The 136,890-nt window shown below is 45.5% G+C and overlaps 7 protein-coding genes and 1 non-coding gene across 25 annotated transcripts; 6 read left to right on the plus strand and 2 right to left on the minus strand.

The window, feature by feature from the left end:
• The first annotated feature begins 19,145 nt into the window (after nt 1–19,145).
• On the plus strand, nt 19,146–29,475 carry LOC122420030 (zinc finger protein 416-like). Of its 2 annotated transcripts, XM_043434731.1 has the most exons (4): nt 19,146–19,591; nt 20,615–20,741; nt 22,467–22,552; nt 28,589–29,475. In XM_043434731.1, exons 1-4 carry the CDS (start codon nt 19,559–19,561, stop codon nt 28,733–28,735), a joined length of 393 nt encoding a protein of 130 aa, XP_043290666.1. In that variant the 5' UTR covers nt 19,146–19,558; the 3' UTR covers nt 28,736–29,475. The 2 variants fall into 2 exon arrangements, with proteins under 2 accessions (XP_043290666.1, XP_043290665.1); XM_043434730.1 differs by lacking the exon at nt 28,589–29,475 and having other exon boundaries at nt 19,221–19,591; nt 22,467–26,043.
• A 5,946-nt stretch (nt 29,476–35,421) lies between these two features.
• TRNAE-UUC lies at nt 35,422–35,493 on the plus strand. Its single transcript has one exon. It is a non-coding gene; the product is annotated as a tRNA-Glu (tRNA).
• A 5,192-nt stretch (nt 35,494–40,685) lies between these two features.
• Nucleotides 40,686–55,979, minus strand: LOC122420031 (zinc finger protein OZF-like). Of its 8 annotated transcripts, none has more exons than XM_043434740.1 (5): nt 50,655–50,830; nt 47,314–47,352; nt 47,082–47,143; nt 46,329–46,455; nt 40,687–45,052 (listed from the first exon to the last, which is right to left on the minus strand). In XM_043434740.1, exons 4-5 carry the CDS (start codon nt 46,360–46,362, stop codon nt 43,578–43,580), a joined length of 1,509 nt encoding a protein of 502 aa, XP_043290675.1. In that variant the 5' UTR covers nt 46,363–46,455; nt 47,082–47,143; nt 47,314–47,352; nt 50,655–50,830; the 3' UTR covers nt 40,687–43,577. The 8 variants fall into 8 exon arrangements, with proteins under 8 accessions (XP_043290669.1, XP_043290668.1, XP_043290667.1 ...); XM_043434737.1 differs by having other exon boundaries at nt 50,569–50,830; XM_043434734.1 differs by lacking the exons at nt 47,082–47,143; nt 50,655–50,830 and adding an exon at nt 55,827–55,979 and having other exon boundaries at nt 40,686–45,052.
• Nucleotides 55,980–56,312: 333 nt separating this feature from the next.
• On the plus strand, nt 56,313–67,861 carry LOC122420046 (zinc finger protein 550-like). Of its 3 annotated transcripts, XM_043434775.1 has the most exons (5): nt 56,313–56,530; nt 57,981–58,156; nt 59,313–59,439; nt 60,219–60,314; nt 65,163–67,861. In XM_043434775.1, the coding sequence occupies exons 3-5, from the start codon at nt 59,406–59,408 to the stop codon at nt 66,167–66,169; spliced, it is 1,137 nt and encodes a 378-aa protein (XP_043290710.1). In that variant the 5' UTR covers nt 56,313–56,530; nt 57,981–58,156; nt 59,313–59,405; the 3' UTR covers nt 66,170–67,861. The 3 variants fall into 3 exon arrangements, with proteins under 3 accessions (XP_043290710.1, XP_043290708.1, XP_043290709.1); XM_043434773.1 differs by lacking the exon at nt 57,981–58,156; XM_043434774.1 differs by lacking the exons at nt 56,313–56,530; nt 57,981–58,156; nt 59,313–59,439; nt 60,219–60,314 and adding an exon at nt 62,916–63,202.
• A 5,045-nt stretch (nt 67,862–72,906) lies between these two features.
• LOC122420040 (zinc finger protein OZF-like) lies at nt 72,907–86,123 on the plus strand. 3 transcript variants are annotated; one of them, XM_043434767.1, is made up of 4 exons: nt 73,524–74,203; nt 77,879–78,005; nt 79,990–80,730; nt 85,431–86,123. In XM_043434767.1, the coding sequence occupies exons 1-4, from the start codon at nt 74,135–74,137 to the stop codon at nt 85,460–85,462; spliced, it is 969 nt and encodes a 322-aa protein (XP_043290702.1). In that variant the 5' UTR covers nt 73,524–74,134; the 3' UTR covers nt 85,463–86,123. The 3 variants fall into 3 exon arrangements, with proteins under 3 accessions (XP_043290701.1, XP_043290702.1, XP_043290700.1); XM_043434766.1 differs by lacking the exons at nt 73,524–74,203; nt 85,431–86,123 and adding an exon at nt 72,907–73,507 and having other exon boundaries at nt 79,990–82,662; XM_043434765.1 differs by lacking the exon at nt 85,431–86,123 and having other exon boundaries at nt 73,525–74,203; nt 79,990–82,662.
• Nucleotides 86,124–87,195: 1,072 nt separating this feature from the next.
• On the plus strand, nt 87,196–99,741 carry LOC122420043 (zinc finger protein 599-like). The gene is made up of 4 exons (XM_043434769.1): nt 87,196–87,442; nt 90,851–90,977; nt 91,931–92,026; nt 96,048–99,741. The coding sequence occupies exons 1-4, from the start codon at nt 87,380–87,382 to the stop codon at nt 97,079–97,081; spliced, it is 1,320 nt and encodes a 439-aa protein (XP_043290704.1). The 5' UTR covers nt 87,196–87,379; the 3' UTR covers nt 97,082–99,741.
• An 8,885-nt stretch (nt 99,742–108,626) lies between these two features.
• LOC122420038 (zinc finger protein 773-like) lies at nt 108,627–115,655 on the minus strand. 4 transcript variants are annotated; one of them, XM_043434758.1, is made up of 5 exons: nt 115,361–115,655; nt 113,583–113,621; nt 111,680–111,806; nt 111,120–111,218; nt 108,627–110,215 (listed from the first exon to the last, which is right to left on the minus strand). In XM_043434758.1, the coding sequence occupies exons 1-5, from the start codon at nt 115,448–115,450 to the stop codon at nt 109,104–109,106; spliced, it is 1,467 nt and encodes a 488-aa protein (XP_043290693.1). In that variant the 5' UTR covers nt 115,451–115,655; the 3' UTR covers nt 108,627–109,103. The 4 variants fall into 4 exon arrangements, with proteins under 4 accessions (XP_043290693.1, XP_043290695.1, XP_043290694.1 ...); XM_043434760.1 differs by lacking the exon at nt 113,583–113,621 and adding an exon at nt 112,208–112,404 and having other exon boundaries at nt 115,361–115,654; XM_043434759.1 differs by lacking the exon at nt 113,583–113,621 and having other exon boundaries at nt 115,361–115,654.
• A 7,536-nt stretch (nt 115,656–123,191) lies between these two features.
• On the plus strand, nt 123,192–132,047 carry LOC122420033 (zinc finger protein 772-like). 3 transcript variants are annotated; one of them, XM_043434743.1, is made up of 6 exons: nt 123,192–123,444; nt 124,006–124,293; nt 125,910–126,104; nt 126,194–126,320; nt 126,829–126,951; nt 127,558–132,047. In XM_043434743.1, exons 2-6 carry the CDS (start codon nt 124,291–124,293, stop codon nt 128,703–128,705), a joined length of 1,596 nt encoding a protein of 531 aa, XP_043290678.1. In that variant the 5' UTR covers nt 123,192–123,444; nt 124,006–124,290; the 3' UTR covers nt 128,706–132,047. The 3 variants fall into 3 exon arrangements, with proteins under 3 accessions (XP_043290678.1, XP_043290677.1, XP_043290679.1); XM_043434742.1 differs by lacking the exon at nt 124,006–124,293; XM_043434744.1 differs by lacking the exons at nt 124,006–124,293; nt 125,910–126,104.
• Nucleotides 132,048–136,890: the final 4,843 nt, after the last annotated feature.

Here is a 136,890-nt window from a genome sequence, read left to right on the forward strand (position 1 = left end):
TGCCCTCCTTTGTCTCTATACCAGTCTTTACTTTAAATTCTATTTTGTCTGGTATGAATATTGCTACTTCAGCTTTCCTTTAATTTTCATTTCTGTGGAATACTTTTTTCCCTCCCATTACTTTCAGTCTATATGCATCCCTAGATCTGATGTGTGTCTCATAGACAGCATATATATGGGTCTTATTTCTGTATCCATTCAACTAGTCTATGTGTTTTGGTTGGATCATTTCATCCACTTATATTTAAGGTATTTATCAATATGTTATTATTGCCACAATTTTCAGATTGTTCATAAAAGAGTATATTTTATGTAGGTGGAAACAATTATGTCCTAAATGTTTATCTGTATAAGAGGTCTAAGATTGTTGGTGAATATTTATACCATCAAACTAGCTGTGTTAGCTTCAATAACAGAAAAGTTCATGAAGGTTTCAAGTAGTCTAACAGGAAAATTTTGGGGACAATTTGGACAAAAATCTCTCACTTTGCAGCTTTTTTGGTGTGTGTATATACAGTGTTTAATTATATATAACAAGAAATTTGCCATTTAAATACTTTTCAAGTATTCAATTAAGTGGCAATAAATATATTTGCAATGTTTTGCATCTACCACCACTAGCTTGAAAAAAAGATCAAGCCAGATGGAAAATACATACCCATGAAGCAATAACTCCCCATCTCCTTCTCGGCACTGGCTCAGGAAATCTCTGACCTACTTTCAGTTGGCGCCAGCTTGTCTATTTGAGATATTCCTTATAAGTGGCATCATACATTATTTTTCCCTTTATGTCTTGCTTTAACTGTTTAGGCTGTTTTCAAGGTTTGCCATATTGCAGCATGTGTCAGAACTTCAATGCTTTTTATTACTGAGTGATATCCCAGAGTATGAATGTACCACGTGTTAGAAATCCATTCATGTGTTAATGGACACTTGAGTTGTTTCCACCTTTTGGCTATCATAAATAACGCTGCTATGACCTCTGGTGCACAATAATGTGTTTGGGTCTGGGCTTTCAATTCTTTCAGGTTTATTCCCAGCAATGGGGGTCCAGAGAAGAGGGTCCTTGTGGGAACATAGCAGTACAGATGAGAAATTTCAGCTCATCACTGGAGAAAAAAAAATGAACATTGAGCACATTGAAGAGAGTAAGAGAATCAGTTGACTCTCCTGTCAACCCACCCCAAGAAGTACAACCAATTCCAAGAGAGGCCTTCTCAGTTGCAATTTCTCCTGTAGGGGAGAAGGAGAGCGTGTGAGGAAGTGCCTGCTCCCCCAGCTGCTCAGGACACTCAGTTCCCATTCCCAGGCGGCTCATGTCTCTCTCATCTTAATCAGGGTGTTAAGTTGTGAGCTGCAAGATTAAGGGATGGGGGTGTCTGGGAGAACAGCTCAGGACAGAACATATAAAAAGGGACTCAAGGACTTCCCTCGTGGTCCAATGGTTAACACTCCACACTTCCAATGCAGGGTGCATGGGTCCAATCCTGGTCAGGGAACTAAGATCCCACATGTCACGGGGAGCAAGGCCAAACATTTTTCATTAAAAGCCGCTCAGATCCCCCTAAGCATGATTCAACTCCATCTTACATAAGATTTCTATGTAAAATGTTATATTTCTACTTCTGCATACACTACACCGTGCTCACCACCAAAAGTTTAATATCCACTTATCACATACTGTGGACCCCTTTTACCCATTTGTCCCTCCCACCCCACCTCTTCCCTTCTGGTAATTGTTAATCTGTTCTCTGTCTATACATTTTTGTTTTTGTTTGGTGTGTTAATTTATTTTTTTTCCATTCCATATGTGAGAGGAATCTTATTTTATGATCTTTCTCCATCTGATTATTTCGCTTAGTGTGAAACCCTCAAGGTCATCCATGTTGTCACAGATGACAATATTTCATATTTCTTATGGCTTATTATTAATAGTGTTCCATTGTGTGTGTGGCTATTCACGGTCTATTGTGTTTCCATACAACCCTAACTTTTTAACAAAGAATTTGTGTAACCTTGCAGGGGGGTTGCCTGTAGAAGCCCCCCTCCCCAATTTTGTAGTCTGGCAGAACACCATTCAAGTACGTCTTGGATCAGTGCCACCCCTGCCACAGTCCTGCCGCTGCTGAGTCGCTTCAGTCGTGTCCGACTCTGGGCGACCCCATAGACGGCCGCCCACCCGGCTCCGCCGTCCCTGGGATTCTCCAGGCAAGAACACTGGAGTGGGTTGCCATTTCCTTCTCCAGTGCATGAAAGTGAAAAGTGAAAGTGAAGTTTCTCAGTCGTGTCCGACTCTTAGCGACCCCATGGACTGCAGCCTACCAGGCTCCTCGGTCCATGGGATTTTCCAGGCAAGAGTACTGGAGTGGGGTGCCATTGCCTTCTCCGCCACAGTCCTAACCAACCCCAAATAAACATCTCTTTATTTCGATCAGGTCTCTGTTCATGAAAATTTTGGTTAACACTCCTCACCTCTTCAAAATATTTGCTGAACTATCATCTTGCCTATCTCCTAGGTTGTAGTCCTCAGTTTGGCTTGAATAAAACTGTTTCCTATTCCTACTGTGTGCTGAGTGTGCTAAGTCACTTCAGTCCTGTCTGGCTCTTCGCAATCCTATGGACTGTAATCTGCCAGGCGCCACGGTCCTTGGGATTCTCCAGGTAAGAATACTGGAGCGGATTGCCATTTCCTTCTCCAGGGGATCTTCCCAACCCACGGGTCGAATCTGTGTCTCTTATGTCTCCTTCATGGTAGCCGGTTCTTCAACACGGGCACCAGTGATTATCTCTATTGACATGAGATAATGAGAAGACAGCATTGTTTTTTACTTATTAGATCTCAGTTTTTCTGTCCTGCTCCATGTTCTGTGAGTCTTTAAAAAATATTCCACAGGAAAATTGTTCCCGAGGTATTTCTGCAATTTTCAATAGGAAACACTATAATCAATAATAATTGCTTTCAATGAATTGTACAATCTGCAACTATGTTTCAAAGATAATTTCAACTCCCTCTGAAAGTATTGTCACTGAAATGACAGGTGGCAGGATAATCACTTCCCAATAAGGCGATGACATCACGGTATTCCAAACCTTTATCTTGGTTGGGTTCAGATGCCCTTTCCACATCTGCACAGATGTTGTCTGGGAACACACGGTTCTGATTGAGAATGTTATTTGGTAAGTGTCTCTTTTTTAGTCAAGGGTCAGATTCGCAGGATAACTATATCACAGAAAATTCAGTTTGAAACACCAATATAAATCAGCTTCTCTCTCTCGTGTTTCCTGGGATTGGAACACAAATATACCTTTGTATACAGTGAGGATTGTGCTTCCTGCACACATTTGATGCATTCCTCCCTCTCTGCCCGCTCCTCTGCTGCCTGATGTCTCTGCTCTTTCCTCACATTTTCAGTTTCTATGAAATCTTCCTTCATGTTTCTCTGACTAAAGATGCCAAAGCTCTCACCATTCACTAAAGACTTCACTCAGCAGGCAAGTGCCAGCAACTAGATAACGATGCTGATCTCCCAGCTCTGAGTGGTGAATTACCTGAGGTCTGACTGAGAGGATGGAATGCACAGTTGGTTTTGTTGTATTTTCTTGTTAGCCTGTGTGGTAAAGGTGAGTCTTTATAATAGAGTTCTCTCATCAGCTAGGGTGCTCACATTTCTCTCCAGATTAGAGAACTGAAAGTCTTATCATTCTCCATGTAAGGAAATGAAGTCTTTATCTTCAAAGAAATTATCTCTAATGATTGTGGGGTCTGAACAAAAAAGATGAATGAAAGGCTTCACTATCTTAGGATAGTAATATTACCCTGACATGTAATATGACTGTTCCAGGAAGGGGGACCCCTGCCAGGGCCCGAAACTGGGCTCTTGTCTAACACTCGGAAATGAATTGTCTGAGGAGACACATGTGCTGACAAGGCAAGAGATTTTATTGGGAAAGGGCACCCAGGTGGAGAGCAGTAGGCTGAGGGAACCCAGGAGAACTGCTCTGTCACATGGCTCACAGTCTTGGGTTTCAGGGTGATGGGATTAGTTTCCGGGTTGTCTTTAGCCAACCAGTCTAACTCAGAGTCCTTTCTGGTGGTGCGCGCCTTGTTCAGCCAAGATGGATGCCAGCAAGAAGGACTCTGGAACCTGGTCGGACATGTGGTGTCTCCTTTTGACCTTTCCAGAACTCTTCCAGTTGGTGGTGGCTTATTAGTTCCATGTTCCTTACCAGGACCTCTTGTCATAAAAGAGCTCCTGCAAATGGTTACTATGGTGCCTGGCCAGGGTGGGGGATTTTGGTCAGTGTGCTTCCCCAAACATAACCAGATATTAAAATATCTTGCTATTTACATTCTGCAAATAATTTCTTGCTCTCTCTGTGATGTATGTTGATCAGTCTAAAAAGATAAGAATAAAACAGTAAAATAAAATTCTGCTTGGAGAACTTCATTGATAGCCAGGTCCATGTGCTTCTCTCTGAGAATAGGAGGCACTTAATTTGGAGCCTGCCTTTGTTACCCAAAACCCTATGATCAGGGAAATATCATGATCCTTTATTGTAATGTGTTCTGAATTCTTTAAGAGCTGGAGTGAATAGTAACCACAGAAACTTCCATATGCATAGCATCCTGGCTTTCTAGTTAAACAAATTTTTATTAATCTTTCTACCATGTCTTCTTGCATGTTTTACTGTCTTTTTTTTTTTCATGACCCCATGGACTGTAGCCTACCAGGCTCCTCCATCCATAGAATTTTCCAGGCAAGAGTACTGGAGTGGGTTGCCATTTCCTTCCCCTGCATGTTTTACTTTTAAATTAACTTCTGATGTCTCTTCCTAAGGCTTCCTAATGTAGTGTACTTCACTGTCCCAAGGCAATTCCATATTGTTATTCCATTATGCCCAATTTTCTCCTTTCAATCTCAAGGGCTTCACAAATGATAAAATTTTAATTGTAGAACTATAAATGTGATTGTGAAAACTTTTACAAATCAATTCATGGATAAATTTCACTCTGAAACCCCCTACCCTGCCCCTACCCTGTCCACCTTCTCACCTTATATAGTTAAACTTGCTTCCCTCAGTGAGTATGGTTCTGGCGAACTTATACTCAGTCACTAAGATTTCTCTTAAAATCACAATTGCTGACATATGGCAGAGTGAATTCATCTTCTGCGTCTCTTTTACTAAAACATGCTAATCAATGTCCAAGGAATATGAATGGACATCAGTAATGAGATATGTAAGTCTCCTACTCACCCTTCAACCCACCAGATTTTTTCTTCCAAAGTGTTGTAGTTTGTTTACCGAGGCATGTCCTCCTACTTTAATACAAACTGTTCTCATTATTTCAGTTTTTGAAATTTGATTGAAATATATTTTACACAGCATTTGATTTACCTAATCCTAAACTGCACAGTCATTTTGGATACAAGATTAGAAAAACAGATAAAATTTTATGTGTTTAGCACACTAAATAATTTTCAAAAAGACTTAAATTTGTGGTTGACATGTATCCTTTTATATGCTCTGTCAGAAGCAGCTACAAGATGGAACACGGGAGAGGCCCAGGAAAACACAGTTTTCTATACTCACAGGTCCCAGGGAGACAGTCACTGGTGGCATGAGGAGGCCACAGGGGAGAGTTCACCCAGGCAGTGGGCTCTGTCAAGTAGGCGGGGAGGAGAGAGAGAAGGGGCGGATGGATCGGAGGGCCAGTGCCTTTCCCGAGGTTCTGCGAGAGCAAAGGGTGAAGGGGGATCTCAATGGCAAGTCTGAATGCCCGTGGTCACGGTGAGGGGAGGGCAAGAAAGCAACTGGTGGCAGGGCCAGCCTTCACGCTGGGGCACCTGGCCATCTTGGTGGGATGTTTACACCCTGTGAGAATGTTCAGACAGCAGGAAAGTAGGAAGTTTTAAAATTTACAGTAGAGACAGTCAGGTTTTGGGTTTCTTTTTTAAATGTTTCTTTTTGTTGTTGTTGCACTGTGCAGCATACAGGATATTCCGCCACCAGGAAAGCTCTGTGTCTTAGCCACTGGACCGACAGGGATGTCTGAGTCATTTTTTTTTTTTTTTTTTTACAAACTCCAAAGTTTAGATCATATTTACTAGGATCTTGATAGAAAAGATAGATTATGTAATTCTGTATTAGACGACTTGACCCTAAAATGAAATTTCAGAGGGCGGCATGGGCGCCAGGATTGCCCCAGAAGGGCAGGCATCAGCAGACCTTCCTGCAGCTCACTCCTCCTCTCTGTCCTCAGGGGCGGGGCCCTCCCAGTGGGAAGGGCCGGGGTCTGAGCCAGGAGGGCCAGGGTGGACCCTCTGTGCCTGGGGCTGCTGACCAGGCCCAGGGCCAGGAGGGCGGGGGGCCTGGGGTGTGAGCTCGGTGCTTGCTGTCTCTTCTGCCCCCAGGCGGGGTGTCAGGTGGGGCCCCACCGGAAGGGAAATGGGAGGGCCCAGGGGTTGACTGTGAGCTCAGCCCGCGCTGCATCCACAGCGCTCGCTCCGCGCGGCCCCTGACCCGCAGGACTGGCTGGGCAGCAACACTCAGGGCCTCACCCACAGGCGGCATCCTGCCCAGCGGGGCCCCGGCTGCCTCCTGCTTCTGTCCGTGAACCTCAGCCCGGCCCCAGCACAGCAGCCGCCCTGGCCCGGCGCACCCCGGCCACCACGCCTCCCCGGGCGTCCGAGCCTCCTCCCCAGACAGGAAGGCAGCCTGCCCGCCCGGCCTGCCCCACTCCCGGCTCCAGTTTCCTCAAGCACTGGGCACCGGGAAGCACTTGGGAACGCTGTCCTGATTCCCACCGTCCCCGAAGTCCACGAGGTGAGCTGCAGGGCAGTAAGCTGAGCGTCACAACTGCGGAGGCCGGGGCCTCGGTGGTGGAGCACTCATTGGCCCCGGAGCCGGGCTCCGCAAGCAGACGCCTCCGTGATCTTATTTGACTAGGATCTTGATAGAAAAGGTAGATTATGTAATTCTGTATTAGACGACTTGACCCTAAAATGAAATTTCAGCATTCATATGTGTATATTGAATCATTCAGTGCCCATTTCAATATAATTTGGCCTTTTTTGGTGTTTATGGAAGATCATATTTTATAATGTGTGATTTCTAGAAATTGGTTATTCGTATCTGCTACTGCTGCTAAGTCACTTCAGTCGTGTCCGACTCTGTGCGACCCCATCCCTGGGATTCTCCAGGCAAGAACACTGGAGCGGGTTGCCATTGCCTTCTCCAATGCATAAAAGTGAAAAGTGAAAGTGAAGTCGCTCAGTCACGTCTGACTCTTCGCGACCCCATGGACTGCAGCCTACCAGGCTCCTCCGTCCATGGGATTTTCCAGGCAAGAGTACTGGAGTGGGGTGCCATTGCCTTCTCCGTATTCCTGTCTAGTTCCCCCCAAAAGCACTGAGGTTATAATCACCTCTTGGTGTTCTATATATTTAAATATTTTCATTGAGCTTTTATTTGTACTGAATAAGTAGTTGCTCTTTTATTAACGAGTGATAAATTATTCTTTCGTGATTTTGTTGACTCTTCCTTATTTGAAATCAATCTGAGATGGAGATGATTGGCCGCATCTCGCCAGGAGGGTGGGAGGACAGGCCGCTGCTCCTGGAGAAGCAGGGCCGGTACTTTGGGTGCTCCCAGGGCCGCTGGGCCGGGTGCTGCCCCGGGAGGGGCCGGGCGGGTGGCCTGGTTTTCTGAGCACCCCCCACCCCCCACCCCATGGGTGCTCCAGCAGGGCCTACCCCACCCGCCCCCCTGGGCCCAGAAGTGCCTGAGGCCGAGGTCAGGCCAGGGAGAAATCCCTGAAGGCCCTGGGCGTTGCTGGGGACTTCCGCAGCTGGGCACCAGGGGCCATCTGCATTAAATGTTTTCATTGGGCTTTATTTTCTTTGCTTTAGGAATTTTTCAGCACAGGATATTATAAAAGTGAAAAAAGTTATAATTTTTATAAACACAAATATGCGAAAAATGTTTTAAATCCTCAGGTTTGGTACATGCGTAGTAATACTTTGTCCAGGCAACATTATGAGGATATATTTCAACATTTTTACCTAAGACATTAACAATTCCTTAAATGCAGATCTAGTATTTATTTTTTTCCTCTGAGATTAAAGTTGGAAATATAGCTCTAATGTCCTAATTAAATCTAATACCATATATTAAATAAGTAATTGCTTTAATATAATTCATGAACTTTTATCATATATAAACTTCTATGTAGACTTATGATATAAATACCTGCAAACATAGATAACATGCAAGCTCCTTGTTCTGTTCTGCTTTTTTCTATTGTCAGTGGCAATGTGTAATTATTACCATACTTCATGTAAGGCAAGTTCACTTTGTTAAACTAAATTTTTTTTTCTACAAAATTTGTGTTGTTTTGATATTAGTATTCAATTTTCATTGGAATTTTTATTCAGTAGCATATTTCTTAGTGAGAACTGAATTATTCACACTGGGAAAATTTCCATCCAAGGCAAAAGTTTTCTCTGCTATTACTTAAAATGAATCCTATGGCTTAAATATAGTTTTTGGTTTTCACTCACTGTTTTCTGCACATTAGTTAATTTTAATATTGTTTTCCAAAATTTTACTTATTTATTTTCTTTATACATTTAAAGAAGACTCTTGCCACAAAAGAAAAAAATTGGCTATCTTGATTTATGGATATTCTGAATTGTATTACTATCATAATAACAATTCCTTTCCTTTATTTCTCAAGTGTAAAACCATTTCAGTTCTTGATCATGGAAATGGAAATTCATATTATAGCTGTTATTCTGGACATAATGAAACGACCATGCCAGGAAAGTGGTGACTCAATAACACCCTGTCCAGCAGAGTGGATTTGTGTCTTCACCGTTTGAAAATGTCCTCTTATCTCATCACCCAAGACTGAAACATCAGTTCATCTGGAAAAAGGAATTGTCTTCATGGTGGGGAAGTCTCCACCATGTTGTTGAATTTCTATTTCATTTTGTATCATTGTATCTTTTCCCATGATGGACAATGTATTATGTGCATCTGCAGGTCTTATCCAAACCAGTCCAGTTTATGTGTCAGTTCAAAGATTTCCTACTCTGAAATACTGTCTACGCAATTACTGCGGGAGAAATGCTTGATATTTACCCTTATTCAGTTTCTGAACAATGAGCTGTTTCCTTAAGCTCTTCTAGCATTAACTTTTGCAATTAATTTTATATCATTTAGAGAGATTTAGTTTACCTGAGTCCACTTTTTAGAGTTACTACTGTATGAAAATTGTACAAAAGTAGCTTCTTTAGTGGAATTCGGTGACATCTGAGTTCTATTTCCTTCCATCTTGTGTATGACAAGCAGTTTCAGGATTGTCTTGGAAAGTTCCTGTCCTAAGGGTTAAATAAGCTTGTTTCTCCCCCTCCCCTCAAGACGCTGTGTTTACTTGTACTGGGACATATATTGAGTTCATAAACTGGGTGTTAGAGTTAGGCATGGTTGTAGGGTTGTCCAAAATTCCAGATTCTTTTGAATGGCAAGTGAAATGAAATACATGTCAGTTTAAAATCTAATACTGTATGTGTATTGCCTGTTGTTACCAAATGTCAATTTTAACTTTTATTCAAATGCCTTGGTTTTATATTGGCATTTATTTTGTTGTTGTTCAGTCACTCAGTTGTGTCCAACTCTTTGTGACCCTGTGAACTGCGGCACGCCAAGCTTCCTTGTCCTTCATCACCTCCCAGAGCTTGCTCAAAGTCATGTTCATTGGTTCGGTGATACCATCCAACAATCGCCTTCTCTTTCAGCCCTTTCTCCTCCTGCCTTCAATCTTTCCCAGCATCAGGGTCTTTTCCAATGACTTGGCTCTTCACATCAGGTGGCAAAAGTATTGGAGCTTTATCCTCAGCATCAGTCCCTCCAATGAATATTTACTGTTGATTTCCTTTAGGATCATGGTTTGATCTCCTTGCAGTCCAAGGGAATCTCAAGATTCTTCTCCAACACCACAGTTTAAAAGCATCAATTGTTCAGCACTCGGCCTTCTTTATGGTCCAACTCTCACATCCACACATGACTATGGGAAAAACCATAGCTTTGACTAGAGCGACTTTGTCGGCAAAGATTTTATCTCCCATAAGTACTCGTTCCCATTGATAGAAAGTATTTGATTCCAAGATATTCTACCACTACATTATAGTGAAGTATATAGGTAATATGTAATGTTTATTGCAAGTAGTTTTACCTTCATACTATCTCCTTAAGGACATACAGTCAAAGTTCTGTATTTTCAAGTCACTTGAAGTATTTTCCTTGCACATAGAGACCACCATTAACTTTTTTAAATTTGTAAACTTAGTGTCTTTAAAACATCTACTTTACTTTAATATTGTTTTATAACTATGGGAAATATGTACACTTGTACAAATAAAACATCCTAACCAATTTTTTTTCCTTCAACGTCTAGCTTTAGGATTTGCCCGGTGGTCCAGTGGTTATGATCCACCTGCCAATGCCGGAACACAGGTTCAATCTCTGGTCCACGAGGATGCCAATGTTGTGGAGTAACTAAGCGCATGCAACTACTGAATCGCACATACCTAAACCTGTGCTCCTCAAGAAGAGAAGCCACTGCAATGAGAAACCCCTGGGCCACAATGAAGACCCAGTGCAGCCAAAAATAAATAAATAAAAAATTAAAAGAAAAACTTCTGGTGAATGAGGAAAAAAGGTCTAGATTTAAATTCTCCCCTACTCTATACAAATACATGTTCCTTGTCTGTATAGTCATTCTTCTGTACATTTGGGAATACTCAAGGACACTCTACACACAGTTTTGTACCCAGCTTTTCAATGCATCTGGGACATAACTGTAGATAAGAGGGTAGAGAACCTTTTCACTCAATTTACACATGTACAAAACTCTGTTGCTCATTCGGGGCCTAATGCATTCACTCACATCCTAGAAATAGACATTACCGGATTCCAAGTAGAACCAGGATCTTCAGGAGTAAAATCTCCACCCATAAACACATACTTGATGCTCATCTAAACTGGGAAAGGATGTATCAGCCTTAGCACTGGGGAATACTGGGCATGGTGGTGGTGGGAACAGATTTACTTTTGTTTGTTGAACTACTCATTTCTCAGGTTCCAACTAAAATCAGTGTCCCCCAGATACCAATATGATGGCTTCTTCAAAGTGGGAAATGGGAATTATCTTCGTCACTCAGACGGGAGTGGGGATCCTTGGGAACTCATTCCTCCTTTGTTTTTATAACTTCACTTTGCTCACTGGACACAATGTGAGACCCACAGACTTGATTCTCCATCAACTCGTCTTAGCCAACTCCTTGATGCTTTTCTGCAAAGGGATCCCTCATACAATGGCAACTTTTGGATCCAGGAATTTCCTGAACGAGGCTGGATGTAAACTTCTCTTCTATTTTCAAAGGGTGAGCAGAGGGATTTGCCTTAGCATGACCTCCCTCCTCAGTGGCTTCCAAGCCATTAGACTTTGCCCCCATTTCTCTAGGTGGCTGGAGCTCAGAATGAGATCATCAGTGTGCATTGCCTTCTGCTGCTTCTTTTGCTGGATCCTGAATCTTTTGATAAATATCTGTATTCCTTTCTATATGACTAGTCCAACTCACATTGAAAACCTTAGTGTAAGGATAAATTATGGATACTGTTCCACTTTGAAGCCAAACAGAAATGTAAGGTTTGTATATCCGGCCATATTCTTCACAGCAGACTTCATATGTTTGAGTCTCATGGCCTGGGCTAGTGGCTCCACGGTTGTTTTCCTGCTCAGGCACAAGCAGCGAGTCCAACACATTCACAGCAACAGCCATTCTTCCAGAGCTTGTGCTGAGGCGAGAGCCACAACTACCATCTTGATCCTCGCGAGCTCCTTTTGCTTATTGTACTCAGTGTGTGCTCTTTTGACCTTTTGGATGAGTCTATTTGCTATTCCGGGCCAGTGGCTGGTAGATATGTCTGTATTTTTGTCTTTGTGTTTCCCAACACTCAGCCCCTTTGTGCTTATTTTCAGGGATACCCGTGTCACTCATAATATATTTGCTTCATCTTCTAGGCAAGGAAAACACTTTTTGCTAATTTGGCTGTGAAAAGTTGACTCTATTCTCCATAGAAAATCTGATTTCTTTCCCTCATTTGTTTACATTTCATATACTAGGAATTTTCAGACTACTCTTCACAGTGTTTTTTCCTGAACTTTATTTTGAAGCTCCTAGCATTATGATTGGAAATGATGCTCGATATGTTTTCAATGTTCTTAAACTTACTGAGTATCAGTTTGTGTTCCAGCATGTGGTCCATACTGGAAAATGTTCCACATGCATATGAGAAGGTGTGATTTGTTGCTTTTGGATAAAATGCTCAGTAAAGATCAATGAAGTACACCTGGTCTAATGTGTCATTAAAAGTATGTTTCCTTATTGATTTTCTGTCTGGATGATCCGCCCATTGATGAAAGTGGGGTGATAAACAACCCCTATTATTATTGCATTAATGTCAAGTTCTCCCTTTATGGCTGTTAGTATTCACCTTATATATTGAGGTCCTCCTATATTAGTGCATCTATATTTACAATGGTTATATATTCTTAAATTGATCCCTTAGTCATTATGTAGTGCCCTCCTTGGTCTCTATACCAGTCTTTACTTTAAATTCTGCTTTGTCTGATATAAATATTGCTACTCCAGCTTTTTTTTTTTAGTTTTCATTTGTGTGGAATACTTTTTTCCACCCCATCACTTTCAGCCTATGTACATCCCTAGATCTGATGTGGGTCTCATAGACAGTATATATGGGTCTTGTTTCTGTATCCATTCAACTGGTCTATGTGTTTTGGTTGGAACATTAATCCACTTACATTTAATGTATTTATTGGTATGTCTTTTATTATTGCAACAATTTTCATATTATTTATAAAAGGGTATATTTTATGCAAATGGAACCAATTAGGTCCTAAATGTTTATCTGTATAAGAGGTCTAATATTGATGAATATTTATACACTCAAACTAGCTATGCTAGCTTCATAAACTGAAAAGTTCATGAAGGAGGGAGAACAAGATGGCAGAGAAGTAGGTGGACATGGAGTACATCTCTCTCCATGGATACACGTAAAATACACCTCCAGACACATATGTGCATGCAGAACACCAGCTGAGAGCAGACAGGAGTACTTGACCAGTGGAGAAGAATATATAGAACCACGCAAAACTTGGTAGGACAAAGAAACTAGGGGGCAAAACAGAAGTGTTAGTAGAACTGGACCTGCCCTTGGTGGGTGGGGAACTGAAGCAGGGGTCTGACTCCCACAGGGGAGCAATTGTCTGAGTCAGAGGAGAAACATTTAAGGGTGAGAGTGAAACAGCTGATAGGTGAGTGCCTAAATGGAATGAGAATCAGACAGTCCTTGAGAATCAGACAGTCCTTGCCACAGCCATACATACACCAGGCAGGAATGCGGGTCTCCTGGAAGGAGCAGAGGCTGGCGCTGAAGTTTAGGGATTGTGGAGCAATCCCAGAGTGAGGGCTGCTGCTGACTGTGGAAAGACAGGTCGAGGGGATGTGAGGGAAGAGATGTGGTGGGAAATGCCTGGTGGGCTACCTGGAAAGCCAGGTACCATGGAAACAAGGCGATACTGCTGAGTCACACATAGGGGATGGAGCCATCACCATAGCCTTTCTCTTTCCACACACCAGCATTGGCAGCTGAACAATAGAGACGCTGTCTCATCAAATGCCTGACGCATTGAACTACAGAGTAGGACCCCACCCAGGGTGCCCCTTTAAGTGCCTAATGCACCAATCTACAGAGTAGGACCCCAGTCAGGGGGTCCCCTCTATGTGCCTGACGCACCCAACAACAGAGAAGGACCCCAGGCAAAGGAGCCCTCTAAGTGCCTGAATGGGCAGAGTTATAGAGAAAGATTGGCCAAAAGGCCTTCTGATCGCCAGCTACAAGAGGCTCGAAAAAAGACTCTGATAGGGCCGTCACTCCTGCCATGGAGGCAGTCCATGTCCCTGAACACTTGGTGCCACCAGGGTCCCCACAAGCCAAACACTGGCACCTTCATGCTCAGCTCTCACTGGGGCAGAGCAGCCACAGGCAGGAAAAAGTCTTGTATTTATGCGCTTCAGCAGTGTGCGACTCTTTGCGACCCTGTAGACTGTGGCCTGCCAGGCTTCTCTGTCAGAGAGGGGGTTCTCCAGGCAGGAATACTGGAGCGCATTGGCCAGTACTGGTTGCCATCCCCTTCTAGAGCACTCTATTTCCTGCTGCCCTAGCCGCCAACCTCCCCGAGTACCTGGTGCTGCCAGAACCCCAGCGACCCAAGCAGCTGCACCACCTCCACACCTGGCCCTCACAGGGGCAAACTCAAGCCCTTCAGGGCAGCCTCCAGAGCTAAACCCCAGTGGGCAACCCACGTGCAGAGGTGAAAATAAAACCACAATTGAAACCCGGGGCAGTGTGGCTACGGAAGAAGACTCAAAACCTTCCGACCAGCTGGACAAGCTGCAGGTTAAATCCACACGATCAACTAGGCAGGCTCTGTGTATGGAATATGTAAAAGGACATTGAGAGCCCCCACAAAAGAAAACGCAATAGCTCTGATAGCTGTCGTCATTGGAGGCAAGAACACACAGGAGGAGGACCAGATTAGAATCTGAGCTGCCCCCACAGCAGGTCCAGAGATAAGCACGGTGTTGGAGGGCATCCTAGGGAGATAAGGTGGACTGTGATTCCCAGCACTGGAAAGGACTCTGACAGCAGTGACTCAAGAAAAACATTTATTATTCTTATTTTTTGACTGGATGATCTGCCCATTGATGAAAGTGGGGTGATAAACAACCCCCATTATTATTGTGTTAATGTCAATTTCTCCCTTAATGGCTGTTAGCGTTTTCACCTGATATATTGACATCCTCCAATGTTGGGTGCATCTATATTTACAGTTGCTATACATTCTAGAATTGATCCCTTAGTCATTATGTAGTGTCCTCCTTTATCTCTATTTCAGTCTTTACTTTAAAGTCTATTATGTCTGATATGAATATTGCTACTCCAGCTTTCTTTTCATTTCCATTTGTGTGGAATACTTTTTTCCATCCCATCAATTTCAGTCTATATGCATCCCTAGATCTGATGTGGGTCTCGTAGACAGCATATATGTGTCTTGTTTCCATTCCACACTGAATCCAGAAAGAATTATAAGGTTTGTATTTGTGGCCATATTCTTCACAATAGACTTTATATGTTCAGGTCTCATGGTCTGGGCTAGTGGCTCCATGGTTGTTTTCCTGCACAATCACAAGCAGCGAATCCAACACATTCACAGCAACAGCCATTCTTCCAGAACTTCTGCTGAGGCAAGGGCCACATCTACCATCTTTGTCCTTGTGAACTCCTTTTTCATCATTTACTCACTGTCTTGTCTTTTGTCCATTTGGATGAGTCTATTTGCTATTCCAGGCCAGTGGCTGGTAGATACCTCTATATTTTTGTCTTTATGTTTCCCAACACTCAGCCCCTTTGTGCTTATTTGCAGTGATATTCCTATCATTCATAATATATTTGCTTCATCTTCTAGGCAAGGAAAACACTTTTTGCTAATTTGACTGTGACCACTTGACTCTATCCTCTATAAGATTTCAAATTATTTCCCCTTAACTATTAACATTTGGTTGACTAATATTTTTCAGATTCTTGATATGAAAGCAAATTCTGTGTTGATGAGAACAACTAGGTCCTAAAATTCATATTCCCATAGCAGGTCTAATATTGTGGGTGAATATTTATACAATCAATCTAGCTGTTCTAACTTCATCAAAAAACAAAAAGTTCATGAAATTTTGATATAGTATAACAGGAAAATTGAACTTAGAAATTTAGACAAAAATCTCTCACTGAGCAGTTTTTTGGTGTGTGTGTATATACAGTGGTGAATTATACATGACAAACAATTTGTCTATTTTAATTTTCAAATATATAATTCAGTGGCACTAAATATATCTGCAATGTTTGGTATCTACTACCACTAAATTAAAAAAAAAATCAAACAAAATGTAAAATGTGTACTCATTAAGCAGTAATACCCATCCGCCTCTCTGGCCAACCCCTGGAAACCTCTAGTCTACTTTCAGTCTGTACAATTTGGCTATTCTAGCTATTTCTTATGAGTAAATTTGTATACTATCTTTTTATGTCTGGTTTTCATCATTTACTACATTTTGAAGGTTCATCATGTTGTGGCATGTATCAGAACTTCATTCCTTTTTATGACTGGATAATACTGCACAGTATGAATGAACCACATTTTAAAATTCCATTCAGATGTTAATGTACACTTAAGCTGTTTCTGCCTTTTTGCTATCACAAATAACACTGCTATGAACATTGCTGCCCACAGATGTGTTTGAGTCCTTGCTTTCAATTCTTTGGGTGTATACATAGGAGTGGAATTGCTGAATCAATGGCATATCTCTATTGTTTATGGGGAGCTGCGGAACTGGTTTTTATATTATTAAACTCGTTCTCACATTGCATCATTTTATATTCCCATCAGCAGTGGGCAATTGCTCCAATTTCTCCACAGCCTCATCAATACTTGTTATTTCCCCCTTTTCCCCTGTAGATGTAGACTGGTATCACAAGGTTTTGATTAGAATTTCCATAGTGAACAGTGACGTTGACATATTAAGTAATTTAATCCTGTTTTTCATGATCTTTTCCCTCCCTACTTCCCCCCTCTCTTCTGACCTCTCATCAGTGTACAAACATGGACTGATATGTACTTTCCTAACAGGAAAACTCTCTTTTGTCCACCACCTCCTCAAAGTGTTATCTATTTCCTGAGGCTCCTTGGCTCCTCTTCCCCACTGCCCATACCAGTCAGGTTAAATTTCTTCTCTCACAATCTGCCTTCCACTCCCCAAAGTCAGGGAAAATCATCTTTCTTCCTGGAGTAAACTGCATATTGCATACAGCAAAATCGATCTCCAACAGGATATAGGTACATCCCATTAGGGACAGAGGTAGTATATAATGTGACTTGAGCCTGTCATTTTGGGATTTTCTGCCCCACTTTCAGCTCAGAAAATAATTTCCTTAACTCCAGTAAGTCTCTTTGAAGGCGCTTCTACTTCAAACCACATTTCTTCCAGGCTTTAAATTATTTGTAAGTTTCATACTATACTCTGAATTTCCAAGTAGTCAGAGCTCAGGGCAGAGGATGGTTGCATTCCTGTATGGGCCTGACAGAAAATGGGATGCCAGCAATGAAGATGTCTCAGAAATCTGCATGGGGCCACCAGGGTGTCTGGAAGAAAACTAAACTGTGCCTGGTCCGGGTGAGACTTCAAAAGGAGGCAGAAATTATTGCTGCTAGGGCTGAGAACTGACTGGAGGATGTTCTGGCAATATTAGACCGACCAGAGTGGGGACATCTCCCTGAACACCTTTGGTGTGGTCATTGGAGACCCCAGAGAGGCTTCACCAAGGAGTAACAGGGTGGCATGTATACATACATATTCCCGGGACAGTAAGGAATCCGTCGGCAACGCAGGAGACCTAGGTTCGATCCCTGGGTTGGGAAGATCCCCTGGAGGAAAGCATGGCAACCCACTCCAGTATTCTTGCCTGGAGAAGCCCATGGACAGAGGAGCCTGGTGGGCTACAGTTCATGGGGTGGCAAAGAGTGGAATACGACTGAGCGACTAAACACAGCACCCTGGTCACACAACACTGCTGAAGCGGGTGGAGGGGTCAGGAGGAAATGAGAGCAGCGCTGGCTGCCTGCATTGCTGCCTGCATTTAGGTTTTGACGGTGTCCTACTGCTCCGCAAGGGTTTCCCTACTTTCCGAATTCTCTTCAGGTACTTTACAATTCTCTCTTTCAATAACAGGAGGAGTTATTCTTCAGCAGAATCCTCTATCGAATCGTATTGCTTTTCCAGACACCCTGACTTTGGGAAAATGTGCAGGTGAGGGAGTTGGAGGAGGGCCACGGGCCACCTACCCCGTCCACGGCTGGCCTTCCTCAGAAGGCCCCGGGCCCAGGAGCAGGCTGGTCTAGAGCCCTCCCAGCGCTCTACGCCGGGGGCAGGTTCTGGCCCAGTCTGTCCCTGCTCGCGTTCCAAGGGAACCTAGTTAGTTCTTTTCCTCCGGAAATAGACGCGCTTGAAGGTAGCGAAGCCACTTGTGATCTGAGGCTGCATCTTGAAGAGGGCACCGTCGCCTAAACACAGTGGGGGTGGGAGGAGAGACAGGCTGGAACTTCAGACCCCACGGTGCCCACTGGCCGTGGGCTGGCAGTGACTAAGGCAGAGAGCAGTGGGGCGCAGGAGCCCAACGCGACCCCCATGGGGAGTGGGCACTTCCCTCCCTGGCCGGTGTCTGCGTTCCCTCCGTTTCACCCAAGGGCTGAATTCCGACTTTCACGAGCAGCCGCCAGGGGGCGCCCGCGGAGCCCCGCTAGCTGCCTAGGAGGCTTTCGCGGTGGGAGAGCGCGGAGCTGCCGGGACGCGCCGAGGGCCTCGACACCGCAGAGGCTCCTCCGTTCTTCAGGCTCCTCCTGGGAAGGGTCACCATGGAGCCCCCAGATGCGCTCCCCCGGGCCCTCTGGTCTTCAGGCACGGGCTTTCCCAGGACAAAAGTCCGCACACCCCGCCCCCTCCCTCACAGAGGTCAAGCCCAGACCCCGGCCGCCGGCAACCAGTCCAAGCGGCTCTCCGGGGGCCTAGTTCCCCCCACCCCCAGACGCCCCTGGCAGTCTCAACTTTTCGCCTATGAAGCCAAATCCCGATCTTTTCCAGGAGAGCCCCCTAGGTGGCGCGGCCAAACCCGGCGCCAACCCTGATCCGGTCAGATCACTAGCCTGTATTGCAGTCAGGGGTCGGAGAAGGGTGAGAACGGCTCCCACTCCGGGGAGAGACTCAGGACGTTTCACAAAAGATGCTGATGGGATCTCCCCTCAACCCCCACGCCCGGCGAGACCTCCCACGTGGCTCAGACCACCCGGATCCGCATAGGGGGTCCAGATGTGAGGTCGAAGCGTCGCTGGCCCCTCACCCGGACAGTTTCCGGGAGAGCCTCCATTCCGGCCCACATGGAGACCGCCATCCGGGCGACAGGGCTCTGACACAGCCTCCGGGACTCCGCGATCTCGGGGTGGGAGCCCGCTTCCGTGGCTGGTGGCGCCGTGGGAACTACGTTACCCACAATGCCGGATGCCGGGCCCAAGGCGTGTAGCCAATGAACGCTCGGAATCAGCGCCCTTCCGCGACCCGAGGATCTGGGCGGGACTTCCGGCGCCTCTGTGGCGGCAGTACGGTGACTGCTCAGTGTACAGTTCCCTCGGAGACCTTTTGGAGCGTGGACGGAGGCTAGGGGATGAACAGAGCGAGGAGCCTCTAGAGGAGAGGTTGTCCCCACAGTCCAGCGGCGAGTCTGCAGGGCTGCGGCGGTAGATGATAATTGTACACAAGTTCCTTCTCTGTCGCCTGTCACTTAAAACCCCTCTCCTCTGACTCCGATGGCGGCCGCCGCGCTGAGGGACCCGCCTCAGGTAAACGCTCGACCTCCGGACCCTCACCGCCCTCACCCCACCAGACACTAAAGCCCTGAGTGCGGAGCGCCGGCCCCCGTGCCCTCAGCCCGGGCCCCCGAGTCCAGGATGGTGAGGCGGTCGTGGCTGGGGCCCTGTGTTTTACAGACAATGTGATGCGTGGGAGAGGGTGACAGACGGAGGGACCGGTTTATGTAAATTCGCGGAGAAACATTCCCGTTTGGAATGGGAAGGGGAGGAGTTTTCATCTCAGGACGCTGGAGGCCATGGAGGGTTGTGAATACAAGAGGCTCACGGTGTGAGTTAGGCTTTTCAAGTTTTCCAGAAGTTGCTCAGGTTTAGAACAGACTGGGAAGGGGATGAAAACACCGAGGTACAGGGAGGTTGACTCTTTATCCAAGATCACACAGTTGTAAGAGCACTGAGATCTCAGAGATAATGAGCTACTCATTTTACTCAGAGATAATGCAGTTATTTCAGGTCACCTTGCTCCGGGGCTAGACAGAGGTAGGGGGAGGCCTGAGCCTGCTGAGCCTGCCATGGTTACCTGCCTGTAATGACCTCCCTCTTCCCACAAACTCCCATGAGGACAGAAGTGCTTAGGGACTATTCAAAGGTGAGCAGAGGATGTTCCAGGCGCTCAATGGTTCTGACCCCACCCTTTGTCTCTGGGATTCTTCCAGTCCATGAAACTGGACACTCTGAAGAAACCCAAAACATTTGGTTATCTATGGGAGACACAATTCAGGACTCCAGGGGAATTACCTGACAAGAGGGCAGATGTCCTAATGCCAGGCTCAGAGTTTAGATGGTGTCTCCCTGCCCACATGCCTGTAGTTGGTGAGTAGACAGTGACATTGATACCTTGAGAGGAGAGCAGGTATCTGTGGCCCCAAGGCCTGATATTTCCTTCAAGGTGGCGACACTGGGAGGAGGGTGAGCAGGGGATGGATATCTGGGTGAAGGAACTTGGAATCCTATGAGAGAAATTGATCATGGAATGATCTGTCCCCATCATGGCAGGGCTGTGTGACCTTTGAGGACGTGGCCGTTTACTTCTCCCAGGAGGAGTGGGGGCTGCTTGATGAAGCTCAGAGACACCTGTATCATAAAGTGATGCTAGAGAACTTTGCACTTACAGCCTCGATGGGTAAGGCCCTCACCCCAGTGTACTGATCTGTGTCGTACTTTCTGTCCCCCAGAGGCAGCTCTGCTCTTTCCATAGTCAGACCATGGTCACTGCTTACTTCCCCACTTTCTTGGTGTATGTGGTGTGGGTGCCAGTGTTAAGCCGAGTGCACTGCCCCAAGTAGTTCTAAGTCTGTTGCCTAAGCTTGGAGGTAAAGATCTTGGATGTAGGAATTTGGCAGTCAGCCTAAAACAAGGCATCTTACCTTGTTTACCTCACCCTGGCAGGATGAATGTCCCAGGTGTCATGACACCTGGTGTCCCAAGTCCTGATTCAGTAATTTAAACAATATGTATATAATTGACAAAATGCATATATGATATATAATCTTTAGTGATGTTATGTATGGGGTCCTGATGGATAGGATCACAGCATTAGGGTTCTAGTAATCCAACATGAGGCACCTTTCATTTCTTTCTTGCTTTCTTTCTTGTTGCACCTCTAGTTGCTGCGAGTTGGAGCTACTCTCTAGTTGTAGTGGATGGGCATTTCCTTGTGGTGTCTTCTCTTGTTATGGAGCACAGGCTCTAGGGCATGTGTTCTTTAGTTGTTGTGGCACATGGGATCTCTAATTGTGGCACACAGGCTCAGTGGTTGTCATGCACAGGCTTAGTTGCCCAGTGGCATGTGGGATCTTAGTTCCAAGACCAGGGATTGACCCCACATCCCCTGCATTGCAAGGCAGATTCTTAACCACCAGATCACCAGAGAGTCCCTAGCCTGTGATTTTCTTGTGTTGTAGTGTTCTTATTTGGCTTTGGTGTAAGGGTGATACTGGCTTTATAAAATCAGTATTGATGTGTTCCCTCCTCTTCAGTGGTTTTCTTTTCTTTTTTTTTTTTTTTTTTTGAGCATTGATATTAAATGTAATGTTTCCACTTTAATTTATAGTTTTGAGTACTTTCTTTTTTTTTTATTACTCCAAGAGGTTTGTCAATTTTATCTTTTCAAAAAAACCTCTTAGTTTTCATCTTTTCTATTGTCTTTCTAGTCTCTATTTTATTTATTTACACTTTAATCTTTATCGTTTCCCTCTTCCTGCTAACACTGAGTTTAGTTTGTTCTTCTTTTTTAATCTTTGAAGTGTGAAGGTAGGGTTTTTTAAAAAAGATTTTTTTTAGTGTATATATCTGCTAAAACCTTCCCTTTTAGAACTACTTTTGCTGGGTCCCATAAGTTTTGGTATTTTGTATCCATTTTCATTTATCTCAATATATTTTTTGATTTCCCTTTTGATTTCATCTTTGACTCTTTGGCTGTTCAAGAGTGTGTTTAATTTCCACATATTTGTGAGTCTTCAATTCTCCTGTTATTATTTTCTATTTTTATCATATTTTGGTCGGAAAAGAGATTTGATGTGATTTCAATTTTCTTAAATTGGTTAAGACTTGTTTTATAGCCTGCTGTATGATCTAATATGGGGAATTATTCCTACATTCTTGAGTAGTGTGTATTTTGCTGCTGGTTGATGAAATGTTCTGTATATGTTTGTTAGGTCTATTTGATTTGTAGTATTCAAGTCCAGTGTTTTTCTGGCCATGAAGGTTTTTTATTTTTATTTTTTTCATGAAGGTTTTTTAAGATATTGAAATGTCATATTATACAGAAAGTTAAAAGAAAAACAAAACATGATGAATACTCTCCTACTATAATCAGCATGATTCACAAATATTTCTCTTCTTTCAGCTTGTTTGCATGAAACAGAGACTAAAGAGACACCTTCTGAGCAAAACGTTTCTCTAGAAGCTTTGTCACAGGTCAGGACTCCAAAGGTAGGTCCATTCACCGAGAATGCTCACCCCTGTGAGAAATGTGTCCCAATCCTGAAAGACATTTTGTACCCTGCTGATCTACCAGGGCAGAAACCATACTTTACTGGGGCATCTGCAAACCTACAACAGCTTCAGAAGCATTTCAGTACAGAGAAAAGTGACGTGGATAAGGCAGAATTTGTAAAGAGCTGCATAGTCCAGGTGTCAGGGAATGCCTTCACCTGTAGGAAGGTTGGAATGGACTTCCCAGGTACATTGGGTCTCCTCCAGCACCAGATCACTTCCAATGGTGAGAAACCCAACAAAATCACCAAGTTTGGGGAGACTTTTAATGGTAGAAAAAGTCATTACAAGTTGCGTGAATGTGGGAAAGCTTCCAGCCACAAACACAGTCTTGTTTACCACCCAAGAGTCTCTGCTAGAAAAAGGGTTTATGAGTTTAGCAAATATGGGAAAGCCATGCACTGTAAGTACTCACTTGTTCAGCTCCAGAGAGTCCACACAGGAGAAAGGTCTTATGAATGCAGTGAATGTGGAAAATCTTTTAGGCAACGAGCCACTCTCATTATACACCAGAGAGTTCACACTGGAGAAAGGCCTTATAAATGTGGTGAGTGTGGAAAGTCCTTTAGTCAGTGCTCCAATCTTATTGAACACTGCAGAATTCACAGTGGAGAGAGGCCTTTTGAATGTGAGGAATGTGGGAAAGCTTTTGGGTGCAAATCCAATCTTGTTCGGCACCAGAGAACCCACACTGGAGAAAAGCCTTATGAGTGCAGCGAATGTGGGAAATTCTTTAGACAAAGCTTCACCTTGGTTCAACATCGGAGAATTCACACCACAGCAAGGCCTTATGTTTGTGTCCAGTGTGGGAAATCCTTTAGCCAAAGAGCCACTCTCATTCGACACCAACGAGTTCACACTACTGAAAGGCCTTATGAGTGTGGGGAATGTGGGAAAGCTTTTGGATCCAAATCCAAACTTGAGCGACACAACAGAAGTCACACTGGAGAAAGGCCTTATGAGTGTGCTGAATGTGGAAAATCTTTCAGACAGAGTTACAGCCTCGTTGAACACCAGCGAATTCACACTAGAGCAAGGCCTTTTGAGTGTGGCCAGTGTGGGAAGTCCTTTAGCAGAAGAGCCATCTTCACTAAACACCAGAGAATTCACACTGGAGAAAGGCCTTATAAATGTGGCGAATGTGGGAAATCCTTTAGTCGAAGCACCAGCCTTATTCAGCACTGCAGTATTCACACTGGAGCCAGGCCTTATGAATGTGGGCAGTGTGGGAAATCCTTTAGGCAAAAGTCTGTTCTCATTCAACACCAGGTAGTTCACACTGGAGAAAGGCCCTATGAATGCAGTAAATGTGGCAAATCCTTTAGCCAACGTTCCAGCCTCAATCTCCACCGAAAATTTCACACTGTGGAGCGGCCCCATGAATGCAGGAAATACGGGAAATCCTTTACTCCAAACAGCTAACATTGTTTAGCACCAAGAAATCCACACTTTGAAAAAGACCTTAGACCTGAAGGAATGTGCTCTCTCCTTGTTCATTATAACAGCACTAGACAGCTTTTGTAAGGGAGTCATCTGCCTGAAATTGAACCTCATACTTGCAAACATCTAATGACTTGAAATTCCCAATGAGTTCCAGGTATCTGTGAGGCTTACAGAGCTACATTCCATGTTCTAAACTCCCCAGGGCCCTCATCAAAGTTACATCACTGCCAGTTTCTCTGGTAGAACCCATCTCACCTCTTCCTTGCATAGTATTTCATCGGTTACCCTGATGTGCTGACACAAGGCCAATGTCTGTGTGCCCTAATGTTTCCTGGAGGAAATCTTGAGTAGTATGTGCCTGTACATTTTCCTATTTTAATTGATTAAGTATGAATCTGACCTTCTTCAAATTCATTGGTTTCACTTGATACTTGTGGTTGGTTTTCCTACCTCCCAAGTCACCAGCTGGGAATTGCCCCCTATTGCTGTGGTTTGTGCAGCAATAAAGGTCTTACTGTTTAATCTACCTTTAACCTTGGGATTGTATTCACTGTGGGGATGGGTGGAAAACAGAATTGGCCTGCTTGTTTGACAGGATGGACAGCTTTCATGGGTCCTCAGGTTTATGTGCCTCAACAGGGACAATATAATGATAGGAGGGTATAGTTTTCATTCCAGTTTTGACCTAATTTGAATTCCTCTTCAAGGTCTCTTAGGAACTAAAGCAGGGTTTTGTTTAGTTCCTAAATGTGTGACCTGGAAGCTTACATACTGTGTGACCAATAGGTTCCCCCTGGGGCTTCCTAGGTGGCACAGTGGTAAAGAACCTGCCTGCCAATGCAGGAGACTCAAGAGATGCAGGTTCGATCCCTGGATCGGGAAGATCCCCTGAAGTAGGAAATTGCAACCCACTCCAGTATTCTTGCCTGGGAAATCCCGTGGACAGAAGAGCCTGGCAGGCTATAGCCTATGGTGTCACAGAGTCAGACACAACTGAGTGACTGGGCAACACAGCACATGTAGGTTACCCTGAGGAAGGGTCACTTGTTCCAGCAAGCTCCAGGAATGCCATGAATTTGTTCTCATATTCCCAGAGGGTATCCCTTAATGCTCAGCACTGTTGAGGGGAAGCTTTCCACCAGGTTCTACGAAGGAGCCAAATGTCCTGAAGTTCATAATTCTGTGGACTAGTATCTCTCCTCAGGCATCAGGATACAGGTTTCAACCTTAATTGATACTGAAATTCTGTTGCTGAGTCACTAAATCATGCCCCACTCTTTTTCGACCCCATGGATTGTAGCCTGCCAGGCTCCTCTGCCCGTGGGATTTCCCTGGCAAGAATATTGGGTTCCCGTTTTCCCCTCCCAGGGGTCCTCCCAACCCAGGAATTGAACCTGAGTCAATTATGTCTCCTGCATTGTCAGATTCTTTACCACTGAGCCACCAGGGAACCCCCTGAAATTCTGGGTGTGATTAATAGTCAGTGGAGGAGCCTGCATCAAATTAAATGGAACATGCCTCTTCTCATGTGCATCCATAAATCTTCCAGTGACTGTGACTGTGCATAATCACAGCACTTCCAGAGCTGTGTATCTCCTGTAGCTGAATTTATTGTTGGCAAAGTAATCTAAAGGTTTTGTGAATCCCCATTGTCTTTCTGGGCTGGCCACCTCCAGGTCATTGCTGTACAGACAGAGAAATGAGAACAGAGAATGGAGATCCTGTTGTGCAGGGATGTGGCATTTGTGGTCCATCCAGTGGTCCTGTTGTCCCAGACTGGAACAGCCTCTGTTACTTGCCAGTATTTCCTGCACTGGTTCAGGGCTACCCTTCTCCAGGAATGGGGAAAAATAAGGTGGAGTCATTATTGAGTTTGGAGAAGGCAATGGCAACCCACTCCAGTACTCTTGCCTGGAAAATCCTATGGACGGAGGAGCCTGGTAGGCTGCAGTCCATGGGGTCATGAAGAGTCGGACATGACTGAGCAACTTCACTTTCATGCATTGGAGAAGGAAATGGCAACCCACTCCAGTGTTCTTGCCTGGAGAATCCCAGAGATGGCAGAGTCTGGTGGATTGCCATCTATGGGGTCACACAGAGTCAGACATGACTAAAGTGACAGCAGCAGCAGCAGCATTGAGTTGTTAATCCTTCTGGTTTCCAGAAAGAGTGGGAAGTCCGGATTTTTGTTTTTTGTGTGTTTTTATTTTTAATTTTGAACCATTTTTTAAATAAATTTTATTGAGGCATAATTGACATACAGTATGCATATTTAAGGTGTATAGTTTGAAAATTTTTGCTATAATATAAAGTCATAAAATCATCAGAATCACGAAGATGAACATAACCTTGATTTACCTCATGTCCTTTTACAATCTCTCATTGTCCTTCCCAAGCGTATAGGAGGCCAGTACCTTCAACAATAACTTAGTTTCCATTGTCTAGGATATACGTTTATCCATCTGTCTGCTAATGGGCAGTTGGGTTGTTTCCAGTTTGGTGTTGTTAGAAATAAAGTTCCAATGAACATTGGCAGACGGTTCTTTTATGAATATGTGTTTTAGTTCTCTTGTGCCAGTGCTTCAGAATATGTGAATTGCAAACTGCCAAATTGTGATCTAAACTGGTTGGATCCTTCTGTGTTCCCATCAACAGTATATGAGAGCTCCTGTTCTTCCCCATCCTGCTGATCCTCGGTATTGTCAGTCTGTTTAATTTCACCTGTCTTGGTAGGGGTGTAATGGCATCTCACTGTAATTTTTTAACTGTAGTTCTCTGATGTTTCATGATGTCAAGCACTTTTTTCCTGTTTATTTGCCACTTGTATATCTTCTTTAATGACTGTTAGTACCAGTTGCTTATTTTGAAATGGATGTTGACTGATGTTTTCCTTTTTATTGATAAATAAAAGACACTTGTCGAACAAAGATGTGTTGGAACTTCACTTACTCTTCTGCAGTGATGTGTCATCTTTACTAAAAGGAAATACTGTTTTTGATGCTATGAGAAGGAGAGAGTCAATCCCTAGGCAGATTGATAAGAAGTTCAGGGTCCCCAAGGAGGAGAAAGGGGTCTGGGCCTCTCGAAGTGGATATTGGCGGTCTGGAATTCTCAAGGAGGAGAAAAGGACAAACGTTTTTTTCCTCTGCGTTCCTTCAGATCAGTTCAGTTCAGTCGCTCAGTCGTGTCCGACTCTTTGTGACCCCATGAATTGCAGCACGCCAGGCCTTCCTGTCCATCATCAACTCCCGGAGTTTACTCAAACTCATGTCCATCAAGTCGGTGATGCCATCCAGCCATCTCATCCTCTGTCATCCCCTTCTCTTCCTGCCCCCAATCCCTCCCAGCATCAGGGTCTTTTCAAATGAGTCAATTCTTCGCATGAGGTGGCCAAAGTATTGGAGTTTCAGCTTCAACATCAGTCCTTCCAGTGAACACCCAGGACTGATCTCCTTTAGGATGAACTGGTTGGATCTCCTTGCAGTCCAAGGGACTCTCAAGAGTCTTCTCCAACACCACAGTTCAAAAGCATCCATTTTGGGGGGCTCAGCTTTCTTTATAGTCCAACTCTCACATCCATACATGACCACTGGAAAAACCATAGCCTTGACTAGACAGACCTTTGTTGACAAAGTAATGTCTCTGCTTTTTAATATGCTCTCTATGTTGGTCATAACTTTGCTTCCAAGGAGTAAGCGTCTTCTAATTGCATGGCTGCAGTCACCATCTGCAGTGATTGTCTTAGTCAATTACACAACTCAGTTTAAACTCTGTACTAGGGATTATACAACAACAATGTACCAGGGCTGGAGGACAGTTTCTCCTTCCTGAAAACCTTCTGACTAATACTGTCATCTTAGAATATATATTATGTGAGTGGGTCTGGAGGATCTTTCTGTTATTAAATTCTAATCTTGTTATCCTCAAATGTAAATTGTGGGAGTAGGTCTGGTAAAATTTTCACAAACGAGACATTCTTTTGATTCATTGTAATAACTAATTAAAAGGTATATAACTCCATTGCTAACACTAGCAAGGGGTACTCTTTCTGCCCCCTTCTGATGTCTATGTCAGAAGCTTTCTTTATCCATTTTATATTTTAATTGCACAAAAGCTCTGAGCTATCAAGCCTTGTCTCTGGCCCCGGATTGAATTCTTCTCTTCCGGAGGCCAAGAATCCTGGCATCTTTTCGTGGGTCAGCAACAACCTTTCAAGAATATTTTCTCAAACTTTTGGTGCTATTTACAGTTAACAGTCCCAGAGTGCTTATACTTTGAAGCATTATCTACCTTCTTAACATATTCTCTCACTTTCTTAAGTGTATCCATTCAGTCAAATGAAGATGGCCCATTTTGTAGGATTTAAGTTGGAAGTGACAATTCTTGAAGATTTCTTACATTTATTGTTTAAAATAACTATTGAAGTAATACAATAGTCTTCTAATAAATTGTGTATATTTAAAGTGAATGATTTGTGTTCTGATACATGCTTAAGCACGTGAAACCAAAAGTTTCCTCTGCCCTTTTTAGGCAGCTACATCTATCCTGTCCCATTGGCCTGGGGAAGGAAAGCTGAGGCACCAGACCTTAGAACAGACCAGGGATCCCAGCCCTGATGTGGCCTTTGCAAGGCTCACTCTTCCCACAGAGGCAGGTTGGGCGTCACTGAACCTGTGAATCGGTCATCTGGAGCAGGTGGTGGAGGGGGTCCTGACCAGACCCCAGTCTGACATTCCAGATCAGGGGGTGGGTGTGTGCTGTAGGAATTGAGGCCTCCTGGGACCCCACCCAGCTTGTCATCTCAGTTTAGTTTTCTAGCAGGAACCCCTCCCCCGACCTCACCTTCCTAGTTAATTGCTGTAATTTATTGACAGTCCTAGTATTCTAGTATTGCATGTGCCAGGAGCGGCGGGGGGATGGGGGGAGGGGAGCGCGGTGTGAGGGTCTGCTTCCACCGTTCGCACACAATTAGGACTAAAATCAGAAATGGGGGTGGGGGTGCATTCCGAGACCAAGGCTTAAGCCTTTGGAGTCACGTACTTGTTTCGTCTGTACCTAAGACCCCGAGTTGTTCTGGCTCTCTCCCTACCTTGGGAAAAAGGCGCCCCCACCGAATCCCGCCCACCCCAGCCGGGGGCGCAGGGGTGAGTCTTGAATATGTGTGAGAGTCCCTGGCGCTCTGCGCTGCCCAGTCTGCCCGGTGCTGCACCCTCCGCGGGGGCAGTCACCGGAGCACTTCCGTCTGTCCCAACTTAAACAGGATGTCCAGATTTGGAAATCTACACCAGGAGGTTTCACGACGTTCCTTGACGTCTTGAAAAGTGAAAGTGAAAGTCGATCCTTCCTGTACGACTCTGCAACCCCAAGGACTGTAACCTGCCAGACTCCTCTGTCCATGGAATTCTCCAGGCCAGAATCCTGGAGTGGGTAGAGTTTCCTTTCTCCAGGGGATCTTCCCAACCCAGGGATCGAATCCGTTTCCGCATTACTGGCAGATTCTTCACCAGCTGAGCCACCAGGGAAGCCCAAGAATACTGGAATGGGTAGACTATCCCTTCTCCAGCGGATCTTCCCGACCCAGGAATCGAACAGGGGTCTCCTGCATTGCAGGTGAATTCTTTACCAGCTGAGCTACCGTGATGTCTTGAGGGCGGTCAATTTCAGGGGTTCACGGTACCCTAATAACTCCGTTGTTTAAACGTTCTCATGATAGGGAAGCGGCAAGGAGGCCGCAGGAATTTTCAGGATCCGCCCGCCACCCCTCTATCGCCGCAAAGCTTTCCGTGATGCAGGGGCTCATTCATAAAACGCTGTTATAAATAGAGGCGGCGGCACCTGGTTCTTGCCAACCGCACTGCGAGCAGCCCAGCCTTGGCGTCCTCCCGCTTCGGCAGCGCCGGCCGGACCAGGAGAGTCTCTCTTGCTGCCATTCCCTGGCTGACTTCCACCGCGGGCTCTCCAGACCGCGCCCAGGAAGGTTGGGCTAGCGGGGCCCACAGCTTGGAGGTCACTCCTTCGCTGGGGAGGGAAGCTGCTCGGAGCGCTGGACGTGCTGGAAGCGCGCGCACTGTGGTCCCAGTGAGAACGGTCCCTTCCTGAGGGACCGCTCTTTCTGAGGGCTTCGGCCTTTGGCGCGGTGGCTGGTGTCCGACGAGAGCCGAGCAAACGGGTGCCAAACGGACTCCTCACTGGAGCCCGGCTCCCTGGGGGAACAGCAGAAAGCGGCCATCCTCCCTCCGCCGGCCCCCCGGAGCAGGCAGGAGGGGCGGGTGTGTGAAGAAGTTCATTGATAAAAAGCGAGTTCCTTCAGGTGACTCTAGGGGGCTCCTGCGTCAGTGCAGAAGTCGGGTATGCTTATAAACAACCCCTGCGACTGCGTTCCTATTATTCCCTCAGTATCCCTGGCTCGAAAGGGGGCCCGATGACTCAGCTGGTAAAGAATCGCCTGCCGATGCAGGAGACACAGAGAGGAAGTTTCCATCCGTGGGTCGGTAAGATCCACTGAAAGAGAAAATGGCAACCCACCCCAGTATTCTTGCCTGGAGCATCCCACGGACAGAGGAGCCTGACCGGCTACAGTCCATGGGGACCAGCACTGGGGGTGGGTGGGGGCATGCTAACAAACCAGAAGAGTGGGGGCCCTAGACGAGTGCCATTACTGGGGGTCAGGGCAGTGCACACAGGCAACAGTCACGAGGGGATTTCATTGGTGGGTTGGAATGTCACTAGGTCACAGGGGAAGATAAGGGAAGCTTGAGTTGGGTCACCCGGGCGGGGTGCCTACAGACAGTCTGCGGGAACGCTGAGGCAGCAGAATATTTAACTTAAAAATTTTGTAATACAAACATACACTACCATATGTAAAATAGATAGCCAGTGAGAATTTGCTTTATGACTTAGAGAGCTCAAACCTGTGTTCTGTGACAACCTAGAGTGGTGAGAGAGGATGGGAGGAGGGAAGTTCAAGCCAGAGGCGCCATACGTATGCCTATGGCTGATTCATGTTGGTGTATGGCAGAAACCAACACAATATTGTAAAACAATTATCCTTCAATTAAAAATAAATTTTAAAAATTTAAAAATTTATGTTACAAGGGTCTTAAAAGACAAGACGCAGAAAACACAACAGGGATCTGGATCGTCGCCCTCAGGAACATCCCATGCCTCGCCTCCTTCACTAGAGCTTCTGCAGTTCCTCTGCCAACTCTTCTCCAGTCCTCTGGGCCCCAGGGTCCTCTGGAGACACCCTTCTCCTGGAGGGATGCTGAAAAAGAACTACCAAGAAGCCTCTGCTCCGTTTGGCATCATTGAAAGGGGTGTTGCAGGCTCGCGTGGTCAGAGGCGGGACTTCCTGCGCCGCCAGAGCGGGATTTTCGTCTGGAGGCTGGTGTGCCAGCACTCGCTAAGATCTGTAAAAATGGGATTTGAGTTGCCATTTTCACCTCCAGGGATTTCTGACCCAGGGATCGAACCCGCGTCTCCTGCGTTGGTAGGTGGATTCTTCTTGTCAGTCCCTGGGACACTGTGTAAAAGGGAGAGAAGTGTTTTCTAGAATCCCCCTGACCGCATGCCTCATAGGACAGAGCGCACACCTCACAGTCCGGAGGTCTTTCTATAAGTCGCAGCCATACCCCTTCCCGAGTATAGGACCTTGAGCAACTTTCCCTGCTGCCCTTGGCTTTTATATTAAAGTTCCTCCAACTGGGTTGAAAGAACTAGAAAACGCGCATGAGATACCTGACCGTGTCCAGTACGGTCCAGGGAGCATCACTCTGGCTCTCTTTTCACGGAGGTGCCTCCTGAGCCCATGCTGATGGCAGAGGCTCATCCCTGGGGGAATCTGACCCTTGGGCTTCCCTGACCTGTGTCATCTATAAAGATAAGGACTGGGATGGGGAAGAACAGCAGTTGTCTGCAGCACTTTGGGGATTGCTGTTCTGCTAGGACAGAAAAGGTGTCAGGACAGTCCAGGAGCCCAGAAGGCCAAGGAATTTACCTTTCAGTTTACAGCCAGTGGAACTAGCTTCCCCCCTGACAGTCGTGAATCTGTCTTCCTGTTTGAGGTTCGGTTATATTTGAAAAGTGAGTCCATTCAAATGGGCAGGTATGATGGTGTACAGGAACGTGGGTCCTTTTGGACATAAAAACACAAGAGGTCCTGGGTGACTCCATAGCCATCGCCCTGAGTGCCCTCATCATAGTCCTGATCACTGTCAGGACTTGTCTTATTTGTTACTTTCCCACCCACTTGACTCCCCTCCTCACTTTATTTCAGACTCACTCCCATTCGCTGTCCTGAGAGAGGCTTTCCCTGGTGCCCAATCACAAGTAGACAGTCACCTCAGTCATCTCTCTCTGTTTTCTTGAGTTTGGAACCTTTAGGTCCCTCTGACATGGCCGTTGTTCAGTTGCTCAGTCGTGTCCTACTCTTTGCGACCCCACAGACTGCAGCACGCCAGGCTTCCCTGTCTATCATCAACTCCCAGAACTTGCTCAAATTAATGCCCATCAAGTCGGTGATGCCATCCAACCATCTCATCCTCTCGTCCCCTTCTCCTCCTGCCTTCAGTCTTTCCCAGCATCTGACCTGGTGGTGCCCGTTTATTTAGTTGCTTGTTTAGGATCTCTTTCCAGCCCCAGAGTGTCAGCACCTGTTGCTGCTATCTGCTAAGATATAGAGCGGCTGAGCCTGTAAAAGGTGCTCAACAAATGGTTGAGTGAATGAATGGGTCTCCCACTCAGGGGCTCAGGTCACACTTATAATAGTCTTTCTCCCAACTGCAGCCCCCAGGGCTATACTAGCTCCGCCCCTTGCTTACCTCCACGCTCCTCCCCCTTCTGTTCTTCCCTTGCTCACTGCACTCACTCCTGCCTGGTGTGCAGCTTTTGCTCTTGCATTTTGTCTTGTCTGATCCCGGATCTCTGCAGGGCTGTCTCTCCCCCCATCCCTGTGCCTCAGCGTCTCCTCTTAGGATAGTCTTTTCCCAGCCGTTTTCCTTCTGGCTGAGGTACCCCTGGCTCTCACCTGCCCATCTTCTGGAAACTCTCTGCCACCTTTTGCTGAATGTTCAAATCTCACATCCTTTCTTAAATTTGAGGTTGTTACTGACTTTCTTTCCCTTCCTTCTTCCCTCTCTTCCTTTTTTTTTTTTTTCCATGCAAGGTATGTTGAATCTTAGTTCCCCAAGCAGGGACCAAACCTGTGGCCTCTGCAGTGGAAGCATGGAGTCCTAACCACTGGACCATCAGGGAATTCCCTGTGGCTGACTTGCTGGAGCTGCCTGGACCTCAGGTCTTTGCCTGAGACAGAGTTGATGATGGCCTTTACCTCGTGGGCTGAGTGGGGGCTTAGTAAAAGTCAGAACGGACATGGCCGACTTCACTGTACCAGCCCTCCCGCATCTGGTGTGTGGACGTGTCATTTTCTCTTTAGTTCTCAGATCCTGGCACAGTGGGAATGAGTGTAGTATTGATGGTGACACTGATGCTTGGAGAAGTGATGAGATATTGTGTCTATGGTCACACTGCCAGGAAGTGTCAGACTTCAGACTCTTCATCTGAACCCCGGATCTCTGGCCCAGAGCGAGGGATCTGCAGTCACCTGAACCTCAGCGTGTGAGGCCCTCAGCCTGGGCAGGCACTCAGACAGGGTGAGGGCAGTTCAGGTGCCGTCGCTGCTGTGGCCATTGTTGGAATCTTGGGGATTTTTCCGAGAACCCTTAACCTCTGCCCCCCAGACCTTGTGGAACACCACTGTCTGTGTCATCTCCCGTGGCCTTCTTCACCCGAGGCTTTTCTCTCAGCCACAATTGCTTTATATCCCAAGGCTGCATCTGCTTCCCCCTTGAACCCAGCACAGAACTTGGCCATCAGCAGGCCTCATGATTCTCTGCACCTCATGGGTCTCTGTACCTTCACCAGCAAGAGTGACAGTCTTGATCCCACCCAAGTGCACAGCACCAATGTTGCTGTGTTTTGACTCTCCAGGTGGTGGTGACCTTCAAGGATGTGGCCATGACCTCCACCCGGGAGGAATGGGGACAGCTTGACCTGGACCAGAGGACCCTGTTCCGGGAGGTGATGCTGGAGACCTGCGGGCTCCTGGTCTCCCTGGGTACGTGCTCAGCTCTTAGACCTGTGGGGACCCAGCCTCCTCCTGGTTTCTGGCTGACCAGAAGGTCACGGGAGTCACCTTTCCTGCTCCCCACGGGCCCTGCAGTTTGCTGGCCCCTCCTCCTCCTGCCTGATCTGAGTATGTAGCAGGGGTCAGGGGGATAGAAGTAATGTCCCTCTGAACACCAGCCCTCATCCTGGCACCCAGCACCCTTAGGCTCGGTCTGAGGTCCCTGTTCCTGACTCCTCTGCCGGGAAGCTGCCGACCCAACCTGGTAGGGTCACGTGTCCTCACAGCTCACAGCAGGGCTGTTCTCAGAAGGGAGGAGGGGTCAGGCAGATCTTCATGGCATTTGTCATCAGTGCCACCGGGGACCTTCCTGATCAGCACAGTCTCAGCAGAGAGGCCCCCTGGTCAGCATGGCCCTCACATGTGTCTGGGGGCCCTGGTGGATTGTGTGGGGCAGTCCTTGGAGGGCCAGGAAGAGATTTCTCAGGAGGCCGTATATGCTCGGAATCATCAAATGACAGTTCAGACTCTTTGTCCCCTAGCCTGGAATCAAGGGGCGGACACGTGAGTGGCACCACAGTGGTTATCCACAGTGAGGCATTATGGGACACTTTTGCTTTCCGTCCCCACGAAGTGCTAATTGTGTAGAGGTCTTTGTTCTAATGGGAGTTGTGCTGCTTCTGTTGCAAAAGAACGACTCCATTGTCCTGGAAGATGACCCTGCCAATCGGCCACTTTGAGCTCCTCAAACTTCTGAATCAACAGGCAGAGAGTTACTGTGCTGGCTCTGGTGGTTGAGTCTGATACCAGGAGCGAATTGGACTATACTTCCCACTGCTACTTGCACAAAGGAAGTGTGTGTCTGGAATGCAGAGGTACCTGAAGTGTCTTATTGTGACCCATGATTAAAGTCAGTGAAAACTATAACAGCCTAATTTAGGCAGGACAACTCATAGCCCAGACCCGTCAGGAATGAATGATTGGTCACCTACTAGGGAATAAAAAAGAACATCTGAAGTGGTACTGAGGACCAAAGGAATTTCGAATGGGTTGCAGAAGAGATACATTAGTTGTGGTTATATGACCATACAGAAATGAGGATAGTAATCTGTAATATCATAAGTATTCCTTCCTTCTCTTGTCATGAATGTGTATTTATGTCTCTGAATTCATGAATGAATTCAGTATCTTTTTCTTTCTTCTTTCATCCCCTTATATAACAAAAGTAGTGTTGGGGAGTTCCCTGATAGTTCAGTGGTTAGGATTCTGCATTTTCACTGCAGTGATCCAGGTTCAATCCCTGGTTAGGGAACCAATCCTTTAAGTCACCTAGCACAGCCAAAAAAAAAAAAAGTTGTCTTAACATTTCAATATTTATTCACTGTATATCATTAAATTTATAGTATTTGCTTCTGTTTTATGCTTTGGTATTTTGGCCACTAGGCATGTGAAATCTTAGCTTCCTGACCATGGATTGAACCCACATCATTGGAAGGTGAAGTCTTAACCACTGGACCACCAGGAAGCCCACATATATCATAGCATTTGGTTATAGGATATCAAGCAGAAGAGTGACCATCACCCAAGGAATCTGCATCCTTTCTGTAGAAAATGTTAGTGTATTTTCTGTCGTACATGGGATAGTTGTATCATGTTAGGTGGAAGTATGACCTTGTTGTCTTTATTTGGAGGTTAGGAATGGTTTGAGTTTGTGTGGGTGCCAAATTGACAAGAGGTGGGCTTGTAATGATTAATTTTATATTCAACTTGACTAGGGTGTATCACATCTAGATGTTATTCAAACACCAGTCTAGCTTTTGCTGTGAAACTTTTTTTATGGACTAAACACCTATATTTTTTATTTATAATTTTTAAATTAATAGATCAAATACATATTCAAAAAGTATGACCTCAACTTAATGGCATATTGTCCCTTAAGAAAGTAGGGGGGAAAAAAGAAAGTAGAAAAGTAAGACAAATTAAACAAGACTTGGATTCAGTAGCATACTGAAAATTTTAATAAAACTAGACATCTATTTAATATTGAGATGGAGGTTATAGTCATCATAATGAGGCAATAAAAAGAAATAAAATTTCTCTTTGTTAAGGGTAAAATAAAATTTATTTAATTGATCTAGCTGGGCTGGAAGAAGCACAAGCTGGAATCAAGATTGCTGGGAGAAATATCAATAACCTCAGATATGCAGATGACACCATCCTTAAAGTGAAGAACTAAAGAGCCTCTTAATGAAAGTGAAAGAGGAGTGTGAAAAGTTTGGCTTAAAGCTCAACATTCAGAAAACTAAGATCATGGCATCCAGTCCCATCACTTCATGGCAAACAGATGGGGAAACAGTGGAAACAGTGGTTGACTTTATTTTTCTGAGCTCCAAAATCACTGCAGATGGTGACTGCAGCCATGAAATTAAAAGATGCTTATTCCTTGGAAGGAAAGTTATGACCAACCTAGACAGCATATTAAAAAACAGAGACATTACTTTGTCAACAAAGGTCCGTCTCACCAAGGCTATGGCTTTTCCATTGGTCATGTATGTATGTGAGAGTTGGACTATAAAGAAAGCTGAGCGGCAAAGAATGGATGCTTTTGAACTGTGGTGTTGGAGAAGACTCTTGAGAGTCCCTTGGACTGCAAGGAGATCCAACCAGTCCATCCTAAAGGAGATCAGTCCTGGGTGTTCATTGGAAGGACTGATGTTGAAGCTGAAACTCCAATACTTTGGCCACCTGATGCAAAGAGCTGACTCATTTGAAAAGACCCTGCTACTGGGAAAGATTGAGGGCAGGAGAAGAAGGGGGGACAGAGGATGAGATGGTTGGATGGCATCACCGACTCAATGGACATGAGTTTGGGTGGACTCTGGGAGTTGGTGATGGACAGGGAGGCCTGGCGTGCTGCGGTTCATGGGGTCGCAAAGAGTCGGACGCGACTGAGTGGCTGAACTGAACTGGAAATTGATATGTGGAGAAAATTTTATGGGATCTACCCAAAAAAAAACAAAAACATATACAGTGGAATACTGAAAGTGAAAGTAAATACTGCTGCTATGGATAGACTTGGAGAGTATTTTCCTAAGTGAAATAAGTCAGACACAGAAAGACAAATTTAGTAGGATATCACTTATTTGTGGATTTTCTTCTTTTGGCCATGCTGCATGGCCTAAGGGATCTTCGTTCACCAGCCAGGTTTGAATCCGTGCCCCCTGCAGTGGCAGTGTAACATCTTAGCCACTGGACTGCCAGGAAGATCCCCAGGATATATTCTTAAGTGAAAGACTATAGTCTAGAACAGTGTACAAAGTATACCGTGTATTTTGAGTCATGTAGAAGTAAAAATATATAGGGACAGAGATTTAACAGTTTGGAAAGACAGGAATGTAAGTTATCACATTTTCTTATATTATAGTTTTGAGTTTGTAGAAATTTAAGTGTTTCTATAATGTTTAAACAGAGTTCAATCAAAATAGAATTTAAAAATCCATAAGATCAATAGAAAAATTGAAGAAAAAGTGGAGAGACTGTATGTTACATTGATGGCACATCTAGGACAAAGAAAAGCGGCTTAAAACCTGGAAGAGGGACTTCCCTGGCAGTCCAGTGGCTAAGGCTCTGACTTTCACTGCAGAGGGCATTGGTTCGATCCCTGGTCGGGGAACTTAAGATCCTGCATGCCATGTGCTGTGGCCAAAAAATAAAAATAAAGACCCTGAGGAATAAACACACACATACTTGCTGCTGCTGCTGCTAAGTCGCTTCAGTCGTGTCTGACTCCCTGTGACCCCATAGACGGCAGCCCACCAGGCTCCTCCGTCCCTGGGATTCTCCAGGCAAGAACACTGGAGTGGGTTGCCATTTCCTTCTCCAATGCATGCATGCATGCTAAGTTGCCTCAGTCGTGTCTGACTCTGTGAGACACTCTATGGACAGCAGCCCACCAAGCTCCTCCATCCACAGGATTCTCCAGGCAAGAATACTGGAGTGGGCTGCCATTTCCTTCTCCAACACACACTTGAGTACAAATATAGCTAGGAGAATCTGAATAAGATCAGGTGATAGTATCAAAGTCAATATCATTGTTGTGATATCATAATATAGTCTTACTGTTAGGGAAACTGGGTAAAGTACACACTGGATCTCTTCATGTGAATCACTTATTTTCACCATAAGTATTTCAATTAAAAAAAAATCCAGCGGAGGAGGAATTCCCTCGTGGTCCAGTGGTTAGGACTCTGTGCTTTCATTCATTTGAATCAACCCCTTTTTAAAAATTTATAATTTATTTATTATTTTTGGTTGCGCTGGGTCTTTGTTGCTATGCGCAGGCTTTCTCTAGTTGCTTGCAGCCAGGGGCTACTCTGGTTGTGGTGCATGGGCTTCTCTTCTTGAAGAGTAGGAGCTCTAGGGCATGTGGGCTTCAGTAGTTATAGCGCTCAGACTCAGTAGTTGCAACTCACAGGCTCTAGAGCTCTGGCTTAGTTGTTGTGTTATTCCTCAATATGTGAAATCCTCCCAAACTAGGCATCAAACCCGTGTCCCCTGCATTGGCAGGCGGGCTCTGATACACTGCACCTCCAGGGAAGTCCTTGAATCAACAGCTTTATGTCAACATTTAAGTCAAATCTGCAAGTCATACTCTTTGATTTTGGATTAAAAGAAGTAACATCTACATTTATTATTTTGCAGCTGTATTTTCATTATTCTCATCATGATAGATTATGTAACTCAAGTTATTCATGATTTTATGGAAGAAAACTCAAGCTTGATAAACATATATGAACCTGTATGGACACGACTCCTGACTGGTGAAAGCAGTCATCCCACTAGCAGGGACCATGGGCAACTGGACATCAGTCAGGACGTGTGACAGGGAATACACAGGAGAAGTCCACTCTGCACTGTCAAGCAGGGGCTATTCTCAGATCTCACTGAACATTTGTGTGAAGTCGTCATTTCTGTCTGGAGGGATCCTCACCAGTTTTGAGCAGTGTTCCTTCCCGGGGACTTGGCAAGGGAAGACTGCAGTGTATCAATCTCATTGCTCAGTTTATCCTCAAGTGGTTTGTTCAAAATATTCACAGTAAACCTGATTTTTATACTACTGCTTAAGGTTGTAGAAAATATAACCAGTGTGATGAAAATGTTACATAAGTAGAAAACAAAGCAAAATAAGGGACAAAGGAAAGAACCAGGAATCTTGATAAGAGTCCCAAAATGAAGTTAAATAACAAAGACATGTCAGTAGAATTTACTGTGGAAATTAGGGCATTTGCATAAACCTAAGTCTGATAACTGTGACATTGCTGAGGTTATGGATTGCTCCACTCTTAATGACCTCCAGGGAGTCACTGGCAGTAATGACTGATAACTTCTTCTGATCATACAGGTTCTGTGGAGACAGAAAGGTTCTAAACTAAATGCTCCCTTCTCATTGAGTGTAGGGTGATGCCATTCTTCTAAAATGTCTGGCCCCAATTTTTCTGTTTAAAAAAACTATAGATGGGATGTTATTGAGATGAAACCAGAGTAAGGCGGATGATAGAGATAAATATGTGATAGATATTTAAGTGGGTTTCCTAGGTGGTTCAGTGGTAAAGAATCCACCTGCCAATGCAGGAGACCAGGGTTCAATCACTGGGTTGGGAAGATCCCCTGGAGAAGGAAATCACTACCCACTCCTAGGTATTCTTGCCTGGAGAATCTGAAGGACAGAAGGAGCCTGGCGGGCTACAGTCCATGGGGTCGCAGAAGTGTTGGACACGACTGAGCAACTGAGCATGCGTGCATATAGGTAGATGATAGATACAAACAGAAGATAGATAAATAGGTAGATGATGGATAGATGACAGAAGAATGGATCCATTTTTACAGGTAAGGAATGGAAGCCGAGACCCCAGGAGGGTAGAGTGTTGATTACTGAGAAAGAAAACATCCACATACTTGAGATGCAATGAACAGCCTTCCACTAAGGATAGGAATTTAGAGACACATCATTAAAGGCTCTGTAACATAACATGCCCCAATCATCAGATACTACAGAGACCCTAGGACTTCCCAGATGGCTCCACCTGCAATGCAGGAGACGTGGGTTTGATCCTGGTTGGGAAGATCCCCTGGAGGAAGGCATGGAAACCCATTCCAGTATTCTTGCCTGGAGGATCCCATGGACAGAGGAGCCTGGTGAGCTACCGTCCATGGGGTCATAGAGTTGGACATGACTAAAGCATCTAAGCACATATGCACACAGAACCTAGGTGTCAACCTAGACTGGGAGCTCATCTTCATCTTATTACTTACAACCTACCTCATCTTGACGGCTTCCCTCATGACTCAGTAATCTGCCTACAATTCAGGAGACTTGGGTTCGATTCCTGAATCGGGAAGATCCCCTGGAGAAGGGAATGACAACCCACTCCAGTATTGTTGCCTGGAGAATCCCAAGGAGAGGAGTCTGGCAGGCTACCGTCCATAGGGTTTCAAAGAGTTAGACACAATTGAGCAACTAACATTTTCACTGTCACCTTATCTAGAGGAGAGGGAGGAGGTGTCAGGCACTCCTGAAGCACATTGATGAGGGCCAACTTGCCTCTGGTTTCCTCAGCAAATGCCTTTCCTGTTTTTATGGGTTTGTTCTTGTCTGTATCTATATGTATCCATAGATATGATCTATCTAAGGCGTTTCCTTTTTTATTGTCCTAACCTTGGTAAGTAAAATTGAAAGAACAGTTAATCTTGGGTTCCCTGAGATAAACATTTTCTAAGAATCAGATACCTGAAATGAAGAGATACTTACCAAATGTGTATTTGCTCCCAGGACAAGGTCTGCCATCGCAACCTCTGTGCGTCTGCAGTGAGGACATATAAGCCTGAGATAAAGGCTTAGACCCCCCATGATGTCATCTGCTCCTGGCAAAGTGATCACCTGTAAGTGCACCAACAGTTATTTGTGTAGGGTGTGGAGACAAACTCTGAAAAATATTTGGGGCTGTGTAGCTACCAAGAGCTATGGAAAGTGCTTCATATGATAGATATCTGTCAGGAGTGGAAGAAATTGATGGTGGGAAGCTGGTTTTTTAAATAATCAAAATCCCACTGGAATGTATGGGGAAAAAAAACCCCTGAGTTCTAATAAGTGAGGGAAGGAAAATGCCTATTGGGGATTTTTTAAATTGATTTAAAGACTTTTTGCAAAACATGACTTCTTCCCATAGCTCAGAGCACTGAGGGCAGGGAAATTGAAGGAAAAAGCAGAGTGAGGAGAATTAGAAGGTATATCCACAGTTGTGCAAATGAATGTTAAGTGTGTATTTTCCTTTTGTTCTATATTTCAAGACATTTATTATCCCAGGAGTTTCAGACATGTTTCTAGGAATATGGAATATGTCAGTGCACAACATTTAAATACATATTTCCCTGCTGGAACTTAGTATTTGATAGAAAAATACATAAGCAGTTCTTCTGTTTAAGTTGCATAGTGTCATAGAAGGTGATGGTTCCTAAGGAAGTAAGGGCAGCAAATGGGTGATAAAAAAATAAGGAGTTTATGATGAGTCTGGCCATTAAATTGAGTGTCCATATTTGGACTACTAGTGAAGATGAAAACTAAGGACCTACTATATATAGATGGTTTATTTCCTCCTTTCCAATTGCTTCATATTTATTATTTTGCCTTATAATGAAATTGGAACTCCAGGATAATGCTGAATTGAGAACAATGAGCAGCTGTTCTTCTTTTATGCTAAAAGGAATACTTTAATAATGGTTCAAAAATACAGTATTTATAATAACTTTTTGTAGATGTTATTTATAAAATGATTAAGAAGGATTGCTTCTATCTGCAGTTTGATCTCTCTCAGTGTACTAGCACTGAACAATTCACAAAGGAAAAAAAAAATTAGTTCCCATTCACAGTATTACCAGATTTAGAAAACGCATATGCAAGACCAATAAAAAGAAATCTAAAAACAATGTTAACAAAAATTAAGATCTAAATAAAAGGAGATGTATGTTTATGGATTGGGATACTCAGTATTTCTTCCTAAATTGAAAATTAAGGAAATGTCCTGGTGGTCCACTGGTTATAACGCTTGTGTTTTCACTTCCATGGCCTGGATTGAGGGACTCTAGATCCTGTAAGCCACACAACATGGCCAAAAATAAAAAATAAAAACAAATCAATGCAATCCCACTCAAACTCCTAGTAGGATTTTTGTACTGTATAAACTAGAAGGTGGATTCTAAACTTCATATGAAAAGCAAAGATCCAAGAACGGCTATGATGACTTTGAAGAAAAAAAAAAAGGAAGTCAAAGGAGTACACAATGTTGATTTCAAGACATATTATGAAAACAAATTAGTCAATACGTGAAAATACTGGCATAAATAAAGTAGATAAATGCAACAGAATAGAAATTCCAAAAATAAACATACATAAATGATTGACCTTCAATGAAGTACTAAAGCAATTCAGGGGGAAAGGTATGATCTTTAAATCACTATTATGGCAGAAACTGGGTGTCCATATTTTAAAAATTAAACCCCACAATTAACTGAAAATGATTCACTTACATCAGTAAAAACCTCAAACCATAAAAGTTACAGGAGGAAGCAAGGGAAAAAGTAAAGAGAATAAATGAACAAATTAGGCTACAATAAAATTAAAAACTTTTTCTCTGGATTAAGTGATTGAAAAGACTAAACCAAATCTGGAAGATTGTATTGCTAAGTATTTCCATTAGAGTACCTTAATCAGTAAGCAATGACAAAACGTCAAAACTCAGTAATTAGAACAAGTTATATGAACAGAAATTTCAAGAATGATATGTGGTTGGAAATTAACACATGGAAGACCACTTGGCATCATATCATTAGAGAAATGCAAATTAAAATCACTTGAGCCCACTATACAACTATGGTGTCACTAAAATTGGAAAGCCTGAACATACCAAGTAAGAATGTAAAGAACAGGAACTTGGCTTGTGGTGCTTCTGATGAGACTATAAAAGGACACCACCACTTTTGGGAAGAGTTGGACTGACCCTACATGAGTTTAACATTCACTTACTCTATGACGAGGAGTTGTGCTACTAGATATTAACTCAAGTGAAGGAAAGCATGAGTCCAGAAGGCATTTCTCCAGTGTGAACATTGGTGGCGCAGTGGTAAAGGGTCCACCTGCCAATGCAAGAGACATGGGTTTGATCCCTTGGGCGGGAAGATCCCCTGGAGTAGGAAATGGCAACCCAACCCAGTAGTCTTGCCTGGAGAGTCCCATGGACAGAGGAGCCTAGCAGGCTATAGTTCAGAAGGTTGCAAAGAGTTGGACATGATAGAGCGACTGAACACGCGCACGCACACACACACACACACACACATATTAGATCATGACCTTGGAGCTGTGTACAAAGAACTACACGCATAAGGCCTTTCTCCACTGTGGGTTCTCTGGTGGACAATTAGACTTGTTTTGTAACTGTAAGGCTTCCCACACTCATTGCACTGAAAAGGCTTCACTCCAGTGTGGATCCTCTGATGGACAATAAGACTTGTTTTGTTACTGTAGGGCTTCCCACATTCACTGCACTGGAAAGGCTTTGCTCTAGTGTGGACGTTTTGGTGGCTAATTAGTGTGTTCTTCAGCTTGAAGGCTTTCCCACATTCATTGCACACATAGGGTCTTTCTCCAGTGTGGATTCTCTGGTGCTCATCGAGTGTGATTTTCCTCTTGAACCCTTTCCCACATTCACTGCACTCATAATGCCTCTGTGAGGTGTGAACATTCTGGTGTTTGTTGAGGGCGAAGCTGCTCACAAACAAATTCCCACATTTCTTACAGGCATAAACTTTTTCTCCACTGTGGATTCTCTGGTGGACAATAAGACTCTTTTTGTTGACATAGGCTTTCCCACACTCACCACACATATAAGGCCTTTCTCCAGTGTGAGTTCTCTGGTGGATAATAAGACTTGTTTTGTAACTAAAGGATTTCCCACATTCGGTGCACTTAAAAGGCTTTTCTCCAGTGTGGATTCTCTGGTGCACAAGGAGTTTATTTCTGTACAGGAAGAGCTTCCCACATTCACTGCACTTATGAGGCTTCTCTCCAGTGTGGACTTTTTGGTGCTGGACAAGTGAATCCTTGCGGGCATATGCTTTCCCACATTCCTGACACTCATAGGGTCTTTCTCCAGTGTGGACTCTTTGGTGCTGAACAAGCTTACATTTGTAGATGAAGACTTTCCCACATTTACTGCAATCGAAAGGCTTTTCTCCTGTGTGAACTCTCCGATGATGAGAGAGACCCCCTCGAAGTCTAAAGAATTTCCCGCAGTCATTGCACTTATATGGTTTTTCTCCAGTGTGAACTCTCAGGTGCTCTGTGAATTTGTACTTCTTACTGAAGGCTTTGCCACATTCGCTGCACTTGTAATGCCCTTGCCCAGGGTGAGAGCCCCCCCTGCTCTGCCTGCTTCTGTGTGGATGCTCTCCAGCGTGGGGGGGCTGGTGCTGGAGAAAGCCCAGGCTACCGAGGAAATCCTCCTCAGCCTCTCCACATGTGAACACAGTGTCAGGTACAAAGATCTTGCAGCTCGTCACGAGCAAGGCCCCGTTCTCATCCCTCCTGAGACGTTTCTCTCCACTGAGCTGTGTTTGGTGCTGCTGCAAGTGAGAAGTGAGCATTTTCCCAGAAGCCCCAGAAGAGGGCAGGGTTTTCTCCATCAGGGCACACATGTCAGTGGAAGTGACAGTCTTCAGGATACATGGGTCCACCTGTGGATTCCTGTCTCGTGTCACTTGTTCTGCAGAAACACATTGTTCAGAACTGGCCTCTTCGGTATCTCCTCCACGCCAACACCCTAAAACCATAAAAAATGCTGATAAAGTGTATGGAGACTTTGGTGGGGAAGTACATATGTAGGAATGAGCCCATGGGTTTGTGTTCAAAACAAGGGAGGAAGGGTCAAGTGGTAGAAGGGGATACGATGCATTTCTCAGTCCCTGGTGGTCACAAAAATAGAAATGTTTCAAACTAAGGAGAACACAGGATATGGAGCTGTGCCAGGAGGAGACCCTGGAACAACTCAGTCCTTGGCCAGTGGCAGTCACCAGGGTTTTCTGGTGGAGACAAGTGTCAGCTCTGTACAGCGTGTGTCCTAACCCAGGAAAATGCAATTATACCTGTTTGCCTGGTGTTCAAATACCATACACGTAAACATGCACCTCTAAAAATACATTAAACATAAACATATACGATATACTAAACACATAATATTGGAGAAGGTTTCAAAGAGAGAGGGAAAGGGGAGATGTGGAGGACACTTAGGTAGAAGACAGAAAGAGGTGAGAAGTCACAGTGAAAGGAAAAGTGGACCAAGTGTCACAACAGGGAGGAAAAGAAACAAAAGAGTATGACCATGATGAATCTGGGCACTAAAACACTAGTGAGCAAAGGACATTTCCCTGTAGGATTAGAAATGACCTGTGATGTGCGTTCCTACAGCCCCTGCTCACCAGAACCAGGATCCAGCAACCCTCTTCCAATGACTAGAGAAGTGTCTACCTCGTCAAGCACCCAGGGCCACCTCCACCCCCAGGTCAGGTTGGGTGACTGTGGAACTTACTAGATCAAAGGCCTGAGGGGAAAATGGGGCCATTATGAGAAAGACACTGGCCCAGGGTCAATCAACCAATGACAGACTTCAGAAAAAAAAAAAAAAATGGTACTAGAAGAACCTTAAGTAGTCTTCCAAAAATAACCTAGTGTTGACCATAAATGCTGACCACATGTCTCTAATTCCTGAGACAGGCAGTGCACACAAAAAGGGTTAAAATCTGTGACACAGATCTCCCACCCAGCAGAACAGTCAACACACAAGCGATGGCAAAGCAAACTGGAAGTCCCAAGCAAACTGGACAGACAGTTAACAAGCCTCTGAGACCAAACACTTCTGTGAAAGGCATCAGGGCATGTGACACAGGACTAGACATGCATGGGTGGGGGCACAAAGCTCAAATGCCAGGAAGCCAGGGAAGGAAGCAGTGTCCGTGACCCAGGCTGGGAAGGCTGGAGTGAGCCACGCAGAGAGAAGGGCCGAGCCCAGCACAGGCGGTGTGTGCGGACGCAGTTCTTACCCAGGGAGGCTACCAGGGACAGGTTCTCCAGCATGACGTCATAGTACAGGAGTCTCTGAGCCTCGCCGAGGAGCCCCCACTCCTCCTGGGAGAAGGACACTGCCACGTCCTCAAAGGTCACATGGCCCTGTCAGGAGGGGGACACATGAGTTCACAGCGGTGTCTGTAACTAAAACACCCTCCCCACAACATAGCACAGCCTTCATGGCACAACACCATGACCTAAGGGCCTGGAATCTGACATTGCCCACCTGCTCAGGAGTATCTTCACCCTGGACCCTGCCCCCACCTGATCTTCAGATGTGTGTCTAGTTGTACACCTGACACCTCCGGTGAGACACCCCTGCCACATCTCAGACTCAGCACGAGGATACATAATTCTGGACAGTCCTCCTGCTCATCACTCCTACTTTTTGTTGGCTGCACCAGCTCTTATTTGTGGCATGTGGGATCCAGTTCCCTGACCAGGGATCGAACCCTGGGTCCCCTACATGGGGAGCGCAGAGTCTTAGCCCCTGGACCACCAAGGAAGTCCCATCACTCCTACTTCTCACTTCCCGTCTCAGACACAGTGTCCCTACTCTCACCTAAAGGCAAACGTTGTGGTGTCATGTCAGATGACTGTCCCTGACCCTGCACAGCAGAAAAGCACCCAGCTCCTCAGGCCCCCACCCCAGGAAAGGCTGTGCTCTGTCTTTATCCACCCACGTCCTGGGTCCTGCAGTGTCCTGGACACACCCCACTTGGTCTCACCTCCAGGCACACGGACAGGCTGGCTCCAGTCCCAGGAACATCTCACCACCTCATCTTCTCCACTGGACACATGAGACCACCTCAGTACCACTTCACAGGTCCTGCACCTGAGGTGACCCCAGGGCTAGAACTAAAGCCCAACAAGCCCAGGATAACTGTGTCTCTTGTATCTGTGTGTCAATACTAGGGGTGGGATGACATCGGGAGAGGTACTGGGGCTTCCTCCACTTACCTGTCCAGGGACCATAAAGGCTGCTGCTACCATGGGAACCTGTGAAAAGAGGGAGGATCTGAGATCAAGGTTATCTTGGTGAGGATGGAAAGGTGGAGCTGTGTCCTTTCCTGAAGATGAGTCACCTCAGGCTGACCTCTGACCTCAGAGCTATAACCTGACAACTCTGATAGCCTTTGATAAAGACTCAACCTCCTTGAGTCTCAGTGTCTTCAGGTGTAAAAGTTAAGTGAAGTGAAGTCGCTCTGTTGTGTCCGACTCCATGGACTACCAGGCTTCTCCATCCATGGGATTTTCCAGGCGAGAGTACTAGAGTGGGTTGTCATTTCCTTTTCCAGGGGATCTTCCCAACCCAGGGATCAAACCTGGGTCTTCTGCATTGCAGGCAGAGGCTTTTTACCCTCTGAGCCACCAGGGAAGCCCAGGTGTAAAAGGGTAACACTTAAGATGTCTACCTCCTAATGTTGTGTAAACATCAAATGCATTATTAACCTCTCCCACGCTAAGATTCACTATTACATAACACAGGATTAAGATTTCTATAAATGTTTTTTTTTTTTAAATCGATTTCCTTACATGTCTTTCAAGGCTTTCTGAGACAAAGTATCTCTTTTCCACTACCAATTATTTGATTTCATGACAGAATTCACTCCTATTATTATACTCCCTGAAATTCGTGACCATAGGTTTAAGAGCTCAGTCCCATAAATTGACCTCTTCTGAGAAGCCAGTTCCAATCCCTGGTCCCCAAGCTACCAGTACTTCTGTCCCACTGGCTACAAATTCAGGGATTTCCCTGAACCTGTCAGTATTGATAATTTGATAAAAATAACCCATGAAAATTAGGAAAACACTTTTCTTACTGCTGGCTTACTGTAATGGATACAACTTAGAACAGCCCAATGGAAGGGATGTCTATGTCTAGGTAGTGGAAGTGGAGGGCAGCAGGGGTTTTCAGGCCCTTTCAGTACAGCCACCCTCCCAAGACTTCCATTGTTTCAAGGTGTTCAGTGATCTTGAGGCTCCTTGAATTTTATTCCTCAGCAATTTTTATACATGGTCTCCAGTTCCCCTCTGATTCTTGGGAACTTCCACATGGGGCTGAGAATTTAACCTTCTATTCTCCTTACTTCCTGGCGACCAGTCCAATCCTAAGTCACCTCAATTATAAATAAACTCCTGTGTGAAACAGGGGCAAGTTGTAACAAAGAACAGTCCTAAAGCTAGGAAATTCCAAGGAGCCCAAGATAAAACCTAGCACAGATATTCATCCTCATTTAAAACAATTAGTACTTGTTTATACAAGATTAACTTGTTTAGTTCAGTTCAGTTCAGTCGCTCAGTCATGTCCAACACTTTGCAACCCCATGAACCGCAGCACGCCAGGCCTCCCTGTCCATCACCAAGTCCCGGAGTTTACTCAAACTCATGTCCATCAAGTCGGTGACGCCATCCAGCCATTTCATCCTCTGTAATCCCCTTTTCCTGCTGCCCCCAATCCCTCCCAGCATCAGGGTCTTTTCCAATGAGTCAACTCTTCGCATGAGGTAGCCAAAGTACTGGAGTTTCAGCTTCAGCATCAGTCTTTCCAATGAACACCCAGGACTGATCTCCTTTAGGATGGACTGGTTGGATCTCCTTGCAGTCCAAGGGACTCTCAAGAGTCTTCTCCAACACCACAGTTCAAAAGCATCCATTTTGGGGGGCTCAGCTTTCTTTATAGTCCAACTCTCACATCCATACATGACCACTGGAAAAACCATACCCTTGACTAGATGGGCCTTTGTTGTTCAGTCTATACATTTTTAACCTTGTAGTTTCCTAGAAGAGCTGAGGCACCTGTGCCCTTTCACTGAACTTAAGACTGACTGACTGGTCAGCATCGCCCAATTTTTGTGGCTCCAAAAGGAACAGACAGTCAGCTGGCAGAGTATTCATCAGTCAATGTACACAACCTCACCCCTCCTTCTCCACCTCCTTCCCAGCCAAAGCTTGTGCCCTTGCTTTCTTATAAAGCCCTGGAGCCTCAGGACCCTCCCATTTTTAGGCAGCATCTCAAAGTCCCACCCACTCTGCCCTCCAGCCCCACCTCTTCTTTCATCTCAGGTCCCCTTTCACAGAAAAGTGAAAAAATTTTCCCACCTAAATTTGAGATCCAGAGTTAGGTGTCCCCACAAGGACATCCTTGAGCCAGTGACCTCCTCCCTCAATTCCAGACTATAGATTCTAGCAGCCCCTACATTACCTCAATTTTGAATCTCAGAAACAACATGTCTCAAATCCAACTTTTCTTCTCTCCCTAAAACTGACTTCTCATATCAGTGTGGTCTCAGGTCGTAAAGAAAACCTTTATTGTCCTTTACTCTGTCTTTAGCTCAGAGCCACATTTACTTCACCAGGAAATCATGCCAATTACCTGTAAGACTTATTAGGAATATTATCTGTTACGTTCCTTTGGGAAAAAAAAAATTATTAAACAGAAACCTCAATTAGAGTTGGCACACCAGAAGAGGGAGCCCTCACTGACCTGAGACAAGAATGGTATTCCAAAGGAAGAAGAGTCTCCTTTTTCCTGGAAAGGACTCAGACAATGAAAAGCCATGGGCTTTTTGGTGACTAGAGCCGTTTTAACTTCCCTTTGTAATCTCTATAAACGTGTTAACTCCCCCATAGTGACACACCCCAATTGCAATTTCCCGAAAGATCCTGAAAAAAAATTTTTTTGAAGCCCATTTTTGTGTGCGAAATACAGGGCAGGCTACTTGTTTCAGGTCAGCAACTGCCATACCCATCACTCTCGTCCAGAAAACACCTTACTCTTCGGATTCTAACTCAGAAGCCTCCCCAGGTCTCCCCGCCTCCACCCTCATCTCCTCCTCCCCAGTCTGTACTCCTCGGAGCTGGCTTTGAAATACTTTAAAACTCAAGCGAATTCCTAATTTATTCGCAACCCTCCATGCCTCCCAGAATGCTCTCGGCCCAGTTGACCCAGACGATTGACTCCTCTTCATATGCCCTGTCCCTGCAGAGAGGACTCCAACCCCAAGTTTCCCTAACGCTCTGGCTCGTGTGCGCCTCCAAGGATCGGCACGTGCCGGGCCCACGGCCTTTAACACTCCACACTTCAGCACACAGCGTGTCAGAAAGGGGACCGCCACACACGCACGCCTAAACTTCTGCAGACGGGCCTAAGCCGCGGCGCCGTGAGCAGGAGACCCTCATGGGGGCTTGAGGATCTGGGGACGGAACTGTCACCTGGGGCGGGCCCTGCAGCGCGTCGGTTGCCATAGGACCCTGTGGGCGCAGTGGTGCCAGCAGAAGCGCGAGATAATGGCGGAGACCTGGGCCGAAAATCCTGGAAGTGTCCCGAAGTCCGCTCACTCCTGTGCACTGTGGACGGCGCCCCTTGGGTTCTTCCCAGTTTCTCTAAGGCCGGCTGCACCGAGTTATTTAGAGTCTCAGGTTCTGCAGTCTGCAGCAAAAGCCGTCAAACGACCGCCATCAAAAAGGCGCCGGAAATCCCACCCCCTCCTATTTCATAATCCAGGAAGAGCCAGAGTTTGGGGGCTTCATTGGTGCGGAGAACAAGGCAGACCGGCGCATGGTCTTCTGGGTAGTGTAGTTCCCTCGGTTCCGGTTTGCGTTACAAAGCCCCGGGGTCTCGCCTTAACGTGTTCTGACGGATGTAGAGATTAAAAAGTAGACCCAAGAAAGCCTTTAGGTATAATCTTTACAAAATTCTGCTTTAACTACCATTTCTCAGCTAAAAGTTAATACAGGTTTAGCAAACAGGCGTTTCCCTCGTGAAAAGACTGAGCGTAGCCACAGTCCTCAGCTATTATTACTTTTTATGCAAATCTTGGAGAAATTTTCAAGTAAGTAAAATCTAGTCAGTATGATTTGGAGGAAAAAACTTTAAAGGTAATTATATGCAACAAAATATCTCGGTGTTTTTAATTATTGGCTAACAAAAAGCATACAGTCAGATAATAAAGTCTGTCGTTGGTCCTGTGGACCTAAATAAACCCCAGAGGCAATAATCTTTCCCGGCACATTTACATAGGATCAAAGAGTTCCAATTGCGAACACATATAGAAATAGCCACACTAACGGTGTCCTGCTAGGGAATAAACGTCAGGAGCTTTTAAAGGCAAAGAGAGGTTTGTATCACAAAGAATTTTAATTGCAGTTGGACTCAGAAGCTAGAGTCTGAACAGGGTAGAACAGGGTTGAGTGCCAAAGCCATCACTAGAGGAAGATGTAAGCCCTTTATTGTGGCAAGTTTTAGGCATTCTTTCCGAGTCCTTGGAATATTTGACATTTCAGTTTAGGGCAGTCACTCAGTTGTGTCCCACTCTGCGACCCCATGAACCACAGCACGCCAGGCCTCCCTGTCCATCACCAACTCCCGGAGTTCACCCAAACCCATGTCCATCGAGTAGATGATGCCATCCAACCATCTCATCCTCTGTCGTCCCCTTCTCCTCCTGCCCTCCATCTTTCCCATCATCAGGGTCTTTTCACATAGTCAGCTCTTCCCATCAGGTGGCCAAAGTATTGGAGTTTCAGCCTCAACATCAGTCCTTCCAATGAACACCCAGGACTGATCTCCTTTAGGATGGACTGCTTGGATCTCCTTGCAGTCCAAGGGTCTCTCAAGAGTCTTCTCCAACACCACAGTTCAAAAGCATCCATTTTGGGGGGCTCAGCTTTCTTTATAGTCCAACTCTCACATCCGTACATGACCACTGGAAAAACCGTAGCCTTGAATAGATGGACCTTTGTTGACAAAGTAATGTCTCTGGTTTTTAATATGCTGTCTAGGTTGGTAATAACTTTCCTTCCAAGGAATAAGCATCTTTTAATTTCATGGCTGCAGTCACCATCTGCAGTGATTTTGGAGCCCAGAAAAATAAAGTCAACCACTGTTTCCACTGTTTCCCCATCTATTTGCCATGAAGTGATGGGACTGGATGCCATGATCTTAGTTTTCTGAATGTTGAGCTGTAAGCCAACTTTTTCACTCTCCTTTTTCACTTTCATCAAGAGGCTCTTTAGTTCTTCTTCACTTTCTGCCATAGGGTGGTGTCATCTGCATATCTGAGGTTATTGATATTTCTCACGGCAATCTTGATTCCAGCTTGTGCTTCCTCCAGCCCAGCATTTCTCATGATGTTCTCTGCATATAAGTTAAATAAGCAGGGTGACAGCATACAGTTTTGATATACTCCTTTTCCTATTTGGATCCAGTCTGTTGTTCCACATCCAGTTCTAACTCTTGCTTTCAATCTCATATAAAACCTCAAGATCAACTGGCTGCCTCTGGCTCTCAAGCCATTGAGGACCTTAAAGAACATGACTGGGTTGTGATGGAAGACTCTGAACTCCTAGTCTTATTTGGTAAGAACCTCTATGCCATGTGGACAACCCAAAGCTCTCTCCTTGACTGCACCTTTTTCCTCATTCCTTGCTGATGTCAACTACAAATTGGCACTTGCCAAGAGCATTTGCCAGAGACAGAACAACAACGACAAATGCATTTACCATCTGCCTTCCCTGGTTATTCAGATGCTAAAGAATCTGCCTGCAATGCAGGAGACCCAGGTTTAATCCCTGGGAGGGGAAGATTCCCTGGAGAAAAAATTGCAACCCACTCCAGTGTTCCTGCCTGGAGAATTCCATAGACAGAGGAGCCTGATGGGCTACAGTCTCAGTTCACTTCAATTCAGTTCAGTGCAGTCACTCAGTCACATTCAACTCTTTGTGACTCTATGGACTGCAGCACGCCAGGCTTCCCTGGCCAGCTTCAACTCCCGGAGCTTTTTCAAACTCATGTCCATCTAGTCGGTGATGCTATCCAACTGTAACAGGAGGGAAAGGGGCAGGTAGGGCACAATTTTTTAAAGAATGACATAGCCCAAAGACACAACATAAATCGATTAGAATCAAATGAGACCAAGATTGCAGACAAGACTAGACCTTGATCCTGAATCAGCAAGTGAAATGACACACCGGGAGATGCCATGACAGTTCCAAGGCACTGTCAAAAGACCAAGGAGTGAGTGGTGGCCCAAATCCGGAAGTCTCCACCCCTTCCCCAAAAGAGTTGGAATAATCCTCCTACCCATTAACACATGACATTATCAAGCCTATAAAAACTAACCACGCCACATTTCAGGGCCACACTCGCCCTCTGCAATGGCCCACACTCTGTCTGGGGAATGTGCTTCTCTCTGAATCTGAATAAATCCAGTTCTTACCTATCACTTTGTCATCACTGAATTCTTTCTGTGATGAGACATCAAGAACCTGAGCTTCATTAGGTCCTGAAACCAGGTACTGTGGGTTTTGGCTGGGTTTGAGTCCCAGCCACATGGGTTTGAATCTCAAGCAAGGTTTTGGCTGCATTTGAGTTGATGTTGAAGCTGAAACTCTAATACTTTGGCCACATGATGCAAAGAGCTGACTCATTTGAAAAGACCCTGATGCTGGGAAAGATTGAGGGCAGGAGAAGGGGACGACAGAGGATGAGATGGTTGGATGGCATCATCTACTCGATGGACATGGGTTTGGGTGGACTCTGGGAGTTGGTGATGGACAGGGAGGCCTGGCGTGCTGTGGTTCATGGGGTCACAAAGAGTCAGACACGACTGAGCGACTGAACTGAACTGAACTGAACTGAGTCCCAGCCACGTGGGTTCAAGTCCCAAACTGGGTTTTGGCTGGGTTCAAGTCCCAGCACATGGATTCAAGTCCCAATCTGAGGCAACAGATTCACAACCATCTCATCCTCTGTTGTCCCCTTCTCCTGCCTTCAGTCTTTCCCAGTACCAGGGTCTTTTCCAGTGAGTCAGTTCTTCACATCAGTGGCCAAAGTACTGGTGTTTCAGCTTCAGCATCAGTCCTTCCAATGAACACTCGGACTGATTTCCTTTAGGATGGACTGATTGGATCTCCTTGCTGTCCAAGGGACTCTCAAGAGTCTTCTCCAACACCACAGTTCAAAAGCTTCAACTCTCCAGTGCTTAGCCTTCTTTATGGTCCAACTACTCACATCCATACATGACTACTGGAAAAACCATAGCTTTGGCTTGGAGCTTTGTCGGCAAAATAATGTCTCTGCTTTATAATATGCTGTCTAGTTTGAGCATAGCTTTTCTTCCAAGGAGCAAGTGTCTTTTAATTTCATAGCTGCAGTCAGTATCTGCAGTGATTTTGGAGATCAAGAAAATTAAGTCTCTCACTGTTTCCATTGTCTCCCTATCTATTTGCCGTGAAGTGATGTGACTGGATGCCATGACCTTAGTTTTTTGAATGCTGGGTTTTTAGCCAGCTTTTTCACCCTCCTCTTAATGAAAGCACAGGTGGAGCACAGGTTCTAGGCACTTCCTTCAGTAACTGCAGCTCGAGGCTCTGGAGCACAGGCTCAGTAGTTGTGGTGCACGGGCTTAGTTGCCTTGCGCATGTGGAATTTTCTCAGGCTAGGGATCGAACCCATGTCCCCTGCACTGACAAGTGGATTCTTAAATACTGGATCACCAGGCAAGTGGGGATAAGTTGCCCCTTTTTCACACATGCTCAGACTGTGATCATGGCAGCCAACGTCCTAGTAGGAAATAGCATTTAGTAAGTTGCTCTTCTTTTCTGATGTCTCGTTGTCTTTTTTTTTTTTTTAAATTAATTGTATCTGTCCCAATCCATTTGAAACTACTATAGGGAAACACCATTGATTGGAGGCTTATAAGCACCCAGTGTGTATTGGTTTAGGTGGTCTCACACCCACTTGGTGGCACTTTCTGCAGGGCTCATGCATAGTGCCCTTTTGCCCCAGACACCTAAGAAGTGATACCTGGGTGTTTGATTTTTTTGGTATCTTACTGTTTATAACTTGTCCTAACTTCACATGTACACAGTTATTTTTAGTCCCCTATAGTTTCTTTGTGGGCTTCCCTGATGGCTCAGTGGGTAAAGAATCTGCCTGCAATTCAGGAGACAACAGGAGACTCAGGTTGGAACCCAGGGTGGGAAAGATCTTCTGGAGAAAGAAATGGCAATCCACTCCAGTATTCTATCTGGAGAATTCCATGGAAAGAGGACCCTGATGGGCTACAGTCCATGGGGTCACAAAAGAGTCAGACATGGCTGAAGCAACTGAGCTCTCACACACATGATATCCTGGGAGCCTGATCAACTTAGTAGGAGGAAAGCCCAGAGACAAAGAGGGCCTCTAGACAACCACCATTATTGTTGTACCCAGAGGGGCTACAGGCAAATGTCATGAGGGGACTTCATTGGTGCACTGGAATGTCACTAGGTCACAATGGAGGACAAGAAGGGAAGCTAGTGCCAGGAGCCACAATCTCATCACTCTAGTGTACCCTGAATGGTGGTGTACCCTGAGTGGTGTACCCTAAGCTCAGTCATCACCTGAGCGGGGTGCTCGCAGACTGTGGGGATGGTGAGGCAGCAGAACACAAAGTTTAAAAAATTTACAATACAGTACATCCACTTACTTAGAAACACGCAATGCCTCGTCTCCTTGGTTGGAGTCTCTGTAGGCCCTTTGCCCGCTTCAGTCTCCAGGCGTCTGGGCCATTGGCTCCCAGAAGGAGTGGATTCCCCTTCCCGGCGGGGAAGGCAATGGCACCCCACTCCAGTACTCTTGTCGGGAAAATCCCATGGACAGAGGAGCCTGGTTGGCTGCAGTCCATGAGGTCGCTAAGAGTCGGACACGACTGAGCGACTTCACTTTCACTTTTCACTTTCATGAATTGGAGAAGGAAATTCTCCAGGGTTCTTGCCTGGAGAATCCCAGGGACGGGGGAGCCTGGTGGGCTGCTGTCTATGGGGTCGCACAAAGTCAGTCACGACTGAAGCGACTTAGCAGCAGCCCCTTCCCGTACGGACGCAGGACTACATTACCCAGAAGGCCATGCTCTGTGGGTGCTGGGAGGGACGGGATGATAACGTCACAGAAGGGGGCGTTTTCAGGGGCGGGACTTCTTGCTTCGTCCGGGAGGCTGTTTGTTGTTGATCGGGAGGTTTTGTCTGCTTTTGGTGACTGTTTCCCGGGGTTTGGGGACGGAGCGGCGAGGACAGTAAGGCAGGCCCACGTACGCCTCTGCGATCTAGGGGAGGGTCAGCTAAGCCGTCTGGACCCGTCGCGTGATCCTGCACTCTCCGCGGTGCGATGGCGGCGCTCTTGACCCCGGCGCAGGTGAGTGGACGATGCGCGCCCGCTCGGACCCACCCACGTGGCCCCGGCGTACTGCGGTGCTGGACGGCGGTGTCCTGTGGCTCGTCGCCTTGTCTTCTGCAGGACACTGTCTCGGAGCCTCGGGAGGGGGTCGCTTGTGCTCCATCTGGGAGCCGAGGTTAGGGGCTCCGTGCGGTGGATCCTGTTTCTGTCAGTCACTGGGACGTCGTGTAAAAGGGAAGACGTGCCCTCTAGAATTCCTCTCCCCAAGCCCACGCCAGTGGCGTGGAAGGACCTGCAGGGCGGAGCGCAGGCCGCACAGTCCTGAGACCTTTCTGCGTGTTGAGGCCGCGCCCCTTCTCGAGTCTAGGACCTTGAGTAACTTTCAGTGCTGCCCTTGACTTTTTTTTTGGCTGAGTCGTGAGGCATGTGAGATCCTAGTTCCTCGAGCAGGGATCGAACTGGTGTCCTCTCAATAGGGGATTATTGACCACTGGCCCGCCAGGATAGTTCCTGTGCTTGGCTTTTATATTAAAGTTCCTCCATCTGGGTTTAGGGAAATAGAAAAGGCACATGGATGACATATATTACCGTGTGTCCAGCATGGTCCAGGGAGCATCACTATGGCTCTCTTCACGGAGGTGCCTCCTGAGCCCATGTTGATGGCAGAGGCTCATCCCTGGGGGAATCTGATCCTTGGCTTCCCTGTCCTGTATCCTCTATAAAAATAAGGAGTAGGGTGGGGAAGAGGCAGCAGTAGCCTGCAGCAGTTTGGGGATTGCTGCTCTGCTAGGACAGAAGAGGTGTCAGGACCAGCTGGGAGCCCAAAAGACCAAGGAATTTACCTTTAAGTTTGCCAGGTGGCTCTAGAACTAGAACCTGCCTGCTAGTGTAGGAGATGTAAGGGATGTAGGTTCAATCCCCAGGTCGGGAAGGTCCCTTGTAAGAGGGCATGGCAACCCACTCCAGTATTCTGGCCTGGAGAATCCCATAGACAGAAGAGCCTGGCGGGCTACAATCCACAGGGTCTCACAGAGTCGTTCTAAGCCTGACATAGGACACACACACTTCAGGAGTGGCAGTTAGGTTTTGGTTGGTTTACAGCCAGAGTGTGTCTGCTTAAATGGTCAGGTATGTTGGTCTACAGGAATGTGGGGTCCCTTTGGACACAAAAACACAAGGGGTCCTGGGTAACTGCATAGCCATTGCCCTGAGTGCCCTCATCACAGTCCTGATCACTGTCAGGACTTGTCGTAGTTGTTAATTTCCCATCCACTTGGTTCCCTTCTTCACTTTATTTCAGACTCACTTCCATTCGCTGTCCTGAGAGAGGCTTTCCCTGGTGCCCAATCACAAGCGGACAGTCACCTCCTCAGCCTTCTGGCTCGTTTTTCTTGAGTTTGGAACCTTTTGGTCCCCCTCACATTGTTGTGTTCATTTATTTAGTTGTTCATTTAACATCTGTTTCCAGCCCTAGAACTTGAGCGCCTGTGGTGCTCTCTGCCAAGACCTGGAATGGCCCGGGCTTATAAAAGGTGCTCAGGAAATGGTGGAATGAATGAACGTCCCACTCAGGTGCCCTCATCACACCTACAGTAAATACAGGCTCCTGCACGGTGGCCCACAGGGCTGTCCTGGATCTGCCCTGTGAGTGTCTCCACACTCCTCCCCTTCTGTTCTTCCCTTGCTCACTGCACTCACTCCTGCCTGGTGTGCAGCTTTTGCTCTTGCATTTTGTCTTGTCTGATCCCGGATGTCTGCAGGGCTGTCTCTCCCCCCATCCCTGTGCCTCAGCGTCTCCTCTTAGGATAGTCTTTTCCCGGCCATTTTCCTTCTGGCTGAGGTACCCCTGGCTCCCACCTGCCCATCTTCTGGCAACTCTCTGCTGTCTTTTGCTGGATGGATGTTCAGTTCCCAGTTCTTTTCCTTTTTTTTTTTTTGCCACGCAACATGGCTTGTGGGATCTTAGTTCTGCAGCCGTCGATCGAACCCTGGGCTTCAGCAGTGAAAGCATGGAGTCCTAACCACTGGACCACCAGGGCATTTCCCTACTTCTGTAATTTAACCTGAGGTTATGGGTGACTTTCTAGGGCTCCCTGGACCTCAGGTCTTTGCCTGAGACAGAGTTGATGATGGCTTTACCTCGTGGGCTGAGTGGGGGCTTACTAAAACTTAGAACGGACATGGCCGACTTCACTGTGCCAGCCCTCCCACATCTGGTGTGTGGACGTGTCATTTTCTCTTTAGTTCTCAGATCCTGGCACAGTGGGAATGAGTGTAGTATTGATGGTGACACTGATGCTTGGAGAAGTGATGAGATGTTGTGTCTATGGTCACACTGCCAGGAAGTGTCAGACTTCAGACTCTTCATCTGAACCCCGGATCTCTGGCCCAGAGCGAGGGATCTGCAGTCACCTGAACCTCAGCGTGTGAGGCCCTCAGCCTGGGCAGGCACTCAGACAGGGTGAGGGCAGTTCAGGTGCCGTCGCTGCTGTGGCCATTGTTGGAATCTTGGGGATTTTTCCGAGAGCACTTAACCTCTGCCCCCCAGACCTCGTGGAACACCACTGTCTGTGTCATCTCCCGTGGCCTCCTTCACCCGAGGCTTTTCTCTCAGCCACAGTTGCTTTATGTCCCAAGGCTGCATCTGCTTCCCCCTTGAACCCAGCACAGAACTTGGCCCTCAGCAGGCCTCATGATTCTCTGCACCTCATGGGTCTCTGCATTTCACCGCCAACAGTGACTAGCTTGATCCCACCCAAGTGCGCAGCACCAACACTGCCGCCTGTGTTTGATTCTGCAGGTGGTGGTGACCTTCAAGGATGTGGCCGTAACCTTCACCCGGGAGGAATGGGGACAGCTTGACCTGGACCAGAGGACCCTGTTCCGGGAGGTGATGCTGGAGACCTGCGGGCTCCTGGTCTCCCTGGGTATGTGCTCAGCTCTTAGACCTGTGAGGACCCAGCCTCCTCCTGGTTTCTGGCTGACCAGAAGGTCACGGGAGTCACCCTTCCTCCTCCCCATGGGCCCTGCAGTTTGCTGGCCCCTCCTCCTGCCTGGTCTGTGTCTGGGATAGCAGTAGTGTCCCTCTGAATGCCAGCCCTCATCCCGGGGCCCAGTACCCTCGGCCATCAGCCTGAGGTCCCTGTTCTTGACTCCTCTGCCGGGAAGCTGACTGACCCAGCCTGGTGGGGTCACATGTCCCACAGACAGTTAGCAGGGATCTCTGAAGAGAAGGTGAGTCAGGCAGGCCCTCCATAGCGTTTGTCATCAGTGCCACCAAGGCCTGGGGAATACCGATGCCTCGATGTGACCCTGAGCAGTTTTGTTTCCTTTGGTTTGAGGTTGGGCTTAGGCATCCTTGGGTGGTTCTGAAGCACAGGGTGACTTAGATGAATCATCAGTCACGTTCCGGAAGGAGGGTCCCCTTCCCAGGTCCTGTCGCTGTGCCCCTGCCCAGGACTGGCTTCTGGTGATGACGTTCAAGGGCAAGGGTGTTGTGCAGACAGACGACCCCACCCTCTACGGCAGTTGCAGCCCTGGAGTGGTGTGTGCGCCCTGGGTTCCGGGTCACAAATCAACACATTCTTTACTGTGGGAGCAGCTACATTCATGGTCTTCCTCTTCCTGTGACAGAGTCCCAGACAGGGTGGAAGGGTTTCATTCTTCTCATCAAACACCTGTATCCTGTTTTTTGCCCCATCCACAGGGCACCCAGTTCCCAAACCAGAGCTGACCCACCTGCTGGAGCATGGGCAGAAGCTGTGGACAGGAGCCAGAGGCCTCCCGCGTGGTACCGGCCCAGGTAGGAGCAGCTAGCTTGTCCAGTTGGGCTCACGGCAGCCTTCAGGACGTGCGGGCACTGGTGCCTCTGAGCTGCTGTGTGAAGCCCTTCGTGGGGTCTGAGGTTTCTCTCGCATTGAGGTTTGGTGTGCATCAGCTGGCCAGCCTGGGACCACACCATTGTTTGGAGATCCAGGCACCTCCTCCTCCTTGTTTTTTGTTTTTTAATTTTCTCTATTAAGTTGAAGCACAGTTGATTTCCAGTGTTGTGCTGGTTATGCTGTATACGGCAGAGTGACTCAGTTAAACACGTGTATGTGTTCTTTCTCACTATGGTTTATCCCAGGACATCTGATACAGTTCCCGGTGCAGTAGGCTTGTTGCTTATCCATCCTGTGTGTAATAGTTTGCATCTGCTGACCCCAAACTCCCACTCCTTCCCCCTCATCACTGCCCCACTTGACAACGACAAGTCTGTTCTCAACATCTGCGAATCTGTTTCTGTTTCATAGATAAGTTCTTTTGTGTCGTATCGTTAGATTTCACACATAAGTTATACCATATGGCATTTGTTTTTGTCTGACTTATTTCACTATAGCATAATATCCTCTAGTTCCATCTGTGTTGCTGTAAATGGCATAATTTCATTCTTTTTTATGGCTGAGTAATATTCTGCTGTATATACGCACCACATCTTCATCCATTCATCTGTCAATGGACATTTAGGTTGCTTCCATGTCTTGGCTATTATGAATAGTGCTGCTATGAACACAGGGGTGTGTGTGTCTGATAGCCTACGGTGAACGACGTCAGATTCATGATCTTCAAAGATTTAGCTTCGGGACCAGGGACCAGGCTTGATCACTCACAAGCTTTTGTGTAGCAGAGTTTTATTAAAATGAAAAACGGACAGAGAAAGCTTCTGACATAGACATCAGAAGGGGGATGGTGAGTGCCCCACTTGCTGGTCTTAGCAAGAGAGCTATATACTTCTTAAATTGGTTATTACAATGAATCAAAAGAATGTCTCATCTCATTCAAAATTGGTGGAGAAATCAGAAGCTTTTCAGACAAGCAAAAGTTAAGAGAATTCAGCGCCACCAAACCAGCTTTACAACAAATGTTAAAGGGGCTTATACAGTGAGAAATAGAAGAAAAAGATCTGCAAAAGTGTCTCAAGGTTGTAAAGATCTTACTAGGCCCACTCCCACAGTTTACATTTTAAGATAACAGGATTAGTCAGAAGGTTTTCAAAGAGAAACAGTCCTCAAGCAGAATACATTGTTGCTATATAATCCTTAGTACAGAGTTTAAGCTGAGTTGTTTAGTTATGTTAAGACTAGGAATGTGAAAAAAAAAAAAGTTTGTCCTTTTCTCCTCATTGAGAACTCCAGACCCCTGTCTCCTCCTCGGGGACCCTAGAGTTCTTATCAGCCTACCTAGAAATTGACTCTCTCAAATCTTTTCAAATTAGAGTTTTGTCTGGATTTATGCCCAGGTGTGGGATTTCAGCTTCACTTTTTCTTTTTTCAGCTTTACTTTTTTTTTTTTTTTTTTTCAGCTTTACTTTTTAATATACATATAAACTGAAGTATCCTTTACCCCACCTAAAATTTAGAATATTTCCAGGACTGTGGCAGTTTCTGGTGCCCCGTCCTTGTCAGTAGCTGCTCCTGTAGCAGTCCCCACTGTTGACACTCTGTCATTGTGGATAGATTTTCTTTTTTCCTTTCTGAGGATGGGAGTGGGTGCCTTGAACAGCAGTTTCAGTTCTTGAGGCTGGGTGTCACCACGGTTGGTTTCTTCTGAGGTCTCTTTCTTTGGCATGTAGAACAAGATGGCTTGTCCTGGAGGGTGGCATTGCTGTCATCCTAACTGCCCCCCAGAGCAATGAGGATACTGACATTCAGCTGCTTCAGAGAATCAGAGCCAAAAGAGATATGTGTCCATTGAGATCTATTTTATTGATCTGGCTTCATGTGATTGTGAGGGCTAAGAGATTTTGAAATCTGCAGGGCAGGCCAGTAAGCTGGGAGAGTAGATGCTTGCAGCCTTGAGTCTGGAGGCAGAATTCTTTCCTCCTAGGGCATCTCAGTCTTTTCTCTCTTTTTAAAAAAAAAATTTATGTATTTTTAATTGGAGGATAATTGCTTTACAATGTTGTGTTGGTTTCCGCCATACATTAAAATGTATCAGCCATTGGCACACATACCTCCCCTCTCTCTTGGCCTTCCCTCCCACCTGCCACCCCTCAGTCTTTGCTCTTAAGGCTACTAATTGATTGGATTTGGCCCAACATATGAAGGGGAATCTGCTTTTCTCAAAGTCTGAGAATTTCACTGTCAGTATGAACTGTGGTGTTGGAGCAGACTCTTGAGAGTCCCTTGGACTGCAAGGAGATCCAACCAGTCCATCCTAAAGGAGATCAGTCCTGGGTGTTCATTGGAAGGACTGATGCTGAAGCTGAAACTCCAGTGCTTTGGCCACCTCATGCGAAGAGTTGACTCATTGGAAAAGACCCTGATGCTGGGAGGGATTGGGGGCAGGAGGAGAAGGGGATGACAGAGGATGAGATGGCTGGATGGCATCACCGACTCGATGGGCATGAGTTTGAGTAAACTCCGGGACTTGGTGATGGACAGGGAGGCCTGGCGTGCTGCGATTCATGGGGTCGCAAAGAGTCGGACATGACTGAGCGACTGAACTGAACTGAGTACCTAAAAAGTACCTTCCCAGCAACACGCCGGATGGTATTTGGACAAAGAGCTCGGCACAACCACCAAGTCAACTTGATGTACAAAATTAACCACCATAAACGCTCACATGGTGCCAAGAACTGTGCCAAGAGCTTTGTAGGCATTTTCTCATTTAACCCTCATTACAGCTGGAGAAAGTCTTCTCGTCTCTCAGGTGAGGAAATTATGACTTAGAGAAGAGAGAAGGGACTTCCCTGGTGGGCCAGTGGTGAGGGCTGTGTGCTTCCACTGCAGGGGGCGAGGGTTTGATCCCTGGTCAGGGTACTAAGATCCCACAAACCACGCCTGGAACTGAGGCATTCTGACTCCAGAGCCCTTCCTGCTGACACCACATTAATGCCCCTCAGCAGCGGAAACTCGTGTTTCCTACCGTTTGGCCTGGTGTGTCCCTCTGCCCCTTCTCTTCTGAGGTTGTCACTGTCTTCTTCCTGTAACCGCCCCTGTAGTATTGCCTTCACCAGGCTTCTCGTGCTGTTTTCTTTTTCTAACCCTTTTTTTCCTTTTTGGCCACATCACAAAGGCTGGCAGGATCTCCAGAGGTTGAACCCAGTCCTCAGCAGTGAGGACATGGAGTCCTCATCACTGGACTGCCAGGGAATTCCTCTCTCTCCTTTTTTAGGCACTATTTTCAGTGTTTTGTGTATCAACCACTTGTTGTTTTAGTTGTTAATTTGATAAGTCATGTCTGACTCTTTACAACCTCATGGACTGTAGCCTGCCGGAGGCTTCTCAGTCCATGGGATTCTCCAGGCAAGAATCCTGGAGTGGGTTTCCATTTCCTTCTCCAGGGGATCTTCCCGACCCGGGGATCAAACCCATTTCTCTTGCATTGGCAGATGGATTCTTTACCACTGAGCCACCAGGGAAGTTTCAGCCACTTAGATAACACTTATTACCTCCCAGGTCATCTTCTAGGCACCTTTTTAAAAAAATTGGAATAGAGTTGATTTACACTGTTGTGTTAGTTTCAGATGTACAGCAAAGTGATTCAATTATACACACACACATATATATTCTTTTTCAGATTCTTTTCCTGTATTGGTTATTGCAAGATATTGAGTATAATCCCTGTGTTATACAGGAGGTTTTTGTCATTTATCTATTTCATATATGATAGTGTGCATCAAGTAATCCCAAACTCCTATTTATCTTTCCCTCCTCACCCTTTCCCCTTTGGTGACCAAAAGTTTGTTTTCTGTGTGTGGGTCTGTTTCTGTTTTGTAAATTAGTTGAATTTGTATCTTTTTTTCTTTTAGGTTCCACATATAAGTGATATGATATTTATCTTTTTCTGAATTACTTCACTTAGTATGATCATCTCTAGGTTCATCCATGTTGCTGTAAATGGTTTTATTCTTTTTTACGGCTGAGTAACATTCCATTTTCTTATAATTCTTAAGCAGTCTCCAGGGGTGAATCTACTCACACTTACTCTTCTATTTCAACCCAGTACCGCATCCTTCTTTCTGGCAACTCCAGTGTCTGCATTAGGACCCAGCTTGTGGGCTTACCAGGTGGCACAGTGGTAAAGAATCTGCCTGCCAATATAGGAGACACAGGAGATGTAGGTTCGATCCCTGAATCAGGAAGATCCCCTAGAGAAGGAAATGGCAACTCACTTCAGTATTCTTGCCATGGACAGAGGAGCCTGGCGGGCTACAGTCCACGGGGTCACAAAGAGTCGGCCATGACCGAGCATGTGCACGCACACGCGCACACACACACACACACACACACACACACACAAAACACATCTCAGGGAAGATGGGCTATTGCTTCCCTGTGTCACAAGATGGCACATTCCTGCATTCTTACAGAACCAAGACGTCAATCCTCGGGACAGATGCTCTCCAGACAGTTTTATTGAAACTGTCCTCCCTCCCCTGCTTCAGGTCCTCTGTCTCCCGGCCCATCTTGCCCTCAGATCACCCCTTTCGTGCTGTCAGGGTACAAGGATCATAAAAAGTAATTGGAAATCTAGGTTATGTTGGTGTAAAGCCACAGCAGGTGTCAGAGGCGCTGCCCTCATCCTCGTTTGTCCACTGAAGTGTTGCTTTGGTTCCTGCCCTGTTGCATCACTAAAAATCCCCCTTCATGTATTGGCTTCTTTCCAGGTGACAGAGCAAAATGTCAGACCAGAGAGCCAAGCAATTCGCAGCCAGTTTTATCTGAGGAAGCCTTGCTCCGGGGAAGCCTGACTCTGGGATCTTCCTGGAACTCCAGGTTGGGGCGAGCTGGGGCTCCACAAGGGCTCTTGGAAATGCAGAGAGGTCCAGAGAGGCCAGAGATGGATGCTGGCAAGGAGGCCCATCCTGGGAAGAGGAGCCTTGAGGATGATGGTTTAGGGGCAGGTGATGGTCTGCACTCAGGGGCGTTCCAGGAGAGAGTTTCTCGGGGGGATTTTCTCCACCCACGTGAGCCACAGCGACCTGGAAAAGGTACCCCCCTTCATCACCTCTATAAGTGTAAGCAGTGCGGGAAGGCTTTCAACAGAAAGTGGTACCTCGTGCGCCACCAGCGGATTCACACGGGCATGAAGCCCTACGAGTGCAACGCGTGTGGGAAAGCCTTCAGCCAGAGCTCCACGCTGATCCGCCACTACCTCATCCACACCGGGGAGAAGCCGTACAAGTGTGCCGCGTGCGGCAAGGCCTTCAAGCGCAGGTCCTACCTCCTGCAGCACCAGCCGGTGCACACGGGGGAGAAGCCCTACGAGTGCAGCCAGTGTCGCAAGGCCTTCACCCACCGCTCCACCTTCATCCGCCACCACCGCACCCACTCCGGCGAAAAACCCTTCGCATGCAAAGAGTGTGAGAAGTCGTTCAGCAACCGAGCGCACCTCATCCAGCACTACGTCATCCACACTGGGGAGAAGCCCTACGAGTGCGCAGAGTGCGCCAAGGCCTTCCGCTGCAGCTCGGAGCTGCTGCAGCACCAGCGGGTCCACACCGGCGAGAAGCCCTACGCCTGCTCCCAGTGCGGGAAGGCCTTCCACCGGAGCACCTACCTCCTGCAGCACTCGGTCATCCACACCGCGGAGACACCGTTCAAGTGCTCCCAGTGCGGCAAGGCCTTCAAGCGCAGGTCCCACCTCCTGCAGCACCAGCGGGTTCACACTTGAGAAGGCGGCCTTCACCCGCCGCTCGCCCTTGGTCTTTAAGGAGGAGATCCAGGCTGGAGGGGAAAAGTTCTTCCAGCAAAGAACACTGGAGAAGGCTTTTTTGGGCCCCTCTTCAAACCCACAGATGGTCACATGGGAGAGACGCCTGTGAATGCAGTAAATATCGGGAGGCCTCAGCCCCCAACCATGGGAGGAGTCAGGCTGCAGAGAAGCTCAGTGAGAAGCCACGTCACCCATGGGTCCACCTCTGTCAACCTCAGAGCACACTCCGGGGAGGGACAGCCTGCAGATAACCTGAGCTAAAAGAGAAGGGTCTTCTGCCACCTGAGATGGCGTAGTGAAGAGGAACCACGTAGTTATCGCCTTGAGAAAACCTGTGTCAGGTCATCCACCACTTGTCACACTAGGGCCACATCAGAACCTCACGGAGCTCATGCTTTTCCTGTGAGGAAGCAGAGAGGGGACAGACTCAGGGGTGTTTGCCCTTATGACGACCTCCGGCCACAGGGCTCCTTTGGGTTTGCACTTAAGAGGCCATCTCAGCGTTATGTTTAAAAGGAAAATAACAAGGGAACTCCCGTGTGGTCCAGGGGTTGGGATTCTGTGCTCTCACTGCTCAGGGCCTGGGTTCAATCCCCGGTCAGAGAACTAACATCCTGCAAGCCCCACAGTGTGGGGAAATAGAAAACTAGCAAGGAGGTGGAGGGGATGAAGATGAAGACTATAAACATGAAAAGTGAAAGTGTTGGTCACTTAGTCGTGTCAGACTCTTTGTGACCCCATGGACTTTAGCTCGCCAGGCTTCTCTGTCCATAGAATTCTCCAGACAAGAATACTGGAGCAGGTAGCCATTCCCTTCTCCAGGGGATCTTCCTGACCCAGGGAGTCAACCCAGATCTCCTGCATTGCAGGCAGATTCTTTCCCGTCTGAGCCACTAGGGAAGCACAGACGCATAAATAACAAAAATGGTTTTGCAAGCTCTTTCAGACTTTGCTGCCAAGGCTCCTGCTGTTTTTCATCAGTTCTATTTTTGAGGGGCAGTATTGGAGAGAAAAAATTGCAGCCCTTTATTTTTATATGTTCACTGCTGTCCCCACCCATTAGGAGCTTAATTATTTGTGAGAAATATGAAGGCTTGAGTCATGAGCTACTTGAACTAGTAAGAAATTGGAATACTAAAAATAACATTACACAGTATATTTTATATTTGAGAGAATGGCCCACATAAGGATCACCACATTAAAATCTGCACCGCAAAGGCTGTTGAATTTTTTTTTTAATAAGTAAACTTGTTTGTCTACTTTTAAATGCCCAATACTCTCACTCTTCTTCTGTTTTTAAGTTTAAAAAGAAGTACGTTTATTAACATATGCACACATTTTTCAAAAATAGCAACAGTTAGGATATTTAGGGAAATTCACTCCAAAATTCAACAAACCTCAGTGAAAAGTTGCATGCAAATCAGTTACTTGAAGCTATTAATTGACTGCATTTTCAGTCTTCAACGGGCTCTTTTTAAGGATGTTTAGCAGTGTGGAAGATTAATCAATCCACATCACTTAGGGGCTTTATTTTTATTGGAATATAGTTGATTTTCAATGTTGTGTTTCAGATGTACAGCAAAGTGATTTAGTTATTCATATACATACATCCATTCTTTTTCAGATTATTTTCCCTTGCAGGTTATTACAAAATATTGAGTATAGCTCCTTGTGCTATACAATAGGTCATTCTTGATTATCTATTTTATATACAGTAGTTTGTGTATCTTAATCCTAATCTCCCAATTTATCTTCCCTCCCCCAACTCTCACTCTTTTAAAAAAAAAAATTTTTTTTAATTGGAGGATAATTGCTTTACAATATTGTGTTTGTTTCTGCCATAGATCAACATGAATTAGCCACAGGTATACATATGTCCCCTCCGTCTTGAACCTCTCTCCCACTTCCTACCGCATCGCTCTTTCTTGATTCCATTCTTAGGTGGGTTTTTTTTTGATCGTTCATTTTTCACTTAGATGCCTGAATCACTGTTCTGGGCACTTGAAAGGCATCATTGAACAAAACAAGTTGAAAAAAGAAAAAATCTTGCCCTTCAGAGTTAACATAAACAGCATAATAAATAAACTATCTAAAAAACGAGATGATCCTAAGTATTACTGAAGGAAAAAACTGAAGTAGGGTAAGTTGAATCATACACACCAAGCTATGAGGGGATAAGGACAGGTCATAATTGTAAATCAAATAAAGTTGGGACATCTTCAAGAAGGTGGCTTTTATACAAAGACTTGGAAGAGAAGGCACTGGCTCTGTGGGTATCAGGAGAAATTCTCTCCAAATAGAGGGAATGTCCAGTTCAAGGGCTTTGTGGCTGGAATATATCCTGGAATGTTTGAGGCAGATCAAGGAGGTCATGGAGCTGAATCAGTGATGAAGAGGGAATAACAGGAGATTATTTCAGAGAGGATTGGGGATTTGTTTGCAGGCAAACACTGCATAACACTATGAGGGTCTTGGCTTTGACTCTAAATGAAGTGGGGAGACATTGCAGTTTTTGAAACGGAAATGGCTTCATCTGCGACGCCTCTGAAGGGCCACACTGGCTGATGTATTGAATGTAACCATATCGGCGTGTTTGTTTTATTATCTCTTGACAGCAAGGTGATCATCCTGTACAGGTGTGACCTTCTGAACTGAGTACTAGTGTTTTCCTCTTTTTGCTGTTTCAGGCTCTTATCCTGGGGAGAAGACAGGACATTTCCAAGTCCCCCCTCTGCAGCTTTCTAGGGGTTGGAAAGAGTGAAAGAGTTAGTCTCTCAGTCATGTCTGACTCTTTGCGACCCTGTGGACTGTAGTCCACCAGGCTCCTCTGTCCGTGGGATTCTCCAGGCAAGAATACTGGAGTGGGTAGCCATCCCCTTCTCCAGGGGAATCTTCCTGACCCAGGGATCAAATCCAGGTCTCCTGCACTGCAGGCAGATTCTATACCATCTGAGCCATTCAGTAAAATAAAACACATCTGAGTTAAGATGACTATAAAGGGGACGAGTCTCCTTGTTCAGTCTTGTTTGTGTGAAGTTTTTGTTTTGTTTTTTAATAGAATACAGTGCCAGGCATGTTAGGTGAGTCCAGATGTAAACATGTAGGTATGTTTATGCGGGTTTCACAGTTGCAACTGTGGACTTACCTCCTTTGCTCTGGCACTGGATGTGAGTGCTTAAAATTTGTCCTGAAGTTTTTTTTAAAATCAGTATTAACTTAAAAAATGAGCCATACAAGGACTTCCCTGCGGTCCAGTGGTTAAGGTCCTGCACTTCCGCTGCAGGGGGCGCAGACAACTTCCAACATGAGTAGACTCTTCACATTAGGACTGAGATGGATGGTAACCTTCTAGCACATATTTCAAGGTGAGAGAAGACAGTTCATTTCTTCCTTTCTAATGCACATATGTATATACATATATATTTTTTTTTCTCATATAGAATTAAGTAGTTCCCATGGAGTACTGCTGAAGGACACAGAAGATACCAATTATATTTCTTTAGTCCCTGATCTTAGGAGAAATATAAATATAACATATGGTATATGTTGTAGAATATTTTTATAGGTTAGATGTTTAAGGAAATCCATTCTGTACTTTGCTTTAAAAAAATGGGTGAATTAGCATCAAATTATACTTTATGCATCTTTTGAATTGATTATATGATATTTTTGTGTTTTTAAATTTTTCATATAGCTTCAAACTTACAGAAAAGTTGCAAGGGTAGCAAAAGACATTCTTGCATAAATTTTACCCAGGTTAAACAATTGTCTGTTTTGCACCTTTTTCCTGGTCATTGTCTCCACATACATACTATTGTGTATATCTGAGCAATTTGAGTTTAATTTGGAAGTATTTTGCCTCTGTACAAGTGAATACTTCAATATATGTTATACCTAAGAGCACATTTTATGTTAGAGTAGTATCATAATCAGGAAGTTCAATATTGGTAAAATACTAGTTTTTAACAAAAAAAAATTTGGCCATGTTACATGGCTTGTAGGATCCTAGTTACCCAACCAGGGCTCAAACCTGTGCCCCCTGCAGTGGAGTCAGAGTCCTAACCACTGGACCACCAGGGACTTCCAATACTATTATTTAATCCATAGTCCATACTCACATGTTATCATTCATCCCAATATTTTCCCTTGGCATTTTTCCTGGTCCGTGACCAAATTCAAAATTGCGTGTTACATTTAGTTATCATTATCCTCTGTGCTCCCTTTAATGAAACAGTTCGTCAGTGTTTCACTGAGTTCCTTAGAATCGACTATCTGGACAAATATAAGTCATTTATTTTGTACAATTTCCTTTTATTTTTCTGATGCTCCCTAATGATTGTATTTCACCTCTGTATTATTTAACAGAGAAACCCACAGGAGTGATATTTTATATTTCACAGTACTTCTTATCAGGAGGCATGTGATGTCCATGCTTCTCAATGTTTATATTCATTTTAGGCACTTATTTAAGTTTGTGTTCTTGACTTTAGAATTACTATTTTCCTTTCCAGTAAATATTCAGAAGATATTTTGAAACTGTGTAAATATACTGATCCATATGAATATTTCATCCCTTAGTTTTAGCCACCACTGATGATTTTCAGATTCCATCAATTTTCTTATTTATTTGACTGCACTGGGTCTTAGTTGTGGCATGCAGCATATGGAATCTAGTTCCTTGACCAGGGATTGAACCCAGACACCCTGCATTGGAAGCTCAGAGTATTAGCCACTAGATCACCAGGGAAGTCTTCCTTCAATTTTCCATATTAGTTGGCATTCTGCTTTGAAATTCTGCTTCCCAAGTGAGTTGTCCATTAATTTGTATCAATATCAGTGGATTTTTAAATATTTAAATTATTATTAAGCAGGTTAAAGTCCAGCACTGTCATTTGTTTTGAAACTCAAAATTTCCCAGATTTAAGTCCATTGGGGTTTCCTTTATGTTGGCTGGTTTGTCTCATTTTCATGTCAATATCATATTTTGTGCACTTAGCTGTGGTACAAAAGATATTAATGGTTTTATCCTGCAAATTTCCTTTCCCCAAAAGGACTCTATTTGTATAGATTTATATGGTCTGAATTTTCAAACTTAATTTTACATTCCATTCTTGAAATTTTTCTTTCTTTGCTTTTTTCATGCCTTTGACAGGAGTAGCAATGCTACTTAGAAATATCTGACATGTTTTCTCATTTATACACTGGTTTATGCAGTGCATATATCAATAGAAGTTTTTGCACAAAGGAACAAAGGTTTAAAGTAACAGTGTAGTGAAAGTGAAAGTCGCATCTGACTCTTTGAGACCCCATGGACTATATAGTCCGTGAAATTCTCCAGGCGAGAATACTGGAATGGGTAGCCATTCCCTTCTCCAGGGGATCTTCCCAACCCAGGGATCGAACCTATGTCTCCCGAATTGCAGATGGATTCTTTACTAGCTGAGCCACAAGGGCAAGCCTAAGAATACTGGAGTTGGTAGACTATCCCTTCTCCAGGGGATCTTCCCCACCCGGGGTCCCCTGCCTTGCAGGCAAATTCTTTACCACCTGAGCTATGTAGTACCAAATGCTTTTACAAAATAATTTTAATAGATAACCTAATGAAGGTTTATGATATTAATTTCTCTAGTGTTACCAACATTAGATAATGTCAGACTTACTTAGGTTTCATCAATCTGATTGGTTGCCTGTTCCTTTTCCTAATGAAAAATAAAATAATTTTTTAAAAAATGTTCATGCATTTTGTAATTCTGATCTCAAGTGGCATACAAGACTTTTGCCTTCTGAAGATTTTCAATCTTTTCCTCATTAATTTGTAGTACTTACTGAATTTACTTACTATTTATATATTAACTTTAAAAATTTATAGATAGCTCATATCTTGTTTTCTTGTTTCAATTTTTTTTTAAAAGCCTGCTATTTTCATATAGTTTGTGTATATACTGTGAACACATTTATAGGACTTTTCCAGGCAAGAATACTGGAGTGGGTTGCCATTTCCTTCTCCATAGGAGGCTTTTTATTGTGGGCCTCCTGTACCTCCCCCTCTTGTGAAACCACGAATTTTTGACCTGGACCACCCTGCAAATATTCCAAGGACTCTGCAAGAATGTCTGCAACTTATCACACGGGTTACCTCCCTCTAGTGATAGCCATAGCACTCAATCCTGTTCTTCCAAGACTAGCTTCTGCCTCCAACTCCAATTAAAATTCTTTGGAGTGCAAACCTGTCTTTGTCTTTAAAAGCTCCTTTTATTCCCTAGACAACATCTTTTTTTATTGCTATTGATACTTTAATGTGTTTGCATGCTCAGTCCCCTCCACTCTTTGGGACCCCAGGGACTGTAGCATGCCAGGCTCCTTTTTCCATGGGATTTTCCAGATGAGAACATGAGTGGGTGGCCATTTCCTCCTCCAGGGAATCTTCCCGACCCAAGGATCGAACCGAGTCTCTTGAATCTCCTTCACTGGCAGGCAGATTCTTTATCACTGCACCACCTGGGAAGCCCTGATACTTTACTGTGCATCGAGTTGCAATTCTTTGATCCCAAGTAGATGTGTTGTGGTTGATTATTGCCTCTTAAGTTTATTTAGGCAGATAGTATCCACTATAGAGTTCTGTTATCTAGTTTCATGTACTTTTTTTTTTTAGACAATAATACAGAATTGCCTTTTTTATTCCAAAATCTTATTTCCTTACTTGCAAATGCTTCCAAGATTTTCATAAAAAACAAAAACGACGATTCTGGCTACTCAGTCTTTACACAACTGGAATGCCTTTTTTCTAATCTTGTATTTTATGTTGAGAAATGAGAGTTAGATCAGAATTTTTTAAAGATTATACATACAGGCTTTGCTGGGTCTGTTTTGATGTGTTTTTAAGTGGTTCTTCCGGCCAGACTTGGCCCATTAGTGCCCTGCAGGTTGGGGGTGGGTCTGGTCCACACAGCAATTCCTGGAGGCAGGGGAACTACATTGTCCAGAAGTCTGTGCGCGGCCTTGTACTCCGCATCAATGAAGCCCCCAAACTGGGGCTTTTCCGGGAATGTGAAATAGGAGGAGGCGGGACCTCCGGCGTCTTTCTGATGGTTGTTTGACCGTTTTTGCCAGGACCCGGGGCTCTAAATCACTGGGTGGAGCCGAGCTTAAAGAAACTGAAAAGATCGCGAGGGGCGCGGTCCACATTGCACAGGAGTGAGCGGGTTGCGGGACCGCTTTCGGGATTTTCGGCCCAGGTTTTCCCTGCGGCACCGAATGGGTCCTATGGCAACCTGCGCGCGGCAGGACCCGGCCCAGGTAACTGTTCGTCCCCGGATCCTCAAGCCCCCATGAGGGTCACCTGCTCAGGGCACCGCGGTTAAGGCCCCTGAGTGCAGAACTTAAGGCGTGCATGTGTGGCGGCCCCCTTTCTGACACGCTGTGTGATAAGTTTGGAGTGTTAAAGGCCGTGGGCGCGGCACGTGCCGATCCTGATGGGCGCACACGAACCGGAGCATTAGGGAAACATGGGGTTGGAGTCCTCTCTGCAAGGACAGGACATTAAGGAGGAGTCAACCGTCTGGGTCAGCTGGGCCGACAGTCCGCATTCTGGGAACCATGGAGGGCTGTGAACAATCAGGAAGATGCTCGAGTTTTAAAGTATTTCAGAGGAGAACTGACTGGGGAGGGGGTGATGAGGTGGAGACAGGGAGGCCTGGGAGAGGCTTCTGCGTTAGACTCCAGAGAGTTGGGTGGTTTCCGGACGACTCTAGTGACTTTGGAAGTTGCCGACGTGAAACAATTCGACTGCCCCCGTTTCTTTTGTGAAGATGTCTCCCCGCTCAGGAGCATCAGGGATTTGCAGTTTGGGTGCGCGGCTATTGCAGCAGGCAGGTCGCTAGGTATGAGCAGAGAAGTGGGGGCAGGGGGGCCTGCGTCTTGCAAATGGCACGGACCCGAAGGCAGAGGAAAGCAGGAACCTCCAGACTGACAGGAAAGCACAGATCTTGGGTAGTAAGTGTCTGGGTAGCAGACAAAGGAAGGAGGTGAAAGGTGGGAATCTCCTGTGTCCAAAGGTAACTTTTGTTCATGATGTCCTCAATACAGTAAGATTAGCCGGACAGATGAAAAGTACCCATCAGGCACGGATGTCTAACACTTCTGATCGAAGCTAAGTAAGGACAAAAATCCCTTCTCTCCTTGGAAAATGGAGCTGGATTAAAATCAAGAAATCTGACCCCCAGACTTCTCCTTCCTCGTGAGCTTTCCACCCCATTTCTATCCCGCTTATAACTGCCTTGCCTGAGAAACCTGGGACGCGAGGTTTTCACCTATCACTCCTCCCACGCTGAGAGCATACCCTTGCTTAGATAGACTCTCACTTTACTTTCTTAACCTCTCTACTTTGTCTGTAAACTCTTTCTCTGTGAAGAAAGAACTTTAAATTCAAGGGCAATACAACAGTCCTGAGCTAACACTTTATGGAGATTAAAGAAGGAAGTTAGATGGGCTGTAGCCACCAGTGAGTCCATGGCTTTTCATTGTCTGAGTCCTTTCCAGAAAAGAAGAGACTCTTCTTTCTTTTGAATACCATCATTGTCTCAGGTCAGTGAGGGCTTCCGCCTCCAGCAGGCCAACCCTAATTGAGGTTTCTGTTTATTAATTTTTTCCAAACTTTTTATTTTGTATTGAGATATAAACAATTAACAATGTTGTGTGTTTATTTTAATAAATGAATTAAATAATATAATGAATGAATATTAAAATATAGGCATTAATTATTTATAGAATATGGAATTATATATGGAATATAAATAATTGTATTATGAAACCTTAAAGCTAATTGGCAGGATTTCCTGGTGCGGTAAATGTGGCTCTGAGTAAAGGACAGTAAAGGTTTTCTTTTGGCTGAGCATCTGTAAGACCTGAGACCACACTGATATGAGAAGTCAGTTTTAGGGAGATAGTAAAGGTTGAATTAGGGATGTGCTGTTTCTTAGACTCGAAAGTTGAGGTAACACAGGGGTTGCCGAGATGTATAGTTTGGCACTGAGGGAGGAGGTCACTGGCTGAAGGTGTCCATGTGGTGACAGCCTGAGTCCTGGACTGCAGCTTCGCCTGGATCTCAAGTTTAGGAGGGAAGGTCTTGTCACTTTTGTGTGAAAGGGGACCTGAGATGAGAGAGAGGCTGGGGCTAGAGAGCAGAGAGAGTGGGACTTTCTGAGGCTGCCCGATGGGAGGGTCCTGTGGCTCCAGAGCTTTCTGGGGGAAGCAGGGTATAAGCAGTAAGGAGCTGTGACTGGGGTGGAGATGGAGAAGGAGCGGGGCGGCTGTGTACACTGACTGCTGTGAACACTCAGCCAACTGTCTGTTCCTGTGGAGCCAGAAAAATGGGGCCATACTGACCAGTGAGTCAAGCTCAGGCTCAAAGGACAGACGCCTCAGGTCTCACAGGAAACCACAAGGTTAAAAATGTATAGATTTAACAAGTTAATCTGTGTAAGCGAGTAATAACTGCTGAAAATGGCGATCTATGTCAGTGTATAATCTTACATAATATATTTAACATAGTTTTTGTCTTGGGCTCTTCACATAGATCTCTGAACCTCTTGGAATTTCCTAGGAGTTAGGACTTGTTATTCACAAGTAGCCCCCTTTTCACACAGGAGTTTTTATGATGAGGTGACTTAGGGTGGGTCTCCTAGGTAGCCTCAGCATGGTACCGGTCACCAGAAAAACCAAGCAATTAGTTTAAACCCCCACCCCCACCCTGGGGCCTCCCAAGGATCAGAAGGAAACTAGATTAGGTATAAAAACTGCTGAAAAATGAGATGAAGTTTCCTTCAGATTGGTGAACACATTGAAGTGGTGGAAGTCCTAGGCTGGTGTCATGTACTGAAAGGACCTGGAAACCCCTCGCTTCCCTTCACCCCCCACCTTCCCCACCTAGCCATCTCTTCCATTGGGCTGTTTCTAAGTTGTATCCATTACAATGAACCAAAAGAAAGAAAAGTGTTTGCTTTACTTTCATAGGTCATTTTATCAAATTATCAAAACTGAGGAGGGGTTCATGGGAATCCCTGAATTGGTAGGCAAGTGGGACAGAAATATTGGTAGCCTGGGAACCAGAGGTCAGAATTGGCCTCTCTAGAAAGGGATAGTCCGGTGAGACTGAGCCCTTAAACCTTTAAATTTTGTCCCGAACCTCTGGATGCCAGAATATGATTAATGTAGGGCACCCAGTTTGTATCACAGAATCTGATCATTGGTGCTAGAAAAGATATCATATATTTGGTGTCAGATGGGAAATCATAGAAGGAATCACAGAAACTTCAAGGTGTTGACTAAATGCCACATTTATATAATGACTTAAAAGACATGTAAGAAGTATCATATTTTCAAAAACATTTATGAACATGTTAATCCTCTGTTCTGTAATAGCTCAGTGATAGCACCAGACATACACTAATCATGCATTTGATGCCTACAGTAGCATCATGAGATAGGCACCATAAATGTTGCCATTTTACACATAAAGACACTGAAACTGAAGGAAGTTGAATCTTTGTTGAAGGCTATCTGAGTGGTCAGGTTATAGCTCTGAGGTCAGAGGTCAACCTGAGGTGACTCATCTTCAGGGAAGGGAAGGGAGGACACAGCTCCGCCTTTCCATCCTCACCATGATCACCTTGATCTCAGATCCTCCCTCTTTTCACAGGCGCCCATGGTAGCAGCAACGTTTATGGTCCCTTGACAGTACCTCCCCAGACGTCATCCCACCCCTGGTCCTGACACACAGATATGGGAGACACAGTTGTCCTGGGGTTCTTGGGCCTCAGTTCTGGCCCTGGGGTCACCTCAGGCACAGGACCCTCTTTAGAGAAGCCAGTTCTGGTCTCTAGTTTCCAGGCTACCAGTTCTTCTGTCCCACTTGCCTACAAACTCAGGGATTCCCATGAACCCCCTCCTCAGTTTTGATAGTTGTACTGAGGTGGTCTCATGTGTCTAATGGAGAAGATGAGGTGGTGAGATGTTCCTGGGACTGGAGCCAGCCTGTCCATGTGCCTGGAGGTGAGCCCAAGTGGGGTGTGTCCAGGACACTGCAGGACCCAGGACGTGAGTGGATAGACAGAGCACAGCCTTTCCTGGGGTGGGGGCCTGAGGAGCTGGGTGCTTTTCTGCTGTGCAGGGTCAGGGACAGTCGTCTGACATGACACCACGACGTTTGCCTTTAGGTGAGAGTAGGGACACTGTCTGAGACGGGAAGTGAGAAGTAGGAGTGATGGGACTTCCTTGGTGGTCCAGGGGCTAAGACTCTGCGCTCCCCATGTAGGGGGCCCAGGGTTCGATCCCTGGTCAGGGAACTGGATCCCACATGCCACAAATAAGAGCTGGTGCAGCCAACAAAAAGTAGGAGTGATGAGCAGGAGGACTGTCCAGAATTATGTATCCTCGTGCTGAGTCTGAGATGTGGCAGGGGTGTCTCACCGGAGGTGTCAGGTGTACAACTAGACACACATCTGAAGATCAGGTGGGGGCAGGGTCCAGGTGTGAAGATACTCCTGAGCAGGTGGGCAATGTCAGATTCCAGGCCCTCAGGTCACGGTGTTGTGCCATGAAGGCTGGAAGGTGGGGAGGGTGTTTTAGTTACAGAGGCCTCTGTGAACTCATGTGTCCCCCTCCTGACAGGGCCATGTGACCTTTGAGGACGTGGCAGTGTCCTTCTCCCAGGAGGAGTGGGGGCTCCTCGGCGAGGCTCAGAGACTCCTGTACTATGATGTCATGCTGGAGAACCTGTCCCTGGTAGCCTCCCTGGGTAAGAACTGCGTCCGCACACACCGCCTGTGCTGGGCTTGGCCCTTCTCTCTGCATGGCTCACTCCAGCCTTCCCAGCCTGGGCCATGGACACTGCTTCCTTCCCTGGTTTCTTGGCATTTGAGCTGTGTCCCCCCACTTGTGGGTGTTGACTCTGTGTCACATGCCCTGAAGCCTTTCACAGAAAGCTTTGGCCTTGGAGGCTTGTTGCATGTCTGTCCACTTCCGCTTCCACTTTGCTCTGCGACTACTTGGTGTATTGACTGTTCTGCTCTGTGGAAGATCTGTGTCACAGGTTCTAACCCTTTTTTGTGCAACACCTGCCTCAGTGATTACAGACACTTATGTGGTCAGCATTTGTGGTCAACACTAGGTTATTTTTTTCAAGACTCTCCTCAAGTTTCTTCTAATAATAAATATTTTTCCCGAAGGTTGTCATTGTTTGGGTCACTCTGGGCTGGTGTCTTTGACTGCCCAGTTTGCCCTCAAGCCTTTGCTCTGGTAGGTTCCACCCTCACCCATCCTGAGCTGAGGGGCAGAGGCGGCCCTGGGTGCCTGACAAGGTAGACATCTGTCTGGTCATAGGAAGAGGGTTGACAGGACCCGGGACCTGGTGAGCAGGAGCTGTAGGAAGGCATGATGTCACTGATGAGTTCTAATCCTGCAGGGACAGATCCTTCCTCCGTGACTATGTTAGTCTTTATCTTATCCTGGCTGTACCTCATTTCTATCTTCCCCATTTTGACACTTCCCCCTTTTGTCTGTTTCTACTGTGAGTTCATACCCCTGTCCTTTTCTACCTCACTGTCACCTACATCTCTCCTTTCCCTCTCTCCCTGCAATCTTCTCCACTAGCAGTCTGTTCTTTTTTGCTAGTTTTTTTGTTTGTTCGCTTGTTTTTGCCACACTGGTGGCATGTGGGACCTTAGTTCCCCAACCAGGGATAGAACCCACCCCCCTCACCCTGGCACTGGATGGTGGATTCTTTACCACTGGATCATTGCGGAAGTCCCAGTCGTTGATTCTCTTCTAATTTTAATTGGAGGATATTACTTCACAATATTGTGATAGCCTCTGCCATAAATCAACATGAATCAGCAGTAGGCATGCATATATCCACTCCTTCCTGAACGCCCCTCCCACCTTCCTCCCCACCCCATCCCTCCAGGTCGTCGCAGAGCACCAACTTTGGGTTCCCTGTGTCATATAGCAAACTTCCATTGGCTATCTGTTTTACATATGGTAATGTATAGGTTTCAATGCTGTTCTTTCAAGTCATCCCACTGTCTCCTCCTTCCACTGTTTCCCAATGTCTGCTGTTTATGTCTCTGTCTCTTTTGCTGCCCTGCACTGTTTACAATAGCTAGCATGTGGAACAACCTATATGTCCACTGGCAGATGAATGGATAAGGAAGTTGTGGTACATACATACAATGGAATACTACTCACCTATAAAAAAGGAACATATTTGAATTAGTTCTAATGAGGTGAATTTCACTATTACACAGAGTAAAATAAGTCAGAAAGAGAAAAACAAATATCATATTAATGTGTATATATATATTTTTGAAATCTAGAAGGACAGTACCAGTAGTCCATTCTTAATGTATCTTAGGAGGTGCAAGTACTTATATAGTCCTCGAACACCGAGTAGTCAGGCGTGAATGCATTTTCCTGAAGTGGGACACATTCTACCTAGTACACTTGTCACCACCCTGAAATCCTGCTGAATACCACTAGCCAAAGAGTGGGTAGTTCCAGGCCTCTCAGCACAGCACCATATCCCGGCATCCTGTCTTTTTCCCTATTCTCCGATCACAGAGACCTAATATTGACCGTAACCCCTTCTGCCACCTGTCCACCTCCCTTGTTTGAATCTTTTGCCATGGACTTACTCTCTGATGTGTCATACAGAAATCTGTAATGGGTTCCTGTCCCACAAAAGTCTCCACACACTTTATCAGTACTTTTTGTTTTCCTTTCAGGTTGTTGGCAGGGAGGAGAAGCTGAGAAGTCCATTTCTAAACAGTGTGTTTCTGTAGAGCAAATGACACGAGACAGGAATCCACAGCCAGACCCTTCTATCTTGAAGACTCTCGCTTCCAGTGTGTGTGCCCTGGTAGAGAAAGATGTTCTGTACCTGGCTGACACTGTGTTCAGGTACGGAGAGATTGAGAAGACTTTCCTTGGCAGCCTGGCCTTTCTCCAGCACTATTCTTCCCACGATGGACAGCCTCCATACAGAAGCAGGCAGAGGAGAGAGGTCTCTCACTCTGGGCAAGGACATTACAAGTGCAGTGTATGTGGCAAAGCCTTCAGTAAGAAGTACAAATTCACGGAGCACTGGAGAGTTCACACTGGAGAAAAACCTTATTTGTGCAGTGACTGTGGGAAGTTCTTTAGACAGAGCTCCAGTCTTATTCACCATCGTAAAGTTCACACAGGAGAAAGGCCTTATGAGTGCTGTAACTGTGGGAAAGTCTTTGTCCACAAATATAAACTTTTTGAACACCAGAGAACCCACACTGGAAAAAGACCCTATGAGTGTACTGAATGTGGGAAAGCCTTCGCCCGCAAGGATTCACTTGTCCAGCATCAAAAAATCCACACTGGAGAGAATCCTCATAAGTGCAGTGAGTGTGGGAAGTGCTTCCTGTACAGAAATAACCTTCTTGCTCACCAGAGGATCCATACTGGAGAAAAGCCTTATGGGTGTAGCAAATGTGGTAAGTCTTTCATCTTCAAAATAAGGCTGCTTTATCACCAGCGAGTCCACACTGGAGAAAAACCTTTTATGTGCAGTGAATGTGGGAAAGCCTATGTCTACAAAGGAAGTCTTGTTGTGCATAAGAGAATTCATACTTTGGAGAAGGCTTATGGGTGTAACAAATGTGGAAAATTGTTTACAACCAGTTTCGCCCTCAACAGACATGAGAATATTCACACTGCACAAAGGCATTACCAGTGCACTGAATGTGGGAAAGCTCTCAATGGCAAAGTTAAACTCGATGAGCACCAGAGAACCCACACTGGAGAAAAACCCTATAAGTGTAACAAATGTGAGAAAGCCTTCATGCGCAAGGCTACACTTGTTCAACACCAAAAAGTCCACACTGGAGTAAAGCCTTTTAAATGCAGTGAATGTGGGAAGCCCTTCACTTACAAAACAAGTCTTGTTGTCCACCAGAGAATTCATACTAGATGAAAGCCTCATGAGCATAGTTCTTTGTAGGCAGCTCCAAGTTCATAAAAAACAGGAAAGTTCACACTTGGGAAGTGCCCTTCTGAACTTAGGCTTGCCTTCATTCAAGTTAACATCTGGTAGCACAACTCCTGTGTTGTAGAGTAGGTGGATGTACAACTTGCGTGGGGTCACTCAACCTTTTCTAAAGTGGTTAAATCTTTTTACAGTCTCAGCAGAAGCACTAAAATCCAAGTTTCTGTTCTTTCCATTCTTGCCAACACTTGGTGTGTTTGGGCTTTCTCATTTCTGTGATGTCATAGCTGTATCCAGTGATTTGAAGTAGCATTTTCCTATTGTCATGATGCTGAGTCATTTTCAATGTGTTAATTTCCACCCATATATCATTATTGAAATTGCTGTTCATATGATTTGCCCTCTTAATTACTGACTTGATGTTTCTTCATGGATTATTGATTAAGGTACTCTACTGGAAATATTTACCAGTATTCCTCCAGACTTGGTCATCTCAGTTCAGTCACATTTCCAGAGAAAGAGTTTTATTTTTTTTGGCCATGCTGCTGGGCATGAGGGATCTTAGTTCCCCAACCAAGGATCACACCTGTGCCTCCAACAGTGGGAGCACAGAGTGCTAACCACTGTACCACCTGAGAATTCCCAAGACACTTTAATTTTAGTGTAGTTTGTCTATTTATTCTTTTACTGGTTATTCCTTTGGTATTGTAAATAAGAAATGTTTCCCAAATTTAAAGACAGAATTTTTCCTATATTTCCTTCTGTAACTTTTAAATTTAGGTTTCTTAATGATATTAATAAGCCATCCTCAGTTGATTTGGAAAGTTATTTTTTTAAAAATGTGGATACCCAATTGCTGCAGTGACATTGATTTAAAATAGTATAGCTTATTTCTTAAATTGCTTTAGTATTTTCATGGAAGGTCAGTCATGTATGTGTATGTCTATTTCTGGACTTTCTCTTCAGTTGCATTTATCCACTTTATTTATGCCAGTACTTTCATGTGTTGAATAATTTACTTTTAACAATAATATGTCTTGATCTCAAGGTTGTGCACTCCTTGGACTTTCTTTTTTTTTTTTTTCCCTTGGACTTTCTTTATCCAAGTTATTATGGCCATTCTTTGTCCTTTGCCTTTCCATATGAAGTTTGTTTGGCTGCTTAGCGTATGGAATCTTAGTTCTCTGAGCAGGAATTGAACCTGTACCCTTGGCAATGGAAGTGCAGAGTTCTAACCACTGCATTGCCAGGGAATTCCCCCATATGAAGTTTAGAATCCACTTTTCAATTTGTGCATAACAAAAATTCCCGCTAGAATTTTGATTGGGATTGCATTTAATCTTCAGTATGGTGATGCAGTGGTAAAGAATCTGCCTGTCAATGCAGGGGACCTAGGAGACTTGGGTTCCATCCCTGGGTTGGGAATATCCCCCGGAGTAGGAAATTGCAACCCTCTCCACTATTCTTGTCTGGGAAATCCCATGGACAGAGGAGCATTTTGGGCTACAGTCCATGGGGTCACAAAGAGTCAAACATGACTGGCAACTAAGCACACACACACATAGAAGAAAGACTGTTTCCCAACCTATAAACATAATGTATCTTTTTATTTAGATCTTTAGTTTTGTTAGCAGTGTTTTTTAGTTTTCCCTTTGTAGATCTTAAACATTTCCAGGTATTTTCTACATGTGATGATACTGAATGGAGATGTCCTCAATTTGTAGATTGTTCATACCTATTTCACTTAGATATCAAAGTAAGGGTAGAAGTGGTCATTCTTGTTTTTGTGCTTTGTTTTTTCCCTTGTTTTTTTTTTTTTGGACCGCTTGTGAAATCTCAGTTCCCCAACCAGGGATTGAACCCAGGACACAGCAGTGAAAGTCCTAACCACTAGGCCACCAGGGAACTCCCTAGTAGTGATCTTTCTTAATCTTATAAATAAATAACATCTACATAAGGCTATTAGAAAGATTGTAACTTTGAACCATTGTTAAAATATCCCCATTAGAATAAAAGGAGGACAGTGGGTTCTAGTGTCATCCTGGAGTTCCAGTTTCATTCAGTAAGACAAAATGATGACTGCAGCAATTGGAAAGGATGAAATAAACCACCTAAAATATGCCCTCAGTTTCCATCTTCATTAGAAGTCCAAATACCAACACTCAGTTCAGTGCCTCAACCCATCATAAACTCCTGATTTTTTCATCATCCGTTTGCTGCCCTTCTTAACTTCCTTAGGACCCATCACCATCCATTATACTATGCAACTTAATGTCATAGATGAGCTGCTTATTGTATTTTCTAACAAATACAGAGTAAGTTCCAGTAGGAAAATATGTGTTTAGATGTTGTACATTAATACATTCCATATTCCTAGAAACATGTCTGAAACACCGACAGGTATCAAGGTCTTGAAATAGATAATAAGATGAAAACACACATTTCATGTTCATTTGCACAACTGTGGATATACTTGCTAACCCTCACCCTGCTTTTTGCTGTATGTTTCTAGAAACTTGTCCATTTCTTCTAGGTTGTTGAATTTATTGGCTTATGACTGTTCATAGTATTTTCTTAAGATTTTTTGTTTGTTTTTCAATAGTATCAGTTGTTACTTCTCTTTGATTTCTTATTTTGTTTATCTGGGTTGTCTCTCTTTTCTTTTTGGTGAGCTTGACTAGAGGTTTTTTATTTTGTTTATCCTTTCAAAAAATTATCTCCTGGTCTTATGAATCTTTGTCTTTAAAAAAAAAACACACAAAAAACACCTGTTTATTTCTTTTACATTTATAATTTTCTTCCTTCTGCCAACTTTGGGTTTTGCTCTTTTTTTTTTTTTAATTGTTTTAAGTGGTTGGTTAGGTTGATCTTTTGACATTTTGTTTGTTTCTGGAGGAAGGCCTATATCACTATGAACTTCCCTCTTAGAACTGCTTTTGCTGAATCCAATAGATTTTTATAAGGCTATATTTTCATTGTCATTTTTCTTGAGGTATTTTCTGATTCCCTGTCTGATTTCATCATCGACCCATAGGTTTTTTAAGCAGCATTTTGCTTGCTTAGTTTCCATGTAATTTTTTTTCCCCTCATTTTTGTTTCTGTGATTGATTTTCTGAGTTTATACTATTATGCTCAGAAAAGATGCTTTAAATTTCTGTCCTCTCAAATTTGTTGAGGCTTGTTTTGTGAGGTAGTGTGTAGTCTATGCTAGAGAATGTTCCATGCACACTTGAATATATATTCTGGTTCTTTAAGAAAAAAAAAAAAAATCCCAGGAAACTAAAGTCCAGGATTGGACTGCTTCACAGAGGAGTTTTACTAAACATATAAAGAAGAGCTAATATGACTTCTTCTCAAACTGTCCCAAAAAACTAAAGAGAATGAAACACGCTGAAATTTATTCTACAATGTCATTCATTATTGCCCTGATACCAAAACCAGTCAAACACACTATAAAAAAGAAAAAGAAAATTAAAAGTAGGGACAGGGGACAAATTCTGATCCTGAGTGTTGTTTGAGGTTGAAATCTTAGTGCATGGTTTGACTGCATGACTTGTAGTTTTGTTGTGTCTTTGAAAAACAACTCAGTATCTTGTTAGAAACAGGGCAGGGCCAGATTTAGTCTGATTCTGCAGTTATACATTTAAGGCAGTTTTCCTGGCCTTTGCTTATATTCTTATGGAAGAGAAACCTAATATCACTGACATAATTCACATGATTGATATCTTAGATTTTGACCAAACATGTTCTGCCTAACGTTGGGTTTTGCAGAAGAACCTGACACAGAGTTAACGACATATGATTTATCTAGGGGAAATTAATATGAGAAGTTTAATGACAGAGTACAAGGAAAGGAAAAGAGCTAGCAAGGGTGCAGCCTGATTTGAAATCTCTTATCTGAAATCTACCTTTTGGAGATCAGGAATGTGAATGATAGGTACCACATATTTATTCCACCTTAAGAAAAAGGAACATCTTTTTATAACTCCAGACAATCTTTTTAATATTTCCCAGATATCCTGCTTTCTGTTTATTTTTTCTAAAACATTAGACTCACCTGTAGCTGTAAGAATCAGGTATAAGACATTTTACTTGGCATTATTTCTGTACATTAATTTCTTCTCTTGGGGAGTCTGGATTGCATAGCTCTGATCATTCTTAAAAAATCAGCCCATCAAGAATAAAACATCTCACTCTTTTTGCCAAAAGTCAGGACTTCCCTGGAGGCTCTGGAATGGTAAGAATCCGCCTGCCCAAAAAAATAAAAAAAGAATCCACCTGCCAGTGAAGGAGACATGGGTTTGATCCCCAATCTGGGAATACTCCACATGCCCATGGAGCAACTAAGCCTGTACACCACAACTGTTGGGCCTGTGCACACCAACAAGAGAAGCCACTGCAATGAGAAGCCTGCGCACCTCAACTAGAGAGTAGCCCCTACTCATCACAACTAGAGAAAAGCCCACACAGCAGTGAAGACCCAGCACAGCCAAAAATAAGTAAATAAATAAAATCATTTAAAAAAATCAGAGTATCAGGGTCCTACATTCAAATGCCTACAGTCTGCCTCAATTGGGTGTTTGATAGATTCTAAGATAAAATATGTTCAAAAGCAAATTTTAGATATTTCCTTCTAACCTCCTACATCTACAGCACCACCACCACCCTTACCATCTCAATGACTGATAAATCTATCCTTCCAGCTTAAATAGAAACTTTGAATCATCTTTTTTATTGTAGTATGAGGCTGACTAGGAGGTGGAGAAGCCATGTTTTGATCTGAGGACATGAAGCTGTGTAAGCACAACCATTTGCAGATCTTCAGTAATAAAGACACATAATGAAAACATGTGGCATCTTAGAGTGAATTTTCATTGAATAAAGACGAATGTACAGAACGAAGTGATTGTGCATAATCTTACTATCTGACTGAAACTGGTGGGGAATCACCTTTCACAATCTTCTCAGAGATAATTTCAAATCCTTTGGCAGATAGTATTGCCATTACACCAAACATATTGAAATAAAAAAATAATAATAATGTTTATCTGAGTTCAAGAGGCCACTTTGTACACACTTCTACTACTGCAGGAAATGTCTTGCAGAAAATGAAGTTTTGTAAATCTCCTTTTCAAGTAGATCTCAGGTGTCACACCACTAAAAAATAAACATGCCTTGTAATGTGCAGTGAGAAATACTACATTGATATAACAGGTGGGTTGGATAGGAATACAATTGGTGTGTATAGAGGCAGGAAAAATGTGTTTTCTGAGGGAAAGAGAGACAGCATCTTGGCCACATGATTCAAGGCTGCCTAGTATCTCTGTCTTCCTGTCTATGAAGTCTTCACTGTGGTCCATCACCGGTGTTGGAGCTCACAGAATGACCCTCAGGCTTCTGTCTCCCTGTGATTGAAGAGCAGCAAGATAATGTTTATCAGGTCAAATCTTTGAGTGGATGCACTTTTTTTTTTTTTTTTTTTTCTTTTCTGCTGCACCACACGTGGGATCTTAGTTCCCTGATCAGTGATACACCCGAGCCCTTTGCATTGGAAGCACGGTGGCCCAGTATTTTGGACCACCAGGGAAATCCCTGAATTTGCTTTGTATCTGCGTATCATGGTCCAGCGTATCCCTCTGAGATTAGCCTTACGGCACATGAAATAACACGTTTAAGCATTTTCCTTAGCTGCGGAAGACACTACATGGAAAAGGGGTGGTGGCGATTTAAGAAAACGCCAAGAGCCTCTTCTTCCACCCCCGCTCCCCGGCACCCCCACCCACCCCCCGGCCCGGAGCCCAAGGATGTCATTTTCCAGAGCCCTTTACGCAGGCACTTAGAATCGGCAGAAATTCCCAGAGTCGCGCCCTTCGAAGAACCAGGCTGGCTTGCGGTAGCCATATTACCCAGGAGGCTCTGCGGCAAGAGTCCCGCGTTGCACGAGACTTCCGGCGGCGTCCTCATTGGCGTCTTGTTGCGTCCGCCTGAGGTGTGCTTAGCTTCGCAGGCGTCTCCGAGCCCCTCAGCGTACTCGAGGCTGGAGCAGAGCGAGTGGGGAAGAGGCTTCCTCCCCGCGCTGCCCAGAAATAGAGTCGAGGGTGGGCGTGTGGGGGGAGCGCAGTTAAGCCCTCGGAACCCTCCGTGGTTCCCCACCTTGCATGGCTGGGAACCCTGCGCGGGGCACCATGGCGGCCCTGGCAGCACAGACCTATCCGGCACCGGTGAGTGGATGGCCCCCTCAGGCCCTTTGAACCCCCTGCAACGTCGTCCCAGCTCCCACACAGAGAGGAAAGTGTTGTCCAGGGTCTCTTCGCTTCCCCTAACTCTGGGGACTGTGGAGGCTGGTCAGTCAGTCCTAGCCGAGTGTCCTAAATCCAGGCTGGGGTTGATATGGACGGGTTCCCAGTGCAGTTGATCTGTGCAGGGGTGTCCCAAGCACACGAACCACTAGATGAAAATGCTGGAGGTGAGGCTGAGCGGCGTGAAGTTGTGAATCTCATAGCTTGTTGGAAACCGTGGAGAAAGGTCTGAAATGGCGGACTGAAGAAAGGGTCCACTTCTTAGGTTGGTGGGCACCATGGAGGATTTGGAGGCGAGGAGGGAAGCAAGCTGATCCAGATTTTAATAGGTTTCCTCTACATGTCGAGTGGAGTCGCCAGCGAAGGAGAGGGCTCCCTCCCCGACACGTACGTGGAACCCTCTGTACCATCCTCCATGTATGTGTTGCCGGTGTGCAGAACGAACTTTAGAGCTCACAACCTGGGTTCAGCTCCAGGGTCTGCCCCTGCCCAGTAATGGGGAAGGTTGCTAGGTCCTGACTCTCCAGTTTCCTGTGCTTTGAAATGGGGTTAATCTTCCTTCTAGGGTCCTGGTGAGAGATGAGTAGGGCAGGGTGTGAAAACTATTGAATGCAGCACCTTGCACCCAGAGACGCTCAGGAAATGCTAGTTGTCTCTTTTCCATTTCTCTGATTTCTAAGGTCGAAGGAGGTCTTTTTGCCTTGGCTTGTCCGGAGGGCAGTGCGAGAGAAATGGGCTCAGAACCCTCTCTGTCCCTGGACCGCCTGAATGGACTGAGGAAAGCGCTTTGAGGAAAGCGCTCAAGGAACAGTATGGAGACTTCCATGTATGTTGTGTCCATGCCCTTCCCAGGGCTGTGACCTTGAGCAAGTCTCCTTGCTGCCCTTGTCTCCCATCCCTTAGGGTTAATGAGGATATTAACATTTCCTTCTCCTGGCTTGAGTTGATCCGAGAGGGTGTTCCCCAGTATCCAGCCAGGTGGCATGGCTCCAGACACTTCAGGAGCAGAGCCCCTTGTCCTGAGATGATCTTAGGGACCCCCTCCCAGGGAATCAGGTCCTGGGGTTCTCCTGGTCTCAGGTCTGTGTCCAGTTGAGGCCGGCAGGAAGGAGAGCCTGGGGACAGATTCACAGTGTGTACAGCATTTTTAGAATCAGGATGCTCAGTCGTGTCAGACCTCCTTCAGTCCTGTGTCCCCATGGACTGCAGGTGCCTCTGTCCATGGCATTCTCCAGGCAAGAATACTCGGGTGGAGTGCCATTTACTACCCCAGGGGATCTTCTAGACCCAGGGTTTGAACTCGTGTCTTGCGTCTCCTGCATTGGCAGGCAGGTTCTTTACCACTAGTGCCACCTCACTGCTCCTCTGCTAGGAGGACCCTGGGGTGGGCTAGGAGCCAGAGGTCACTGGATTCATCTTGGCAGTTGCCATCTGTTTATGCAAAACTAGCTTGCCATTTTCAGCAGCAAATTCATCCTTTTATTAAAGACATTTCCTTTTATGTGAGAAGTGAATTGATTAAATATAGGGTGATGGTGTCTTGTGGGAGCCTTTGAATGTCAACACACAGCAGGCCCCAGGATTCTCTCCAGCATGTGATGCTGTTTGCTCTTGTCACAGCCCCAGTCACCGCCAGGAATTGTCTTGTGTATTTGCTTTTTGTTTGTGTGGCCCCTCATCAGAGAGGGCTTCTTACATTTGCTCCCAACCTACACGCTTCCCTCATCCCTGATGGCTCAGTTGGTAAAGAATCCGCCTGCAATGCAGGAGACCCCGGTTCAATTCCTGGGTTGGGAAGATCCCCTGGAGAAGGGATAGGCTACCCACTGCAGTATTCTTGGGCTTCCCTTGTGACTCAGCTGGTAAAGAATCCGCCAACAATGTGGGAGACCTGGGTTCGATCCCTGGTTTGGGAAGATCCCCTGGAGAAGGGAAAGGCTACCCACTCCAGTATTCTGGCCTGGAGAATTCCATGGACTGGATAGTCCAAGAGGTTGCAAAGAGAGTCGGACATGACTGAGCGACTTTCACTTTCTCTAATCTTCCCACTCTGTTTTCTTTTTTAAAAATAATTTTATTTATTTATTTGTGGCTGTTCTGGGTCTTTGTTGCTGTACAGGCTTTTGCTGCTTGCGGTGAGCCGGGGCTACTCTTTTTTTGTGATGCGCGGGCTTCTCATTGCAAAGGCTTCTCTTGTTGCAGAGCCTGGGCTGCAGGCGCTGGGACTTCTGTAGTTTAAGCACAGGAGCTCAGTAGTTGCAGCTCCCGGGCTCTAGAGCACAGACTGAGTGTGACACGTGGGCTTAGTTGTTCTGAGGCATGTGGGATCCTCCTGGACCAGGGATCAAACGGCTTTCTTCCACATTGGCAGGCGGGTTTTTTACCACTGAACCATGAGAGAAGCCGCCCCTCTGCCCCCCACTCTGTTTCCTCATCACCAGAATCCTTAGAGCCAGCTGATGTTGTCTTGCTCAGATATTCAGTTGCTTATTGAAGATCCGTGAATCCCTGTTTGCTGCTTTATCTCTGGGCCTAGAACAGGGCCGGCCCTATATGTAATGGGCTCACTAGCTGCTTGTGAACTGGTGGGCGCTCATGACACTTGGAATCAGTTCAGACCCCAGCACGGCCCCCTGCATCTGTCCCTCTGACTCCCTCTGTGTGGACTATGTGTCCCCTTCCCCTCCCATACTTCCCCAGCTCACTGCCCTCCAGCTGCACCATCCTCCACTTGCCAAGCTCCTACCGACTTCCCAGCCTTTGCCCTTGCAGTCCCCCCCCACCCAGGATGGTCTCCAGTTCATCCGTGTGCATTGTTCAGATCTTTGCTCAAATACCACCTCTTCTTTGAAGCAGTTCCTGATCTTTCTAGTTCCAGCTAAAGTACCGCCTGCACCCATTTGCTTGGGATCTGGCTTTTTTTGTGCAGAGCTGTGTGCTGGTTGAGATTTTCCAGGGCCTTAGAGGGGCAAAGAGGAGAAATAATCATAAAAAACAATGGTCATAGCGGGCTTTCATGGGGCCCTTGATTTGCTCTGAAGGACCTTTGTTACCTTTCATCTCCTTCAGTCCCCACCTCCTCAGTTAGTTTCTGTTATTTTACAGAATGCTTTATAGAAGAGAAACTTGAGGCTCAGAAATGTTGTTACCTGCACCGGGTCACACAACTCTCAAGTTAGTTGAAACTCACACCTTGTCCATCCACCACCAGAACCTGTGTTCCCAACTACAGCAGGCTGGAAAGGCCTGAGGCGAACACCTGAAATAAGCAGGCTCTGATCCCATCCAACAGCCCTAAAGCGCATGATGCTACTCTGTTTGACTTGCCAGGCACCAGTGACCCTCAAGGATGTGGTTGTGACCTTCACCCAGCAGGAGTGGAAATTACTGGACCTGACTCAGAGGACCCTGTACCAGGAGGTGGTGCTGGAGACCTCCAGGCTCCTGGTCTCACTGGGTAAGTTTCTCCTCACCTCCGTGATGGCAGGGGTGGGAGTTCTGCAGCCTCCTTCTGGTTCCATCCTTTCAAGGCCTGGATGGTGGTGCCGCCCGCCGCCCCCTCCCCCAGCCCATCTTCCCTGCCATGTTCTGGGCTCGCCTCCTCCCACTTGCTCTCCTTTTGTCTCCAACACGGATGGTTGAGCAAGAAGCCTGGTCCTCCTGGCGGGAGGAAGTGGGGCTCCTGGGAGCAGGGTGTCCTGAGGACCTGTCCCCAAGTTCTGGAAGAAAACGTGCTCGTGCCCTGTCTCTGGGTCTCACCCTGGCTTCTCTCTGTGAGTCTGCTCGGGTAACTGTCTTTTCACAACTTTGGGTAGGAGTGGGCACCTCAGTCCTTCTCTCTGAGATCCTCAGATTTCTTGTCTCTACTTTTTTGTGCGTGCCTATGTCATGCCCTTTCTGTGAAGGTGTTTTTGTGGCAGGAAGTGACCTCTTGCCCCAGCACTCAGCAGGGGCTCAGCCTGGGGCCCCTGCAAAAGATTCCCATGTCAGGGATCTGACTGGACAAACCTGGCTGGGTCAGGTGGCCCCAGGCCTGATCCCAGAGACCTGATTTGAACTGGCCTGTGGTGAGAATCGGCATCACCTGGTGAGACACACGGACTTAGATTAATCAGAAAACATCTGTGGGAAGAGTGGGTATCTTTTCCAGGGGTCCCGTGGCTGCACGTGAGCAGGTTTTGGATTCTATAGGATGGAGGCTGTTGTGTAGACATTGCCCAAGGCTGGTGTTTGTGCCTTGGTTGCAGCACCCAGGGCAACATTTTTTTTTTTTTTTTTTTTTTAGCATTTTTTTTTCCGTGCATGGGAGCGCCGTTATTCTGAAATCTTCCCTGTCCTAAAAACCACACTCTATAGAGAGAGTCTTCATAGTCTTTACAAAACCCCTTTGTTCTGTATCTCCACAAACAGGGTATCCCATTTCCAAACCAGAACTGACCTGCCTGTTGCATCCTGGACGAGAGCTATGGATGGTGAAGAGAGGACTTTGCCCAAGCACTTCTTCAGGTGGATTGCCAAGATCCAGGCAGTGGAGGTCACTGCAGACTGGGAGGGACTGTTGCCTCTGAAATTCTGGGGAAGCTTCTTATTGAGACCTCCCTGGGGACATAGGTTACACCCAAGAAGTTGAAAAGGCCAGAACCAGCTTTGAACAATCATTAGATCCCTTGTACAACCATGCCCAGGTCCTGTTCATTATATGCGAACAATCATTAGATCCCTCACCCAGTCGTGCCTAGTTCCTATCCCTTTTATACCCCTCATCATTCCTGACTCCATCCCCTTCCTGAACTTCATCCCGGTCCACCTCTCTCATCATCTCTTGTCTGCATGATACTGCACACCCCATGATCTCCACACTTCTGCTCCGTCTCCTACACCAACTCTCCCAGCCACTCACCTCACCTCAAACCCTCACCACTCCCCACCTGCTGGGACCTCAGCCTATGAGAAAATTCATGTTGGAAGTAAAGACTGCTTGCTTCTCTTTCCTTCACTCAGTCCTTTCGGACTCATCTGCATCTGATTGCCACTTGAAGCCTTTCTTCTCACCTCCCTGTGTCCCTCCCAAGACAAATTCCTGCATTAGAAACACCTCCCACCTTCTTGGGAGTTCTTATCATCTCTTAGTTCCCACCCCCCACCCCCTGAGCTCTAGAATGGCCTCTGATCAGTGTGACTGTCTGTACAACCAGCTTCTCAGAGGCTGTTTGTAGAAGAAACAGACTTCCATTCATCCCCCTTATTCTTTTTTATTTTTTAAAACTGAAGTGTAATTTACACATATCAGTGTTCATGACTTTTAAGGGCTTAGCTTGATGAATTTTGACACATGAATAAATTCAAATAACTACCATCAGGTCAAGATCCTGACCTTAGGAGGCTCCTTGCAAGCATTCTTAGTCCATACAACCTTTTACAAACATAACCACCAGTACAGCAAGGAATTTTCACTATTCACGAGTGGGTAAAACAGAACTTCATAATGTGTTTTCCGCTTATCTCCTATTGATCATCAGGATGTCTGTGAGATTCATTCAGTTCAGTTCAGTCGCTCAGTCATGTCTGACTCTTTGCAACCCCATGGACTGCAGCGTGCCAGGCCTCCCTGTCCATCACCAACACCCAGAGTTTACTCAAACTCATGTCCATCGAGTCGGTGATACCATCCAGCCATCTCATCCTCTGTCGTCCCCTTCTCCTCCTGCCTTCAATCTTTCCCAGCATCAGGGTCTTTTCAAATGAGTCAATTCTTCACATCAGGTGCCAAAGTACTGGAGTTTCAGCTTCAGCATCAGTCCTTCCAATGAATAATCAGGACTGATTTCCTTTAGGATGGACTGGTTGGATCTCCTTGCAGTCCAAGGGACTCTCAAGAGTCTTCTCCAACACCACAATTCAAAAGCATCAATTCTTTGGCGCTCAGCTTTCTTTATAGTCCAACTCTCACATCCATACATGACCACTGGAAAAACCATAGCCTTGACTAGACAGACCTTTGTTGGCAAAGTAATGTCTCTGGTTTTTAATATGCTGTCTAGGTTGGTCATAACTTTTCTTCCAAGGAGCAAGCGTCTTTTAATTTCATGGCTGCAGTCACTGTCTGCTGTGGTTTTGGGGCCCAAAAACTAAAGTCTGTCACTGTTTCCACTGTTTCCCCATCTACTTGCCATGAAGTGATGGGACCAGCTGCCTTGATCTCAGTTTTGTGAATGTTGAGCTTTAAGCCAAATTTTTCACTCTCCTCTTTCACTTTTATCAAGAGGCTCTTTAATTCTTCTTTGCTTTCTGCCATAAGGGTAGTGTCATTTGCATATATGAGGTTATTGATATTTCTCCCAGCAATCTTGATTCCATCTTGTGCTTCATCCATCTCAGCATTTCTCATAATGTACTCTGTGCATAAGTTAAATAAGCAGGGTGACCATATACAGCCTTGACGTACTCCTTTCCTGATTTGGAACCAGTCTGTTGTTCCATGTCCAGTTCTAACTGTTGCTTCCTGACCTGCATTCAGATTTCTCAAGAGGCAAGTCAGATGGTCTGGTATTCCCATCCCTTTAAGAATTTTCCAGAGTTTGTTGTGATCCACACAGTCAAAGGCTTTGGCATAGTCAATAAAGCAGAAATAGATGTTTTTTTGAAACTCTCTAGCTTTTTCAATGATCCAGTAGATGTTGGCAATTTGATCTCTGGTTCCTCTGCCTTTTCTAAATCCAGCTTGAACATCTGGAAGTTCACAGTTCACATATTGCTGAAGCCTGACTTGGAGAATTTTGAGCATTACTAGTATGTGAGATGAGTGCAATTGTGCGGTAGTTTGAGCATTCTTTGGCATTGTCTTTCTTTGGGACTGGAATGAAAACTGACCTTTTCCAGTCCTATGGCCACTGCTGAGTTTTCCAAATTTGCTGGCATACCGAGTGCATCATTTTCACAGCATCACCTTTTAGGATTTGAAACAGCTCAACTGGAATTTCATCACCTCCTCTAGCTTTGTTCATAGTGATGCTTCCTAAAGCCCACTTGACTTCATGTTTCAGGATGTCTGGTTCTAGGTGAGTGAGCATACCATTGTGATTATCTGGGTCATGAAGATCTTTTTTGTATAGTTCTTCTGTGTATTCTTCCCACCTCTTCTTAATATCTTCTCCTTCTGTTAGGTCCTTACCATTTCTGTCTTTTATTGTGCCCATCTTCCCTGGTGGCTCAGATGGTAAAAGCGTCTGCCTGCAATGTGGGAGACCTGGGTTCAGTCCCTGGAGAAGGAAATGGCAACCCACTCCATTGTTGTTGCCTGGAGAATCCCATGGATGGAGGAGCCTAATGGGTTACAGTCCATGGGGTCGCAAAGAGTCGGACACGACTGAGCGACTTCACTTTCTTTCTTTGCATGAAATGTTTCCTCAGTATCTCTAATTTTCTTGAAGAGATCTCTAGTCTTTCCATTCTATTGTTTTCATCTATTTCTTTGCACTGATCACTGAGGAAGGCTTTCTTATCTCTCCTTGCTGTTTTTTGGAACTCTGCATTCAAATGGCTATATTTTTCCTTTTCTCCTTTGCCTTTAGCTTCTCTTCTTTTCAAAGCTATTTGCACGGCCTCCTCAGACAGCCCTTTTGCTTTTTTGCATTTCTTTTTCTTGGGGATGATCTTGATCCCTGTCTCCTATACAGTGTCACAAACTTCTGTCTGTAGTTCATCAGGCACTCTGTCTATCAGATCTAATCTCTTGAATCTATTTGTCACTTACACTGTATAATCGTAAGGGATTTGATTTAGGTGAAATCAAATTTATTCATGTGGTTGCAGTTACTTGGAGTGTGATGCTTTCATACTGTGTAATATCTCATTGTAGTAATATGTTGAAGTTTATGTTATCTATTCTCCTGTTGATGAACATCAGTAGTTGCCATTCATTCGCTCAGTCATGTCTGACCCTTTGCAACCCCATGGACTGCAGCACACCAGGCTCCTCTGTCCTTCAGCGTCTCCCGGAGTTTGTTCAGATTCATGTCCAATTGAATTGGTGGTGCTATCTAACCATCTCATCTGCTGCTGCCTCATTCTCCTATTGCCTTCAATCTTTCCCAATAGCAGGGTCTTTTTCAATGAGTTGGCTCTTCATATCAGGTGACCAGAGCATTTTTTTGGACATTATAAACATAACCACTATGAGCAGTTATCTTGGGCATATACCCAGAATTGGATTGACTCAGACATGGGATAGGTGTACATTTAACTTGAAGAGAAAGCACGCAACAATTTCCAGTGTGGTTGACTTCCGGCACTCCCACCAGCCACGTGTGAGTTCCCATTGCTCCCCAGCCTGTCAGTGTTTGGTGTTCTCTCATTACTCTTTGTGGCACTTTAGACGAGGTTCTCAGGACCACATACCTCCAGCCAAACCACAGCAGGGTGTCAGGGGGTAACAATTCCATCTTCCTTTTCCTGCTTGCTTGGTGATTTTGTTTCTTCTGTGTTGGCATTGCTAATAGGCCTCATTTGTGTATTGGATTCCCTTCAGGCGACAAAGCAAAAACCAAGACCACAGAGACTACTGCTGCTCAGCAAGCCTTGTTCAAGGGACACTTACTTCAGAGGTCAGTGTCTCAGGAAGGCTGCAGTGTTTCTCCGTTGGGGCAAGCTTGGGAACTGGAAGGAGCGTCAGAAAAGCAGGGAGGGCATTTGAAGACAGGAACAGTCCTTCGCAAGGAAACCCTCCCTGGAAAGAGGATCCCTGAATGTGGTGATTTGGGGAGAGGTGACAGTCTGGGCTCTAAAGATTTACAAGATCAAGTCTCCTCAGGAGATGATCTTCACGCATGTGAGTCACGTGGATCAAGGGCAGACCCCCTGTTTCACGGAGGGAAGAATTCCTACAAATGCAAGGAATGTGGGAAAGGGTTTGTCAAGAATCGCTTCCTTCTTCAACATCAGCGGATTCACACTAGAGTAAAACTCTATAAATGCAGAAAATGTAGGAAGGCGTTTCCCAAGAAAGCAGACCTCACTCTACACTACAGCATTCACACTAGGGAGAAACGCTATGAGTGCAGCGAGTGTAGGAGAGCCTTCAGCCGCAAGTCTCACCTCACGGAGCACCAGCGGATTCACACTGGAGAAAAGCCTTTTGTGTGCGCTGAGTGTGGCAAAGCCTTCAGCCGCAGGTCACACCTCACGGAGCACCAGCGGAGTCACACTGGAGAGAAGCCCTATGTGTGCAGTGAGTGTGGAAAGGCCTTTGCCCACCAATCTGACTTCATTCGGCATAAGAGAACCCACACTGGGGAGAAGCCCTTTGAGTGCAAAGAGTGTGGGAAAGCCTTTAGTGACAGCTTTTCTGTAACTCGCCACATGAGGTGTCACTCTAGGGAGAAGCCCTATGAGTGCAGTGAGTGTGGAAAAACCTACAGCTACAGCTCAACCCTTACCACCCATCAAAAGATTCATAGTGGAGTGAAATCCTACACGTGTATGAGATGTGGCAAGGCCTTTTACAAGAAGGCTGGGCTCAGCCAGCATCAGAGAACTCACATTGGGAGGACTTCTTTAAAGTAACTATTGTGGTGAATAGTTTGGCCAGAGGAAAAATGTTCTTTGGCATCTGAGACTATGTACCCAAGTAACACCGTGTGTCCCCTCACGTGCTCAGTTTTGCTGTGATTGTGTGTTACCTTTAGCTGTAGCTGAGCCCTTTCACTGCGGAGGTCTTGTCCCAAGACATGATTTGGTTCTCAGCAGAAGGATTTTCTTTCTACACCTTAAAGCTCCTTGTTGTTACATGGCCCACAAAGAGACCTGGAACTCACTTTGTCCCAACACAGGAGTTATGTGCATCCCCATGGATGAAGGACCCCTTTCCCTAATGACTTGTGTCACCCCATCTAATTTTCTGTGTACAGAGGGGTCCACTGTGTTCTTTCTGGTTTGATGGGCAGGAGTCGTGAGAACCCCATCTTTCATCCCTGTTGCTCCACACAGTGTCCTGGGTTATGGAGATACATGGGTGACTGGGACACGAGTCTTGTGACTCATGTCTAGAGTGGGAAACAGACGTGATAACACACAGGTGAGGTATGTCAGTGTTGTTGCTGTGATAGTAACATGCCTGCAATCCCCATTCTGCATAATGAAGAACAAGGTCAAAACTTTGGCATGGAGGCCAGATGTGATCAGGAGGAGTGGTCCAGTGGCTGCAAGCTTGGACTCTGGGGACAGTTGGGATGCCAACATTCCTGAGCTGTGCCTTATCACCATCTGGATGACCTTAGTCATGTCATTTCCCCACAAGTCTGTCTGCATTGTGAAAGTAGAAAGATGTCTCTTAAACTGTAATGCATGGGAAGAGGAACAGAAGGTATACAGGGATGACATGCAGACTGTGAGGGACGGAGGAGCCTCAGTCACGTTTGAAGATGGAGAAGAGCACGACTTGCAAAGGAGACAGCATGTGCCGAGGTCCTGAGGCAGGCCAGAGCCGGGACTGGCAGAGGAAACGGCTGAAAACCAGTGGGTCCAAAGGAAACAGGTGGTGGGCAGTGAGATGGAGGGGCAGGGCATCATGAGAAATGTGGATTGCATTGCAGCTGCTCTGGGAGCTGAGGAAGGGACTCAGGACAGTGGGATGATGTCATTTGTCTCTAAGCCTCCCTTTGGCTGCTGTGTGGAGCACGGACTGAGGAGGATCAAGAACTGATGTTGGAGAGAGGAAGCCACTACAGTCCAGGAGGACGTTGACAGTGGACTGGCCCAGGATGGTGGCTTTGGAGATGACCTGGGACACGTTAAGAGGCAGAGCTGATGGGACATGTGCATAGTTTGGATGTTGGGGTGCGTCTCCGGGAATGACTTTGCCCCTTCAGTCCTGAACAGAGCCCTCTGCGTCCATAGGAAACATGACCCATGGCTTGACAGTGTGTTCCAGTTTCTTAGTCACAAGTTTCACAGTTCCCAGTTTTACAAGTGTGGTGAGTGAGGCTGAAGGTCCTTTTCTGGGACACACACAAGTCAGAAAGACTTCTTGTAGTTCATTCTGGTAGTTTGGGCAGTTGAATTTTCCATGACCTTATTTCTCTGACTCAGGAAGGGTCCTGGCCCTGCCCAGATTATATGACTTTAGGCAGGAGGGTGAGTAGAGCAGTGATGAGATTTCTGTCACTTGGGCCAGCATTCTCAGCTGTGGTATTTAGTGGTGCCCATAACTCAGACCAACTCAGGGAACTTTTGGGTTCTTGGTTTTCTCCCTTGTAAACTGGGAGTTGGATTAACCATTGGAAGCTTCATTGTTTATGAAACAAGTGTGTTGGCCAGCATGCCTCACTAGGTGCTTGTGCAGGTTAAAGGACAGTGTTGTAAAAAGACTGTCGTGTGGCTGGGTGTGTGGGTGTGCTTAAAAGCTGGCTGCTGTTACTCACAAGTTACCCCTCCATGCCATTCTCTTCTTTCCTCATCAGGAGATGCGGTGCTTGTAATTTCCTGGTGGCTTCTCAGCAGATTTTAGTTCTTAAGAAGCTTGATCATGGGCTCTAGTGACATTCAGCATGAAGTCTTGGTTCTCCATCAGTCAAATTTCTATTTCTCTGAATAGAAATTCAAAACCTCCCTTTAAAAATCTCTTGTGAAGGGAATTTTGAGCTGTCCAAAAGTACTGACTGCTAATTTAATTTATCCCATATTTATTTAATGTTATAGTTGATATACATAATTTGAGTTTAAATATACACTCTTATTTTTTGGATTTTTTTGCATCACTTGTTCTTTTTCTGCCCTCCTCCCCTTTAAACTTTCTATTAATTACTTATAGGTTTTCTTTATTCTAGTTTGGAAAGCATATTCTCTAATTGTGTTTGTTATTGTTTGAGATTTATAAGCACTTACTAAAAACAGTAGAGCACAGAATTATCATTACTTTTCCTTCTTCCCTACTATGTAAGACACTTACCAGTATATCGGTATCTCAGTCTATGTGTTGAGACCTTGTATGTTAGTTCCATCATTCTAACTCCACAAGGAAACCATCATTCATGTTTAATACAAATTATGAGCAGTTATATCCATCTACGCAGGCATTTACCCTCTTGGATCCTCGTTGTTTCTATCATTGCAGTTCTTCCATCTGAGATCAGTTTCCAAATCCTTAAATATAAACTTTAGGATTTCATTTTGTGTGTTAATTTTCTATTAAATTTCCCATATGGAGTTCAAAACAGTCATACTCTTTTTTTTTTGGCTACATCCTGTGGCGCATGGGATCTTAGTTCCCCAACCAGCATTCAAACCCTTGCTCCCTGCATTGGGAGTGAGGACTCAAGCACTGGAGCACCAGAGAAGTGCCAACTCATACTTTTTCTTAAAAGGCAACTTAGCTGTGCATATAGAAATCTAGATTGGCAGGCCTTTTTCTTCGGCAGGTCCTTCAGTAGTTCCTGCCACTGTAGTCTAAAACCATAATAATACTGGGAATGAGTGCCAACTTATTTTTTTTATTGCCTTGTTGTCTTAGTTTAGGTTAAGAACAGAGGAATGGGGTTTGAGGTTTTCAACCCAAAAGTAATAAATAGTGCTGAATGTGTAGGAGGGATAATAAAATCCATTATCCCAGTGACTGAGCTGATAGATTGTGCTAGAAACTGGGTAGATGGTCTCCTATCCAGTTGTTTCTTTATCAACACCCAGCTTCTTTTCCATGGACCATGTCGATGAGTTCCGGACAATGGCATATGGGCAGAAGTGATTGTGAAATTGTGTCTTCACGGCAACATCTCATTTTAGCTTCTCTGCTGGGATGTCCCTGTGGGTGTGCGATTGCTGTTCTCAGACGCCCCAGGATTTAATGCTGTCCTGGGAGCTACAGGTTCAGGTTATCTATGGACTGACCATGTAAAGGCAGTTTTAGCAAATTCTTGGTGATGCTGATGTTACCGGCTTGGGAACCACTGAGTAAAATCATCACTTGATTCACAAAGACAGTGTAAGCAACTTATATTTTTAGTACCATTTTTGGGGGGGGGGGGGTTGTGGTTTTTTTTTCTTTCAGTTTTTTGCTCTGTTGGATACTCGTCAGCCGTGAACCAACTGTTCACTCTCAGAAACAGACACTGACAGAATACCAAATTATCAGCTGCTCCCTTACCTCATACGCTGGGCGTTGTGCGTGCCTGCTCAGTCATGTCCAACTTTTTGCAACCCCGTGGACTGTAGCCTACCAAGCTCCTCTGTTCGTGGGATTTTCCAAATGAGTATTGGAGTGGGTTGCCGTTTCCTCCTCCAGGGGATCTTCCCAACCCAAGGATCAAACCTGTGTCCCCTGCACTGCAAGTGGATTCTTCACTGCTGTGCCGTAGTCTAGTACCTACATTTAAATCCCCAACTGGGCATGGAACCCGGGTCCTAAGCGGCGAAAGCACCGAGTCTTAACCACAAGACCACCGAGGAGTACCCTTCCTTACGTTTCTTAGTGACATATTTTTCCTGAGGGTGTGAGAGACTTCAGAAGCGTGCTGAGGACTTCACAGGCAGGGGTCTCCAATCCGATATCTCCTGTGGATGGCTTTGACCAGCATGGCCACAGAAGTCTAGCGTGCTCATCTTCGGAACCACACAGTATTGTTTCCCAGGGTCTCGCCGGGTTGTTTGGCCTTCGCTGTGGAGAATGGGAAGGGCGGGATGCAAGACAGAAACTACATTACCCAGCGGGCTGTGCTTGTGCGTGAGCGGCGACACTCATCCAATGACGACCCAGGACAGAGCCGGTACCTCCCGCGGAGGTGGAGGCTGGACTTCCGATGACGTGACAGAGGCTGATGGGCGACAATGCCCCTCCTTGGTGGAGACCCGAGTCCAGGCCTGGGGCTGTTTCCTAGGTAGCTATTAGGGATCAAATAAGGAAGGAAGAGAAAGAGAATTGGACCCTTCTCTGCGCCTTTGTGCAAGCCCTCCGCCTGGCTGTGCGTTCCTCGGCCTCTGCACCAGCCCTCTTTCCTTCTGGTTCCTGGTGTCGACGTACTTGTCCTTGTGTGCCTTTTACACGTGGGGAGCTGAGGCTCCTAGTGCGGGTCAGCCGAGGTCACGCCTAACCAGGGCCGGATGACTAGGGAATCCACTAAGCTTGAAGGACCCGCCGGGCTCCCCGCTCAGTTCACGGGGTCCGCTGGTGAGGGTCAGCTGGGCCGGACGCAGGTGTGTGGGTGGGCTTTAGGCCGCCAGTCCCTGGAACCATGGTCCTATAAGCCTCGGGACACGACATAGAGGATGCTGTTGTCCTAGGACTTTCCTCCTTCCTCTCTCTCTGCCCTGGAGTTTGGGGTACCCAGAGGTGAGTCATTCTTGGCGCATGGTTCTTAATTGAGTAGGGAATTGTGTGAAACACTTCCATTTTGGGAACCCAGTAGGATGAGGTAAAGGTTTCAAGAACTAGCATGTGCATATGCTTCGATGTGGCACTGAACTGGGGATGTTCTTGAAACCCTAAGTATACTTTATGTCTTTTGGGACCTGAGACCAGGTAGGCAGAAATCAGCCACTGAATGGCAAATGAGGAGCTGGGCCTTGTAAGCGTTGTGGGAGCCATAGAAAGTTAGAGCTGAGAGAAGTGCCTTAACTCAGCTCTTAATAGTGATGCCTAAAGCTCAGCTTTTCTGTTCACCTGTGTGAATTGAATCACAGAGAAAGTTTTGGATGAAGTAGGAGGAGGACACAGCATGTTCCCTCTAAACCGTGTGTCCCCGCTTGGAGAAGATAGTTGAGAGTTTTGTAGTAATTGTTCAAAGAGGGCGTGATCAGCATCAAATATTCTTCGGAATGGTTTTGATGGTGAAGTGAGTAGGAGTCCGCATCATCAACCTTCAGGTCCAACTGGTCTGGGGTCTGCAGGCTTGTGGGCAGCATACCTTCTTAATCATTAATTTCTCCCACCTGGAGGGGGTTTCAGTATCTACAAAATAGCTCAAAGATATTGTTGTATGTATCCCTTGGTGGGGAAACTGGACCTTGCCCCAAGGCTGCTCTTGACTGCTTGTTTCTCCCTGGTCTCACATCCCCTCCCTTCCCTAATTAACAACTGCTTGGATCTGCCTCTTGGAGCTCAGGTAAGGTCATGGAGGCTGAATGAAGGCTGTTTCCTGTAACCAAAGAAATGAGGGACACTGAAAGGCTTTGTGCCTAGGAGTCCCACAGGGCCCTGCTGGTATCAACAGACTCGCTCTGGTTCCTCAACAGGCTGGGGGTGAGGGTCGATTGTTTCTCTAGTGTTCAGTCAGCCATATTTTCCTCTGGTAAAAGCCAGCGGTGCATGTTTTATTATTTTTACTTTCTTCTGGATTTAATTTGCTGTATATTTTTTCACCTCTATTAATTAGAGGTGGTCGTGGTGGTGGTTTCATTGCTAAGTTGTGTCTGACTCTTTGTGACCCCATGGACTGTAGCCCACTAGGCTCCTCTGTCCATGGGATTTCCCAGGCAAGAATACTGGAAGTGGATTGCCATATCCTTCTCCAGGGGATCTTCCCAAACTAGAGACCGAACCCAGATCTCCTTCATTGCAGACAGTCTCTTTACTGACTGAGCCACCAGGGAATAGTTCTGTAATTATTTTGTGTACTCGTTACATTTTTGTATCAGTTAGGCTCATCTCTTAAAGTGAGTTGAAAAGCATTCGTTCCTCTTATTTTCTGAAAAGACATGTTATTGTGGTATTATTTATCCTTTAAATGTTTTGTAGAATTTGCCAGTGAAACTATTTAGGTCCTTAATATTTCTCAGTGGTGTATGATGATTTTTTTTTATTGTTTTTGAACATATTTTTATTGTTTATTTCTAAATACATCATATTTTGATGCTATTATAAAAGATTTAATTTTTTTAAAATTTCCAAACGGTCATTGCTAGTATCAGAAACAAGTCATTTTTGTATATTGGCCTTTTATCCTGTGACCTCACTAAACTCAATCATTCTCAATCATTTAATCTAGTAGCTTTTTAGTGAATGAGTTGTAATTTTCAACATAATCGTGTCTTACTTGAATAGAAGTTTTGGTTCTACCTTTACAATCTTTTTTAAAAAATATTTTTTATTTGGCTCCACTGGTTCTTAGTTGCAGCATGTGAACTATTAGTTGCAGCATGTAGGATCTAGTTCTCTGACCAGGAATTGAATCCTGGCCTTCCACTTTGGGAGCACAGAATCTTAGCCACTGGACCACGAGGAAGTCCCTACCTTTACAATCTTTAGACCATTCCTCTCCCCCCGCCCCCCCCCTTATGTTACTAACACAGATCTCTAGTACCAATACAATGTTAGGTAGAAGTGACGAGCATAGACACATTTGCATTATTCCCAATATCAGGGCAAAAGCATTAGGCTTTCAACATCAAATGTGTTAGCTGTGGTTTTTTTTTTTTTCCCCATAGATGTAATATATCAGGAAGTTCCCATCTAATCCTAATTTGCTGAGAATTTTTATCATTTACTGGTTTTTGAATTCTGTGAAATGTTTCCACTACATCTTTGAGATGATTATTTTTTAGTCTGTTAATATAGATAACAGGTTCAACTGTTAAATCATCTTTGTATTTTTGATAAACAGCACTAGGTTATGGTTTATGTGTTCACATATGTATATGGCTGGATTCAGTTTGCTGTGTTCGTGTGGGTGCTAGTCCCCTTTTTTTTTTAACTTTTTATTTTATATTGAAGTATTAACTGATTATTGAAGTATTGGCTTCCCAGGTGGTGCTAGTGGTAAAGAACCTGCCTGCCAATGCAGGATACATAAGAGAAATGGGTTCGATCCCTGAGTTGGGAAGATCTCCTGGAGGAGGAAATGGCAACCCACTCCAGTATCTTTGCCTGGAGAATCTCATGGACAGAGAAGCCTAGAGAGTCCATGGGATAACACTGAGTTGGACACAACTGAAGCCACTTAGCACACACATTAGCTGATTAACAGTTATGACATTCACTTAATGATTAATAGTTGGGAAGTGTTTGAATTCTCTTTTAGAAGAATTTATCTATACAATTGGTAGTTTCATCTTTAAGAAAACAAGAGTATCAGTCCCACAACCACAAATGTGTTCCACTGGAGAAGGGAATGGCAAGCCACTTCAGTATTCTTGCCTTGAGAACCCCATGAACAGTATGAAAAGGCAAAAATATAGGACACTGAAAGATGAACTCCCCAGGTCGGTAGGTGCCCATTATGCTACTGGAGATCAGTAGAGAAATAACTCCAGAAAGACTGAAAAGACGGAGCCAAAGCAAAAATAACACCTAGTTGTGGATTTGACTGGTGACAGAAGCAAAGTTCGCTGATGTAAAGAGCAATATTGCATAGGAACCTGGAATGTTAGTTAGGTCCTTGAATCAAGGCAAATTGGAAGTGGTCAAACAGGAGATGGCAAGAGTGAACATCAACGTTTTAGGAATCAGCAAACTAAAATGGACTGGAATGGGTGAATTTAACTCAGCTGACCATTATATATGCTACTGTGGGAAAGAATCCCTTAGAAGAAATGGAGTAGCCATCATAGTCAACAAGAGTCTGAAATGCAGTACTTGGATGCAATCTCAAAAATGACAGAATGATCTCTGTTAGTTTCCAAGGCAAACCACTCAATAGCACAGTAATCCAAGTCTATGCCCCGATCAGTAATGCTGAAGAAGCTGAAGTTGACCAGTTCTATGAAGACCTACAAGAGCGTCTAGAACTGACACCCAAAAAAACATGTCCTTTTCATTATAGGGGACTAGAATGCAAAAGTAGGAAGTCAGGAAACACCTGGGGTAACAGGCAAATTTGGCTTTGGAGTACAGAATGAAGCAGGGCAAAGGCTAGTAGAGTTTTGCCAAGAGACTGCACTGGTCAGAGCAAACACTCTCTCCCAATAACACAAGAGAAGACTCTATACATGGACGTCACCAGATGGTCAATACCGAAATCAGATCGATTATATTCTTTGCAGCCAAAGATGGAGAAGCTCTATACAGTCAGCAAAAACAAGACTGGAAGCTGACTGTGGCTCAGATCAAGAACTTCTTATTGCCAAATTCAGAGTTAAATTGAAGAAAGTAGGGAAAACCACTAGGCCATTCAGGTATGACCTACATTAAATCCCTTATGATTATACAGTGGAAGTGACAAATAGAGTCAAGGGATTAGATGTGATAGAGTGCCTGAAGAACTATGGACGGAAGTTCGTGACATTGTACAGGAGACAGGAATCAAGAACATCTCCAAGAAAAAGAAATGCAAAAGCAAAATGATTGTCTGAGGAGGCCTTACAAATAGCTGTGAAAAGAAGAGAAGCAAAAAGTAAAGGAGAAATGGAAAGATATGTCCATTTGAATGCAGAGTTCCAAAGAATAGCAAGGAGAGATAAAGCCTTCCTCAGTGATCAGTGCAAAGAAATAGAGGAAAACAATAGAATGGGAAAGACTAGAGATCTCTTCACGAAAATTAGAGATACCAAGAGAACATTTCATGCAAAGATGGGCTCAATAAAGGACAGAAATTGTATGGACCTAACAGAAGCAGAAGATATTAAGAAGAGGTGGCAAGAATACACAGAAGAACTGTACAAAAAAGATCTTCACAACCCAGATAATCACGATGATGTGACCACTCACCTAGAGCCAGACATCCTGGAATGTGGAGTCAAGTGGGCCTTAGGCAGCGTCAGTACAAACAAAGCTAGTGGAGGTGATGGAATTCCAGTTGAGCTATTTCAAATCCTAAAAGGTGATGCTGTGAAAATGCCGCACTCAATACACCAGCAAATTTGGAAAACTCAGCAGTGGCCACAGGACTGGAAAAGTTCAGTTTTCATTCCAGTCCCAAAGAAAGACAATGCCAAAGAATGCTCAAACTGCCGCACAATTGCACTCATCTCACATGCTAGTAAGTTAATGCTCAAAATTCTCCAAACCAGGCTTCAACAGTATGTGAACTGTGAACTTCCAGATGTTCAAGCTGGATTTAGAAAAGGCAGAGGAACTAGAGATCAAATTGCCAATATCCATTGGATCATTGAAAAAGCAAGAGAGTTCCAGAAAAATATCTACTTCTTTGAAAAAGCAAGAGAGTTCCAGAAAAATATCTACTTCTTTATTGACTATGCCAAAAACTTTGACTGTGTGGACCACAGTAAACTGTGGAAAATCCTTAAAAAGATGGGAATACCAGACCACCTGACCTGCCTCTTGAGAAATCTGTATGCAGGTAAGAAAGCAACAGTTAGAACTGGACATGGAACAACAGAATGGTTCCAAATAGGGAAAGGAGTACGTCAAGGCTGTATATTGTCACCCTGCTTATTTAACTTATATGCAGAGTACATTATGAGAAACGCTGGGCTGGATGAAGCACAAGCTGGAATCAAGATTGCCAGGAGAAATATCAATAACCTCAGATATGCAGATGACACCACCCTTATGGCAGAAAGTGAAGAAGAACTAAAGAGCCTCTTGAAAGAGAAGAGTGAAAAAGTTGGCTTAAAACTCAACATTCAGAAACCTAAGGTCATGGCATCTGGTTCCATCTCTTCATGGCAAATAGATGGGGAAACAGTGGAAACAGACGTTATTTTGGGGGGCTCCAAAATCACTGCAGATGGTGACTGCAGCCATGAAATTAAAAGATGCTTCCTCTTTGGAAGGAAAGTTATGACCAACCTAGACAGCATATTAAAAAGCAGAGACATAACTTGGCCGACAAAGGTCCGTCTAGTCAAAGCTATGGTTTTTCCAGTGGTCATGTATGGATGTGAGAGTTGGACTATAAAGTAAGTTGAGTGCCTAAGAATTGATGCTTTTGAATTGTGGTGTTGGAGAAGACTTTTGAGAGTCCCTTGGACTGTAAGGAGATCCAACCAGTCCACCCTAAAGGAAATCAGTCCTGAATATTCATTGGAAGGACTGATGCTGAAGCTGAAACTCCAATACTTTGGGCACCTGATGTGAAGAATTGACTCATCTGAAAAGACCCTGATGCTGGGAAAGATTGAAGCAGGAGGAGAAGGGGATGACAGAGGATGAGATGGTTGGATGGCATCACCGACTCAATGGACAACTCTGGGAGATGGTGATAAACAGGGAGGCCTGGCATGCTGCAGTCCATGGGGTCACAAAGAGTTGAACATTACTGAGTGACTGACTGAACTGAATTGAACCACAAAGAACTGAGATTGTCCAACAACTCAAATGAGCAGGAAACAATTGTCTTTAAACACTCCAGGAAAAAAAAAAACCACACAGAACACAACCTTGGTAACAACTTGAGTTTAGCCCAGTCAGACCCATCCCTTTCTTACTGGTCGTATGATCTACAGAACCAAATTATAATAAACTGGTGTTGTTTAAGCCATTGGTTTGTGGTTATTTGTCAGTACAGCAATAGAAAGATACTGCATCATTATTCTTTGACTATTTACTTTTTTGGGGGCTGTGCTGCACAGCATGCAGGATTCCTAGTTCCCCAAACAAGGATCAAACCCTGTCCCATGCATTGGGAATGCAGAGTCTTAACCACTGGACCACAAGGGAAGTCCTAAGTACTTCTTTACTTTCTAAGGCAAGGATATTTCCTTGGCTTATGTAAACTTTTCCAGCTCTAACCTACAAGTGGCCTCTTATGTAAGGTGTTCTGATTCTTTTTACTGAAATACTGTATTCATAAGCCAATAATTGGACATTAAATATGCTAACAGCTGCTGAAATACCTCCGCATTCTAGGCTGTCACTGAATAGGTAGGGGATATGTTCATACATAAACATTTCTACATACATTGAACTTCTTTGTATTTAAATTAACAAGAATTTCACAAGACTGGATATTTAAAAGGGCTCTTAGGGCTCCAATAGCATACCCAGATAAGGTGTTTTTTTTTTTTTTTTTTTTAAAAAGGCAATGATAAAGTACCATAAGAGAAAAGGAGCACAATACCAAAAGTATAATCAATAAAAGAACAAATGGATAAGTTGTATTTCAAAAAAATTAAATTCTACTCTAGGGAAGATACTGTTAAGAAATGGAAACCAAAGCCACAGACTTAGAGGAAATATTGGTAAAGTATATATCAAATGAGTCATTTGCATCCCGAACATACTAAGAAATTGCAAGACAGTTCTTTTAATAGTAGGCAAAAAACTTTGATCAGGTAATTCACTGATGGCAATACAATATGATGGCAAATACAAAGGGAGAAATACTGAACACCAAGTCATTAGGGAAATGCAAATTTAAACCACAATGAAATACTACTAGACATCTACTAGAATTGCTAAAAGTATATGGCCAATATTTTACATGCAAAACTCAGCAAAGATATGAATAAACTGGAAAGCAAAAACACTCCAGGAAATGTGAAATGGCATAACAATTTAGAATATAAGCTGTCACATTTTTTAAAAGTTAAATATTTGCATCAGCTTCCAGCATGACAGTGTGAGGAGCTTTGCAGGCCGGCTTCCCAGGGAAATGGGTGAAAATTATAAAAACATCATTTAAAGCCTCTGGAAGTGCTCTGAAGCACTTAAACATTTATTTAAGAAAATCTAATACTCAGGTAGAAAATCAAGGGTCAGTCACATTTGAACCTTGCAAGACTTTTCTCCACTGTGAACTTTCTGGTGCTGTATAAGGTTGAAACGCTGGCTAAATGACTTCCCACAACTGCTGCACTCATAAGGCATTTCTCCAGTGTGAATCCTCCGATGCTTAACAAGGCTGGAGCTGTGGCGGAAAAATTTCCCACATTCCCTGCACCCATAAGGTCTTGCTCCAGTGTGAACTCTCTGGTGTTTAACAAGGCTAGAATTCTCACTGAAGAATCTTCCACATTCATTGCACTTAAAAGGCTTTTCTCCAGTGTGAACTTTTCGGTGTTGCACAAGGCTGGAGCTTTGGCTAAAAAATTTCCCACATTCGCTGCATTCATAAGGCCTTTCTCCAGTGTGAACTCGCCAATGATTAATAAGGCTTGACTTGTGGCTGTAGAATTTCCCACATTCGCTGCACTTATAAGGTCTTTCTCCAGTGTGAACTCTCTGATGCTTCATGAGGCTTGAGTTAAAGCTAAAGAACTTCCCACATTCACTGCACTCATAAGGCCTTACTCCAGTGTGGATTCTGTGATGCTGAACAAGTGTGGAATTGTGCCTGAAGGCTTTTCCACATTCACTGCATTTAAAAGGCTTTTCTCCAGTGTGGACTCTCCGGTGTTGAATGAGGTCAGCATTGCGGCTAAAGGATTTTCCACATTCACTACACCCATAAGGCCTTTCACCAGTGTGAACTATTTGGTGTATAAAAAGGTTGGATTTATGGCTGAATAATTTCCCACATTCACTGCATTCATAAGGCTTTTCTCCTGTGTGTAGTCTCTGGTGCTGAACAAGTAAGTATTTCTGACCAAAGGCTTTCCCACACTCACTACACCTGTAATACCTTTTTCCAGGGGGAACGCCTTCCCCACTTTTGGTGCTCCTGCATGGCTCCCCTCCACTAGGAGCCACCTGAGTCTTGGGAAGACCAGAGCTTCCTGGGGAGATCTTCCCACTCGCCTCATGCTCTTCTCTTGTTGAGGGTTTCTCTCCAGAGTTCAAGTCCTGGTGTTGGTGAAGGTTTGCTCTGTCCACTTCTACACAACCACTCTGCTCAGAAGGTGCCTTGTCAACCTCTGCTCCACACCAACAACCTGCAAACACAGAAATGCTGAAGAAGTGTCTGTGGAGTACGTAGACTTTGGCGGGATGGGTCAGCACCCTCACACATGTCTGACACAGGCAGTAAGGGGTTCCTGGGACCCTTCTTAGTTGTCACCTTTGTCGCAACTTGCCTTCAGTGGCAAAACCCAAATCTTTCAGTGACCTTTAGCATCACCACAACTTAGGTGGAAAGTGTCACCCATCACAGTGAGCATTGCTAAGGGTGTTGAGATACCACAGCATTAACTGTACCATAACCTGTGAAGCTCCCTATTTCCGGCTGCGTTCAGCATCCCAACACACAGGCTGGAGCACCCTGCCCAGGCACACTGGTGTGAGGAGGCTGGTCCCCCGCACAAGCAGACCTTGTCCTCACCTGAGTGTGACCTAGTTATGTTCAAATGCACCCATAAAATCCCACTGTGCCTTTTCTTGTACTCCCCCTACCAACAAAGGCACCTGCTGACAGGTCCTCACCCTCTGCTTTCCCCTGCTTGTTGGAGCCCACTCCCTCCAGTGTGACCCCCGCTCCTCCCCTTGGTGGGTAGGGACTACCTCTTTGGGGCTGTGAGCACAATCAACTTTGTTTTTTTTTCCTTAGGCTCTCCTGTGTTTCCTCTCATGGCCACAGCAGACTAGCCATGTCATAAAACACTAGCTATGTCATAAAACACTTCATTTTCTAAATGAAGCCACTGTTGGCGAGCACTGCAGAGTGGAACAGAGGGTAGGGGACAGCCCTGGCAGCTGAGAAGTGGGCAGCTGAGGGAAAAAAGATGGAAATCAGCCTTGGCCCCTTCTCTGACACCAAAACATCAGGGCCCCCTGGGGAGACTCCTGGTGCAAACTCATCCCTGGGTTCACCCCAACCCTCCGCCGCCTCCCTCCAAGTACCTGCTGGTGTGGCTGTGGTTGAGACTCCCTCGGCAGGCACACAGGGCTCCTCCCATTGCTCCAGCTGAGTCATGTCATGGGTCCTGAACGATGTGAGTCCTACAGAAGGAACAAGGCAGGAGGGTCAAAGTGACCCACTCCTCAGCAGCCCACAGGAACTAAGGCTGAGTGTAACCAACAAGAAGGTGGGAAAAAGATGCTGCAGGAACATCCTGATCAAGCAGTGGCCAGGTCAGCACCTCAGTTCCTGACACAGGCAGATTACACATCAGCCAAAAGAGGAGGGCCAAAGTGGGGTGTTGGACTGCCGTGGATCTCTTTGGTGTCACCAGGCCAGGGAGAGGCCAGTAGCATAGGATCCATCTGACCGCAACACTTGGGGTCCCTAAACCCATTCCTGTACAACCATGGAGCAGCTTGGGGACAGAGGGGGTGGTGCACCCAGGCTTGGCTGTTATACCTACTCTAGGACACAAGAAAGGATGCGGTACCAGACCAGCTTTGGGAGGGACGGACCTGCCCTTGGAGAGGGGAGGAGCTATAGGATGCAAGGACCTTACCAAGAGACGCCATCAGTGAGAAGGTCTCCAGCATCACCCCGTGGTACAGGAGCCTCTGGGCCTCATCAAGGAGCCCCCACTCCTCCCAGGAGAAGTAGACAGCCACGTCCTCAAAGGTCACTCGGCCCTGCCATGATGGGGATGGTTCAGTTTACATGCAGCCTTCTTTCCTGGGACTCTAACCCTCCTCCCGAGCTCCCTGCCTCAGTGGAGATACCAGGCCCTGGTGTTGCTGATGCCCACCCTCCTGGCCACCCCAGCAATCACCATGTTCTGCCCTCAGCAACAACAGGTGGGGGACAGGTGTCATCTGAGCTCTGGTGCTGACCTCCAAAGCCTCACTCTTCTGTGAGACAATTCACCCAGGATCCTTCAGACTGTGGTTCCCAAGAACAACCAAAATTGAGTCCCCTTCTCCTTTCACCCCAGTACAAGGGCCTGGGGCCATCAGCTGGCACTCTCTCCCAACATGCATATTGTTCTTCATACCACACCTCCCTCATGGCCCTCACCCTACTTGGCCCTTACCCTGGCTTCATCCTCAGCATCTTGAAACCTGAAGTAGATCTCTGGTACACTCAGCCCTCTTCCATTCTGTTACAAAGCAGTCCCCTCTGTCTTAGCGTCCTCTGACACTTGTTCAAAGCCCAGGTCCACTTGTCTCACATCATGCCCACCAAGAGTCCCAGGGGACCCCATGTGACTTTGTGCTGACCTCAAGGTTCCTATAGTGATAAGAACAGAGCCTGGGGAGCCCACAGCTGGATGAATCAACAGTAGCACCAGCTTTGCTCTCATCTCCCTGCCTGGTCTCCACCTACATCTCATGTCCACTCCCCATGGAAACCTGGCCTCCAGCCAGATCCTCCTCCCTGCTACAATGCCTCCCCACCATGACCACTACACTCCCCTCATGTTTCTATGAAACCCAGCACCCCACCCAGCAAGAGACCCAGTCCTCAGCCCCACACTCCCCTCCCTTGTTACCTAATGCGCTGCCACGGAAACTGAAGGTACTCCCTGCCAAATCTGATCACAGCTCCATCCTGGCCCACGCACCACCCACACTGTGGGTGAATCCAATCTGAACCCTTCACCTGAACTCTAGCCTGTGGGTCCAGGTGCCCAGGGGAGGAATTCACTCGAGGGTTTCTGGGTTCAACAGCCAGAACCTAACTCCTTATTCCCAGTGAGAATTCCTCTTGCCACCGACTTGGATATGGTGGCACTTCCCTCCTTCTAGCTACTGAGGCCAAACATCTCAGAATCACCTGACTCTTCCTCTTTTCTCTCCTAACCTTCCACATCAGATAGTCTGCTCAGACCTACTTGAAAGAACAAACACACACTCCCAACACGTTGCGCTCCTCCACTGCCACTACTCTGGCCCATCTACCACCACACTCACTTGGGCTACTGTAGTAGCCTCCTCCCTGGTCTCCCTACCACCCAACAGTCTGCTTATTAAGCCTGGCTCAGATCAGTTCCTTCTTTGGCTCTAAACCCCCTGTGGCTCCCACCACCCTCTGAATTGAGGCGCACCTCTGCAGACCACCATTCCAGGTCTAACTTCTCTGCTTCTTGCTGTTTTCACCACACATGAGGGGGACCTAAGTTTGCTGGGCATTCCTAACTCAACCTCACCTCTTCTAATATTTTCTAATGATCACTGTGAATGGACTGTCTTCTAGGCCTCATGCCACTGGCTGCCAGAAATGGGAACCAAACCATATGATTCCTGGTCGGCACTCAGGAACCTGATCTTGGATGACCACCTTCCAGGGATCTTAGATGGCAGGGTGAGGAGCATAGCAGGTAAAACAAGTCCCAGGATGCTATAATCCTGGAGCCCAGGCAAGTGGGAGGTGAAAAGAGTATGGATCTAGGACACTTTATCAGTTACCTCTTCATGGTCTGGAAGCCACTCTGCAGCCACAGCAACCTATGGAAAAGCCAGGCCATGAGAAGCAGGCAATAATATTGGGCCCCAATGGCTCAACCAAGGTACCTCAGTCCTCGGTGATGCATACCTCTCAACAGCTGTGTAATCTTGGACAAATACTCCACCTCCCTGTGCAGTGTTGTGATCTGTCAAATGTGGATAATAATGGTGTCCACCCAAGAGGGCTACTGTTTGCTCATTTCTATGCATCAAGTTCTAACTATTGACTCTCACTGCCCTCATAAGTGATGATTCTGTCAGTATTTCCTGGTTGGTATTAAAAATGTACTTTTTCAACATGCCTTTTAACTAAGAAAATACAATATTGAAGATGTTTGATCTTAATCAAATGCTTAGCAGGATATTGATATTTCAACTAATTATTATATGTTAGCTTGTTAAAGCTGTGTTGTCTTAACTGCCTGTGTGTGTATGTATATACATACATATTTATGTACCTATGTATTTTCACCAGTTAGTGTTAAATGAGTATTTATTTCATAAACTCACAAGATAAGGAACTGGGGGATTGGGCCTGAGAAAACTGAGTAGCTACTAGTCCAGTTGGCAACTGGCTGCCTGGTATATACACCCTCCTGGAGGGAAGCCTGCTAGAGGCCTTTCCACTGGAGCAGCTACTCATTCTCCTGTCCTAAAAGCTGGGGGAACTTAGGCATCAAAGGAGATGCCCTACTAGCCTGAGTGTTCTTTTTCTCCATGAGGGGAAAAGAGGGCCTGCTGAGCCTGGCATGGCAAATCTACACCACTGACCATCTCAGTCTCCAGCCCAGACCTGGATCCGCTAACCATTCCTCCAAACCAGCCAGAAACACTTTGGAGCACAGGAATCCACCCCTCTGGAGGTGTCCCACCCTGCAGGCTCATCTGAAATAAAAACCTTAACATTCTTCCTTCTAAATATAAGCCCCAGTCCGTGCCGCGGACCAGACCACTCCCCACCATCCCTTGGATATCTCCAGCCCAGATCCTTCCCTGGAACCCCGGAACCCCTCAGGTGAGTGAGCAAGTTGCCCATGCAACACATCCACTCTGGGAAACCCCAGGGTTGCCACGTCCAAAATCCAACTCCCATCTTTTCCCTGAAACCTGCTCCTTGCAAACCAAAAAAACAGGTTCATCCTTCACAGCCACAGCTGGTGCAGCAGGAAATCCTGTCTGTCCCCCAGCCCCCTTTTTTTCCCCCTGTCCCACTTCTAAAGCCTGTGAGAGACCTGATCATTTCTCCTCTCTCTGGCCACCAGCACTCCATGGTATGTACTTCCTCACAGGTTAGGGTTAGGGATAGTCTCCACTCACACTCTCATCACCACTACCCCTGTCTCTTTTTCCCTGCGAAGACTTTGGACAATTTTGACACACAGATTGAGCCTCGCCTCTTCACAACCCTCCCTGGCTACTGGCGGCCGCACAATGAAGGTCCAGCTGCTGCGGCTGCCTTGTCCCGTGTGACTCATCCTCTCATGCGGTTGCGTGCAGACTCCAGACAAATTTCAAGTTTAAGACTCTCAGTTCTGTTACTGTTTCAAGGCTTTGATCGTGCGGGTCCCGCGGCCTGTAACCCTCTCCCACGCCTCATCATACTGGCTGACAGAAATACGGCCTCTCACCCACTATCTCCTTACAGACCTGGACCCAGGGTCTTGAGCAGTGGACGATCAAGGGGGCCTTTAGCGTCTAGTGGGGCGACGGCGGTGAGAGACCGGAGGACGAACATTTACCTCAGGCGGGACTGTCAGAGCGGCCGCTGCCATCGGACTCTGTGGGCGGAGCGGGGCCAGGAGCTGTGGACCAGGTCGGGCCCCAGGCATCCCTGTCCCGGTGTAGCAATCAGGTGACTCCCGGGCGCCGCTGCTGAACGTCAGACCCGCATTAGTGCCGAGAAGAGAACGCCGGCCTCCTCTCGCGCCTTCCCTCTCCCGTCACCCCAGTTCAACACCAGCTTCCCGGAGCCTCTCATCAAACACACAGACCCAAGAGACCCCCCAAAACGACCGCCCCTCCCACCACCGAAGGCGGAAGTCCCGCCCCGCAGGTTCCAAAGCGGAAATATCTGCGCTGTCGGCTGAGCCCCGCCCCCGCAGGAAGCAGCGCCTGCTGGGTAATGTAGTTCACGCGCCGCCAAACCTGCAGGAAGTGGACCGATAATAGGGCGGGGCTGGGCGCAGCCGTTTGCTCCCGCCAGTTACCGCATAGTCCTTACCTGGTAACCGTTACCGCGAGACAGCTGTGGGGACTGTTAGCTTCAGACCTAGGTAGGGCGGTTAGAGGTCCCGCTGGGCCAACCGGCCAGGTGCTGGTCCTCTGGTGGAGAGTGTGGCAGAGGGTGGTTTTCTCCCGGGGACCTTCCAGGTCTCACGGCTGCAGGTGAGCTGGGGTCACTGTTGGGGGGAGGCTGGGGCCGTGTCCTACTGAGCTCCAGAGCCCCTGCCACCCTGGCCCACTGGTGGGACCTAGGTCTTGAGGCAACGGGGAACCTCTCTGCCATCTCTGCCTCCATGACCTGGTGGCAGCAGCAGTGTGCACGGGTCTCAGTCCGCAGGACCTGGGACGCACGTGCACTCCACTCCCGTTGGGGCATCAGAGGAGCCTGAGGGCTAGTTGGGTCCTGGGCACCTGGTTCCCTCAATGATGACATCTGCAGGGTCTGGGGACTTGACCTTGAGGGCACTGCCAGCTAAAACCTGCCTCTTTTTGCCAAACCTGGGCACTGGCAGGAGGACCCAGATTGAGCACTGGATGAATGTTCCCTGACAGGATTATGGGCCCAAGCAGGAACTCTCCTCTCATCAGCCAGGACCTAGACCTTGGAGGATGAAAGCTGTGCCCTGGGCTCTTGCCCTTTCTCCTTATAACAGAGAATAACATTCACTTGCTCTAGGCTTATAGAAACATCATTTGACCATGACTTGATCTCAAGAACAAGTGATCTGAAGCCAAAATTTGCAACAACCGTCAGGCTGGTTTATTAGTTTCACACTCCCAAAGCAGTCCTCCTCATCCTGCAGTCAAGCCATCTTGGCTTTCCCCTTTTATACTTCTAGTCTTCTCCTTTTTAGGCATCAGTGAACTAAAATGGACTGGAATGGACAAATTTAATTCAGATGACCGTTATATCTACTACTGTGGGCAAGAAGCCCTTAGAAGAAATGGAGTATCTCTTATAGTCAACAAAAGAGTCTGAAATGAAATACTTGGGTGAAATCTCAAAAATGAAACAATGATCTTGGTTTGTTTTCAAGGCAAACCAATGTCACAGAATCCAAGTCTATGCCCCAACCACTAATGCCAAAGAAGCTGAAGTTGAACGGTTCTATGAAGGCCTACCTACAACACCTAGAACTAACACCAAAAAAAATATGTCCTTTTCATCATAGGGAACTGGAATGCAAAAGTAGGACGTCAAGAGATGCTTGGAGTAACAGGCAAGTTTTGCCTTGGAGTACAAAATGAAGCAGGGCAAGGCTAACAGTTTTCCCAAAGAACGCACCAGTCATAGCAAACACCCTCTTCCAACAACACAAGAGAAGACTCTACACACGGATATCACCAGATGGTCAATACTGAAATCAGATTGATTATATTCTTTGCAGCCATAGATGGAGAGGCTCTATACAGTCAGCAAAGACAAGACTGGAAGCTGACTGTGGCTCAGATCAAGAGCCCTTTGTTGCCAAATTCAGAGTTAAATTGAAGAAAGTAGGGAAAACCACTAGGCCATTCACATATGACCTAAGTCAGATCCCTTACCATTATACAGTAGAAGTGACAAATAGATTCAAGGAATTAGATCTGATAGAGTGCCTGAAGAACTAGGGAGGGAGGTTTGTAACACTGTACAGGACGTAGTGATCAAAACCATCCCCAAGAAAAAGAAATGCAAAAAGGCAAAATGATTGCCTGAGGCGGACTTACAAATAGCTGAGAAAGGAAGGTAAGCTGAAGGCAAAGGAGAAAAGGAAAGATATACCCATTTGAATGCAGAATTCTAAAGAATAGCAAGGAGAGATAAGAAAGACTTCCTAAGTGAATAATGCAAAGAAATAGAGGCAAACAACAGAATGGGAAGACTAGAGATCTCTTCAAGAAAATTAGAGATACCAAGGGAACATTTCATGCAAAGAAGGGCACAACGAAGAACATAAACAGTATGAACCTAACAGAAGCAGAAGATATTAAGGAGAGGTGGCAAGAATACACAGAAGAACTATACCAAAAAAAAAAGGTCTTAATGACCCAGATAACCACGATGGTGTGATCACTCACCTAGAGCCAGACATCCTGGAGTGCGAAGTCAAGTGGGCCTTGGGAAGCATCACTACGAACAAAACTGGTGGAGGTGAAGGAATTCCAGTTAAGTTCAGTTCAGTCACTCAGTCATGTCCGACTCTTTGCAACCCCAAGGACCGCAGCACGCCAGGCTTTCCTGTCCATCACCAACTCCCAGAGTTTACTTAAACTCACATCCTTTGAGTCAGTGATGCCATCCAGCCATCTCATCCTCTGTTATTCCCTTCTCCTCCCACCTTCAATCTTTCCCAGCATCAGGGTCTTTTCAAAGTTGAACTATTTCAAATCCTAAAAGATGGTGCTGTGAAAGTGCTGCACTCAATATGCCAGCAAATTTGGAAAACTCCGCAGTGGCCAAAGGACTGTAACTTCAGTCTTCAGACACAGACTTCAACACTATGTGAAGTGAGAACTCCCAGATGTTCAAGCTGGATTTAATAAAGGCAGAGGAACCAGAGATCAAATTGCCAACATCTGTTGAATCATAGAAAAAGCAAGAGTATTCCAGAAAAAACATGTACTACTGCTTCACTATGCTAAAGCCTTTGACCATGTGGATCACAAAAAACTGCGGAAAATTCTTAAAAGATGGGAATACCAGACCATCTTACCTGCCTCTTGAGAAACCTGTATGAAGGTGAAGAAGCAACAGACATGGAACATCAGACTGGTTCCAGATTGGGAAAGGAGTACATCAAGGCTGTATATTGTCTCCGCGCCCCCCCCCCCCATTATTTAATTTATATACAGAGTACATGATGTGAAATGCCAGGCTGGATGAAGCACAAGCTGGAATCAAGATTGACAGGAGAAATATCAATAACCTTAGATATGTAAATGACACCACTCTATGGCAGAAAGCAAAGGGGGAACTGAAGAGCCTCTTGATGAAAGTGAAAGAATAGAGTGAAAAAGCTGGCTTGAAACTCAACATTCAAAAAACTAAGATCATGGCCTCTGGTCCCATCAATTCACGGCAAATAGATGAGGTAACAATGGAAGGACTGATGTTGAAGCTGAAACTCCAATACTTTGGCCACCTGATGCAAAGAGCTGACTCATTTGAAAAGACCCTGATGCTGGGAAAGATTGAAGTCAGGAGGAGAAGGGGATGACAGAGGATGAGATGGTTGGATGGCATCACTGACTCAATGAACGTGAGTTTGGGTAAACTCCAGGAGTTGGAGGTGGACGGGGAGGCCTGGCATGCTGCTCCTGGGGTCACAGAGTCAGACATGACTGAACAACTGAACTGAACTGAATAATGGAAACAGTGACAGACTTTATTTTTGGGAGGCTCCAAAATCACTGCAGTTGGTGACTGCAGCCATGAAATTAAACGACACTTGCTCCTTGGAGCAAAGGTTGAGCAACAACAACTTCTCCTTTTGGTTATGTCCTGTACTAAGTAGGGCTTGTACCCACCACGAATCTATGAAAGGGAATACAAATGGGCATACGCTCAAGGCTGATTAACAATTGTAATTTACATAACAGCAGGCTATGTTGTTTATATCTCCCCATAATTCCACCTATGATAATTAGGTGTAGACTAGTCATAAACCCTTTATCAGCTCCTAACTGCCTAACTGCCCAAGGTTACTTGGAGAAGCTCCTGTGGTCATTTTGTATCCACAGTGTGCCTAGGGCACATGTGTAATAGTTGAAGTCTCTGCAGTTATTTTGTAGCATATATGTGAGTTCTCCTGGGTATGTCTGGGATGGAGTTTAGAGATCAGCTTGCATCCCTTCCAGGCAGGCCTCCCCTCAACGCTCATGTCTAACTTTCTACCCAATACAACTAACCACCCTCCCTGACTTTTCAGTTTTTCTTAAAACTTTTAGGGAGTTTGGGGTTTGGGGCATGAGACATCCATTTCCTTACCTGTCTCTGCAGTGAACCTTTCACTGCTCCAAAACCCTACATTTTGGTAAAATTTGGCCTCACTGTTGGTGGGCCACACGGACTTGCATTGAGTAACAGCGCTGCAGATATTGTGTAGGAGGAGAAATCATAGTGAGAAACTCTGCCAGACTCTCTAAAGACCATCCTTATTGTAGATGGGCTTGTATTTCAATGTCCCTGCGCAGCTGGTGCTCCAGTATTTCATTCTCTTGAAGGACTTAAAGAGGATCTTGAGGGCCATAAGAAAGTGGTTTCCTTAGAGTAAACCAATTATATGTTACCAAGTTTCCTTTGCCAGTGCTATGCCCAATATAAAAAACCTGGTGATGAAGCAAAGACTGAGTTCTGAATGTAGGTGATGACATAGTCAAGGATCCCAAAAAAACAAAAGCAAATCAAAAAACACATCTTGGCACCTGGCAAAGGAGTTTTATCATCAAAGGAGTACCAGCTTTGGCATCCCACGAAGCGGAGTTGTTTTTATCTTTATCTCAAAAATGGACAGTCGTTACTTCTGGTCAGTGTATTCTTTTCTTTAACAACTAATGCAGATATGCAGTGCATATTTGACAAGCCACAAACAGGCTGTTTTGATTAGCCTAAAGTTCAAGTTAAATTTTTGTATAAGCCAGAATGACTTTCCCATAACTTCAGTCAGTTCAGTTCAGTTGCTCAGTTGTGTCCCTTTGCGACTCCTTGGACTGCAGCATGCCAGGCTTCCCTGTCCATCCCATACCTTAGTGAATGAAAATTTCTCTGGTCACTTTTCTCTTCAGATATTTTTATGATACCTAAAATGAATACATCTGTGTATACAGAGTGAGAAATATTTCTGTAATAGGGGTAGGGCAGGCCCTAGCTAAAGCAGTCCCACTAAGCCATTGGTTTCAGGGGTGCAGTGAACCCCTCCACCTCTTCTGTATAAAAGTAACCTGAGTCCAGACTGAGGGAAGATTTTTTTTTTTGAGATGCCAGCCTGCCATCTTCTAGGTCTGCTAGCTTTCTGAATAAAGTCATCATTCCTTGTTCCAACAATGTCTTCATTGTCTTCCAGTTTATTGGCCTGTAATACAGTGAGCAGAGCAAGCTTGGGCCCCATAACATATCTTATAAAAAAGTGTTAATCCCTGGGTTAGACACAAAAACTAATTGTAATGGCAGGACAAATATTTTCTAAAGTAACCAGAGACACCAGAGTTGTCCACCTGTTCGGTAGCACCCCAAATCCCTACTGCACTTTCAGGTCATGGTGGCCATGTCTGGAGTCTCTGTTGCTCTTGTTTCTGACTAAATCCTGAGGCCCACAGAAGCAATCCTAGCGCTTCACAATCCGGGTGTACATTTGATAACAACATACTATATATTAGCTTCCCACTATAGAGGTCTGATTTGTGTTAGCATCTGGTGTGTTCATTTGATTTTTCTGATGAGCATTCTCCATGTTGCTCAGTCGTGCCTGACTTTTTTGTGACCCCATGGACTGCACCATGCCAGGCTTTCCTGTCCATCACCAATTCCCAGAGCTTGCTCAAACCCATGTCCATTGAGTCGGTGGTGCCATCCAACCATCTCATCCTCTGTCATCCCATTCTCCTCCCGCCTTCAATCTTTCCCAGCATTAGGGTCTTTTCCAGTGAGTCAGATCTTCACATCAGGTGGCCAAAGGATTGGAGTTTCAGCTTCAGCATCAGTCCTTCCAATGAATATTCAGGACTGATTTCCTGTACTCCAAAATCACTGCAGATGATGACTGCAGCCATGAAATTAAAAGACGCCTGCTCCTTGGAAGGGAAGTTATGACAAACCTAGACAGCATATTAAAAAGCAGAGATATTACTTTGCCAACGAAGGTCCGTCTAGACAAGGCTATGGTTTTCCCAGTGGTCATGTATGGATGTGAGAGTTGGACTGTAAAGAAAGCTTATCACCAAAGAATTGATGCTTTTGAACTGTGGTGTTGGAGGAGACTCTTGAGAGTCCCTTGGACTGCAAGGAGATCCAACCAGTCCATCCTAAAGGAGATCAGTCCTGGGTGTTCACTGGAAGGACTGATGTTGAAGCTGAAACTCTGGTGCTTTGGCCACTTGATGTGAAGAGCTCGGGTGAAAAGCTGAGAGCTCATTGGAAAAGACCCTGATACTGGGAATGATTGAGGGCAGGAGGAGAAGGGGATGACAGAGGGTGATATGGTTGGATGGCATCACCGACTCAATGACATGAATTTGGGTAAACTCCGGGAGTTGGTGATGGACAGGGAGGCCTGGCATGCTGCAGTCCATAGGGCTGTGAAGAGTCGGGCACTGAGCGACTGAACTGAACTGGTTGGATCTCCTTGCAGTCCAAGGGTCTCCCAAGAGTCTTCTCCAACACCACAGTTTAAAAGCATCAATTCTTCGGCGCTCAGCTTTCTTTTTTTTAAATTTTATTTATTATTTATTATTTTTTATTAGTTAGAGGCTAATTACTTCACAACATTTCAGTGGGTTTTGTCGTACATTGATATGAATCAGCCATAGATTTACACGTATTCCCCATCCCGATCCCCCCTCCCACCTCCCTCTCCACCCGATTCCTCTGGGTCTTCCCAGTGCACCAGGCCCGAGCACTTGTCTCACGCATCCCACCTGGGCTGGTGATCTGTTTCACCATAGATAGTATACATGCTGTTCTTTTGAAACATCCCGCCCTCACCTTCTCCCACAGAGTTCAAAAGTCTGTTCTGTATTTCTGTGTCTCTTTTTCTGTTTTGCATGTAGGGTTATCGTTACCATCTTTCTAAATTCCATATATATGTGTTAGTATGCTGTAATATTCTTTATCTTTCTGGCTTACTTCACTCTGTATAATGGGCTCCAGTTTCATCCATCTCATTAGGACTGATTCAAATGAATTCTTTTTAACGGCTGAGTAATATTCCATGATGTATGTGTACCACAGCTTCCTTATCCATTCGTCTGCTGATGGGCATCTAGGTTGCTTCCATGTCCTGGCTATTATAAACAGTGCTGCGTCAGCTTTCTTTATAGTTCAATTCTCACATCCATACATGACTACTGAACGTTTCTGTGTTGCGTTATGGAATACACTCCCTGGAAATATAGGAGTGCCTCCTTTAAGAGGATGCAACGCTTTGCCTAATCCTCAAACTGAAAGAAACCTTTTCTTCGCGGTGTTAGCTAGGTAGCTCCACTTGTGACCTGGAGGTGGCGCCAATGCCCCACTTGATCGTTGGTGCTGTGGGAACTACATTACCCAGGAGCCTCGGCAGCTCTGGGCCAATGAAGCCCCAAGAAAGAGGAGTTTCTGTTCACAGGGACGATGCCTGGGCGGGACTTCCTATTCTCGTTTTGGGCGGACATATTGTTTGCTTTCGGATTAGTCCGACAGGTCCGGCTCCAGAAGGCTACGTCACACACGAGGTGACGCGAAGCTGAAAACGTGAGCGGCGTTGTTGCTCTAAAGAGAGGCGGACTTGAGGATTGGTAGTGGCAGTGCTCGGGTGACCCGGCCGCCGGAGCCCGGGACCTTGCACCTGTCGCTCTGTAGCTACTCGTCTTCCCCAGTCCTCGGGTGCCGATGGCGGCCGCCGTGCTGACGGACCCGGCGCAGGTGGGTGCTGCGCCCCCGAGTCCTCCCTCGACCTTCGTCTCTGAATCCTGAAGCCTCCAAAGAAGGAAGCCTCAGAGCCCCAGCTCTGGGGCCTGTGTCCCGACTGTGGGGGCGCTCTTGGGAGGACATTCCTGACAGCCCGCGTGATGGGATGACAGGACGTTACAGAAGGTGGGGCCGGAATGTGCAGAGCATTTGGGAAACCTGGAGTCTTGAGTCTTTGGTGTCTGAAAAGATCAGAGGGTCTGAGCAGCTGTGCCTTCCTTCTGAAGGTGATGGGAGCACGGAAGGTTCTAAACAAAGAGACCACCAAAGATGGTTTAAAATGTAGACTGTCCAGGTGTGAACAGACTTGACATGAGAGTGAGGACAGTGGAGCCCAGCAATGTTGAGGGATAGTGCAAGGCCACGCAGTTGTTAGATGGCCCTGAGGACTGCGGCACACAGGGCGGACTGTCAGCCCCAGGTCCTTGTGGCAGAGCAGTAGCAGGAGAGAGGCCTGAGGCTCTCTTGGGGCTCTTTTGTGGTTGCTTCTCTCTCACAGTCTCCCTGTACCTACAGGTTCTCCGACCTCAGAAGTAATTATGGGGTTTATACCGGTGAGACAGGATGTCCAGTCTCTTGTCGATTCCAGCTTCACCCTCACCCATCAGGGTTCCAGGATTGTGATGTCATAGAACACTTTACCTCATACTCTCCCAGCTCTTGAGTCCGAAGACCCTTGAGAAACACCAAGTTAAGAGTTTTCTCAGTCCAGTCCAGGGGTTATATGGCAGGGCTCTGACTCCTGGTGACCATTGGAATAAGGTGTGGCAGTTTTTCCAGGCACAGGAACCAGCATACCTGATGGTGAGATTGAATTGGGATTTTTTTTTTTTTTTAAAATAACTACAGATCCTTACCAAGTCTGGTAGCAGGAGTCAGGCCTGAAATGGCCAACTGAGCAGCTAGGCCTCTGTTCTGAGGGTGCTGTAGCCATGGCAGATGTGGAGCAGAGGAGGGAGGTGATCTGATCTGATCTCGGTTTTCACAGCTCCCCTGTAGATTCCAGTTTGATTCCTGGGTTCGGAAGATCCCTTGGAGAAGGAAATGGCAATCCACTCCAGTGTTTTTGCTTGGGAAATCCCATGGACAGAGGAGCCTGGCAGGCTACAATCCATGCGGTCGTAAAGAGTTGGGCACACCTTAGTGACTATACAGCAACAACGACAATTCTGAATTTCAAGTGGAGAACAGGCTGTGTGGTGAGGGTTGAGGACACTAGGATTGAGGTGAGGAGAAAGACTGGGGAGAAGACTGCTTCTGTATTCCAGGCAAGTTGTGATAATGGTTGGGGCAGAGGGGTCACTGTGTAGATGGAAGCATTTGGGTCAGATTTTCTGTGTAGGAAAGAGATAGCCCCAAGGTGTTAGGCAATATCAGTCAGAAGGGTAGAAACTCCATCAGCTGAGGTGGGCAAGTTAGTGGTAGAAGTAACTCTGCTTATGGGTATCAGTAGTTTATTTGTGGCCATGTGGAGAGTCTGAGATGTGCCAGAGAACCCTTGGGGTATCCAGTGAGCTGCTGGACACAGGGCTGAAGTTATATGGAGGGGTTCAGGAGAAAGACATCCAAAAAGTAGAAGATGGCATGTATATAGGTTGACAAGAGAGAAACTACAGCAACAGAACGGTACCCTCCTGCCACATCCAGCACAGCTGATGAGAAAGACCTGATACAGCAAGCATGTAAGGAAAAAACAGACACATATAATTTGGCAAGTGGGGAGTCAGGGGACCCTCCTGCTCTCCATGACAGGAAGACAAAATGGCTCCTTTCAGCCCACACTTTTATTGGCAGAAATCACATGAGATCATTAGAGAATAGCTATACTGGGGAGTTTGATCAGCGCACCGTAAAGGGGGAGTAAGTTATGGCTCTGCTGTTGGTTAGGAACATCTTGGTTTGTTTCCATGGGGATGGACTCGGGCAGGCAGTGAAGCAGAGCAGAGAGCACTTCCCACCCTAAGAATGTCCGTTTGGCATGCTTACTAGGACAGTCAGGAGGGCGCAGTTTGCCGCACCCTGGAGTCGTGGGGCAGGTGCTGGTCTCTGCGCCAGGCCGCAACACCCTCCTGCTGTCTCCCGGGAATGGTTGCCTGGTAACGGATACTCAGTAACGGGTGCCTGCAAATGGCTGCACGCCAGCTCCGCACCTATATTATGCTTCGATTTCCTCAAGGTTTGGTGGCATGTGAACTACATTACCCAGCAGGCTCTGCTCTCTGTGTGGCAGTTAATGAGGTAGGAAGGTGATGGTGGAGGCCAACAACTGGGTAAGGGGCCAGAGCTGTGAGAGAGTGATCCAGAAGAGCAATGTGCATGTGGAAAAGGAGTGTGAATTGATGGCCCTTGGGCCCTGGTTTGGGGGACTTAAGGAAAAAAAGATGAGCCTAACTTTGGTTGCCTGGTAATCATGATTTTAGCAGCTTTCAAAGAACTGGCTGGAAGGAGGTGGGTGGGAGTGCTGTGCCCCATGCCAGGCCCAGAGTTTAGACAGGTCTTTCTGCGCCAACTGCCTGTTGTTGCTGTGGGTGGACACAGTGATCAACGGGACCCTGAGGAGAGAGCAGACATACATGGCACCTGGTGCTGGTGTTTCCTCTGAGTTGAGGAGCTGGGTGAGTAGGAATGGTCAGGGGAGTTCTGTGGGGCAGATGGGATCCTTGGGAAGGAGACTGCTCACAGGCTGCTCTCTCCATTGTGGCAGGGAAATGTGACCTTTGAGGATGTGTTCGTGTCCTTCTCCCAGGAGGAGTGGGGGCTCCTTGATGAGGCTCAGAGGCTCCTGTACCGCGAAGTGATGCTGGAGAACTTTGCACTGATGGCCTCACTGGGTAAGGCCCTCTTGTCCCCTGCAGTGCCTGGACTGGGCTCTCCCCCTTCCCTGTTTCCTGGATCAGAACCACAGGCAGTACTACCACCTGCCCTGGAGTAGATGCCGTGGGTGCCAGGTGGGAACTGTGGGCTCTAGCACCTCTGGTTTCTGAGTAGTCCCACTACCTGCTGCCCTGAAGGCTTGCATGGAGGAGTGCAGGCATGACGTGTCCAGTTGTTACCCAGTGGATCATGTCCAATTTGTCCTCTCCCTGACTGGGTGCCTCTGTCCAGATCCATGGCACTCTTGTGCCCCAGGTTGTGCCCCCTTCCTCTAGGTGACATTTCTCATAGCCTACCTGTATCAGGAATCCCAAGGACCCAGTACAATCACTACTTGTTGAGACCACTAGGTTATTCCTGCAATACAATACTTCAGAGTTATTTTCATGATATTTAGGTTTCTTCTCTGAGGGGTTGGTCACCCACACCTGTGCTGGCCATTTACCTGTCCTGTCTTTTCCTTAGGATACACATCTTCTGTGTCCCATGGGGTTTCCCCACAGGAGCCGGGCAGGGAGCCCTGGGTCTCTGACCAGGCTGACACAACTCCAGCCCTGACCAGAGAGGCTCAGAGTGCAGGTGCCCCTGGTGAGTGGGAGCTGGGGAAGGTGTGATGTCGGGCTGAATTCTGGCCACTCTCCAGCCTCTTGGGGCCACTGCCCACACTTCACTCCTGTCTTTACTGCCCTGTTTGCACACACCGTTTCTGCTGTGACCTTTGGCAGTTCCTCACCTCTGCCCACATCTCAGCTGTTCCTCTCTGCTGCTGCCTCTGTTCTGCTCTCCAACACTGGCTTATATGCTCTGTGTGTCATGAGAGGTGCACATACTTCAAATAATTGTTTAATACCAGCTATTCTGTTCATTTGTGGCTGTTTAGCAAGCACACTGTTCTTCTGCACGTCTCCCCAGCTGCCAAGGCCTTCCTACAATGCATTTGTGGATAATTTCATTGGGGACCCTGGCTCTTTCTGGGCTGTTCCTCAGATCTGTGTCCTCTCCTCATCAAGGCCGCTTCCAGCCTGTGACCTTTAGATGCCAAAGACTGTGGAGCAGCCCTTTACTCAACTTGCACCCTGGCCTTTTGTCCTGATGGCAGACCTCAGTCTTAGTTTTGATAAACACACATTTGTAATAACTGCCCCTTTCCCACCAGTGTCACTGTGTACTTTACCAGCATTTGTCTGCTTTCAGGTTGTTGGCATGGAATGGAGGAGGCTGAGATCCGTTTTGAGCAGAGCATTTCTGTAAAAAGAGTGTCTCAGGGCATGATTCCTAAGACGATTCCATCTTCCCAGAAGGCCCACCCCTGTGAGACATGTGGCCCGATCTTGAGAGATGTTCTCCACATGGCTAAGCATCAGGAAACATATCCTGGGCAGAAACCATACCTGTGTGTGGCGTGTGGGAAACAGCTGTGGTTCAGTGCAAACTTCACCCTCCACAGTCAGCACAATGGAGAGAAACCCCGCAGAAGGGATATGCACAGGGCCCTTCTTGTGAGCAGCTGCCCTGTCCAGTTGTCGGAGACACCGTTTACCATGGGGGAGGGTTGTGAGGATTTCCCAACCAGCTCAAGCGTGTTTCAGCACCATTACCCTCTTAGCAAGTGGAAGCCACAAAGTGACACCCAGTGTGCAGAGGTGTTTCACAGTGGACAAAAGCATTATGAGTGCAGCGAATGTGGGAAGGCCTTCAGCCGCAAAGACTCACTTGTTCAGCACCAGAGAGTCCACACTGGAGAGAGGCCTTACAAGTGCAGTGAATGTGGGAAAACCTTTAGCCGCAAACCCATACTCGCGCAGCACCAGAGGATCCACACTGGAGAGATGCCTTACGAGTGTGGCATATGTGGGAAAGTTTTTAATCATAGCTCTAATCTCATTGTACACCAGAGAGTCCACACTGGAGCACGGCCTTACAAGTGCAGCGAATGTGGGAAAGCCTACAGTCACAAATCCACACTTGTTCAGCATGAGAGTATCCACACTGGAGAAAGGCCTTATGAGTGCAGCGAATGTGGGAAATACTTTGGCCACAAATACAGACTCATTAAACACTGGAGTGTTCATACTGGGGCACGGCCATATGAGTGCATTGCATGTGGGAAGTTTTTCAGCCAAAGCTCCGATCTTATTGCCCACCAGAGAGTTCACAATGGTGAGAAGCCGTATGTGTGCAGTGAGTGTGGAAAAGCCTTTAGCCACAAACATGTGCTTATCCAGCACCTTAGAATCCACACTGGAGAAAGGCCGTATAAATGCAGTGAGTGTGGGAAAGCCTTTAGGCAAAGGGCTTCCCTCATCAGACATTGGAAGGTTCACGCTGGAGAAAGGTCTTAGGAGAGCAGGGAATACTCCGTCTTATTCAACATAGTGGGTGACACCAGAGAGAGGCTCCGAGAGGAGCCTTCGTGAGTAGCCATAAGCTGGAAGATGAGCCTCTTGTTTGAACTCCCACCCTGAGGAGATTCTTCTGTGTGCCAGCTCTGTGGGAAGCGTTCTGGGGCAGTATTGCACTTTGTAACATGCCTTGGCCACTGTGAAAGGCCTCTGCATGCTTGCCAGAAGTGTGTCATTGCCAGCGTCTGAAAGAAGCCATACATCTGTGCAACAGCAGGGCCCCACACTGTGCGTATGTCACCCCAGATGCTTTGATAGGCAAGATCTCTTCTCTTCCTGTCTTCCCTAGAGGGCACCATCGGTAGTCTGACCCTATTGATGATCCTCATTCCTTCCTGTTCCCTACTGGTGGAAGCATGGGTGTGACCCAGTTTGGGTCAGAAGAATGCAAGCTTGGTTCTGCTGGTTGCCCACAGAGATGTCCATTTTTCAGACTGTGTTGTTCTCTTGTGACCCCTGTGATGAGTTTGACCAGCCCCCGAGTCACCTGACCTGGAAACTGTCTGCCTCATATTGTTCTGGTTTTGCAACACATGCCTTAGTTTCTAAGCTATCTTTACTCCTGGGAATTTTGTTCACTCTGTGGGTTGAGTTGAGAACAGAATTGGGCTTGCCAGCCTGAAAGAATGAACAACTTGTGCGAGAGCGCCAACTATTGAGTCTCAGTGGTATTTGCAGAATGGTGAAGAAAGAACAGCTCTTATTCTAGTTTCAGCCTAATTTACATCGCTGCTCAAGGCCTCCTGGGAAAGAATACCAGGCTTTGCAGGCTAATTGTGTGTCCTGTATGCTGAGATGATTTGTGTGACCAAGGTCTTCTTGAGCAAGTTGTCAAGGTCTTGACAACCTCTGATGTATGTGGGAGCAGCATGAATTGGATCCCTTGTTCCCAGGGAATGTTTCAGAATTTGATTCCCTGGGACCTGCCGGCATCCCTGACATCTATTATTTGGTAAGCTATTATTTGGTAGGCAGATGTCACTGTCACCTACAAGGACCAGTTAGGAATCATAATTGATACAGAGACACTGATTAATAGGAAGTTGGGAGACCATAGCCAATTACAGGGAATGTAACTCTTTTAAAGGTGTATCCACAAACCTGTCCATCACTGTGACTTTGGTATGAGGGTTTATGGAAATTCTCAGGACTCTCATATTTGTGTCTCATGATCTTACGGCGATGGTTACTGTCTAAAATACAATGAAAATATTCTGCAATTACACATATCTACAGTGTATAATGTGATGTTTTTATGTGTGTGTGACCTCATGGATTATAGTCTTCCAGGCTTCTGCCCTCCTATCCATGGGATTTTCTAGGCCAGAATACTGGAGTGGGTTGTGATTTCCTTCTCCAGGGGATCTTCATGACCCAGGGATCAAATCCCTGAACTCCTGTTGGATTCTTTACCACTGAGTTTTGATACATGTTTGCACCTTTGAAACCAAGTTTCCTGATTCCTTTTGTATTATCTCTTCCCTTCACCCTTGCTAGGCAACCACTCATCTTGCTTTCTGTCACTATAGATTTGCTTTCATTTCTTAGAAGTTTAAGTGTGTGTGAGTATAAAATAACTTAAAATGTATTTTTATGTTTCTGGCCTTTTAAACTCTGCATAATTATTTTGTGATTTATCAATGTTCTGTGTATCAGTTCATTCTTTTTCATCCATACTTTTGCTTAAAGTATTCCACTTTAGAGAAATAGTTCCAAAGCAAGTGACCCAGGAGAGAACTCACAAAGACAAAGCTACAGTTTCTGTTATGACCTTAACCTGGAAGTGATGTGCCACCGTTTCTGACTTATTCTATGGATAACACAGACTAATCCTGGTACACAGTGCAAGGGGACTCACTTTACAACAGTGAGAATGCAACGTGGTAGGTATTTGTGGGAGCATTTCTTGGATACTGGTGACTACAATCAGTTGTTTTTCTTTTTTTACCTTTGTGTATAGCCTTTTAATGAGGAATTATATTGACTGAGTTCAGAAGTTAAACCAACCTTGCATTTCTGAGGTAAACCCCATTTGATCATGATGCACTACTCTGCATGGTTCAATTTATACACTGGTTTTCTTTCTTTTTTGTTGTTGAAGATTTTTGTATCTATGCTCATGAGAGCTGTTAGTCTCTCTCTCTCTCTCTTTTTTTTTGGTTCTGATATTTTTAATTCTTGTGTTTGGTTGCTATCAGTGTAATTTTGGGTTTACAGAATAAGTTGGTTTACTATCTCCTGCTCTTTAATTTTCTGGACAAGTTTGTGAAGAATTGACAGCATTTCTTTCTTGTTTGATAGAATTCACCAGTAAAGTATGTAGGCCTGGAGTCTATTTTGTGGAAAAGTTTCTAACTGTAAATTTCCATAGTAAACCTGTGTTATGCTTAGTCACTCAGTTGTGTCCAACTCTCCTTCTATAGACCACCAGGTTCCTCTGTCCATGGGATTTTCCAGGCAAGAGTACTGGAGTGGGTTGCCATTTCCTTCTCCAGGGATCTTGCCTCTGTTGCATCTCCTGACTTGGCAGGCAGATTGCTTACCACTAGCACCACCTGGGAAGCCATAGTGGACCTAGGTTTATAGAATTTACCCTCTCCCCCCCACCCCCCAACACACCTATACACACTGAGTTTTGGTAGTTTGTATCTTTCTTGTGAAGTTTTTTATTTAAGTACTCAAAATTTTTCAAGCTATTCTCTTTTTATTTTAGTACCTGTAGAATCTGTAGTGGTGCTTCCTCTCTTATTTTTATACTGATAATGTCTGTATTTTTTTTTCTTTATAGTGATTTATCAGCTTTATTGATCTTCTTGACTTCACTGATTTTTCCGTTTTGTTTTGTTTTCCCTCATTTTGACTTTACTGTTACCTTTTTCTTTTATTATCTTTCATTTCTCTTCTGCTACTTTTTAGCATAGAAGCTGAGTTCCTTCATTTGAAACCTTTGGGTTTTTTGCTAATATAGGTGCTGAATACTAAGAATCACTGTAACAACTGCTTTAGTTACCTCCCACAAAACTTAATATGTTGTATTTTCATTTAAATTATTTTAAACCTCTTCCAGTTTTGTTTTAAATTTCTTCTGACACACGGTTCTTTTAGAAGTATGTTATTTGGGCCTTTCTTTTTGGAAATTGATTTCTAATTTAATTCATTATAGTCAAAGTATATACATTATGACTTGAATTATTTACATTTATAGGTATTTGCTTTATGGCCCAGAATATGGGTTATCCTGTGTTTCACGTGAACTTGAAATAAATGTACATTGTTTTCTTGTTTGGTGGAGAGTTTCTACAAATGTCATCTCAAGTTAATGTAACTAATAATGTCTAAGTTTTCTGTATCCTTACTGATGGGATGGGCACTGCTCTGTCAGTTATTTGAATGGGGTTGTTGACTCTCTGACTCTAAAAGTGGATTTTCCTATTTTTCTGTTTAGTTCTATCATGTTTTCTTTGTGCTGTTTATTTTTATTCTATTTTTGTTTTTTTATTTGCTTTGTGTCTTTTTATTAGGTGGATAAACATTTCCTATTGTTGTGTCCACTTAATGAGTAGACCTCTTTGGCATTAAGAAAAGGCCCTCTTGGGACTTCCCTGGTGGTCCAGTGGTTAAGACTCTGTATAAATACCGTGTGCTAGCTGATGGCGCCACTGGAGCATTAGACTCTGTACTCCCAATGCAGGGGCTGGGTTCAGTCCCTGGTCAGGGAACTAGATCCCCCACGCCACAACTAAAGCCTGGGGTTCTCTTTATCTGTAGTGATATTCTTTTACCTAAAATCCACCTTGTCACACACTGTTAACATTGTGTAGTTTTGATTCAGTACTCATTTTGCCTTTTTGAGTGAGTGAAAGTCGCTCAGTCATGCCCGACTCTTTGCGACCCCATGGACTATACAGTCCATGGAATTCTCCAGGCCAGAATACTGGAGTGGGTAGCCATTCCCTTCTCCAGGGATCTTCCCAACCCAGGGATTGAACCCAGCTCTTCCGCATTGCAGGCAAATTCTTTACCAGCTGAGCCACAAGGGAAGTCCTTTGCCTTTTTGGGTACTGAAAATATCTGCTTTTCAGTAGATATTCTTTATATATTTTTAACTTTTTTTTAATGTGGACTGTTTTCTGAAAGTCTTTTTTAATTTGTTACAACATTGTTTCTGTTGTATTTTTTTTTTTTTTTTTTTAACCATGAGGCATGTGGGATCTTAGCTCCCTGACTGGGGATCAAACCTGCACCCCCTTCATTGGAGGGCAAAGTCTTAACCACTGGACTACCAGGGAAGTCCCAGAGATAGTCTCAATATTTTACATGTTTAAGTTCCTTAGAAAGAGTATGATCTTTTGGGATCTTGATTCCAAACATTTTTAGGTGGAATTATCACAACACTCATTTTAAGGCTATTTTCTCAGCCTCTGCTGAGACACAAGTCATTCTGTATTTTCTGCCTTATGCTTCCTAAGCTTTCTGACTTAAACTGGTTGGAACAGTGCTATTCTGTTCTCTACATTAGCCTTGGAAATTATTTCATTGAATCCTTTTGGATGTTTCTTACCCAACCTCTGGTCCTTCCCTACCTATACGTACAGATTTGTACTGAGCTGAATACTTGAAGATGACCCTCTGTGTGTGTCTCTCTTGTCCTGTGCTTATTGGACTCCAAACACCCTAGCAGGCCCAGATTGTAAGTTCTTTCTCATATCAGGATGATTTTGGGGGTCTCCCTGGTCTCAGCATTTTTGTATTAGGGCCTGGGAACTTCCTTTCATGGAAACCTGAGATGGCCACAGGGCTCATATTTATTTGCTCTCTCTCATAGGTCACTGGTATTTTTTCCAGTATATTAAGAATCAATTTCATGTACTTTATTTTCTTTTTTTCAAGAAAATCTATGAATCCTCCTAAAGCAGATACTTTGAATAAACTGGTAGAATTGATAACACCTTCAATTACATCAGAAAAAAAAGAGAAATTGCATGTTTATAAATGTAAGCAAGGAAAGAAGGTATAGCACTAGATATCTTTGAGACATAATGGATAATGTGTGATTATTTTATCTTTTGACTGCGCCATGTGGCATGTGGGATCTTAGTTCCCTGAGAGCAAAACCAGGTAATTAAATATATCAGTGTGTGAGTGTAGATGCAAAAAAAAAAAAAAAATCCTTAAAATTTTAGAGAATTAAATATGTGTGTGTATTTATATATGACATATTTTGAATCGTTAAGCCAGTTTTACACTCCTGATGATGATTATAACCTAGTGAGATTGATCATGAATATAAGGTTGGTATAGGGGCTTCCCCGGTGGCTCAGCTGTAAAGAATCTGCCTGCAATGTAGGGAACATGGGTTTGATCCCTGGGTCATGAAGATCCCCTGGAGGAGGGCATGGCAACCATTATTCTTGCCTGGAGAATCCCATGGACAGAGGAGCCTGGCAGGCTACCGTCCATGGGGTGGCAAAGAGTCAGACCTGACTGAAGCGACTTGGCATGCACGCACACAAGGTTGGCTTAACAATTGAACATATATTAATTTAATCCATATTAACTAGAAGATGTGGTATAATGAATATATCTGGTCTTTGTCCCAGGTTCCTGTCACAGAGCTTGAGAAATCACGAAATTCCTGGTGTGATAGGAGTCTTTCTGGTGATAATGGAGTGACTCTTGATAAGCCCCTAGAAAGTTTCAGGATGAGGACTGGTTACCAGAAAGACCAATTGTATGATTAAAAGTTTGAAACTGACAGACCTGTTGGGAGAGAAAAGGGTCTAGATGTTTTGTTCTGGCATGTGACCATGATCTAATCAGTTGTGTCTCTGTAATCAAATTCCGATCCAAACACTGGATGGACAACAAGACTGGGTGGGGTTTCTGGTTGGTAAACACACTGATGTGCAGGAGAGTGGTATGTCTGTACTCCCCAGAGACAGGTCATGGAAACTTCACACCTGGGACCTGCTCATACCTTGCCCTTGCATTCGTTCCATTGGCTGTTCCTGAGCTGTATTCTTGATAACAAAACTGGAATTATAGGTATAGCACTCTTAGTCCTCTGAGCCGTTCTAGCCAATTCTTGAACCTGAGGGGATCATGAGAACTCCTGAAATTATAGCCAGCTGGCCAGAAGTGCAGTTGGGCAATGTGGCTTGAAACTCCTTTCTGAAGAGAGGAGGACTTTCTTGTGGAGGACTGAACCCTTAAAGCTGTGGAGACCGACCCAAACTGGGTAGTTGGTGTCCGAAAATTGATATCAGAACCAATTTCCTTAACCTAACCTAAAGCTAACCTGGTAGCACTGGAAACCGAAAGCTGACATTACACTGAATGGGGAAAGTTTGCATGCTTTCCCCTGATACCAGGAATAAGGAGGAATGTCCACTCTGACAGCTTCTATGTAATGTTGCACTGAGAGTCTGTTCTGGTGACATAAGAAAATTAAAGAGAATAAGTGATGTGCAAATTGTAAAGGAAGAACCAAAGTCGCTGTTATTCACAGATGACATGCTTTTTATCTATTTAGAAAACCCTTTACTGTATATTTTAAAAAAAGATCTAATTGACTAGTCAGGGTTCCAGGATAAAAAGTCAATATACAATAAATGTTTGGAAATTGAAAAACTATACTGCTTACTGTAGCATCAATATATGAAATATGTAGGAATGTATGTAACAAAATACACTCAACAACTACAAAGCAAATTCACAAAACTTCACTGAGACATAACCATGTTTCTGAACCTAAGGACTTAATATTTTAATTTATTCTCCTGTAATTGTGCTGTTGCTTCACACAGCTATCAAATTCCCAGTGACTTTTGTAGAAATTGACAAAAAGATTCTAAAATTCATATGAAAGTTCAAAAAACTAACATACTCAAATTTTGGAAAGAACACAAATTTTAGAGGTTTTAGTTTGATTTTAAGAATCAATTACAGAATTACTATAGAGCTTTACTAACAAAAGTATAATATTGTCGAAAGGATAGACAAAATATATGGAGTACAGAAACAGACCCACACCTGTACTGTCTATTTTCAATAAAATTGCCAATGTATTTTAAGACTAAAACAATGTTTTCAACAAAATGCTCTAAGATAATATCCATGTGAAAAATAAAGTAACAGAAACCCTCAACATCTCATCATTTAGTAATTAATCTGAAATTCTTAACCTTGAATGTCTGAAACACAAACTATACATCTCATAGGAGATATGGATGAGGAGCACTCATTGAGCATGGGTTAAACAAAGACTTTTTTTTTTAACCAGACATAAAAACCAAAACCCAAATAAAATAATAAACTGAGACTTACTCAAAATTAAAAATCTTTGCTATTAAAAAGACCCACTTGTGAAAGTTAAGGGAATGCCCTCGTGGTCCAGTGGGTAAGATTCAGTGTTTTCACTGCAGTGGCCTGGGTTCAATCCCTGATTGGGGAACTAAGATCCTACAAGCCACACGGTGGGGCCAGAAAAAGGAAAGAAGAAAGTTTAAAGTATAAACCGAACTTCATCTGATTAATAACTGGTGTCCAGAATTTTAAAATAACCTTTACAAGAATAAGGAAAACCGATTTTTTAAAAATAACTTTTTTGAATACATGTTTCACCAAAGAAGGTAACGTGAATATGGGACTTCCCTGGTGACCCAGTGGTTCAGTTCACATGCTCAGTCGTGTCCGATTCTTTGCGACCCCATGGCCTGCAGCACGCCAGTCTTCCCTGTCCTTCACTATCTCCCAGAGCTTGCTCAAACTCATGTCCATTGAGTCAGTGATGCCATCCAACCATCTCATCCTCTGTCATCCCCTTCTCCCACCTTCAATCTTTGCCAGCATCAGGGTATTTTCCAGTGAGTTGGTTCTTTGCATCAGGTGGCCAAAGTATTGGAATTTCAGCTTCAGCATCAGTCCTTCCAATGAATATTCAGGACTGATTTCCTTTAGGATTGACTGGTGTGATCTCCTTGCTGTCCAAGGAACTCTCAAGAGTCTTCTCCAACACCACAATTCAAAAGCATCAATTCTTCAGCACTCAGCTTTCTTTATAGTCCAGTCCAGTGGTTAAGACTCCCCAATTCCAATGCAGGGGGTAAGGGTTCAACCTCTGGTT

Source organism: Cervus canadensis, chromosome 18, assembly GCF_019320065.1.
Source record: "Cervus canadensis isolate Bull #8, Minnesota chromosome 18, ASM1932006v1, whole genome shotgun sequence".
NCBI classification, from domain to species: domain Eukaryota; kingdom Metazoa; phylum Chordata; class Mammalia; order Artiodactyla; family Cervidae; genus Cervus; species Cervus canadensis.

Coding starts and splice junctions, on each gene's coding strand:
- LOC122420030 (XM_043434730.1), top strand. CDS start 19,559: ATGGCGGCCGCCGCGCTGAGGGACCCGCCTCAG. Junction 19,592..20,614: donor CGCTGAGGGACCCGCCTCAG/GTAAACGCTCGA, acceptor CCATCATGGCAG/GGCTGTGTGACCTTTGAGGA. Junction 20,742..22,466: donor TGCACTTACAGCCTCGATGG/GTAAGGCCCTCA, acceptor CTCTTCTTTCAG/CTTGTTTGCATGAAACAGAG.
- LOC122420031 (XM_043434732.1), bottom strand. CDS start 50,601: ATGGCAACCGACGCGCTGCAGGGCCCGCCCCAG. Junction 46,456..47,313: donor CCTTTATGGTCCCTGGACAG/GTAAGTGGAGGA, acceptor CCCTCCTGACAG/GGCCATGTGACCTTTGAGGA. Junction 45,053..46,328: donor GTCCCTGGTAGCCTCCCTGG/GTAAGAACTGCG, acceptor TTATGGTTTTAG/GGTGTTGGCGTGGAGGAGAT.
- LOC122420046 (XM_043434773.1), top strand. CDS start 56,504: ATGGCGGCGCTCTTGACCCCGGCGCAG. Junction 56,531..59,312: donor CGCTCTTGACCCCGGCGCAG/GTGAGTGGACGA, acceptor TTGATTCTGCAG/GTGGTGGTGACCTTCAAGGA. Junction 59,440..60,218: donor CGGGCTCCTGGTCTCCCTGG/GTATGTGCTCAG, acceptor CCCCATCCACAG/GGCACCCAGTTCCCAAACCA.
- LOC122420040 (XM_043434765.1), top strand. CDS start 74,135: ATGGCACGGACCCGAAGGCAGAGGAAAGCAGGAACCTCCAGACTGACA. Junction 74,204..77,878: donor GAAAGCACAGATCTTGGGTA/GTAAGTGTCTGG, acceptor CCCTCCTGACAG/GGCCATGTGACCTTTGAGGA. Junction 78,006..79,989: donor GTCCCTGGTAGCCTCCCTGG/GTAAGAACTGCG, acceptor TTTTCCTTTCAG/GTTGTTGGCAGGGAGGAGAA.
- LOC122420043 (XM_043434769.1), top strand. CDS start 87,380: ATGGCTGGGAACCCTGCGCGGGGCACCATGGCGGCCCTGGCAGCACAG. Junction 87,443..90,850: donor CACAGACCTATCCGGCACCG/GTGAGTGGATGG, acceptor TTGACTTGCCAG/GCACCAGTGACCCTCAAGGA. Junction 90,978..91,930: donor CAGGCTCCTGGTCTCACTGG/GTAAGTTTCTCC, acceptor CTCCACAAACAG/GGTATCCCATTTCCAAACCA.
- LOC122420038 (XM_043434758.1), bottom strand. CDS start 115,450: ATGCCTGGGGCCCGACCTGGTCCACAGCTCCTGGCCCCGCTCCGCCCA. Junction 111,219..111,679: donor CTCACTGATGGCGTCTCTTG/GTAAGGTCCTTG, acceptor TTCCTTCTGTAG/GACTCACATCGTTCAGGACC. Junction 110,216..111,119: donor AACCACAGCCACACCAGCAG/GTACTTGGAGGG, acceptor CTGTGTTTGCAG/GTTGTTGGTGTGGAGCAGAG.
- LOC122420033 (XM_043434742.1), top strand. CDS start 123,412: ATGGCGGCCGCCGTGCTGACGGACCCGGCGCAG. Junction 126,321..126,828: donor TGCACTGATGGCCTCACTGG/GTAAGGCCCTCT, acceptor TCTTTTCCTTAG/GATACACATCTTCTGTGTCC. Junction 126,952..127,557: donor TCAGAGTGCAGGTGCCCCTG/GTGAGTGGGAGC, acceptor GTCTGCTTTCAG/GTTGTTGGCATGGAATGGAG.